This window comes from Podarcis pityusensis (assembly GCF_964106645.2).
Source record: "Podarcis pityusensis genome assembly, chromosome: 3".
NCBI classification, from domain to species: Eukaryota; Metazoa; Chordata; class Lepidosauria; order Squamata; family Lacertidae; genus Podarcis; species Podarcis pityusensis.
Window position 1 is genome coordinate 86,316,422 of NC_138026.1, and position 144,179 is coordinate 86,460,600.

Genomic DNA, 144,179 nt, shown 5'->3' on the forward strand with positions numbered 1-144,179 from the left:
GGTCTTTCCCGCTACGGCGAAGCGGGGACCCTTTCAAAAATCACAGGCGGATGAAGCCTGTGACCATGGGACTCGGCGGGCACCTTTAGCGCCCCCCAACCCACAAAGGAACCCACTAACGGGCTCCAGAGTGAAGAGGGGGAAGTGGCGTGGTGCTGAGAGTCAACTGCTTCTTCCGTGGAGCGAAGCCGCACAGCCGTTGCCGGAGAGCGCTGCCTTTTTCCTGGGACAATTTGGCTTTTAAAACAACTACCCGTGAGTACTTAAATTTCGGACAATTGGACTTCAAATAATGATTTGCGAGCAGAAAGGAAAATTGGATTAAGAAATTTACCTTAATTTGGCACTGAAACGGGAAGGTCTAAACAGGAAGTCAGCCTTCCGTTTCTTGTAGATAGATTAAAGCAAAGACATGGCAAACTAGAGTTCAGAAAATCGCCTGTAAAGGATTAACTTTCATCATTTAAAATTGTTGAACCCCCTTCGGAAGCAGGAGAAGAGGGGGGATTTTTTCCGGACTGTTTAAACCTGCAGAAGAGAGTGTAACGCAAAGTAACTTTCCACTGTCTCAATCCTGGAGCGGGGTGTCAGGACTGACGTTCTTTGGGAAGCTCATTGACCAGAGACAAGCGTCTTTGACAGATAGTTAAAAGAAGAGAAACATAGTGATTCCATTGTTCCCCTTCGCATTTTAAAGGAACAAATATTGACAAAATATCTGAAAAAGGAAACTTTGTTGTTAGATCTGCCTTTAAAAGAAAAGAACAAATAGAAGCTCTTCCCCTAGAGGGAGCTTGTGAAACTGTTACCAATTCTGAACCGGGGAGCTTGCAGCTGCAATAGATTACGATCGTGGGAATAGACTTCTGACCTTGCAGAACAATGCATTCAGAAGCTCTGCTGCGTGCTTTCTGTAAAACAAGTGCCCTACTGGAACAGCTACATGAGATGACGGACTTGATGACTGTCGCGATCAGAAATTTTGGACAGGTAGTGGGAAATTATATAGAGCCCACCCAGGAATCAAATCAGGAGTGTGCTCCGACAGAACAGATGAGGGAAGAGGATGCAGCTGAACCTTGGGCGCCAGAGATGGAGGGAGCTGTGGCCCAGCAGGAACATGAGTTCTTGGATTTGACAAATGAACTTGGAAAAAGCCAGATTTGGAAAGATAAAGTTTGGTTTGGTTTGGAAATGGGGGGTTGGATAGACCCCCCCCCCCCATGCAGGGATGTTTGGACTTTTCAAGTCTGGCAATGGGCCGTGAGATGTTTGGGGTTGTGGGGGCTCTTAATTCTGGAGGGACTTTGAAACATGTTCTTAAATACCACATGGAGTTTAGTGTGGACTATGGAAAAGGGGCTGATTTGTCGAGAAGGGTCAAAAACACTGTTAAGTTGGAGTTCCCACGAGTGAAAGGAGCAGGAGACAAAATAAAGTACAGGTACAAATATGAAGAAGAACTGCGGATAGGACATGGAAGGGACTTAAGGGCTTCGGACATAAGATTACCAGGTTAATGCGCTAGATTGATGGGATAGAAAGGACTGACAAAACCCGGGACCAGGAGGAAGAGACGCTGGATGAAGATTGGAAGAAAAAAAAATTTTTTTTTATTAGGATTGTTTTATAAAATTGATGAACGTTAGAAAAATGTTGGAATGAAATTATTTGGCTTTAGCAAAAATGTTTAAAGAATTATGTAAGAATATTATGGTTAGGAGAAATTGATATAAATAAGATCTAAGTTTTAAGTTTTAAGGTCTTTTATAGTAAGATAAGATTAAAATAGATTAAGGTAATGTAATGACAGAATATTATGAAATATGGAAAGGATTTGCTGTGACAATTAACAACTAGGATACAAAAAAAGGGAGGAGTGAGGAGGTCAAAGAAAGAAGGTAATGACAGTTAAGGATTTGAGAACATTGGATTTGTTTTTAAATGTTTGTGGCATATTTTTGTCTTTGGATTGGGTTGTGTTATTTTTATTTTATTTTGATTTTTATCAATTTGTATTGTTCGATTGTGGTTTGTTTTCCTTTGTTTTTTTTCTTTTTCTTCTTCTTTTTTGCTTTTCTTTCTGTAATTCTAAAATTCTTAATAAATATCATTAAAAAAAAGAAAAGAAAATCAACATGCATACATTGTTGTCAAGTATTTCTCCATTTTTGGCATATACCCTGTTAGCAAGACAGCATTTCATCATGGGCTTGCATGGTTGGTTGCATGCCAATTTATTTTCCCATACTATCTTGGCAACCAGTTTCTATTTACCAAGGGACATTTAGGCTACAATTCTATAGCCACTTACCAGGAAAGAAGTTAATGGGACTTATCTTTTTAACAGACATTTATAGGATTGAACTCTTAGACATTTTCAGAAAAGTAAGGGGGAATGAAATAAGTAAAGGTGTAAGACTGGGAAGAAAGAACAGTAAAATAAAACAATTAGCCATTTTCTGTGGTTTAATGACTATCTTGTACTGAGGTAGACTGATGAATGCTACTGTGTAATTTCTAAACAAAACTGATTAGCTTCAAAGAACAGATAAAACCTTCAGAGAATATTTGTTTGGCAACAAATGATTTACATTTTGAAAGCATTTTGGTTCTTTAGATATAAAATGCAGCAGTGCTTCTTGGCCTCCAAAGCCCATAATACTTTCCAGTCCCAGTAAGGCCAATACGCGGCTTCTTTTGATTACAGTTTCTGGTTTTTTCAAATCCTTAATATTTGCTGTAGCCACTAGATGTTGTTACTATTAATTCACTAATAAATAACAATAGTTGTAGCCTATAGTTCCACTGTTCTTGCTTTTCTCATTTCTTCTTATTTATTCCATATCTTTTGTTGGTAATTTGCTGCCATGAATGCTTTTACCATAAAGCACTGCAGCCGGAAGACAGATAACAGAAAATGTTGTATTTAACTTGCCTTGTTTTTTCATCCACTTTGCAGGTTTCCTAACAGCTATGAGGCAGGAAGTGACTCGAGCACATAAAGGATGGGCTTTGGATACAGTAACTATCCACAATGAAGTGCTGAAACAAGCTAGAGAAGAAATCACAACAGCCCCTCCTGTATGTGTGATATATTTATATTTTGGCATTAATTTCAGAACTTACTCATAGGAGTTGCATCCAATGAAATAATTCAGCTTGCTCAAGGACTTCCACTTGTGTACTGGAACTTCCCTCCCTCTCCTCCTCAACAGTCTGCTCTGAAGGGTTTGGGGAAACCCAGAAGCACTGTGCAAGCGGAAGTCCCTGCACAAACAGGATGACAAACAGGATTGCTAATTTCTCTCTCTCTCTCTCTCTCTTCTGGCTTGATAAGAGCCTAGAAGCAGCCTTTTCCATAGCAAGCATGGAAACCTAGACTTCTAGCCTCTTAAGAGGTTAGGTTTTTAAAATGCCATCTGCTAAATAGACAGACATAAGAACAGAGTAATTTATCCTCCCTCCACCAACCAGCCTGCTGCATTTCTGCAGTGGTTATGGAGAAATAGACTTTTCTTCTTCCTTGACTAGCATTGAAACCAAATGGGTTTGGTGAAGTGGGGGGTTAGAGTATTCTGTACCCACTTGCATGGAATTTCATGAACTCACAGTGGAATTCCTGGTCACCTATTCTTATGAAATTCACGACTGTGTTATATGGTAACGAAGTGGTAAAACTATTCATTGTGATCCTTACCGTACATTTTACTACACTATTGCTTGTGCCTGTAAAAAAAGCAAGGGTAGCCATCATGTTTTGTACTACAACTCCCAGGCCATTGGTTACATTGGCTGGAATGGATGGAAGTTTTACTCCAAAGCATCTGGAGGGCACCATGTTATAACTCTTTGATGTTGATCATATTATAGAATCCTGATACACCTGATAGGCTAAAAGGTGAAGAAACATTGCCCTGAATGCATTTTCTTTTCTGGGTGTATTCTCCCATAATTGTTATATTAATTATCACACTTGTGTTTTATTTATTTATTTTCTTTAAAAATTATATATTGTCTTCCCCTCACCATGGAATCCAAGGCAGCATACAGGTGTTTCGGGCACTAGCCAGACCCAGAGCTGTTTGGCATCAACAAGGTGGTGGCCTCATGTTGCCTTCAGACCATGAAGGCACAGTAGCTATATTTAATCTGTTATTTGGAGTTGGAAAAAATTCCCTCCCCCACCCCAGATAAGACTTGCAGAAGACCATAGAGGGTTTAAAAAGAAAAAGAAAAAAGCGAGGAGCTGTTAGTCCTTCCACATAGCAGTCCAGGACTCCTGCTGTAAGACCTACCTGCTGTTGTGCCTTAAAACAGTTAGTTATTTTCTCTTTTTGGTGAGCTCAATATCTTAACATTTTTCATTCCCATTTAGTGCAATTTCAGGAACTTTGTGGATCAATTTTTTATTATGATTTCAAACTTTGCTAATTATGCCACATCTTATATTGAATAGGTTAAGTCAAACAGTCATGTTGTAATTTTAAAAGCAGACACTTTTCTATGCATAATAAACATCAAATTCTTTTCACACAGGAAGGGGTATATATTTATGGATTGTACTTGGATGGAGCTGGATGGGATAGACGTAATAATAAACTCACTGAATCAACTGCGAAGATTCTTTTCACTGTGCTTCCTGTTGTGCATATATTTGCGATTAATACAACTGGCCCAAGAGACCCTAAACTCTATGTTTGCCCCATCTACAAGAAGCCAAGGAGAACCGATTTGACCTACATTACTGCAATCTACCTAAGGACAACTGTCTCTCCCGATCACTGGATACTGAGAGGAGTAGCCCTCCTGTGTGACGTCAAATAAAGCCTGATCCTTTGATTTTGACAAATACACCAAAATAAGATATATCAATCATTTAAACTTTATTATTAAAGGGGCACCCATTTTTTTTTTCATTATTAACTATTCTCTTCCCCTAGAAAGTCTCATTTGCTTTATAATTCCCAACAATTCTACTTTGTACAGTTATGCTTTGGTATTCTGACTTTTGTCAACTACATTAAATTTTTCTCTTGCCAAACAGAAAAATCTAGTTTTGCGTTTTAATTTCCCAAGCTTTCCACTTACTTTTTTATTGTTAGTGGAACATATTAGCCTAGTTAATGAAATAATTATGCTGTATTTAGATTTAGTAGCCCACACATTGGGAAGATCAGTGGAACTAAACCGGCACAAATCCAGGTACCCTATTTTGACTTTTTTGTGAATCAGACTGCCTATCAGAAACTGTTGAATGGATATAAATCTTTACCATAATACAAATTGTTAATCGTTTTTTCTCTCTGAAAAAGACAAACCACTTACACCAACATACTTCTTTCTAAGCAAATTTTTGCTGCATTAAAGACAATGGAATTAAATAAAATGAAGTTACAGAAACGGTGGCTTAAGTGAGCTATTCATCACAGTCAACATAAACAGGATAATGGTTGATATTGCAATATATTTGATTGGGGAGATTTCCTTCTCAGGAACTGCCCCCACCCTCTCTGCCACTACTTTCAGATGTGCTTACTGGAGATCAAACGCTAACAGTACTTGGCCCAGCAAAAGTATTCTGCATACCTTTGATAGTCAACAAGAAACATTTCCTTCTAACCCTGGAAGAACTTGTCAGATACCAGAATGCTTACCAGTTATAAATACTTGTAGGTAAATGCTATTCATTTGTCATTTGGATCCTTTGAGTTTGCTTTGAAGTTGGTTTGGTGATACAAACTGTGTGTGTGTATTTTAAGTTCCAGTAAATATAGAACCAAACACAGCCTAATCTAAAGCCAAGAGTCACATATTTATTGGGGTGTGTGTGGAGAGAGTTCTTATTCATTCTGAGATCAATAATGATTTCTCTCTTCTGGTTAGTAAAAAAGAAAAAACGGATTTTGTTCACAGCACTGCGAGGACACAGAGTTTAAATACTGTAATAATCATTAAGTGACCAGGTAAGATGAGACATTTATTATTAATCCTAATGCAGAATTTGTTCAGAATTCACCTCTCAGAGTCCTAGGGCAGAAGAAATCATTGACAAAGCCGCCAGGGTTTGTGAGTCAAGTGGCTGATTGTCATTGCACTCAAGCACCTGTTCACTTCAGTCAAAGAAACAAGCAGTAAGTAGGATGCTTACTCCACGGGAAGCCGATTGCAGCTGGTAAGTGTTTCAATATACTTGCGGTTCACCTTTAATATATAAAAGCAGTCTGACAGGCAGAAGTAATATCCAAACCCCCTCTGGAATCTAACCAAACTATATCAGATGTGGTTATGCAGTGTTGTGAAACAGCCAACCAGGGAACCTGTCACTATGCTCTGAGGTTTAGGCTCCTCATGCAAAGGAACTGCTCTTTAATGTTTAACACTGGAAAAGATACAGGGAATCTTCACAGGATGGGTGCCTGGTAGGGGAGATAGAACAGCCCCCTTGTCTGACATCCCGGAGGACTGCTGCAAGTTGATGTAGACACTACTGAATTAGATGGATGTTAGGAACATATTAGAAGAGGACATAAACCCACGGGTTTCTAAGTCTTCCCCTTTTCAGATATCCTGCTGCCCCAAAATGCCCCTAAACTATACCAGTTCTGGAGCTGGCCTGGTAATTTCCCACCCATTGGAATCAATGGGAGGGACAACCAGAAGGGAAAAATCCAAAAGCACAGACTCTTCTTACCTTCCAGCCAGGCTGCCATGAACATTTGGGGCTTTGGGTCTGGCACTGGATAGGTAACAGCATTATACAGAGTCAGATCATTGGTCCACCCAGCTCAGTATTGTCCACACTGACTGGCAGTGGCTCTCCAGGGTTTCAGGCAGAGTTCTTCCCCAGCCCTACCTTGAGACACAAGGGATTTAACCAGGGACCTTCTACATGCAAGGCAGATGGGATGCTCTACCAGTGGAGTCCAGTCCTTCCCCAAGGAATCCCCTCCCTCCTGTTAGAATTGCTCAGTACGTTGCAGGAGAAGCTTGTGAGAGTGAATATCAACTGACTTGCTACGGGCTTTAGGAAATGGGAACAGTATATATTTCTTACTGAGATAAGTTCTAAGATATTATCATGCAAACAGGATTCTCCTGAGTGCGAAGCATTATATTTCTAAAACAGCACCATCTACACACAAGGAGAAATATGCAAGCTTAGGGGACTCCCCAATGCTCGCTGAAGTACACACTTTAAAAAATAAGGGGGGGGGGAGGAAGAAAGAACCACCAAAACAACCCACTGAGGAATGAGCAAGATTGCTGCCTGGGAGATGTGTGCTTGGAATGCAGTATCCTGGAACAGGGCATGGCTGGCTGGAACCCTGAACATTTTGTTGCAGGCTCTACTTGTTTTTGTAGAGCACTGAATTATAACTGCTGCCAGGCAAACATCACCTGGCCATAAAGGAAAAATGTTCTGACTTCATTTCTGATATACAGATTTCAGATCTCTAAATGGTCCCCCCCCCCCCCCCAGCTTGAAGTAATGTGCTCCGTGGCTCATAAGTCTTGGCTTCTAAACCAGGTGCAATAGCATTTAGTGAGCTCAGGGGGCTCCTCTGTTTCTGTTTCCAATTGTCTCTGTAAGAAATGAACTTAAACACATCTATCTGCTACTGCTACAAATGTCAGATTTTAAGTATCCTAAGAGGTTTTCCCCCACTTATCAACAGCAAATCAAGTACCCCTTGGAGCCCCAAAGAATTGTAATTTATCAAGACCCTTGGCTGTCCTTTCTGATGTTGTTCTGGACAACACCTCCCCAAAACTCAATTTAAAGCTGCTCTTAAAAGTGGAGTACAGATTTCCCTATAGTAAAAAGTCATCTGGCATAATCTCCTTGGAGGTTTTCACAAGGTTCTGCAAGTCACAAATGCAGGAGATATTTATGGCATTTTCTACTTGAGTAAAGCAAGGTAAATGTGCAACTTCTTTGTATTTGATAGGTCACATAGAAAGTGTCACGTCACTTTCTGGAAAGCTTTTGCCACAATACCTGGGTCCAACCCTTTTAAAATCTGCTTTAACCAGAAACATGGATGACTGCAAAACTACGGGCTGACACAAATGTTGCATTTAAAAAAATGAGGGAAAGGATGTATGTTTACCATATTGCACCTAGAATTTCTCTAAGTACACAAATAATAATGTGGTGCACAATGCTTAATTTAAAACTATGCACAATAATTCCAAAATCAATAAAAACAGCAGACAAAAGCAATGGCAATGCCAAAGCTCCAAAATTATCATGTAAAATAAAATGGAAAAGGAACCGGAAAATAAATAGGGCTTTACTTCAACTGTGTAAATAAGCCTACAAATGTGTTTTTTTATGAGCCTGTGATTCCATGCTGGCTGCAGAGAGGAGAATTTTTATTTTTTTTGCAGCAGGATGGAAATGCAGGATCCTGGCCTCTATGAAGGCTAGTGGAAAACATTGTCTTCTAGCAAAAATGCTGGTAGGGAAGGGACAGAAGTGAGGGATGGGATTCCCTTCCTCCACAGCCAGCACAGAAACCAAGCATGCTGGTGAAGTAGGGCTAGAGATCCAGCCCTCCTCCATGTAGCAAGCCTTAGTTTCAATTCCTGGGATTTCCAGTCTCTGTGTGTGCATCAATAATACTGGGCTAGATGGTCAAATAGTCTGAACTGCTATAAGACAGTTCCTTATTTTAAATGAACAATTTGGGGCCTTATTTTATGGAGGCCCATAGCTCAGTGGTAGAGCACCTGCTGGGCATACAGAAGGTCCCATATTCAATCCCTTGCATCTCTAGGCAAGGCCTGCCCGAAAAGCTAGATGGCCACTGCCAGTTAATGTAGACTACACTGAACTAGCCCCTTCATGGATCACTGCCTTGCCATGGCGAAGGGGCTTGAATAACTCAGAGAAACTATGAGCTATGCCGTGCAGGGCCACCCAAGATGGACAGGTCATAGTGGAGAGTTTTGACCAAACGTGATCCACCTGGAGCAGGAACCGGCAAGCCACTCCAGTATCACTGCCAAGAAAACGCCATGGACAAAGACAACACGCATATAAAAGTTATGACGACCTCATGAGAAGAGAAGACTCCCTGGAAAAGACCCTGATGTTGGGAAAGATTGAGGGCACAAGGAGAAGGGGATGACAGAGGACGAGATGGTTGGACAGTGTTCTCGAAGCTACAAACATGAGTCTGACCAAACTGCGGGAGGCAGTGGAAGGCAGGAGTGCCTGGCGTGCTCTGGTCCATGGGGTCACGAAGAGTCGGACACGACTAAATGACTAAACAACAACAACAACAACAACAACACACTGAACTAGATAGTTGCCTATTGCTACTAAGAGGTGTTAAATACAGTGGTACCTCGGGTTAAGAACTTAATTCGTTCCAGAGGTCCATTCTTAACCTGAAACTGTTCTTAACCTGAGGTACCACTTTAGCTAATGGGGCCTCCCGCTGCCGCCGCCACGTGATTTCTGTTCTCATCCTGAAGCAAAGTTCTTAACCCAAGGTACTATTTCTGGGTTAGTGGAGTCTGTAACCTGAAGTGTCTGCAATCCGAGGTACCACTGTATAAGGCTGCTTTACTCCCTTATGCATAAACCAACACCATGGTTGCACACTCGTCCCTCAAATACCTCTTTCCCTCCTTTCAGCATGTACTAGCTTTGGTGTACAGATCCTGGCTTACATAAAACCAGAGCTCCCCATAACATCCATAATGTTGTTTAGCAAACTAGATTAGTCAGGACTGGGTCTCTCTCTGATCTGATCCTGGCTTCTCATCCTGTCTTACTAACTGACATTGATACAGAGTTTCCCAGGTTGGACAGCATGGGGAACTGTGGTTTCATGCAAGCTAGGGTTGCCACACTGAAGCCAGTACAATGATTGGGGGATGAAAGAGAAAATCAGAGGAGAGTTCATCTGTGGTTCCATAAACCATGGTTTACGAAGCTCTGGATAAAGATCTGAACATAGTAAATGGTTGTTAGATTCACTATGATGGCAAAGTACAGTGGTACCTTGGGTTACATACGCTTCAGGTTACAGACTCCGCTAACCCGGAAATATTACCTCAGGTTAAGAACTTTGCTTCAGGATGAGAACAGAAATCGTGCTCCGGTGGTGCGGCGGCAGCAGGAGGCCACATTAGCTAAAGTGGTGCTTCAGGTTAAGAACAGTTTCAGGTTAAGAACGGACCTTCAGAACGAATTAAGTACTTAACCTGAAGTACCACTGTATCAGAATTAAATATGGCATTGCTTATCAAGCAAAGTTATCTTAGACTTTAGAATATTTAACATGTATGCTAGTTGCTTTGTTTCAGAAACATCTTTTCTAGAAACTGCTTTGCCAGTTGTTTCTTCAGTGAAAGGAAGTAACTTCTCCCTTGTCAGTTCATAGTCAGAGCAATGGCTTCTTCTTGCCATAAATCATGGGAATCCTGAATTAACCCAATAATCTGCTCAAGGAGGAAAATATTGCTGCTATCTCAACATATTGGATAATACTTCTTAAAATAAATTAGGACTAGAACACCTCTCTTTTTTTGAATTTCAGCGAGCAGCATCCAGTCAAAGTCCCATTGACTTAAATAGTAGACAATTAAGCACATGATTTTAAGATTCAATGGGAATTAAAAATCAATGGAAGGTTAAAATGTTTAACTTCTGCTGGATTGTGCTCAGTTAGCACTTGGGCACTCTTTTGTTAACTTTCTACATCAAAGGCAATATATTTAAGAATAAGCACACTGACCGAATCTCTGCAGTTAAGTTGTTCTTATCCTTACACTGCCTCTGATGTGGGAAGCGGAATTAAGCTTTTCAGCAATGACACATTGGTCAATTGATGAAGTTAAGAGAAACCGAAAACATACTCCCACCACAGCTGAAATGCCTTTCATCAATGCCTCCCACAATTCGCTAAATTGCTCGATGTTCTCCTTGCATCCACAGAGAAGTGCCCTGTGTTATTCTGGTCATTAAGAATAACTGACTTGAGCCTGTTTTCTGCTATTAGATAATGGCTATTTGATAGCTATAATTAAAGTGTAGCATTTCTATTTGATCTTTCTAAATGTGCTTTTGATTAACTTAAACCACATTGCCCCAGAGAATAGCCAGAAGATTGCATGATTCTACTACTCTGTTAAAGCTAAGCACCACTCTCTAACCTGTCTGGAAGTCCCACTTGCTCCACACTTCCTGAAGGACAAGTGGAATATGGATAATAAATAATAATAATATACTTCTGTACCATAAACACGTTTCAGATACCGAGGCTCATGGGAGGAAAAACCAGCAGTTCACATTACATTAGATTCATTTCAGATAAAGAGAGCAGCAGCCACAGTGTGGACTAAACCAGACATTTTACAGTTGGATCCATGATCGGATCTCCCAGCAATTTTATTTGTAGCTACATGTAGCTGGGGAGGGCTTTGGATTTGATTGGGAGTCCTAGTGCCATGAAATGGGGGTTAATTTCTCCTTTTCCTTGCTATTTCCCCAATCTAAAGCACCTCCTGAAGTGCTAAAAATGCATTCAGCCAGGATGGTCAACATTTTAACCATTTGCCACTAAAAATGTTGCACATTGTTCTACAACGCAGCTTATGTGGTGCCTTTTCCTGATATGTGCCCTGCTTCTGAAGTTTTCACCATTGTCGGTACTTCCTTAAATAAGTCCTGACTATACCAACATGTTTAGGAGACAAGCATCTTGCAATACTCTTCACTCTTGCCATGCACTTTATTCTATATCACAGCCTGAATCACTTTACAAAATGTGCCGAAGCTGACATTGTATTATTTAATAATGCCTGTTGGTGTACAGCGTCTGCCTACCTCTCTCTAGAAAGGGGAATGTGTCATTTCTGACCTTTGACAACCTCTGTACCTTGCCAACTCATGGAGATGTTTTAAGGTCCCAATGAGTAATAGCCAGACAGGCAGACTGTTAGGCTGCAGAGCAGTTCCAGCAGTAAGCCTCATTGAACTCAATGGGGCTTACCTCTGAGTTGAAATCATCTGGTAGCGTTTATCTACTATATTATTTCCCACCTCTTCTCCAAAGCAGCATAGCTGGTTCCTCCTTACAACCTGTGAGAGATGGTAGGCTGCAAGAATGTGATCAGCCCAAGACCACTCAGTGAAGTTTGCAGGCAAGTTGGGATTTGGAACCAGGCTCATTGGCCCCGTTGGCTGGGGCTGGTGGGAGCTGGGAGTCCAATATCAGGAGGGCCACAAGTTAGAAAACCCTGATCTAAGATGTACTTCTAGATGACATGCCCCTCCATCCCCAACTGAGAAGGAAGCACACATTTAAAATAGCCCAGGGAGTGCAGGAGGGAAAATTTGGAACAGAGAACATGTTCCCTACTTCTCTGCTCTCAACTGTCCACACTCAGTGCCATAACAGCTACCAGAACACCAACTCCTTTGCTTCCTATTCAACCTCCAGTAATGGTACTGAGGGACCTAGGGAAACTGCAGATGGGACACACCATTGGAGCTCTCAGTCCCCAAGGTTCCAGTGAACACTGAACATGGTTATTCTAAAGTTGATATATTCATTGTTAAACAAATACGTCAATTTTATCACCACTTGTTTCAACTGAAATGACACATACAAGGTTGCAGTAAAGAACCCGAATATTATGTTTCCATGCTGTGTTTTAGATTTGAATACTCCCATCAGAACTGATGTAAGGGTCAAACTAATTTCATTGAGTTGATTCAATGCAATATTCTGGATAGGCTGCATTATCATCATTGTATGTCAACTTGTTCCATCCCTTTCAGATACACATCTCAACAAACAAAACAATATAATTGTCTGTTTTCTCTCAGTGCAAAAAAAAAAAGTCAGGTTTTGTTGATATTTAATGGTGAATGCATTCTGCAAACAATTACTTGATATTTTACTTTTGCAGTCTTAGGAGACTATTCTTAAAAGTGTCAGGAAGTCTCTGCTGAGAGCTGTTTCACACATTATGTATGGTGGTGACATTTGTTGCTGTGGTTGGGGCAAGAAGCTAATCCTGCTTCCCTAGGGGCAGTTATCTGTAGAAAACACTCATTTGCCACAGAGATATATGGCACATATATAGTTATATAAAAGCATTTCTAAACTACTTTTCATTTCATTTCACTTTTAATTTGTATATCGCCTTTCTATATTATTATACACAAGGCAGTTTACAACAAAATATACATGAAAGATCACACACCTTATAATAATCTGATTCAATACAAAAGTCATAACAAAAACATAACTTTAAAATAGACAACTTATGTCAAATAAAATTCAATAACCCATTAGAATATAATAACACACAATAAAATTAACTCTCAATATCATCAAATAACAATTAAGCAGGACTTCACTCTTAACGATTACAATAATTACTAACTAAAATCAATAAAAATAGCAGCAAGTCACAGTGCATAAATAACATAAAACTTAAAAAATGTAAAAGATTAACCACTTAATACATAAAAATCACTAAGCAGTATACTTACATTTCTGTATGATAAAAAAGAGAGGTACAAACATAAAAATATAAAATAATATGCACGTGTATGATAAAAAATGCACATGTAAGCATTTTATATTTAAAAATATTTAATATGTTGTGTTTGCTGTTTTTCACTGAAAGATAGTTTGATGACTGAAGTCCATTTAATAGCAGACACTGCAGTGATTTATATGGTGAAAAGCTCCATGAGTTCAAACTAAGCATCCTGATGAGACAAGTCTAGTGGATCCATTTTTTAAAGAAGTAAAAATGGACATTCCATAGCTATAATTCACGTGTGGCAGTTCAACCATTGAGATTTGCTGAGGTTTTTTGTGGTTCTACCTTTGCATGAGAGTTGCTTAGGGCCTTGTCTGTTGCAAGACCTCATTTATGGAACTCCCTGCCTAGGACAACTGTGCAACAATGCAGTCATCAACTCAACATGCACCTGTTTACCTCGATCTTTGGGACCTGTGAACAGAATGAGGAGGCTTCACAGGCCTCCCTGGAGCATAGAATCAGTCTTTCACTGCTAATCTACATTGAGGAGCTGTGAGGCAGACATCCAGGGCTCTACTCAGCAGATAGGCCCCCTGCTGTAGCACATTTTAAAGTGAAGTAATACGCATTACCACCTAAAGGAATTGGTGTGCATAAGACCATTAAGTCCAGCATCTAAAATTATCTAACTGAGTTTCAGTCCCCACCATTTCTACATCCAGGAGAGCAGACATGGGGTGGGTAGACTTCAGACTTTGGGGCTCTACTTTGTTTTCTGTTTTTGCTTTAAACCAGAAACCCCTTTACAGTATGTATTTTTTTCAAAACCATTCCTGATGCACCTAACTCCACCCCTGAGTTTTTAACAATACAAACATATAAGAGCCATTAGATTGGGCCAAAGGCCAATCTAATGATCCTGATCCAGGATCGTGGATCTAATGATCAGATGACTATGGAAAGCCTACCAAAAAAAGCCTTGCGTGCAACAGTGCTCTCTTCACTTGTGTTTCCCAGCAGCTGGTATTCTGCTTCTCAGCGAAGAGAGAACACAATGTTATACTAGCTATAGTGACTATCTTCCATGAATTTGTCTAAGCCCCTCTGAAAACCACCCAAGTTGGTGGCCAACATCTTATGGGAGCAAATGCCACTGTCTTAACAATGCTGTGTGAAAGAAGTACTTTCGTCTATCTGTCCTGAAACTTCACCAGCTCCCCGAAAGGCCCCAAGCTCTAACATTATGAGGGAAAAATGTTTCTCTACTTTCTCCACATCATATTTACACACCTTTACCATGTTCCCCTTACTCCCTTGTTTTTCTTCTTCTCAATTAAGAAGACCAGAAGAAGCAAAAGAAACTTGTTCTGATGAATTGGAAGAGCCGCAAAAAGATTCCATTGAACACATGGATTGACAATATGGACAGACTAGCCACATACGAACGAATTGCATGTCGACGCAAATTAAGAATGGATAAATATGAAGAAATCTGGAAGGAATATTTAAGCGATAAGGCGGACGGTGGGGGGAAGTAGGGGGATGAGAGGTGGGAAAATATTGTTAAAAAGGTGTAGTCATAGGTATATCAGTACTCGAATCTGAAATGTTAAATTGTGTTATTAGTGTTATTGTGGTTTTTGTTGTATGCGTTTTCTGTGGTTGTTGTTTGTATTGAAAAAAAATGATTAAATAAATTAAGAAGACCCAAATATTGCAACTTTTCCTCATATGGAAGGCAACTTTTGTTTGTGTGAAGGGACTGGCGACTGAAGGCTAAAGGTGTCTTGTGAGACGTTTGCTCCAGATCCCTTACAGTGGCAATCCTCTGTAGGTCTACTCAGAAGAAGCATCTGAAGAAGTGTGCTTGCACACGAAAGCTTATACCAAGAACTAACTTAGTTGGTCTTTAAGGTGCTACAGGAAAGAATTTTTTACTCAGAAGAAGCAGGCAGCGGTTGACCGTGTGACCCAAGCAGCACTGTCAGCTTAGCAGGAGAAACGGACCCTGCTTCCCAGCAAGGCTGCACTCTCCTACCCTTTCCAATCGCACTTGAAAGTACAACCCAAAAAGGGGCTCGTGGGTCCCAAGGTCGCCCTTCCTCCCGGCCCTCCGCGCTCTCGAGAACCAACGAGCAGATGGAAAGCTTTCCCCAAGGCGAAAAGCCAGCGGCGGGAAAACACCTACCGAGCGCTTGTGTTCGGTGCCCAAGGGGTAGCAGCCATGGCACGATGATCCACCCCGCGGGGGGAAGGACCGGTAGCGCGAAGTAACAAGCCCGGGGCAGCGCCTGCGATCACGTGGCGGCGAGGGGCGCGCGCTTGTGAGGCGTTTGCCCGTCCGAACTCCGGCTGGGGGCGCGTCCTGCGTCTGGAAGCGATTGGCTGGCGAGGCGCGCGCAGGGGCTGAGCTCCGCGCCGAGGCGGCCCCCTCGCCCAGCTTACAAATGCCGCCCAGCCCGCGCGCCAAACTTCACTCCAACTCCGCCGCTGGGCGCTCTCGCGCTCTCCTCGTTGCGCGCCTGAGGTGGCCTCGCGCCCCTGCCTGCCTCTCCTCCCTCTGCGGTTGCTGTGGCCGAGGCGGCTGCCGGGGCTTGCGCTTCTTGGGGCAACTCCGGCGGCAGAGACATGCCTCCGTCGTCGGCGCCGGCTGCTCCCTGGAAAAGCTTCACTCTGGCTTTGCTCTTAGCCACCGGCGGAGCGACTCCCTCGAGGCGGGTGAGTCGTGACGGGGAGGAGGGCGCGGGGCTGAGCGCTATAACCGAGGGCGCTTGGCCAGCTTGCAGCTTGGCTACTACTACTCGACGGGGTTTGCTTGTCTTTGCTCGGCTTCCCTCCACGGTCTTGCCCCGAGCGAGTGCGAGAGGAAGAAGGGGGGGGGGGGAGAAGACCATTTGCCCCAAGACACAGCGCCAGGGCTGCCGGCGTCGATCCCTCTCGCTCCCACCCCCAGCCAGCAAAATCAGGGAGCGTCGTCTTTTGAGCCACTTTCTCCCGCCCCTCGGACAACTCCCTTGTCTTCAGGCACTTTGGTCTGCGAGGGCAGAGGAGCTCGACGTAGCTGGATTTCTTGGCAGTTACCATTCTCCCTTCCGCCGCTTTCCTCCTTCCGTAGGCCAAGGGCAGCCGGGCTATGCTACATATATCTGAGCAATAGTGCGGGAGGTGGGTGGGTGGGTGGGGGAGTTCAGTTATAAAGCTGGCGGGGTTGCAACCACCGTCAAAAGTTTATACGATCTACACAGGGTTTCCCCCCCCTAAATCATTGCTTATCAAATGGCTGTTTGCAACCGGTATCGCAAAGCAGCGTTCAGAAACTGAGTGTTCCACTGGTCTAAGACGCGCTCATCCCAAAATCTTGACAATATAATAGAGACATGCCTGACACAGGGATGAAAAAGGGGACCGTCTTCTCCTAGAGTACCGGGGGACTGATTTCTCTGGGTGTCAGGCGCTCCTAAACAAAAGCCACTTGATCCCAGCTGAAGCATTTCTGCTATAGTTTACTCTGGAGCTGTTTCCTACAGCCATACAAGCACTACTCTGCCTCTTGGTGTCTGCTGTTGTGTGTGGCATTACCTTTAGAAGACTATTGGGGGTGGGATGCTCAGATTAGCTGGCTGTGTCAGGGACTTGGATGGCATTAAGTGAACTTGCAAAGACAGCTTCAGTTTGTATATAGGCTACTCAAGTAGCATCTGCATTGGGGTATACAATACCCATATATGAATGAATTGAATGAATTTTTATTACTTCGGTCACAGACTAGTTCCAGCCCACATACAATATCAAGGAAGTCATAAAACACGATAGGGATACATTTGAATTTGCAGTTAGGTATAACGGGGCAATACAGGTAAAGCAACAGTTAAAAAATACATACATTAAAACTTAGTCACTAACATATAGCCTAAAATTATCATTTAAGGCCTTAATCATTGATAGCATAGCTTGTTCCCTAAGTTTTATGGCAATCGCACAGAATTTGGCTACCCTTAACGTGATCTCAGGATCCTTGTCCTCTACCAGGGATTTTAGACAAGTACCCATGTATATTGTTTGGGACTGTGTTGTTGGCTAGTGGAGAATAAAATATAGGGCTTTCAAAAAGGTGTTGAATGGCCTCATCTGCGTATCGTTACCTTATCCGTACCAGTCTCAGTGCTGGGTTTCAGCATTCTCAGAACTGGGAAGGTGTGATGCTGAATATATTTTAAGTACATGCAAAGTCTGTATAAAATGCTTATGAATTTGTGGGTGCTTTTTCTTTTCTTTAAAACGGTAAAATTTCTTACCTTTGTGACTTTAAATATAATGAAAATAAATACCTAAAAATGCTAAGCTTTGTGTAGCAAATGAATGTTTTTGCTCATGAAAAGATGCAGTGGGCTTCTCCTCCAAGGAAGTGTGCATACAGGCCAAGAATCTTTTGTGGTCTCAGCAACTTCACATAAATTTAAACTTCTTAAAAGAATCATGGTTTACCTTCATTTACCTTGAAGTAGTTTTGATTCAACTACAGACATTCTGGACATTTTGACACCTGCGTATGAGCATCATGTGCCTCTTTGCCAGTAGAAATTGGCGCATATTGTAAGTGTTGGTCAAAAGGAAATGGTAAATTATGCGGTCAGACTTTTCTTTTCTTTTCTTTTTTTAAAAAAGCATGCATCCCATAGAAAATGCTAGAAAAGAGAACAAGATGATTTTGCAATAATGGAATAAACCTCCTTATTTGTCTTAGTTATAGCTGTTAGCAAATTATTGCCAATCCTCTTGGTTGACACAGCATCCAGAAAGAGCTTTCAAACTAGGTGTGCTGGAAAAGATCCTGAGGGATTTTTTTTTTTAAGTATGGGCAGTAAAGTATCGTGAAGTTCAGTTAGTTGGTCTGAAGATAATGTCCCCCGAAAATAGAATGTTAAGTTTATGCTGCAGTGTGAGTTTATTCAAAGCATTAACAGTCAGTGCATGAAGCCAAGACTGAATTGCTAGTTGAAATACATGAGTTTAAAGAATGGAAGAGAGTATCAGCAAAATGTATAATTTTGCTTTATTAGTTTTGCCATTAATGTAGAAAGAGTACTTGGGGTAGGATAAATATTCTTTTGTGATTCAGTACCTTCAGTATTTAGCCTTAAAAAAAACCTTTTTGGGGGGTCTTTCAAGGTCTTGTAGCGGTACCATTTATATATTTACTACGTTTATATTCTGTCTTTCTGCCAAGGAACTCACAACAGCATAGTTGGCTCCTCTCCCCTTTATTTTCTCTTCAACATAACCATGGAGGTAGATAATGTTGACTGACACTGACTAACCCATGATCATCTAGTGTGTTTCGTGGCTGAATGGGATTTTAACTTTGGTCTCCTTTGTCCTAGTCTAACCACTGCACCATGTGGACATGTTGAAGAGATTTCTGGTCCCTCTCCTGCAAACACCAACAAAGGTTTATTAAAAATAAATAAAATGTATAATTTCATAAATGGTCAGTTATTGTCCTGCTTTCAGGAATATCTTCTGACCTAGCAAGTTCCAGTGTCACCCTTGCTTGTCAGGAGGTGTTTGGCGCTGGAGGTCAAGCACAATAATTGGCTGTGAAATGGGTTTGCTTTATGAAGAGGAAGTGAGACTCTGAGCTCGATGATGAGGATTAGAGGGGATATGGCAGGAATGGTGTCATTGGGGTAGTGGAAGAAGAATGACACACTGTTGCATACTTGAATGAATGGATCCTTCATTAGTATTCCATGGGTCCAAGACTGAACAAAACAGAATTACAAAATGAGCAGATAAAGGATGGAGAGGGAGGCTGCCACCACCACAGTAGTGCAGGTGACAGAATGAGGCCATTTCAACAGTAAGGATTGAGCAGAATGAGAAGATGCAGAATGAAAAGCAAAAACTCATATCTTTGTCCCATTTGCTTAAGAGAGCAATCTTAAGATGCAAGCTTCTGTGACAAGGCCTCATTGAGGATGAGGGAAGATAGGCTTAGGCAGATACTGTTTTTGCTGTAGGCAACCCAAGGAGCTGCTCAACAGACAGACTTGAAAGAGGCACTTTCTTCTTTAGAATTACATGAGCTCTTGATGCAGTTTTATAACCAAGCCTCTCTGCATTTCTTCTCTTGACCAGGTGGCTTTGCCCTGAGTTAGACTTGTGCAGTGTCTTCTGGTTTCTATTAATGTGCCCTCATTCTATCACCTGCAGTATATTACTATACTGCAAAAATGAGGGATCAGTCCCAATGGGGCTGCAAACATTTTTTTTTAAACAAAAGTTTTACCAAATAATAGTAGCCTCTTAATGTTGTAATAAAAAGTTTTCAATATGTTAGAGCTAATAACGCAATTCTTCAAAAGGGAGCTGCACATTAAAGAAGGGAAGGTTATTACAAAAAGATCCTTTAAATATTTGCCACAACTCGCTATTTCCATTTTTAAAAGATGCCCAACATAGGGTTTAAAAAGCAAAGAATATGATAACTTGTACTCCACTAACACAATTCTGGCAAAATCGAGCAATTTAAAGTTGAATTTAGTAAGGCTTATAAAATGAGAACTTTGGGCTGGATGGTACCCTGTGAGAATGAAGAGAGAGCTTGTTTGAAAACTCCTTAATACACGCAAGAATGAATAAAAGTCATGCTCATTCCTGTAGCAACTAACCACAGAAAATACATATCTCAAAAGATGCTGTTGATCAGCTAGCTGCCCACATCATAGTTTTCTTGTTCTCTAAGCCATATGTTTAAGTTCAATTCTATCCATTCTATTCAGTGGGACTTCTCTCAGGTAGGTGTGTATTGGTTTATAGCTTTATTGGCAAAATTATTGACAAATTTCAAGAAACCCATCCATCTATGCTGCTTGCTTTTCCATTTCTGTTTAAAGTTCCTTAAATGTTTCTAACAAAGTAACATACGTCAAACATCTGTTGGTTTAATGCTGTACTTTATTCGCATTCATGTACTGCTCAACTTGAAATGTGCTCACTTAACTGCATTTCTTGTGCTCTGTTGTGTCTGGGGAGCTCGTCATAGATATTTCTGCTGTTCCAATAACTAACCCATTCAATCAGTGGTATGCAAGTATCTTGAATAAACTGGGAGGAAATGAAGAGAAGCTCTTTTACTTGCTCTAGACTTCCTGACGTGGACAGCTTGCATATTAACTGTATTTTTTGCGTTGAGGTGACTTGACCATGCTGTTAACTCTTTTTCATTCCTGATTGGATTGTGCCATTGAAGAATTAAAATAAATGTAAATTGTATCACTTTAAAGATCCATTCTGTTCAAGATCCATTCAGTTGTGAAGTCCTCACAATAGCTACACAAAAATTGATACTGAACATTGTATTCCTGGAACATAATGTATCTCTGTCTGTAGTTCCTTCTCTACCTGTAGTAGCATTTTTAGTAATCAAACTGTTAGCGTCATGCATTTTTGGACAGTTTATTCATGCTGTCTTCTGAATGAACGTTAAAGTAGAGCGGTAGTTTCAAAGTGGAGAAATCAGTATAGAAGGGTGGAGAATTCATATATTTGCTGCACTCCATAGATTAGGGCAACTCTTTAAATTGCTGAGAGGAGAAAACCTGTATCTTTCATCAGTAGGGAAGGATCGTAGCTTTGAGTCAGTGGGCGAGCTCTCTCTCGTGCATGCTTTCTCGTGTGTTTTAACATAATAACTTGCTTCTTCCCATTGTCTGATAGAAGTCATTCAAAAAACTTTAGCTTGCCTTTTTCATAAATTACATTTGTACTAAATAGTAAAACTCTGCGGGAAGTTTCACATATTGTTAGTACCACTTTAAACTGTTAAGTTTTCTTATATTAAGTAAAGTTGCAATCATGCCCACTGCTATTTGATTTAAGTGGCATGTAAGCATTCCTAGAATCGCAGAATTGTAGAGCTGGAAGGGAACCTGAGGGTCATCTAGTCCAACCCTATGCAATGCAGGGATCTCAACTAAAGCATCCATGACAGATGACCATCCAACCTCCACTTAAAAATCTCCAATGAAGGAGAGCCTACCACCTGCCCAGGGAGTCCGTTCCACTGTTGAACAGCTCTTACTATCAGAAAGACCTTTCTGATGTTTAGTCTGAATCTCCTTTCTTGTAACTGGCAGCCATTGGTTTGTCTCCTACCCTCCAGATTGCCATCAAAGTATTTAAATGCAAATCTCCTTTTGAACACCAGTAGTGGAAATTTATTTGCAAATGGAAATACGCACACCATTGAGTAGTGGTCTCATGAGAATGTTGTGCAAATTTCAGCTTGGGCAAATGTTTTCTTAAATTTTAAGTACAGAATAAGACTGCCAATATCTCCTAAGGGAAAATTAAGTATTCACTGCTTTACTCGCTTGGTTGCTCTTGAACATGAAGGTGCTATGTCTTTTGCTTGTCAAATCCTAAATGTCAAAAATGGCACAACACCTTTATTACATTGTGCCTAGTCTTCTCCCAGAGAAATTGAGATTTATGGCATACTACTAATTTATCCCCCTGTTATATATCAAGAATTTCAGGTATTTGACAGCATGTCTCTTCAGTTATGGTGGTTGAATACTTCCATAATTTTCCTTATTTAACAGTTTCATGTTTTCCTTGTCTGCTCTCCCTTTTATCATCTTTGGACTATAACTTGTGTCCCTGTTTCTCACTTTAACTGGTTTGGTCAGTCATTTGCTGACCATTTGTTGACTGTATTCCCCTTTTAGGCAAAATCAATACCATCTTCATTGTAGGTCAAACTGCTGTTATCTCTGCGATCCTTATTTTTCCCGGAGTCCCATTTCAGATGAAAGAATGACATCTTTGCTAAAAAAAAGTACTGGTAAATTAAAGTTTATACTTTATCACAGGGCTCTTTTCAGACCACTTTCAGACAATAAAATGCAATCACATATCAAGGAGAGGTAGCAAGTAAGAGCTGTGACTGTCTCCACCCTGTGTTTTTTATTCATCGGATAAGGCAGGCTGGTGTAATTTAAGTGTTTAAAAGTGACGCTGTAAACTTTTGAGTGGGGAAATTGCATAAATGCACAGTCCATTTCGGCTCAGAAGGTTACAGTTCTTTTCCTTTATTTTGGTTGCTGAGACTCCTTAATGTACACACATTTGCTTAAAGTAAGCACATTTGGTAGTTGTCATTTTACCTCTTTGCTTGTTGCCAGATTTGGAGCGCTCACAACCACTGTGCAATTGACTAAAAGACATAGAGTGTTGGTGTACCTGCAGTTTCCTTGTTCTTTCTAAGCAGGAAAGTTTGTAAACAGATTATAATATAGTAATAATAATACTCAACTTCAAGGAAACCAAACATGCAGAAATTCTGCTTGTAATTTCCCAGTGCTTAGGGAAAGGAAACCAAGACATAAATGCTCCTTCTGCCAAAGCAATGAATGTTTGCTAACAAATAATGGAGAGGTATATTTGTTTCAGAGGCATTTATAAATGGCCCTGTACAATTGCTGCCTCCCATCGGAGACATACGTTTCTTCAGTTCTTGCCAGTGAATAGCAAATAGTTAATTCCTGTTGACAAGAGTGAGAGTTATGCATGGTTGCTTTCCTTGTATTCTGAAATGCGTGCTAATATATACATCATCCTGATTCAAGTTGGTGAAAGCTGTAATAAATGGATCAGTTTTGAAGCATGACCATTTCCTGTTCCTCCTGTCACAAGGCTGCATCTTTTGCACTGTGAAGAGAAGCAGCTTGTGGAAGGGGACAACTCTTGAGTAGAAAAAAGGGGCCACAGGAGGAAGGATAAACTGAGGGAAAGCCCTCAGTTGAGCTCAGAGTCCCAATCCAAGACTGCTCTGGGTTCAAAAAAGAAAAGTACTGTAGGATATAAAGTTTTGCTCTCTCTCTAAAGATATTTGTTTTAATTTGCTTTTTGTTGAAGCAAGTTAGATTTTTAAACAGTTGTTGCTCTGTTTTAAATTTCAATATGATTTCATTGGTCTGCTCAGGAATGGTTTATGCTGGTTTAAGTGGTACATTTTTAGATATTGGTTTCATATCTTACAGCTAAGATAGTAACTGTTAAGTTGCCTTGAGAAACTACTTGTTTTGAAAGGTTAAATAAAAAATAAATTAATGGAAGCTCATCAAGCAATCACAAATCTGCAGCCAGAATCCGTTGCATGGGATCTTCCTGTTGTAACTGAAACTAAGTTAATGGCACTTTGCTAAAGTCTTGCTGGATTTATGTCTTTCCTTGCTTGTTTCTTCCCACCTGGAACTGTCAGATGACATGACATCTCAAGAGTTTTATTTGTATAAAACTAGAAATAATTGTTGGAGGTGAGCAGGATACTTCAACACACAGTTTTCTGGATATTGGCAAAAACATATATATATTTGAATGTCAGCCTTTTCCCTTTGTTTAGTGATCTTATAGTTCTCCTTCTCCTCTGAAGTATGTAAAAAAAAAAGTAAAAAAAAAAGTTGGGGCAGCAGATTGTTTCATCTGTTCTTACAGATAATAGTTTTGCCAGTCAAAATCCCTGTGTGTTAGAAAGCTATTTTAGCCAGTTAGCCTAACAGCCAGTTTAACAGGGCAATCTGATCTATTTAGTGATGAGTGCAACACCATGTAGATATATATATACTGCTGCTAATTTAGCTGACTCTCTGAAGCATTCTGCATAATATCTGGACAGATGTTCAAAGGAAGTTAGTACCGCTTTAGTAAGGTATTGACCTCTCTCAAACATAAACTTGTGAGTGGAGCCCTTATCAGCCCATGTGAGCAGTTGCACCCAGGAACAGGTGCAAACAGTACCAGATGCTTTCTGTATGTCTTGAGACATGTTTCTAGAAAAACATACGGTGCTCCTGTGCCTGTATTGTTGAAACACTGGGAAGCAATCATTAAAAACCAATTAAACTATGTCTGTGTGTATGCGCGTTACGTATATAAGATCTTTTAAAACCTTATGATCATTACGATAAAAACATCACAGCACCAACTATTTCATTAGAAACAATCAGTTCCCCAAAGCCTGTTGGAATAAGAACAGGCTTTTTGTTGTCCTGCCAGTGGAAGGACAAGAAGAAGAGAGCCTTTCTAATTTTTCTTGGAAGGGAGTTCCAAAGTCTGGGAGCAGCCACTGAGAAGACCCTCTCCCCTGAAGATTTCAGAGCCTGGGCAGGTTTGTGTGAGGGAATGTGGTCTTTTCAGATAGCCTGGACCTAAGCTGTATAGGGAAGTACTCCTTAGAACTAGTTATCCTAGCAATGAGTGGAAAAGTATAGATGGAAGAGATGGTAATTCTTTTTAGGTCTTCAGTGGGAACGAAGACTTATACAATATATAATGAAATGAGTGCTGTTTGCAGCCAGAATGATTGCACCAAAATGAGGACATCACAATTGCATTGGTTTTTTTGAGGACCGAATTCTTATTCACATGTTTAACACAAGAGCTGCAGTAATGGGCAATGAGGGAACAACCAGCAATATCACTTGGTATTTATCTGTGGCAGCTCAAATGCAAGATGTAATAGTTGTTAAGAGCATTTGCTTATTATGCAGTAGTAAGGTGTACAATGCCATTTGGTTTCATACTTTAGGTGTTGCTACTGTTGCTGTGGGCTGTGGATTACGGTAATAAACAGCCCATTAGTTGCATCAGATTCCAGGCCGTGAATGCATTTCCTGTAAGCACAAGAAAGTGTATAAATTATGTTAGGTGATTTAACCTAGACGTATTGATAGTGGCACAATTTAAAGCACAACACAAGTTAAGGTTGTGCAATGTCATGGACCAAAATGCTAAACCAGCATTGCCAAATACGTTAGCACTAGAAGCTTAAATTCCTCAAACAATTGAGATCTAGCTTAATGCCTTTCAGAAAGTAAGGTTTTTGCTTCTGCAAAGGAAACATCTTATTTCACTCTTACACAGTGAAAGCCAACAACGAAGAGATTTGGGAGTTTGCAGAGAGCAAAAGTATAGAATGCTAGAATGATTGACTGCAAGACGGATCAGACACAGGGATGGTCATGTCTGCACAAACAGTAGCACAGTGCCCCCTCTAAATGGCTCCCTGTGGTGGCTGCCTTCTTCACGGGCAACTATCTGCTCTGTATGGAGAATCTTTCTGTATCTCTGCTACTGTGTACCCACTGAAATATGATTTACGGATGTTGTTCGTTTTACAAGCCCTCCCCTTTCACAAAAGTAAAACTTATTTTCTTGCGTCTAAGCTTCGTTTTTTCTTAAGTTGCTCTTATGACTTGCTTTTAAAATCTGCCTGGTGAAGCATATAGGAAGGCCTTCTGCATTGCTAACTTCAATCTCTCCTGACTGTGTGAAAATTCAGAGGTTGATGCTACAGCGTTTAGTTTCCTTTTAGATGCAGAAGAAATTTAGCTCAAATTGCATTTGAACATGAACCTGCCTGATTTACACTTTTCAAAATGGTATGCAAGCCAAAGTGCAGCTGTTCTTCAATATCTGCATTCTTCAAACTGTGCAATTTGGTTCTCAAGCCCCCCAAAATGTGTTTTAGGTGAAAATGTGTTGTAAAGATGCATTTATTCAGGAGAATAACAAAAAGATACATAGCATTAAGCAAAATAGTTTGCACAAATGTCTACATCAGATAAGATTGTATACAAGAATGTGTATGAAGAGAAATGCAAACTAAGGGCTTACATTAGGACTTACAAACTAAAGATTTACACGAGGACTTAAAATAAGAAGATTATGACTGATACAGAAAAGTGAACAGAACACAAAACTGGAAAAGTGAGAAACTAAGAGAAGTATATTGGACAGATTTGCATCCAAAGATGAGAGAGAGCACTGGAGACTTGGTAGTGATTGTTTATTTCTGTTTATAAATACACACACAGAGTGCAGATAACACAACTGCTTATTCTGCCTCAGATTCCCAGAGAGGACAACTGTCCACCAAGATGATTTCACCAGTGTCCTACTTGGTTAGTCTTATTCACCCTTCAAAAACTCACAGCTGTGTGTCCGTCCATCCTGCAAAACTCTAATGGCTATATCTTCGCATCTTCAGCTCATATGGGGAACTTGTAGCCCTTCAGAGGTTGTAGTCACATTGGCCCCAGCCAGCATGGCAAAAGGTCAGGGATGCTGGGGGCTGGGATCTGTTCTTGCTTTAGCCAGTCTTAAGTGGCTGTTGTTGCACCAAGGTGATTCTTTCATGGAGTCTTGGCAAGGCATGCTCCTATCTGGTGTCCTCCCTTCTGGTCCTGAATCTCTGTATCTGAAGTGTTCAGTCTCTAACTGAGTGAGTGAGCCCTGACTCTTACTCATGCCCCCTGTGATGGATGCTCACTCTTACCACTGGTAGCTGGAAGAAGGCTGTTGCCAGTTTCTACAAAATCGCTTGCTAGCCCGCCAATGGCATGGATTCTTTGTACCCTGGCAAGTAAGAAAATAAGAATGCTTACTGGTGGCAGGAGAGTGAGGCAAATATAACTCATTGTGAAACTTCCTGCCTATTCCTATCTATGTTGGCATGTGAAATGGGGTTAGGCGCACCATAGCACCTATCTAGCAGAAGCAGCAGAAGGAGTCAGGTGGGAGATTGCATCACAGCAGCTAAATTAGGTTGGAATAAATTTCTTCCGTGGTTGGAAAGGCTACTAACTTTTTTGTAGCCTTCTGCTAAAAACCAATTTCTCACAGACTGCGCTCTGGCACAAACAAAGCTATATGTTCTGAAGAGTTGGATATACAGAATGAAGAGCCTACCTATTGCAGCAGTGTTGGAAATCTACAGGTAGTGGCATTTTAATTGTGAAGAGTTGTGGGATGGGAACTGGGAAAAATTAGGAGTGAGTTTTAGGAACCAGGGTCTGTGATCTCTAGCTAATGTATGGAATGCTATCTAGAGAGGTGCGAGCAGTGTTCAATTTCTAAAGATATGTACTTGGAGTCAGACTTGCAGAGGAGCAATGCCTGCTTGTCTCATAAGTGCTTCTCCTTCACTCTGTATGAGCAAAACAAAAAAATTCCTTCCAGTAGCACCTTAAAGACCAACTAAGTTAGTTCTTGGTATGAGCTTTCGTGTGCAAGCACACTTCTTCAGATACACAGATGTGTATCTGAAGAAGTGTGCTTGCACACGAAAGCTCATACCAAGAACTAACTTAGTTGGTCTTTAAGGTGCTACTGGAAGGAATTTTTTTGTTTTGACTATGGCAGACCAACACGGCTACCTATCTGTAATCTGTATGAGCAGGCAGAGCAGGCTTTCCTTGCTTAGTGGAAAGTGAAAGGCATTCCACATGTGCTTTGGGGCACAATATATTGACTGGTGGCTTTTGTAGTCTCTGCAGCTGTTAGAGGTCACTGGGTCCTTGCATTTTCGTTGCTTGGCCTGGTGAGCCTGTGCAACATGTAAGATGCCAAATGTAGATGAGAATGGCATCTGATGCCTACATGCTCTTGCTACATATTGTTGATGGCGTCCTTGCTTTTATTGCTCTTAGTGCAACAGCCCATTAATCAACCGTTGTTCAGATTTCCACTTTAATGCTGCTGATTGAATTTCATTGCTGTTTGTTCATCTTCTATGCCTATGTTTTCCCCTCTTGTTACTGCTTCTAGGTCTTGATTTCTCTGAGGTTTTGTAGTATATCCCCATGAACACTTCCACTTTGTTGTCGCTCCCTTTCCACTCTTATTTCTCGCAAACTTTGTTGTAGTGTATGTCAGAAACTCTCCCACTCTTGCTCTTTTCCTCCCCTTTTCTATAACGGATAACAAACTGAACAGTTAGCAGCACAGAACTTAAATTAAATTGGGCAATGTAATGGTTTTCTAAACAGAGATGTGCAGGGACTTTAGGGTTTTAATTCCCTACAGCCTAATTAGGAGTGCTAGGGCTGCCCCAGACTAGTGCATCCCTTATAAAGTCCCAATGTTTTCATTGTTCTCACTCCCTTATGTGTTATTTTATTGTCCTTTTATGAAAAACAGTGTTCAACCTTGAACTGAAGGGGGTGTGAATGGCTACAGAGTGTTTTTGCTACTTGGAAGAGAATCTAACAAGGCCACATCTGTTCTCAGAACTGAACTTCTCTGTGTCTGACGATGGATTTTATTTTCACTTCTAAATGCACTTGGGGATCTGTGAAAGGGAGCTTAGGCTGCCTTACTGTCTTATTGAAGGGGAAGGTATTTATGCTGATCTGCACCAGATACCAACAAGCCTGGATTTGTGTTTGTGTGTGTGTATTATTTAAGGTTTGTCCAGTGGTGGCTGGTGCCAGTTGGGGATTGGTAGGGCATTAGGAGGGGAGGTCAACTGTAGGTGGAGTTGGAGCCAATGACAGCCAGCCAGCCAACTAATTCTAGTTTTGTCCCCAGCCTCCTTCCTGTTTTGCTCAAGGGGGTAAATAATCAGTACATGATTCAATTTAAATGAAGTAGATGCTCTCTCTCACACCCACCCCTGCCTGAATTAAAATTCCCTTGAGTTGATAGTGTTGCCTAAATACAGGCCTCTTTCATTATGAGGCTTGAATAAAACTGGACTGCAGGTGCTGTGGACGATAGCAAGGTTAGCATCATTCAGCCAAAGTACAGCAACACACTTTTGATTTGTGGCTTGTTATATATGTCGTTTTCCTAACAGAGAAGCATGCCAATTGTTGAAATACTGTTTTGAAATACATTCATCTCATAAAAGAAATGTGTGTAATGCACCATGTGGTGTGACATGCAGCATATTCCTGTAAGGAAGAGACATCTGTCAACAATATTAGCCATGGTATTGTTATAAATAGAGCAATGAAGACATGGCCTTGCTTTGGCTCCAAAATTAAAAGCTTCCTACTTTGTTAAGCAGTTTTTCATTGTTGAAAGTTTTTTAATATATGGAGATTTGACTTTTACATTCCTCAGAACGCTTGTCTAAAGTGGACTCTTGTTCCGCAATTTCACTTTCCCTTCAAAATTTTCATTTCATTCTGTAGTGGTGCAATTCATTTAGTTGTGCAGTTTTGTTTAGGCTGCTATCCTTTGCCCACTTCCCTGGGAGTACATCCCATTAAACTTGGGGCTTACTACAGAGTAGATCTTACTACAGAGTAGATACAGTAAGTACAGGACTTCCATGCAGTCTCTGCCCAAGAGGGTGAAGTACTTCAGCTATAGCTATTTCTTACCTAGCCTTCCACATCGATAAACTTAGTTTTAGATCTCAGATTGATTCTTGCCTTTGTTTTAAAAGTACTGAAAAATGTGCATGCTGAACTGATATAAGTAGTCTTCACCATTTTCCCACCTGGGGTGCACCTTTTAAACCACTTGGGAACCATTTTCTTTTTCTTTTACCTTACATTTTTATGGGGGTCATGCTGCTTCTGCAACCCACCGTAGATCAGGCTGTGACCTGGTAGCAGGTCCCAGTGCCCCAGCTGAAGACCATCAAACTCTTTTCTGGCAAACCTTCCCCTTTTGATGGATTGTTGTGATCATATTGTTGCTTGGGAGCTTTTCAGAAACATTTTAAACTGAATCCATGGGACTGAATTTGGTATTGGTTTTATGTTTGTTTTTACATACTGAAGAATGGATCAGGTAATTAAGAAGTAAGAAATGGAGGGGGAAATCATCCAGCATGTAATCCCAGAAAGGTCTGGTGTAGGTCTGAATACATGTTATTGACTTCTGTATGTAGGAGGGGTGCCAACTTGAATAAAATATTGTAGGGGCCAGGTAAGTCCTGCCCCACATAATTGATCACATGACACAGTGCGTGCGCGCACACCCACACCCACCATTTGCATGGGAATGCCCATTGACTTTGTGGGGGCCTGGCCCCCTCAAATACTTTATTGTGGGGGCCAAAGCCCCCACGGCCCCTAAGAGCTGGTTCCTATGGTATGTAGGGTCTGCATACTTTTGTTTGTATTAAATGCTCTCTGCTTCCCAAACCAGAAGAAATTCCAGGTTCTGGGTTTAGTTTCCTTTGGAGGAGAGAGAAGATAGGCGAATAAGTCAGATCATAGTGGAAGGGAACAGGCACCACTAAGCAAATGCAACATCCCCAGAGAGCAACTTGCATATTCTAACCCCAAAAGCTTTATCACCAGTTCCAGCCTGGAGCTCTCCTATCTTCCGTCATTCTCTCTCCCTACCCTGGCCATTCCAATAGCAAAACTGAAGTGTTTTGGGCTCAGTTAGACAGGTGTCACTTCCTCTATGATTGGTATCTCTCCACAAATGCTCAGTGATTTTTAGCTATCAGTAGACCCTTGCTTGCCATTTGCTCCCACTGATGGAACATCACCCACCATCCTGGTCGATTAACCAGCAAATGAATGGCGGGCTAGCAGCCATAGCGATCTTTCAGATGCTATGAAAGTGTATGTACGTACTCTCTGGCTCCTGTTGAGCTCTGAAAAGCAGATTAGAAAGCTGCCAGGATGTGAAAAACAAAGGAATCAGATGAGTCACTCTCTGTTCAGTGACCCCTGCATTACCTGAACAAAGCTGGAAATGATATTTCAGCGACTGCTGTTTTTTCTTCTTCACATGTTAGAGGACTTCAGTCAGATTCTTAATGATATTACTTCTACTTACTGCCACCCTCCCCAAGTGAAATTGGTGAAAGTGTTGATTATCATGTGTGTGTGAAAAATTGGTGGTTAATTTAAATGCCCCCTTAATAGGAATTTATGAATAGGTGGTAGGAGAGATTCAAAGCAATGAACACAGGAAGCGGGGAATAGGATAAGAATGTGTTGCCATGTGTTTTATGTAACTGCGTGGTGCTTGGATACAAAGGTGATAAGTGTTTTTAAAAATATCCGCAATTTCTAGAGCTAGAAATGTGGCAGACTATGCTGAAGCTGAGTCAGAGCAATAATATTAATAATACTAATATATTTATTTATTTATTTATTTATACCCCCCCTCTTTTCTGATGGGACTCAAGACAGTTTACAATTAATTATTATTAATTTAAATTTGTATACTGCTACATACCAGTAAATCTCAGGGCGGTTCACAACATAAAATTAGAATATAAAAAACCCACAAAATACATAATAAAAATAAGAACAAAAACAAACCAATCATTTCCCTCCCATAACACATTAAAATAGATATAGGATATTTATCAGCCCAAGACTTACTTGAAGAGGAACATTTTCGCCTGGCACCAAAATGGATATAATGAAGGCATTAGCCAAACCTCAAAGGGGAGAGCATTCCACAAGCAGGGAACCACTGCGGAAAACTTCTTGTATTGCCACCCTCCAGACCTCTTGTGGAGGCACACGAAGAAGGGCCCTGGTGGATGCTCAGAATCTGGGTAGGTTCATATGGAGAGAGGTGGCCCTTGAGGTATTGCGGTCCTGAGCCTTTTAAGGCTTTGTAGATTAAAAACTAGCACCTTGTATTGGGCTCTGAAACTAATTGGCAGCCAGCACAGTCTATCCAGGATCGGTGTAATATCAAACTGTCTTGTCCCGGGGAGCAACCTCGCTGCCAAATTCTGCAATAGCTCAGGAAATGCTAAAACCAAAGAAAAACCAGTCATTAAAACACAGTTAAACATTGACAGAATTAAAACTATATGCATATATAAAATCTGCTTTAAAACTTACAAGTCATTACAATAAAACAGCAGCCGATTCCCAAATGTCTGTTGGAACTAGAAAGCCTTTACTTGCTGGCAGAAGGACAGCAAGGAGGAAGTCAATCTAATTTTTCTAGGAAGGGAGTTCCAAAGTCTGGGAGCAGCTACTGAGAAGGCCCTCTCCTGTGTCCCTACCAAGCATCCCTGTGATGGTGGTGGGACTGAGAGAAGAGCCTCCCCTGAAGATTGTAGAGCCTGGGCAGATTTGTATGAGGGAATGTGGTCTTTCAGATAACCTGGACCTGTATAGGGAAGTACTCCTTAGAACTAGTTATCCTAGCAATGAGTGGAAAAGTATAGATGGAAGAGATGGTAATTCTGGCATGAAATGTTCTTTTTAGGTCTTCAGTGGGAACAAAGACTTAGACAATATATGATGAAATGAGTGCTGTTTTGCAGCCAGAATGGCTGCACCAAAATGTGGACATCGCAATTTCATTGCTTTTTACAGTCATCAAAAAATCATTCTGAGATCACAGTTAACGGGGATTATTATTTTTTAATGAACACTGCAGAGTTTTATTAGTGGCAAAACTGAAGGTGAATGAATGGTTATGCAATATTAGGATACGGGCAAAACTCCATATCCTGCAAATTTTGGCTCTTTAAAAAGCTTTCAGGTTCTCGTGGATGTAAAGATGAGTTGAGAGGACAGTGTTGAAAGAACACTGTGGGCGATGGGGTTAAATAATATCTCATTCCAATTGTTACAATTTCCATGGCCTCTCTATCCCCTTTATATGACATCTACCCCAAATATATTGGCAAATGAATAGACATTTTACATCATTAATGTGGCCATCGTGGAACTGAATCTCCTTGGCACTAGATTGGGTTGCCTTGGAGCATAATTCTTCTTTAGCACACAATCTGCACAGCTTTAATGTGTAATCATGAATCGTTGTCATTAACACCGAGCTAGGGGATATGGTGGGAGAAAAATTTGACTAGCTAATAAGTTGTACTAATTTTCTTAAAAGGCGTCCTGTTGATCAAGTGATTGAGAGTAGAACTTGTCCCTTCCAAGGTACAATACATGCACAAGGACAGACACTTCTGAGAACATCTAGTGTCATTGCCTTCTTGCTACTGAATGTTTTAATAAACAGTTTCAGGTGTATTCCATCCAGGGTTTCCTTCTGTGCATCAGAAGCTTGTCTCTGTTTTGTACATCTGGAAGAATTTGTTCCCTGTTCTCTTTGCCTTCCCTTTCCTGTTCATTTGCTTGTGTGAACTGCTTGCCTCTTAAATGCTCCCCATCCCCCCATCCCTCTCGCTGCTCGGCATTCTGAGAAGAAATAGGCCCGTTTTCTTTTTAATGTGTCCCACCGACTTACCTAGTGGTTGACTGCTGTTTATGCTATAATGATTATTTACTATATAATTGTCCCATAAAATAACAGGATGGTGATCGCTCAAATATAATTAAATGCATAGCAGCAATAAAAAGTGTTTAATTTTAGAAACCTGCCGTAAAACTCTAGATACATAAATATTTCTTGTCAAAATAGCTTTCGCATAGGCCACTAAATTTAAAGAGGTGTTATCTGCATTGTACTGACTTTCATATGAACCTAGGAAGATGGTCAGATACGCATATGGATAAATGTGTGCGGCTTATGTTGCTGCTAATTCACTTGAATATTTTGACAATGGGATAGTCTACTGAAACTTAGAGTGTCATTTTCAGAAGATTTGTTGTTCTTTCAAATTTAGAACAGTAAGAAGGTTAATCTTGCCTGCTACAATGTGCAGCTTTTAAAACTATGGGAGAGACAGGCTCCCTTGCTCTTACAGGTTTGTGGTCCCCGCATCCCTGGACCTGCTCTGCATCCCACTCAAGTTCTTTATCCTGCTTGGAATGTGTCCTTGAAGTGTGATGAAGGTGATGCCTCTTGCTTGCCTGGATGGAGAGTGAGTTTGTGGGTGGGTGGAAACCTCTGACCTTGGCATGGTTGGAATGTAGCTTACTGTACAAAGATAAATGTCTCAACCATTGTCCTACCCACTTTTGTCTCTGATCCCACCTGCCACTGGCATGGGTAGTGCTTACAGAAGGCTACCTGCAAGCGAACAACACCTTTGGGCTGAAAAAAGGCACCTCTCTCCTGGAAACTCTGCATTATGTAATATCTCCGTAAAAAGAGCAAAGGATCAAGTGTTGATGACATTTGTGTTAGGTTTCCATTCTGTCTTCCCTTATAAAGTTGATTTTTATCTGGATTTTTAAACACTGAGTTGTACTATTAAATGATTTGTCACTTTGAATTGGATGCTGCTTTGTTGTCTTGTTGTCAATCACAAGGATTTCTGCTATGAACAAATGCAGTGGAATAAATGGTTATTTCTGTAATCTATAGCAGCGTTTATAATATCTCCAGATACTTAATGTTTTAATAGTTGGATTAATAACCGTCTGCGACAAGCAAAAGATGAGCCATGGGTTAAAAAATTTACTTGGGGTGTTACATTGTTAGGAAGGCTCTGATCTAATTTCTCGGGGAAAGTTTTCTTCCAGGAAAGTTGGGCACTTTCTTTGTGATTCTGTGTTTATGGTTCTTTCTAGATATTCCGCAGAGGTGAATGGATTCCTATTTGCTTAAGACTAGAACTGGGTAGGAAGTGGGAGGTGCAAAGCTGCTAGGGTAAGGTTAATGAAGTCCCGTCCCCCTCACAAGGCTGTGTTAGCTGTTGAATGGGTCCTTCAATTTTCAGAATATTATTGTTACTGCATTTTCCTTCCACCCAATTGTACTCTGAAAATAGCTGGGAAATGAAATTCTCTGTAAGTTAAAACTCCAAATGGCTCAGCTGATTTATAAATCTAAGATTTTAAATCTTCCCTCCATCCCCTTCCACCATTCCATTCACACTGCCTTTATTCCAGATTAGGGTAAAGATTAGTTTGAAGACTGGTAGTGTAAGGACACGGGTGGCCCTGCAGGTTAAACCACAGAGCCTAGGACTTGCCGATCAGAAGGTTGGCGGTTCGAATCCCCACAATGGGGTGAGCTCCTGTTGCTCAGTCCCTGCTCCTGCCAACCTAGCAGTTCAAAAGCACATCAAAGTGCAAGTAGATAAATAGGTACCGCTCCGGCGGTAAGGTAAACGGCATTTCCGTGTGCTGCTCTGGTTCGCCAGAAGCGGCTTAGTCATGCTGGCCACATGACCCGAAAGCTGTACGCCGGCTCCCTCGGCCAATAAAGCAAGATGAGCACCGCAACCCCAGAGTCAGCCACGACTGCACCTAATGGTCAGAGGTCCCTTTACCTTTACCTTAGTGTAAGGATGAAAAGAACTGCAATGGTGAGATGACAGTGACAGAGAAATGCATGGAATATAGAAGCCCAGTCTGGCCACAGGAAGAGCAATGAACAATGCTGGACTTGTGTGCACTGTGTTAATAAACACAATGCACTGCCTTGAACATTTCACAGCTTTTTTTTTTTACTTCAAAACTTCAAAACAATCCTTATTCCAGGATGCTCCTTAGATTCCTATATAGTATATGAAGACTTTCTTTCTTGGCCATTATACTTCACTCCATGTAACTACTGCTATGTAGACACTCAAATGTTTGTGTGTCCCAGTAGCAATCCACAACACTGCAGACTAAAAATGTGTTAAAATTCTAGTGAGTACACTATCACTTTTCAAAATGCAGCTGAGGGAAAAGCTATTAGTGATGGTTGTGGATTGGTACTCCTCTACCCGGCCTTCATCCACCTCCCCCGGAAACTGCTTAACTGGATTTTTAACCTTGCATAGTTACTTGATAATTACATGCTTCCCATGCTGACAAGTTGCCCTGTATTCGAGTTCCGTAGTTTTGACTTTTCAAAGATGATAAGTTGACTCTTCAGTGCACGTGTATCATTGACAACTGGCGTGCCATTTTAGGTAATGCAGCTGGTTGCTGTGAAATGATTCAGGGTTCAGTTTTAATTGAAACTCTTGAATTAAAATCTATGCAAGGCTTGTGAAGTTTGCCCACAAGCATCAATCTTCATATTTAGTTGGAAAGCTGGGTTGAAATAGAAGCAATGTTTTGGTAAAGGTAAAGGGACCCCTGACCGTTAGGTCCAGTCGTGGCCGACTCTGGGGTTGCGGCGCTCATCTCGCTTTACTAGACGAGGGAGCCAGCGTACAGCTTCCGGGTCATGTGGCCAGCATGACTAAGCCGCTTCTGGCGAACCAGAGCAGCGCACGGAAACGCCGTTTACCTTCCCGCCAGAGCGGTACCTATTTATCTACTTGCACTTTGACGTGCTTTTGAACTGCTAGGTTGGCAGGAGCAGGGACCGAGCAACGGGAGCTCACCCCGTTGCCGGGATTCAAACTGCCAACCTTCTGATCGGCAAGTCCTAGGCTCTGTGGTTTAACCCACAGCGCCACCCATGTCCCTAATGTTTTGGTAAGGCTCCAGTATTACACTTCTGTTTTTCCCCAGGTTACTCCAGCATTTGTAACTGCCTTCCTTTCTCTTTGGACACATTTTCATATTAAGGGAAATATAAAAGTATCTAGCTGTATAGAATCTAAACACAAATATACACCACCTATTGAGATTAATCATGCAGAGTTCCACAATTCCAGAGTAGCATGAAATCCAATAAGAATAACCAGTCAGTGCAAAAGGAAAAATGGATGGGAATGGAGGGAAAAAAGAAGCAAACCCAGGTATCAAATACTTAATACTATATTTTCTTTTTTTTATCAGTGGCTTGGATGGAAACAAACTGCTTTCAGTTCAAAACTTATGCCTTGGTGCCTCCTGAGACATCCTGTTGACTGAGCCTTTGTGGAAGTGTCAGTAATGTAGCCAGAAGGGTGGGATCTGGTGGCTTCTTGTCACTCGCACTGCAACAAGTAGGCAGGCAGCTCACAGGATCCTGTTGATAACTACCATCCCCAGGAAAGATTGTCTTATTCCAGTTCCACACAGGCAGCGGCGTAGCGTGGGTTATCAGCACCCGGGGCAAGGCAAGTAATTTGCGCCCCCTAACCCGGGGCAAGGCAAATAATTTGCGCCCCCTAACCCGGGGCAAGGCAAGTACAGTAATTTACTCTCCCAAGCAGCAGCAGCAGCGAGGCTTCTCTTTCCCCCGCGCTCTCCTGGAGCTGCCTCTTTTCTTTCCTTTTTTCCCTTTCTCCAAGGCTTTTCGCTTTCTCTCCTTAATTGATTCCTCCTCCACACCGCAGCGTTTCCTAGCTGCTTCCCCCCCCTTCCCCTCTCTCTCCTCCTCGCTCTGCTTGCCTTGCCCTGCACCGGCAGCAGCAGGCGCAGCCAGACCCCCGCCAGCCAGCCCGCCCGCCCGCCCACCCGGCTTCCTCTCCTTTTTTTGCCTGCGGCAGAAGGCTTCGCTCTCCCCCTTCCGCGACCTCCTCGCCAAGCCGAGCGAGCGCGGGCTCCCTAACCCGTGGATTTTAGTAGGGGCAGAGAGCTGCTAGTGCGAGCGCGCCCCCCGCCCATGTTGCGCCCGGTGCGGCCGGCCCCCCTGGCACCCCCCACGCTACGCCACTGCACACAGGGCTGTTGGAGTTCAGGATCTCTGCAAGGGGAGAGGAGGAGCCCAGCCCAGTTGATGAGAGCAGCAGTGTTTGGAGCCAACAGCAGTTCCTTGCCATCTGTTGCTTTTAAAAGTTGGCAACAATATAGCAATAACAAACTGCTTGACCAAAACTCTCCAAGTAGGGATGTGGCTCTTTCCAGGTGTGACACAGGGGGCAATTACCCCCCAGTGCACCACCTATATAGGGCCTGCTTATGTGGGATTATTCATTTGTCAATAGAAAGCCTATGGAATTGCTGGCTTCTTGCCCAGATGGCCCAGATGACCATGAGATAAACCAGGGGTACCTGGGGGAATAGTGAAGCAAAATATTTTATTTACTACAAAGTTTGTTTATTGAAAAATACTAGGCAGTTAATGTGGTACCATGCATTTGACGAGATCAGCATGCAAGTGTCTGACTAACCAAAACATCTTAAATGGACAAGTACATCCAAATATTAATATTTTTTTATCAGTGAGGTGCTTCTGTAGAGAGAAACGACAGCCTCTAAGATTGATGGTAAGATTAGCTGTCTTCCCCTGGCAGGCAAGTTAACGAAATGCAGCACTAGTTCCTAGCATAAGGATGGATCTGTGTATATAGTGGTCGTTTGCCCCCCGTGTAAGGCAAGTGAAATATCAGCTGTGCTCTTCTACAATCAGAGGGGAAGTCAAAGTATATACATCTGTTATATTGGGGATGAGCTCTTATGTTATCTTGTTATACAAATGCATCAAAGCACCCTTACTAGTATGAGCAGTTTTATCCCTTGAAGCACCCTTCTTGAAATCTATTGCCAGGCTATTTCTGAGTGTTTTCAACACCACTACACTTAAAAACAATTATGGGAGGGATGGCTAACAGGAGCTGATCAATACAGTGGATAAATGAGCAGTGAACCTTGAGCACTGTGACAATGAGCTTCTAAGGGAGTTACCCTGGGCCATAGTTAATTAAAAGCAAAATAAGCAGCTTCCTTCGGCTGGAACTGCAGCTTTTGAGACATAATCGTATTCCTCACTCACAATCACTTACCATTAGGAGATGCAAGAGCCATGAAATTATATACTAGAGATTATGTTTAATAGCTTTGTGATTATTCTTTTACTGCCTTGTGTCCTCTGTTTAACTTAGACTTTTAACAATTTAATATTGGTGTGGCTGAAATGAGTAAATAGTGAAAGCAGGATAATCTAATGTCATTTGACAAGGGGCTACAGAGTTGAGAATTGTTTTCCCTGCTCTGAGAATCTTTCCATTTAAGTAAAAATCAGCAAGTCTCTTCCCTCCCTCTTTGGAGTGTGTCTCTGTTTGTCACCAGGTTCACTTCTGTTACTAGGTTCATAGCAATAGAAATAAGTTGTTTACTTGATTTAAGGCAGCTTTCTTACACTCTTCTTCATGGGAGATCCTACGTAGAACATCTCTTTGTAGCAAATGGGGACATGTGAAAATTCGTGATGATGCGTGGGAATAATGAATGATGGAGGGAACAGGGATATTACATCCATTGGCTTGCCTCCCCCTCCACACACCTGTTGTAGGCGTTTTGAGGACTTGAAACCTGAAGGGTTGGTAAGTTGATGGTGAGGACAAAAAGGGCATTCCTCTTCTCTCTTTGATACTCTACCTATAATGAGCCCAAATGATCACATTCACACAGATCATTATACAAAGGGTATTATAGAATTTTAAGAGTTAGAGGAGACTTTTGAAGTAATTTGGTCCAACCCTTTTCTCAGTGCAGGGTGCAAGGACAGCAGACCCAACAACAGCCCATCCAGCATCTGCTTAAAAATGCATACCTCCTATGGCAGACTGCTTTTACTTCTGCACAGCTTTTCTTAGGGAGTTTTTCCTAATGCTTAGCAAGAGTCTTCTTCCCTTCCATTTCCACCCATTGACTTGGTTTTTGTTCTGGAGTAGTAGAGAACAAGTCTGGTCCTTCTGTGTGACATCTCTCCAGATATTTGAAGACTGCAATTAAATGCCTCCTTTAATTCTCTCTAGGCAAAACATGCCAAGCAATTTCTATGGTTCTCCATAGATCTTGGTCGTTCAGTGGGCAAGGAGGAAAAAATAATAATCTAAAAAGGCTTATAAGAATTACTTACTGTGTGGTGAGATTTTCCTTTGGGGCTTTATTTTATTGGAATGTGAACTTTTAAATAAAACAGCAATAATGAATTCTCTCCATCCTTTTTATTGAAAATTTTGGCTCAGTCCCCTAGTGCCCATTCCCCATGGGCTGTAGTGGTTGACAGGGTGGTGGTGTTCACCAGGCTTCCCAGTACTGTTAATGTCAGTGACCAAAAGGGAGAGCCACAGGGAGCTCAGCACTGATTGGCCACTCTGCCTGTGCCACTGTGCTGCCCGCTATTGCCATACCCTCCAACATTTCTCCATATGACTGGGTTGCCCCAGCCACTCTGGGCAGCTTCCAACATATGTAAAAACATAATGAAACATTAAACGTTAAAAAAACTTCCCTATACAGGGCTGCCTTCAGATGTCTTCTAAAGTACTGTAACTTGTATAGTTAGTTATCTCCTTGGCTCGGGGGCCACATAACTCCGTACCCTCCAACTTTTCTCTGGTGAAAATAGGAATGTTCTAAGGAAAAGCAGTAAATTCCAGGATCAAATCAGAAACTGGGATGGCTTCTGTAAATCCAGGACTGTCCCTGGAAAATAGGGACACTTGGAGGGCAACTACCGGTAACTCTGTAACCAAGCCTTAAGTGTGTGCATATCTAAAAGAGTCATGTATAACTGATAACTCATTTTCCCATTTCTCCCTTCCTCCACATTCCTCCTCTTCCTTTGTTTTCTCTGTGCCATTTTTTTTACATTGTAAGCTCCACAAGGCAGGGGCCTCTCCTCTGTCCTCCTCTTCAATGCACATTCATGGTGCTATAAAAATAAAAGAAGTATTGAACTTCCAAATTGGCGCCTGTCCAGTTTTTAAACATGTTTCTCACTTGCCAAAGCGTAAGAGGGGATAGCCTGTTGGGGGGTGCCCAGAGCAAAATATGCAATATATTCCCCCCTTCTCAAAGATCCTTTCCACATGAGGAATGTAAAGGTACACTTTCTCCTTCAACAGGCATGCAAATCTTCTGGGCTCTCTGGCATTGTACTGAAACAATGACATTCTCTGAACTGCACTAAGCTATTGTTGCTGCTGGCTAAAAAGGATCAAAGAAGGTGTGTGGGCAGGAAATCTGAAGTGGGTGGCATTGCGACCTCTTATCAGTTTGCTTTTATGGATTCCTTTAAACTCCTGAGTGAAGTTTAGCTCTCTGGATACCTGCTGCATGGTTAGCATAACCAGAAATACGTCTACAAATACATTTTTAAAAGATGCTGCTAAAACATCTGTACTGAACAAGAGCAACTGAAACGTCACCTTCTCAAAATAAAATATTTGTTTGGAATAATCTGCCAGGAATTTTAGATTTTTTTTTTTTTTATAAATAATTTTTATTTAAGTTTTGAACAACAAAGAAAGAAAGGAAAAACATACACAATACATATCTCAAAAAAAGAAAAAAAAAATAACAAGAACACACACAAAAAAACAATTCAACAATAAAAAACAAAAAACATAACAATTAAAAGCAATATCTCTTTTCCATTTCCATTTTTTTAGTTTACTTATTTTCTGGACTTCCTCATACCTCCCTCTTTTGTATTCCGATCCAAATTGTTTGTCCAGCAATTTCTTTTCAACTTTTTTAATCCCAATCTTTAACTTTAATATAATATAATATTGTAATATATATCTTCAATTTCTTTAAACCTGATTTTTAATCTTATTATAATATAACATTAAAATTTTCCCTCTTAATTGTCAAATTTCCATTTCTTTAAACATCTTTAATCCTAATCTTAATCTTAGTTTATCTTTAACTTTAACCTGTACAGCTGGAAACCGCTTATTTTCAGTCCAACATCACTCTAACATTCTTTAATTTTACAATGTTTCTGAAGATAGTCTTTGAATTTCTTCCAATCTTCCTCCACCGACTCTTCTCCCTGGTCACGGATTCTACCAGTCATTTCCGCCAGTTCCATATAGTCCATAAGTTTCATCTGCCATTCCTCCAGCGTGGGAAGTTCTTGTGTCTTCCAATATTTTGCGATGAGTATTCTTGCTGCTGTTGTTGCATACATAAAGAAAGTTCTATCCTTTTTTAACACCATTTGGCCGACTATGCCCAGGAGAAAGGCCTCTGGTTTCTTAGGGAAGGTATACTTAAATACCTTTTTTAATTCATTATATATCATTTCCCAGAAAGCCTTAATCTTTGGGCACGTCCACCAAAGGTGAAAAAATGTACCTTCAGTTTCTTTACATTTCCAACATTTGTTATCGGGCAAGTGATAGATTTTTGCAAGCTTGACTGGGGTTATGTACCACCTGTATATCATTTTCATAATATTCTCTCTTAAGGCATTACATGCCGTAAATTTCATACCTGTGGTCCATAACTGTTCCCAGGAATTTTAGATTTTGCAGAGGTTATCCATTTATAGTGCCAGCCTTATGAATCCCCAGGTTGCAAGTTTACCAGCTACACTTGACTGACACGCTTTAACAAAGTATAACCTATATTTGTTGTTGGTTCAGTTCAGGCTTTGTACAACAATAATTGTAGAAAGGGATAAACTTTTATTTCATTCTCTGTTATTCTCAGTAACCCTATACTTCTGCTAATGCATACATATAGCCCAAGGAAATGTAAACATCTCTTGTTACAAAATCTAGATCTTGAGATTTCAGTAGTTCACAATACGACATTTTTCCATCTCCTCTTGGATATCAAGGGGGGAAATCAGTGTTTCTAATTAGTTGCAGGTCCCTTCTGGAGTCTGTCCAGAAGAGCCAATCCCTTAGTTGACACTTAACCTCTAATATTAGTTTTAAGATTCAACATTTTTTCCTCCTAATCCTTGTGAATGAAGGCTGGTATAAGTTACCTAAAAAACACCATTCTTCTGGAATAGCTAAGAATGGTTACTGAAAATAGTATTGATTTATTGCTAGTTAACAAATTATGTTTATTTTTAGCACAAGCAACCTGTAGCCCATTTGCTCATTATTGTTCCAGTTCTTTTTGCTGTTGCACGTAAGAGATATATCTGTGTTTTGTTGTGCATGCTGGGTCTTCCTTTTATGTACCCTGCTCTGGGATTGTTAGAACGAAGAGTGGGCAATAAATAGTTGAAATAAATGTCAACTTTTCAGTGTTCATCTTGGGAATCAGAAATTCCGAACAGAACTGTGCTTCTTGGTTTAATTAGAATTATCCATATGTAGCAGTTAGCAATGCATATTTAAATGTGAACTTGGCTTACCAGCTGGCTAGCTCCTTTGCATATGCATGCCAGATTATTTAAATTTCTCACTATTTGAATGAGATCATTAAAGTTACACTTCTGCTAGACATTGTTCTTCTGCTCAAAATCTAGCTTATTTGTCAAAAAGCAGTCATTTGAACTATATACAGAGAGGTATAGAAAGCTTAGAAATTCTGTAGTCCCTGTCCAAAGTGACTGTGTATGATATGTGTGGCTGTCTTCTCCAGTTTCTCAGGAGAGAAGTGGATAATTCTTTAGTGACGAAACTGGAATATGGATCCTTCTTCCTTCTAGTCCCTGGGAGGTTTGAGCTACTCCTGCCACAGAGTTGTTGTTTAGTTGTTTAGTTGTGTCCGACTCTTGTGACCCCATGGATAGCAAGTTGGGGATGGCATTCTTCAGGTGTCTTGCATCTCCTCTGATCCTATGCACTAAAAATATTTTCTTAATAACGGGAAATTATCTAGCAACTATTCACAGCACAGAACTTGATTTTCCCTCATTGCAGAAGGTCCCATGTTCAATCCCCAACAGCTTCAATCCTCAACAGTTAAGGCTGGGAATGTCCTCTGTCTGAAATCCTGTAGAGCTGCTGCTGGCCTGTGCAGACTGTACTAAGCTAGATGGGCTGATGGTACTGACTGGGTATAAATACAGATACACTACTGGCAAAACCTATTGGTGTTTTGCAACTTTCTGACTAGTTGCAGGACCTTAGCCAGACCTAGCAGAGTAAACGCAGAATCCACGGAAGCAATTGGCAACTTGGCTGCAGACAGGATAGACGAAGCAGGAACCAGGAACTTATAGTTAGGTGTTTATTATATACAGTGGACTATTTACAGGAACAGAATCTTACAGGAACACGGATCTTTAGCTAGCTCTCTCATACACGACTCACAACTCCTACACTGACACAGAACAACTGAACTCCTGAACTACCAGTTAGTAGACCATTAATTATCACTCCCTTGGGAGAGCTTGACCAGTCAGGGAGCTGTCTCCATGCCTCTGTTATCTCCAGGCAGACTTACTCCTTCAGATTGCCTTCTGGCTGTCTGCCAAACCTTAATTGACTCTGTGTGAGTAGCTGTACGTACACAGTTTCCCAACATACACCTGTGGCTTGCTAGCAATATCATTGCATATCTTGGAAAAGGTAGCCAAATTCCAGGAACACGTTAGTTTTTTCTCTGCTTGTACAATCCTTATCTGTTTAGGAATATGGGCTTGCACCGAATGCATATGCAGTCAGTCTGAGAGAAGGGGCACCTAAGCCGGCATATTCAGAACTCTGTTTTGGAGAGAAATACATACGATCTGATTTAGTACTGCTGTTGGCTTGGGCACAGTGACACTTGCTATAGCTGCCTCAGTGACTGAGACGACCAAGATAGGACAATGTCGGAGTTATGTTGTGTCAGTGTCTCAGGATTTATCCTCTGATCACAACCTATAGATGTTAGCTATCAATAGGCTCATACTTTGTGGGTTAAAATTCTCTTCTAGCTCCAGAGTGCCTGACATAGTGAGTAATACAGCCTGGGTAGATGTCAAGCTCAGGTTCTCGTAACCCCTGCCACCACAGGGTCCACCATCATTCACTGAGAGGTCCCCATTGCAGAAGCTTCTGCTGTTGTGTCTTGGTGCCCTTGGTGAGCACTTGGCCCAAGCGGGTCATCATTCTCTTTCCGTACCCCACTCCCTGGCTTGAAGTTGAAACAAACGCCTTTGATGACAGCAGCATAAGTTCTGTTTGAGTTGGCTGTTGAGTTAATCTATGATAAACCTCTTTTGGAGGAAGCAGGACATTTGGCTGGAGCAGGTCAGTAAACTGCCATTCTCTCTCACCATCACAGGCCCGATTCCCCTTGGTGTCTGATCACACCACCGCCACCTCTCCCCTATACATTTATATGCACACGCAAACTGAGATCTGCCAAATGCTCAATATTAGAAGGGAGTATGGGAATATTAATTTGGTGCCTGGGTTCATCCAGTTAAAGGAAATATCCTAAAAGAAACACGACTCCAAAACAGAACCAAGGCATGAAATACAGCTGTGCATCAACAGATTAACTAATCACACTAATTCTGGAAGAATCTGGAGGTGGGGAGGGGAAACGAGATGCAAGCAAAATAATGCTCCCAAGTGTCTCATAGCTCTAGGCTGAGGCATGGGAACAAAAATAATTGTAAGGTAAATCCACCCAACTTTAGCTGTTATGTTTGGTGTTCTGTATATGATGCAATTTGCTAAATCTACGGGGAAAAGATTTGCATAGCTAATATCCCTAGTGTATAGCCTCCTAATTTCCTGTTTTCCTAGTTTAATCTTTTATTTCTAATTGTCCCCCCTTCCCCACAATCTGGTCCCATCTCTGACTGGTGGAACTGCGGCTATGCTTTTTTTGTAAGTATATTTTGCAAGCCACGAGTCTAGCCACCACAATATCTCCCAACTACTCTGAAATAAAGGTTGAGAAAACACTTTTCTTTGAAATCTAATAGAGTGCCAGCAACTACAAGTGAAGCAAATGTGTCTTGTTTTCCATTATCTGGGTAGAAAGGTGATGATCTTCTTCCCTTGAATTTTGGACTTGTGTGGCTCCCAATTGAACTGCAGCAGCTAGAGAAATTTGAGATCTTCCAATCCTTGTTTAATGGCAACTAAGGACTCATTCCATGATGCTAAATGTGTTTCTGTTAATGTTTGTGAACTAATAGTTTTATAGGTCTGTTCTGGTTACTGTCAAGGTTTGTGGCATGACTTGATGCTCTTCTGATTCCTTGGTCACCTCATGAGAGCAAGAGCCCTTCCCGAATTTGTTTCAGTTACTACCAGCTTGATTTAAATTACACCCCAATGGAGAGAAACCTTAATGCTCAGATTTCAATATTGGTTCCATAACTGCTTTCAGTTGAATAATGGGTTGGTTAGAGGAACAAGAGCCATAACACGCCCTGCAACTGTCTCATTCTCAAAAGGTCTGCTGTGGCCAGTCAATATTTTATGTGGCCTGAATCTTGACAGCAGAATGAGCAAGAAAGGCAAGAAAGATGCAGGGTGAGTCCAGTTCAGCAATAGAGCCCCCATCTTCTTCCCACCTTAAAGACTGCAACTTGATCATCGTAAGGTGGTAGCAAAGCTATGAAAAAAGAAGCGGAAACCCAACTTAACATCTGCGTATATCCCGCCCCCCGGAGCTGAATGATGATGTCATAATCCAGTCATCCAATAAGTAGATACTTTCCACCAGAATTGCAGTTTTTATTTCTGCAAGTGCTTCAAAGTTAGATGAAAACTACACAAGTTAATGATTAGAATAACAGTTGACAGTACAGTATTTTGAATTCTGAAATTTAGGAGAAATCCTCACTGGCAACTTGAAGAAGTTCTTTATTCTGTCATTGCCGGCTGAGCTCTGTTTGCCTTAAAGTAGTTGCCCTGCTGTTCCTTTCTTTTTTTATGTGTTTTGCAGGGTGTGAGCAAGGGATCTCTGCATTCTTACCACAAGATGGAGCTCCAGGAACTAGGTTTTTCAAACAGATAAGGACACTTAATGGATTTTCCATTGACTGTTTTTATATATTCAGTGGTCCAAACTGTGGAAGTATTCTAATGAAGGATTCTTTCAGAATGCCTAAGACCACCGAAGTTGTTGTTTGGTGGTTGCAAAAGGTCACTAAGCTTTTTAAGGAACATGGTTGTCTGACTTGCTCAGTAGCACATAGTGTTTCCACTGAGATGACTTTATTTCAGAAACCAACCAAAACATTTGTGGACCTTGCTTTGATTATGGCTTGGTGTGCGTGCACAGTATTAAAACATAGTTTAAAAGAACCTACGTTCTTTTTCTCCAAACAAACCATGAATGGTAACCCAAGAACAAACTGTAGTTTCTACTCATGATTTGTTTGGAGAGAAACAAACCATTAGCCAAGGTTTGCAATTAAGAATGAACCAGGTTCTGGCTTCCTCCTGGCTTGTTTTGATTCTAAGTGTGTTAGGAGCAGGGAAGAAGCAACTCTCTGGAAAAGAAACAAACCCTTCTGCATCTTTCTTGGGGAATGGGTAGGGGATTCATAGAATCATGCAACTTACTTTGACCTCCCTGCATACAATGTATCAATAAATTTTAAAATCCATTCTTCGATACTGAACAGTGTTGGGTTTTTAAAAAGTTTTTAAATGAGCCAAGTGTGCTTCGTGTGGCTGTCACTCAGGCTGCCATCTAAAGTCAAATGATTATTACAGTCAAGAAATGTACATTTGATGCTTGCATCAGATCTTTGTTGAGTGGGGTAATTTATCCAGAGATTAATTGCACTTAATTATATTGTCAAAATGAGTTAGTTGTGTATGCCGTGCTCAATTTGAACGAATTTGTACTTGTCTCATCTATTTGATGGCATTGCATGGTGATGGCATCCCACTGCTACTCACACAGCGTCTTTTATTCTTGCTTGCATAGTTTCATTTTGCTGTATTTGCTCATCTTCGCGAAATACACATTCAAAACATCTTCTGTTATTCAGTATCGCAAGGGAGCATTGTGATGCCTGAAACCAGTGTGACTGGGTCTCGTTTCTGCTTACATGAGCAGATGCTATATATTTCAGGCTGGTTAGAATTCCCCACTCACCCCTTATTTACGTTTCCTTCAGTCAGGACACATTCTGAGCCCTCATCAAACCTTTTGGAAATCCACAAATTGAGTCAGGAAGTTTAAAAGCATCATAAACTGGTTTGAGTAAAAGGATTGAATAAACAGAAGACAGAACTTCTAACCTGACATTTGTTTAGGCTCTCAACAGCTGTTGAACCTTTAACATTTCAAGACTTCCAGAAAACCTTGCTGAATAAGGTCCACCAAGAAACCCTCCTATGTGGGAATGTTACAAACTGAGATGCCCTCTGAGAATGACAGGAAACTGAGTGTTTGCAAACTACACAATGCTCTGTGGAAGAGACTGGGAACCTCTGGCCCTCCAGATGTTGTTGCACTCCAACTAGCCACAACCATCATGGCTAACAAACAGAGATGATGAGAGCTGTTGTTGGCATCCGTTGTCTTGGGAGACAATGGAGAAGTGCACTTGGGGTAGGGGATGAAGTCCAGCTGTTGGAAGGTTGCAGTGTCTGCTGTGGCTGCAGAGACCAATACGGAAGAGACATGTTTTGTTGCAGCTGGGGCAGATGAAGGTATCCAGTAGTGCTGCTGCAGATGCAGCATAGTGTTTCTTCTCTCTTCATTCCTCCCAGTGGTCATTCCTCCTCTAGTCACTGCTATGAATTCACAACCTGACTGTCGGTCTCCAGGCACTGCAAGGGATTCCCACACGGTGTGGTTGATGTTGCCAGCTTGCAGACATCTTTGTAACACACAGTTGTTCTGCCCACAAGCCTGATGTTGGAAGCCTGCTTCCCCTAGAGCACGTCCTTGGGGATCCTGCCATCTTCCATTCTGTGGAAATGACCAAGCCAGTGCAGACAGTGCTAAGACAGGAGTGTGAACATGCTGCGAATGTGAGCTTGGGAGAGCACATCTCTGTTTGAAACTCTGTCCTGCCATGTGATATACAAAATCTTCGAGTCACAGTGCATGTGGAAGGCTGAGGTTGCATATATCCCATCACTGCATTTGAAGAGGACTGGAAACTACAAGGTATTAGCTGTGTATAAATTTTATAACCAGTGAAGCAGCCTTTCATTGATGGTTGAGTTAACAGATTATCTCTGCCAGTGCCAAATGTATTTAAAATATGATGTTTGTATGTACTTAGCGCAGCATGAATTTTTTTTTTTTAAATCTTCCATGCAATGATTTGATTAATTTGTATTTTTTTGTAATCTGCTTATTTCTCCAGAGATACAGTGTGGCTACCAGGCAGTAGTAAAAACCAGAATAAAACACATATATCCAACTTAAGTTATACTTGGAACAGACATAAGTTAACAATATCTAACCTGCTTAACGAATGCCAGCAAATTAGGTAAATAGTTTGCACTTTATTAGAAATCTTTCAGGGCCTTCCATAGTTTCACTGACAGTGAGCTTCTGTCAGTAAGGACCCGCTTAAGCAATGCTCATCAGATTTGTTGATAATGTGGGATTTATTTATAAATCATTGGAATATAATGAAAATGTATCTCCCTCACTGTCTCTCTCTTCCATTAATATATTTTTATATATACTTCCTGTATGAAGTAGTGTCTATTATATGTTTTGTATTTTATATATTTCAATATAAAAGTTTAAAACATTGGATTTTAACATCTGTATAGTGTCTGAAAGCATTATATGAAGTGCACATGTGGTTAAGCCAATAAATTATGGACCCTTTGGGTTTCATTTGTCTGGCTTACTGGAATAGGATGTTTTTATTTAAATCAAATCCCACAAATTAGACATTCTTACAAGAGAACATGTCTGATTATTTTCTTATTACAGTTTGCTAATAACTTTTCCAAAACCTGCCTTGTCGTAATATATAAAAACTGCTACAAATATGGTATCTAATTCTGGTTAGTAGGTGGACAGACTTGCCGTATGAAGTATTCTTTAAAGAAAAAAATGTACAAAAAAATTAAAATTGTCTTTTATAAATTAAGGAGATAATAAGCATTCATTTTATTTCTTAAAGGTAGCACTGTATTTTGAAAGAGAAAAACTAGCAAAGCTTATCACTTTGTGCAATGGGTCTCAATTAATGAGATGTCAATAATGCCAACGAGAGAGCAAAAAAGGGAGGAGAACGGGCTACTTACTATGAGTTACTCATTTAGCATGAGGAGTGCTATGCAGATAGTTGCTCAAAATTGCATTCTGTAATGTACATTTGAAATGAATACTTCCGCTTTAGCTCGTATAATAGTTAATGGAAATCTGGTAGACTTTTAAACATTAGAAGGGGATTGCATGCCATTGTTTCCACAAGTGGTGTTCATAGTGGTACTGTATGTTTGAGTAACATCAAAGTGATCCAAGTGTGGTTCCCTGCATATAAAAAATACCTACTTAAAAGTGTCTGGGAGAATGATTTGGATTTATAAATAAAAATTCGAGTATCACAATTCAAGTAGTCCATAGTAGGTATTAAAAACACCTACCCTGGGTAGAAGACTACTTTCACCAATTCGTTTAAATTAAAATAAATAAATATATCCCTACACTAAAATGATTTCATGCAGTTGCATCCATGTCAGGGCGCTTTAATGAGTAGCAGGGCTGTGTTTTATTCCTAGACAAGCTAAGCCTGCACACAAATTTTGTATATAAATCTACACTTATTGAATTTTAATTCCTGAGTTGGATCTGTGGGTGAAATACAGGTGCCAGCAGGAGCTATTCTGCCAAGGATTAGATTTAGACCAGGGAGCTTTGCATTGACAAGATAAAGGCTGTAATTACCATTAAAAACTGCACAAATAAAGGCAGTTAATAAACATGTGTGTTGTGTGCAGGCAAGTTGGTTGCATTCCCTTTTATGATTCCCAGAGAGCATATTTGTGATTGAACATAATGGTTTATAATGCCATTGGCTTGTTTGTCACAGAAGGGCAGCCCCCCCCCCCATCTTTTCTCCATTAGGTGTCTCAAATAACTGCTGCTTTTTCTCCTGACTTCCCCCTCTGCTTCTGACTTGTGTTGGAAAATATAACACCACGCAGCAAAAAAAGAAGTATGTTCAAATTATTTGGCTTTAATGGTTCTTAATTCCTTAAGTCCTAGCTTGAGTGCATCATTGCATTATTCCATTTTATTAGCATACTCCACTATGTAGAATATGGTGGGTCTTGCTTTTGAGTAAATGTGCATAGGATTGGGCTTCATGCCTAAAATTCCAACTATGCGTGTCCCTATTTATTACATTCACATCCTCCTTTTCAATATGCTCTCAAAAGAAATCATAATAACTTACTGGTAGTGAATGCAGAACAGGGAATCCAAAAAAGATCAAAGAATTAAGCTTGGAGTGGAGGAGGCAGTTCTCAAGTTAGCCACATAGCAAGGTGTTCAGTGCTTGAAAGATCAGAACCAGTATGGTTTGGAAATGGATCAGTATGCCTTGGAAATGCTTTTGACAGTGTTGGTAGAACCTAGCCATCATTACTAGTAGCCATTTACAGTATAGCCTTTTGCTCTATGAACTTGTCTAATCCTTGTTTAAAGTCATACAAGTTGGTGGCCATCACAATCTCTTGTAACTAGCTTCTCTTAGTAGCTTGAAAAATAATTTACTAGAATGCTAAGAGGCTGGCAGCAAGGAAAGGTACTACCTTGTAGAAGGGTACTAATAAATTACGTTCTACCATGCAAACAAGGGATGGAGCAATCTGTGCCTCCATTGCCATCCTGATCACCCCCTGCTCATGTATTGCTACCAGACAAAGAGTTAAGTACAAGGTTGATATAAGTTTTGATAGTAAGAACAGCAGTAATGGAAGAGAATGAGGGCAGCAAGAGATGAATGCGTATGTTACGCACTTTGGCATGAAATTTAGAGAATTATGCTTGAGCCTTCATGGAGGTCTTTGAGATTTTGGGACCTGGTGTATGTTTATATATGAATACACATATCTGGAACCAAACGTAAATGTGTGTAATTATATACAAAGAATGTGGGATTTTTATTCCACCAAATACCCTCCCCACTCTTTCCTGCCAAAAGGAAAATATGGATATGCAGACAGAGTATTCCCCAAACTTTCAATTCAAACTGCTAAAATAAAACTACAAGGGTTGTTAATCCTTCTGCTTGCGGGTATAGACTTGTATCAACAACTGTGGTCAAGAGACATTTCAGCAGCTTTGTTGTAGATTTTGCAAAATTAGGTTCCTGCTGATGGTTTTATGACTTCTTCTTAAGTATCCAGCCTAGACTACTGAAGATGGTTTGGATGGGCCATTAGTTATTTAAAGGATGGTAAATTTTTAAGTTCATAATTTAGTTTTATGGACGTTTGTTTTAGATGGTACATGAGAAGGCAGCAAAATGTATCAAAATGTGTTCATACCTACCAAACTTATTTAAACATTTATATTTTCTTTACCTTGCTCCTCAGATATAAAAGCTTACATATCAATAATTTAAAATTTAAAAAGACAACCCCTGCCTTCAAGCTCACAGTTTAAAAGCCATTACACAAAAGGAAAAAGGAGGGTGGGGAGGTAGAAGCAAGAAAAAAAAACCTCTAGTCCATGGAATGTGTCTTAATGTTAGGAATGTCTAACTGGAAAGGTTTGTTCTGTCACCCTGTGTTTCCTCTACTACCAGGGTTACTAGAGACTGTTAAATAGAGATTAGGCACAAATCTGGCTAGTCACACCTTCAATAGTATAGGTCCCGCTTCAGCCTTCTTCTCCCTCTTCTGATCTTTCCTCATTGCCGATGCAAATGAAAATTTTATTGGTTTCTTCAAGGCTCCTCCTCCTCTTACCAACATGACAAAACTCCAGCTGTTTTCTACTCATTCTTCATCAATACTTCATCAAGCCCTGACGAAGCCTTCACCTATGTCTTGAAGGTGCAAGATTCCCCAATTAGCAGAACCATATGCTGCAAAGTTTTGCTAAGATGTACCCACTCAGATTACAAGTAAGGAATAGCATGTTTGAATACTCTCTCATGTAAAAAGCCTTCTCCATACAGAACACTTGCAAGTTAGGGACACAATTGCTTTTTAAATTCAGCTGTTCTGGAGCAAATGGAGACAAGTTTTTCCTACTGTCTGGTGATGGACGATGGTCTTTTTTATAGTATACTTAAAACCATTATCTTTTTAGGGGCTACCCCACATTTTCTTCAAAAAATTGCTTTGCATAGGTAAATACCATAGAGAGAGCAAGATTTTCTAAAGTAGGGGGTCCATGGCTTGGCTTTTGAAAAATAGGAGGGTCCTTAGTAATTAGCTAATTGGGAACCACTGCTGTACATGGATGAACACAGTGGCTTGCTTCTGTTTGTACTCAGGCTTCTCCTTTCATGGAGTTATAACCCAATAAGTTCCCAAGCATTGAGGCATAAGCTGCTTCTCCTGCACAGTGTCTCAGCCAGAGAGGCCTCTCCACCTTCACTAATTTTGCATGGAGGGGTGTTGGGGTATCTGACTGTCTGTGTAGGCAGGAGCCTGGCAATGGGGAAGGGGTTGTCTTCACCGTCTGGGGCTAGTGATAACCAGTGAACTTGGATGAGGGCCCTGGTGCCATTGTCAGAGGGGCAGGTTAGTATTGGCATTGTTGTGGGTTCACAAAAAGCATATCTTGCTAGAGTGTGATTTTGAAAGGACAGCTCATTTATTACAGAAGATTGAAAGCCTTATGTGATGAAAACAATGTATAATTCTCATAAATCCTGCCAGATGTCAACAAGAAATAATGTGTCAAGCAACAAAGCATTGAGGGTTGTTATGAGGGAGGCCAGTATGGGCATTGGCTTAAAGTGGTTGCCAGTGTCATCTTGATTCTAAAAGCAGGAAAAGGGGGCTTGTAGTTTACTGTATAGCAAAAATGCAAAATATTTCAGTGAATACCTATCACCTGGTTGGTCTCCTTACATGCTAGTTCCTAACGCTTGGGAGCTGTTGCTCGTTTGGGGAGTTTGATCCCATGATGTAAAGTTGTTTACTATGTATTAATACACAGGAAAAGGTAAAGGGACCCCTGACCATTAGGTCCAGTCGTGGCCAACTCTGGGGTTGCGGCGCTCTTCTTGCTTTATTGGCCGAGGGAGCCGGCGTACAGCTTCCGGGTCATGTGGCCAGCATGACTAAGCCGCTTCTGGCGAACCAGAGCAGCGCACGGAAACACGGTTTATCTTCCTGCTGGAGCGGTACCTATTTATCTACTTGCACTTTGACGTGCTTTCAAACTGCTAGGTTGGCAGGAGCTGGGACCGAGCAACGGGAGCTCACCCCATCGTGGGGATTCTAACCGCCGACCTTCTGATTGGCAAGTCCTAGGCTCTGTGGTTTAACCCACAGCGCCACCCGCATCCCAGGAAACCCATCACTAAATAATTGGATTTGGTTAACAACATATCTGAGATGCTATTTTCTTTCCTTCCAGAGACCCCAGCTCTCCTTTCCTTCACTGAAGCAGAAATGGGAAGAATATCGGCTCCAGTGTTTGGAGTATCTCCATGAAACACCCCCTCTTATGGCAGGTAAGGCTGCTCAGCACAAATGGCACTCCCAAAGAGCATCCTAACTGCATACTGCTACAGTTCTTATAGGCCATAATGTGTTTTCCATCATCTCCCCTTTCCTATTAGTTTCTGCAACCTGGTCTGCAGTGTCCTGAAGGGCCAAGTTCCTAACGATGGAAGGAAATGAATTTTGCTAAGTTATAGAGTGTGAGCCTCACCCAGCTAGAAGAGAAGGATTGTAGCTTAGTGGTAGAGCTTGCTTTGCATACAAAAGGTTCCATCCCTGTTATCTTCAGCTGGTGGTGGAACAGATGTCTTTCTGAAACCTTGGAGACTCACTGTAGGTCTAAATGAACAGTACTGAGCTACATGGGTCAATAGTCTGATTAAAATTAGGGGATATTGTGTGGGATGTGGGAGGGAGTCAGAAACAAAAACAATAATGGGCATCAAGTGCATCCCCCCCCCATATTTGATAGACTAATTGTGGAGTGGCTCCACCTAGGCATGTACTTGTAACTTTTGCTGCTGGGTGCTCCAGTGCAGTGTGTGCCATAATTATTATGGGGGTGCCGGTCCATGTACAAGGGAGGAATTCTCCTACCTCACATTACAATGTTCAGTAAGCTGTCCCCCCTTTTTTGCTATCTGCATTCAGAAGGGAAATGATTGTGTTTTAAGACAACATTATATATATATATTTAAAAAACACACATATTGGTATTGTATTAATTAAAGGCATTTATGATAGCTTACATTAAAAGTTTAAATGTTCAAATATTAAACATATATATTACTGTAAGTATACAGTATCAGTGCATCATAGTGGTAGGAGTAATTTAGTCAGCTAAAATTACTTGGTAAAACAAATATGTATTAACAGGCTTTCTAAAACTGGACTTGGCAGGTGTCTATCAGAAAAGGGTTCCAGATTGGGACACTCTTGCTGAATATGTACCTGTTCCACTATAATAACCTTGATGAAATAAGGCAGATGGAAGAAGGCTGTATTGGATTGTTTTAAATGTGTGTATGCCCATATCAGGAGGAGGCAGCCTAAGATCCAAATTATGCAAGATTGATTGTATGTTTTTTAAATTTTATTTTACAAATTATTTTCATCATGCCCTTGCTTTATCACTTACATATCACAAAATGTTGGGTTGTTTTGACTGTATGACAGTATTAAACCTGTACCAGCCAACTGAATGAAAACACAACCTACTGTAACAAGTTCAGGTTTCTGGTCGTTTGGTTCCTAGTAATTTGAAAAAGAAAGCCTGCAGCATTAAAATGTTCTGGTCCCAACCCACTGGAATGGATAAGACTTGATCTGTACCCCCCCCATATATAACAAAGCATTAGATTTTTCCATTGCTTCTTCTTAGAATTGCCCTGTAACATTAGAGAATGACACTCGCTGGTAGCAATAATAGTAAGAAGGTATTAATCTCTCTTTGCTCTGCTAGGCAGCCAACACTACACTCCTAGGCTGATGGTTTAATAAATCTGAAACTGAGCCTTTAGCGTGTTGAATAAGCTATAATGCTGATTGGTGGGCTTTTGTGTGAGTATTTCAGCAATGTGTCAGTGTGTATTGTGTGGAATTAAGAGCATGACAGCAGATCATTTGTATTGAGAAAAATACATAAGGTATGTTGAGTTATTGAACTAGCAAATGCAATGCCAGAGACATGTGTTGCAAACCAGACAAAGCAGGATATCTGGTACCAGGATAATACCTTCAATGGCAGCTGCTCCTCTTCCATAGGCTACAGTGATAATCTTAACAATTCAAGACCAAGTTGCTGGTCAGCTGAGACAGGTGAAGAACCACTGAAGTCATACTTAGCCGTTTAGCAAGTAGAATTGGAGCTGATGGTGAAGCACAATCACCTTATGCCAGGGATTCAATGAGGAAAGCGACAAGGACCCAAGAAACAAGGCTGAGGACACATGACACAGCTGCTTTGCTGAAGCTAAGTAGATTTGGGTCTGGTCAGTATCTGGATGGGAGACCACCTAGGAACCCCATGAGTTTCAAGATAGAAAATAAAGGGGATAGAAGTATATTGAATTAATAAACAGAATGGCAAGAACTTCGCTAACAAATGCTGTGAATTGTTTGTGCAGTCTGTATTGAGTCATGCTATTAACTTACAGTTGTAGCTGTCTAGCAGCTTGAAGTAAATTGTAAAGATAGAATGGTTATTTTCCATACCTCCTTCCCCCCCAATGTTTGTGTCTATGTGTTGTGGGGTGTTATTAGGGAACGGGCTGTCATTATTACAACACTTGGTTCTGGATTGTGTTTCTGTTCAGTCTTAGTTGCTGAACAGGGCTGTAGAAGCATTGCAGCTGATGACTGGTGTAAGACACAAATAATGGATTTAGATCTTTTTTGGGGGTGGGGTGGGGGTACCTATCTAATATTAAATCCTCCCAACCTGGACTCTTGCAATGCAACCTCATAAAGCTGCTTCTTCATTTTCTTCCAATTTCTCTCCAAATATTCTCTATCTGTAGAAGGCAAGTTCTGCAACAGGACATTTGATGAATATGCATGCTGGCCTGATGGTCTGCCTGGCACCTACGTGAACATGAGCTGCCCTTGGTATCTTCCATCACCTAGCCCAGGTAAGTATGTTTTCCTATCTTTGAAGAACATCCAGTATACACAATTTCTCTCCCACCAGCCTGCTAATTTTATTTATATGTTTGTTGCGTGTATATTCTGCCACTCCTTTAGGGAACTCAAGGTGGAAGACATGATTCTCACTTCCCATCTTATCCTCAAAAACAGGTAGGTTGGGCCAAGAGAGAGCCCAAGGTCACCCACTGAGCCTCATGGTCAAGGGGAGACTTGAATATTGCACTTCTTGGTTGTGGTTCGACACTCTTAGCTACTAACGTGCAAAATTTGCTAAAGGCAAGCTCAAGTTCATCTGGAACTCTGCATGTGCCCAGAAGCTATGTCTGACTTCTCTCTGAACAATGAGTGCAAGCATCACTGTGGTATAACAGTAAAAGCATGTGCAGTGTAAAGCCAACTTGATCCTGGAAATATAAGTGGCAAGCAATAGGGCCTTGCAAGCCAGAAACATGAGCAGGTCTGCATGAACCTAATTAATCACACCCACACTCACACACAACAACTCCTTTTTGTAGTTACCACTTAGGTGCTGGGTCATGTAGGGTGGGAAATACGTTGGGACTTGGTGTTACTTGAGCAAAGAGGTAATTGACGTATGGGCTGGTTCAGAACTGTCGGTTTTAATTCCAAAGATCCCCTCAGTATAAATGTGGGGTGGGGTGGGGTGGGCGCTATGCTGAGTATGGGTGGGAAAGAAATTTCTTTCTTGAAGTCCTTTTTTCTGACATACCTCTCTCTCTCTTGCATGAGTATTCATATTGTATTATGTTTGGTTGCTAGCGACTGTTATCTTAGGGTCATCTGAAAATTGAATTTACAAGCTCTTTATCGGTTTCTCAATCATTAATAAACATATACATTATTTACAGCTACTTAAAAATTTGCTTGTATTAATGTGCAAAATTGTTGACTTCCCAATTAATTGATATAAGAGCCCATCAAACATTCTATAACTCCTTTCAATAATTCTTCCCCCCCTTTATCTAATAACCTACATGCAGGATTAAATGCCTTCCCTTCAGCAAACCTATTTATTTTCCAACTTAGGACTCGGTGGCAGTCATTTGGCTGCTAACAGCACTAAAAATCATCACTGCAGGAGAAAGCCAAGATTTACCATAATCCTGTACCTCAATAAATTACCAGAATGTGCTGCATCTTTCATGTACTTTTGCAAATAAGCAAAAGCTGAATTATCCTGGGGTAGAATACAATTTTCACTTAAAACACATTAACATTTGGATCTCTTCAGAAATTTTCATTAAAGGATTGCAAACCACTTTGGAAACAAATTAAGCTTTATAATCCTCTCATTCCTGTTGCTATAGTATATCCTCATTTTTCTTTGTTGTCCCAATAGACTTGATGATGGGCTTTGGCAATCCTTGGTCTCCTCCATTATAAATGGATGTGTAGTATTGTGTGTGTGTGTGTGCTGTTAATCTCGTCATACTTTTACTTTAAAGTGGATTACTATAATGCAGTCTATGTGGGGCTGCCCTTGGGTTTATAAACACCAGCAGGTGCAGAATGCTGATCAGGGGCATCTTGCTGACAACACGTGAGACTATTGTTGAAACATCTGCACCAGCTGCCCATCCACTACCAAGTCAGGTTCAAGTGTTTTAATTTACAAAGCCCTGAACAACATAGGTAGAGGGTACCTCAGGGACTGCTTGAACCCTTATATTCCAGCCCAGCCACTGAGATAATCTGCAGCGGCATTGATGATCATTCCCCAAGTTGGCGAGACTCATTTGATAACTACAAGAACCCAAGTCTTTTGTGTCACTGGCTCTGTATTAGGAGAGGGGTAGTACATCTGGTGGGAGAAACGTCACATTCCTTCTGGGGTAGCTTGTCCACCTTTGATCTCCACCCTGTACTCAGCTCCCACGTGTGGCTCCTAGAAGCTATCAGCATGCAACAGTGGCCACCCCCTAGGAAACAGCTTTAACTGGCCAGCTAAACCAGGTGAGTCTAGCTGATAGGTCTCAAATCCTCAGTGAGTTAGGGACTTTCCCTGCATGTGAACACATGCTCTTGTGGATTGAGCGGACGAGACCAATTGTGTGTCAAGGCCCCCAAGCCAGCCCCCGTTAGAATAAAAATTCACACTGACACAGATTTTTGGTTTAAGGTTAATGGGCAAAAATTTAGGCCACAACTTTATTGTTTACAGCAAATGTGAGCGGTATTGGCTTAGGTATTGGCAAAGGACTATATTGGACTCCTGCCCCCTTTGCAGGAAGTCAGTAATGGTAAACCACTAAAAGAGGAAGCTACATCGGGGGAACCTGCCTGTAGCTCTCCTTGGTGTTCCCAGAGGCCTGGCATGGCCCTAGCCCCTCAAGTGGACTTCGGACAGAATCTAGGCCTTCAACAGAATACCCTTGGTCAATGGTGGGGCAGGCGATGGCCGACCTCCCCTCCCCCACAAGTCAATGAGCCAATGCCTAACCGCCAAACCTTACAAAGTTGTGACAATTACTAAGAGGTAGGCGAAAACCAAGTGGCCAGGGCCAATCTGTCAAATGGAAAAATTCCTACCTGGCCCCCGTCCCAAGAGAGAAGTGAGGGGCAGATGGGGCTCACCAACCTAGAAAGGTAGCCCATCTAGGAGAAGGAAAACTCTGATCCTAAACCTATGCTGCCTTGCATAATAGCTTTGGGAAAAGAAAAGGTTAAGGAGTAAACCCTGCACAAATCCAGAGTGTATTCCCTAAGACAGTTGGATGGCACTTTGCATGCCTGCTTCCGGCAACTCCTGCAGCCAAGCTGGTGCCCAACGCATTGCTTTCCTTTCCTTTGGACCGCGCCAGTGAGGCCAAGAGTAGGGTCTTGTCATCTGAGCAGCCCAGGATCTCCATACACACTGCCCAGGCTTGTACCCTAGAGAGGTCACTTTGATGCTGCTAATTGCGGCAGTTTGACTTCACCCCTGAAGGCACACTCTATTGTCCCCTGAGACAGACGAATGTCAACAAGGGATTCAGCAGGCACCTTCTATCCCAACTTTTCAAGGCCTGCTGAAAACTTTTGTATCCCGTCAGACTTATACAAACAATTAAGAATATATCTTTCCATAATAGTTAATTTATTTCTGATTTTAACTTTTTATATAGTTTTATTGTATAGCTTTATGTGTAATTATTGTAAATGCTCTGATTTTCAAAATAAATAAATAAATAACAGTGTATGAATATTGTTAGAAATAAAATAATGAATAAACTTAACTTCCCAAAACCTTACCACAGCAGCAATGTGATGGGGTCAGTGGTCTTCCTCCTTGGGCCTTCATTATGTACTAAAACCTAATCAGCATATGGGAAAAAATCTTTTTGAGTTTCCTTTGCTAATCTGGACATTAAATCCTTTTCCAGAAATTATGTAACCAGATAAACTAGGTTAGGTTTTTCATTAAGTGAGGGTGCATAATGGATTCCCTTTTAGACAGAACTCTTACTAAAACTGTTGTAAATAAGAATTTGTTTAAGTTAGCAAAAGTCAGGCCATTTCACATAGCCCAAGATGGCAGCAGCTGTGTAATTCTAAAGCCACCTACTTCTCTTATTTCTGCCTTTATGTAGAATAATAGTGCAAAGAGAGAGCTAATGGTTCTGCCACTCCTTAAAATTTAATTAATTAATACCCTGCCTTTTTTCCTGACAAGGATTCAAGGCAGCTTATAGATAAAAACTGTAGAGTCTTCTCTTCAAGTATTTTGGCCAATTAGAGCTGGCCAAAAATGAATACATGTACTAAAGCTTCATAGCTGAACTTCTGTCAAGTATCAAGATTATTAGCATCTAAACCGGTAATTTTATGAGGGCAAGCAGACCTAGGAAGACTTGAACTCGGAAAATGTGTAACAAACCATTAATTGCCTATGTGTAACAAAGGCTTCAAAAATAAATTTACCATGATGCATACTTTGTTAGTACTGGCTACTTTTGTCGACTTTGGCTCCCAGCACCTGAGTTTTCCTTTGTCAAGTGGAGCCCAACTAAGACTGTCAATTTGGCCAAAGAAGCTGTGGTCAAAATTAGTCAGGTGTCTCACAGTTCTTTAAGGGGTGAAAGTCATGAACTATTTCATGTTGTATTCATCAGCTTTCATTGTCCATGCAGATGAAGAGGTTTCTAGCTCTCTCAGATTAGAGTTTAGTTACAGCTATCACTATTGGTAATCATGCAACACGATCACTTGCTTTTAAAAAGAACAGAAATCTGTGTAGTTATTACTGGCGGTTAATTTAGTGGGCCTAGACATCTGGCAGCAGGAGCGAAGCCTGTCTTACATGGCCCACTAGTGAGCGCTTGGCTTTAGAGAATTTTACGATGTGGGCATTTACCTTATTTGCACTGCCCATATTCATATTTGCTGTGAACGAGAAGATTTGCACTGTTTCTCCTGAATCACAGATTTTGTTCACCCTCAATGTACTTCACACTTCAAGATAGAAACTACAGGACACCCCTGCCTCCCCTCCCACCCCCCAAAATGAGCTTTGCTGGCAGATGACACATCAAGCTTGGCAGAAACTCTAGGAAGAGGACAGTGAGATGAAAATTTATTTTTCCGTATTGTAGCCAAGTGAGATTATCATTTCCTTTTTCATCTCTTCAGGGGCTTAGTTTTCACTGGCTTTTGTTCTCCCTACAACCCCCTTTTGTCCTTAAATAATAGCTGCCTTGCTCTCCCGCTCCTTTTTTTAAAAATGAAGATCTCTATGAAGCCTATAAACAGCTTTTAATTTCTTAGAGATAACATCCAACCTTATCAATATCCAGGATACTTTCATTTCTGCTCTTCCTCGAGTGAGTAGGAAGAATACTCAGGGGCTCACTTTTTCAGGTCTTTTTAGGTGGGGGATTTTTCCTGAGCTAAATGTAAAAAACTTGCCCAGTGGTAAATCAAGCACTGGTAAATTTACCTTCCCTTTTTCAACCATGCTGAGGCAATTTCTGGCGTTCGGTGGAATCACTGCAACTGCAAAGGAGCATAAGAATATCGTGTCCTCAGGAAAATAGAGCTTTCTCTTTCAGAGAGGGTATCTATCTCTTGTTACTGTCACTGGGAATGTAATCTCATTTTTGTTACCATTTTATAATTTAAGCCCTGCTGCCAATAACACTGTGTAGACCAAGAAAGCTTGGAGTTGCTACGGTAATCCATTTTACATTTTATGACTCCTTCAGGGTCCTAATATTTATTGTCTAATGGCCCTAAATCCTCTTAAATAGAAAGTCTTCCAGAGACGCAAGTTCCAAACAAGAGTTATAGGTGCAGTAACCACATTTGTTTTTCTTATGCCCTCTGGAGTACACAGGGTTTTGCTGCAGACTGGTGCAGCATAGTTACCGTATTTTTCGCCCTATAGGACGCACTTTTTCCCCTCCAAAAATGAAGGGGAAATGTGTGTGCATCCTATGGGGCGAATGCAGGCTTTCGCTGAAGCCTGGAGCGCGAGAGGGGTCGGCGATGGGCTCCCTCTGCTTGCGGAGAGTTGCCTGCATGCTGAAGCCTGCGCGTGCTGAGCTCAGCGCGTCCAGGCTTCGCGGACCTCTCCGCAAGCAGCGGGAGCCAGCGCTGGGCTCCCACAGCTTGCAGAGAGCTGCCTGTTTGGGGTTGGGGTTGGGGGAAGCTCGGGCTTCCCCCGCCCCAGCCCCGCTCCTGGGGGGGAAATAATTTTCCCCCTTTATTCCCCCCCCCAAAAAAAACTAGGTGCGCCTTATGGGACGGTGCGTCCTATAGGACGAAAAATACAGGTATGCCTCGGGAGCACTGGTACGATGTATCCATATGGCTTGGTCATAAGAGCCAGGGGCAAGAATGTGTTGCTTCAAACTATAGCCTTACTTCTGAACAAAATGCATGGCAGGTCAAGCCTTTACTAGATGTACAGGATGCAAGAAGCGCAGTTGTTTCAACTGGGTGTTTAGTAAAGCATTCCTGCAGTACAAAGATAATTTTGATTCTAACCCATTTAATTATTATTTTTTTCTGAACTGTGTCCACAGGACTTATTATTCTGGATTGAGGAAAGGAGACATGGTTAAATACTGGTTGCACACTTATCTAGTTCCAAAGAAAGTGTTGGTGGATGGGGTTGCTTTTGAACATTTGAAGCTGCTAAGTGATCATACAGGGATTTGGAGTGTGGTGTCATCAATGAGTTCTACCTGAGAAAGCAGGTAGTTAGCTTGATCGAGACCCAGGTGGCTTGTTTGACTTGGAGTGACTCTTCCCATCTTCAGCTGCTTCACCAGCTATGATGGCTCCTGGTTGAGGATAGCCTGGCCACAGTGGTCCATGATCTGGGACCCCCCAACTGGGTTACAATAATGCATTGTGCATGGACCTGTTCTTGAAGACAACTCAGAAGCTTCAGTTAGTGCAGAACACAGCAGCCACATCTGGTGGGGCTGGATAGGATGTTTTTTACACTGATCCCTAGGAGGCTGCGCTGCCTGCCTGTTTGCTTCCAGGCCCAATTGAAGATGTTGGTTTCAACCTTTTAGTGTCCTGAACAACTTCAAGGCCCAAATACCTTGTCTCCCGTATACCTACCTGCCCATGTCTTAAGATCTGCTGCTTGAAGTGTAATAGGTTTTTGCATGTTATGTGTCAACAAGGGAGAGAGCTTTCTCTGTTATGGTGCCCCAACAGGAAACCATCTCTGTTGGCTTTTTGGTGCCAAGTTAAAAAAAACAAAAAATTGTTTGCGCAGACTTCTGTCCCATTTTTAAAATCCATCCTGTTGTGCATCACTGCATTTTAAAATTGATTTGATAGTTTTACAGCCTGTCAGGGAACTGCCATCGGAAGGAAGGGAAGTGAAAGGGCTCACACAGGTTGGGAGAGACTCAGCAGCTGAAGAGGGAACCAGTAGGGGGAGAGGAGCTGAGCTGAGGGAAAGGGAGCTGGAGGGATGGCTCAGAGACACTTCCAGCGAAAACAGTGGGGAGGTTTCAGGACCTCCTGTAGGGACACCCACTCCTCGCCGGAAACTGTCACGCAGAGAGTCCAGAAGACGTGTTTCCGTTAAGGAGCTTTTATGTTGGAAGCGATTCCGAAAGCAACCACTGTCGGAATCTGCCAGCGACTGACGGAGCCATGTTTAAGGGGCTCCGTTACAGACAGAGGTTTGCAAACTTGACCAAACTCTGAGGGACTAGGATTTTACACACAAGCAGCTCATCGTCCCATCACAGCATTCCGACAGTCTTCGTGAGCAGCTTGTGCAGGAGAAGGCATCATGAGCAACCCAGCCGGAACCGGAGAAGCAGGAGCTGGAGCGGGTCCAAGCCTGGAAGAAAGGTACCGGGTGTTGGAGGTCCAGCTAGCGCTGCAGACGGCGAGGCTTGAGGAGAGGAGGGCTCAGGATGCAGACAAAAAGGGGAAAGACACCCAGCTCGTCAGAAAGGTACCAGGATTGGTGCAGAAGTTTGGGGGGGAGCCCAAAGACTATCATGGCTTTCGGACAGAGATGCAATATGCCCTCAATCTGCAGTTTGATGAATTCCCTGACGAGGAATCACGAGTGGCTTTCGTGATTGGGCATCTTGAAAAGGGGGCGAGAGACTGGGTTAGACCCCTGATGGCAGCGAATAGTGACGTCCTAAAGGACACGATGAAGTTCTTTAGCGCCATGGATCTGATGTTTTCCAGCGATATTGAACAGGGAGTGGTCCGCAGACAGTTAATGGCTTGCAAACAGGGGAGCCGATCTGTCCGTGAGTACTGGACTGAGTTCACCATGTTGATCCATAAATTGGGGTGGGATCTATCGGCGGAACCCATTCAAATGCTCTTTGAAGAAGGGCTTTCTTTGGCTGTGAAAGACGAACTTTCCCGGGCGCCCAGGGCGGAGTCTATGGACCAGCTGACCAAATCAGCGCTGACCATAGGAGCGCGCCAGGAGGCGAGAGCATTGGAGAGGCGGGAAGGGAAGGGGGAACGTTGGAAGGAGTTCCGCATTCCAGACATTCCAGAGCCAACTTTCCCGCCGGCAGAGCCGATGGAAATCGGAACAGCGCGCGCGCGCGCAGTTTCAAAGCCCAGTGAGGGGGGAAAGAAGGAGGGAAAAGGCGCCCGGAAATGCTATCTCTGCCAACAGCCAGGTCACTTTGCCAGAGTCTGCCCCCAGAGGAAGGAATGGCAAGGGATGGTAGGAGCTGTGGAGGGAAGAGAGGAAGAAATACCGAAGCAAGTAAAAGCCAACGCCTGGCTGCCACCGTCGGGGCACAGCAGCCAGGCCAAAGAGCAGTGAAAGTGCCCACGCCAGAACCTCCTAAACCCGCCCTAGTGATAGAAGTGGCGCTAGAGCTGCCAAACGGACACCCTCTAAAGATAAAGGCGCTGTTGGACTCAGGCAGCTCCTGCAATTTCATGAGCAAAGAGTTTGCAGCTGAACACCAGATACAGACGATCCCTTTAAGCAACCCCCTGCAGGTGACCACGATCGATGGCAGGGAGCTGTTGGGAGGAGAAGTCAGCTTGCAGACCGTCCCAATGATAATGAAGGTGGCAAGGCACACCGAACTGATAGCGTTTAATGTGGCCACCTTGGGAGGAGCTCCCATTATATTGGGGATGAGCTGGCTAGCGTTACATGATCCGCTGGTGGGCTGGCATCAGAGAGTGGTTTCTTTTGGTTCAGCACATTGCTTAGAACACTGCAAAGAGGGAAAGGGTTTGGCAGGGGCCCAAGTCACCCTAGCAGGGACTGAAGTAACGGAGAACGTGAAGGTACCACGACAATACGCAGATCTCCGCGACGTCTTCAGCGAAAGGGAAGCTGACCAACTACCCCCGCATAGACCCTTTGACTGTCAAATAAATTTACTCCCTGGGGCACAGCTCCCTGTAGGCAAGCTGTACGCCATGTCAGACAGAGAGATGCAGGAGCTAAGAGAGTTCATTGACAAGAACCTGAAGAGAGGGTTCATCAGAGAGTCCAGGGCGGTGGGGGGCAGCCCAGTGTTTTTTGTGGATAAAAAAAACACGAACAAGCCGAGGCTTGTGTGTGACTTCAGGGCCTTAAATGCAGTGTCAGAACCAGTGGCTTTCCCTATGCCCAGGATTGACGACATTTTGACAAGGGTCAGGAAGGGAAAGATTTTTACTAAACTGGACCTAAGGGGGGCGTACAACCTGATACGAATAAGGAAGGGGGATGAATGGAAAACCACCATGTTCACCCCTTTGGGGGCATTTGAATATTTAGTTATGCCCTTCGGCCTACAAGGAGGCTCCGCGTGCTTTCAATCGTTTATGAACCATGTCCTGGGGCCTTTGCTTTACAAGAATTGTGTGGCCTTCTTAGACGACGTGTTGGTGTATTCTGAGAATGAGGAGCAGCATGTGAGAGACGTCAGAGAAGTGTTGAGCAGGCTGCAAGCCAACCAGCTGTGGGTGAAACTGGAGAAGTGTCAGTTTCATACCAAGGAGGTGGAATTCCTGGGGTATCGCCTGTCAGACAAGGGATTGGCCATGGATCCCGGCAAGGTCCAGGCGGTGCTGGAATGGAAAACACCCAAAACAAGGAAGGATGTGCAGAGGTTCCTAGGATTTGGGAACTTCTATCGTAAGTTCATCCGAAACTTTGCCCACCTGACGGCGCCCATTACGGACTGTCTCAGCAGTAAGAAGAAGTTCGTTTGGACTGAGGAGGCGGAGCGAGCATTTGAGGAACTAAAAAGGGCCTTCGCCTCGGAACAACAACTCCTGCATGTGGATTTACAAAAACCGATGAGAGTGGAAACTGACGCATCAGACAGAGCTATTGGGGCGGTGCTTCTGCAGCCAGGGAAGGAGGAGTCAGAGTGGAGACCGTGTGCCTTTTTTTCGCGAAAGCTGAACAAATCCGAGAGGAACTACACGGTGTATGACCGAGAACTACTAGCCATTCATGAGGCGTTCCGGAGATGGAGGCACCTGCTAATTGGCGCACAACATAAGGTGCAAGTGTGCACTGACCACAAGAACCTAGAGTATTGGAGGACGGCACGAGTGCTCAACCAACGGCAAGTGAGATGGGCCCAGGAGTTCTCCAAATTTAACTTTGAGATTTGTTACGTGCCAGGCCCAGAGAACATTAGGGCGGACGCTCTCTCACGCAAACCTGAATATTTGGAGGGGGAGGGAGCACCCGAAGAGAGACATGTCATTCCAGAGGACCGCTGGGTGTGTGGGGCGGCATTGGTGGGACAAAGAGAACTGGTAGAGGAAACAGAGAATGATGAATACGCCCAGAATAAGCTCAGAGGTCTTAGGGGTGAGGGAGAGGAACCAGGGGGTTTCGAGGAAAGAAATGGAGCTTTGTATTACAAAGGGGCACTGTATATCCCTGAAGGAGACTTAAGGGGGAGGGTACTCAAGCAGTTGCACGACAGCCCCACGGCGGGGCATTTTGGACAACACAAAACCATGTGGTTGGTCACCAGGGAATTTTGGTGGCCTAAGGTGAGGGAAGATGTACGGGAGTATGTAAGAGGGTGTGAGCAATGCCAGCGAGCCAAAGGGGAGAGGCGGGCACCGGCGGGGCTATTAGAACCCTTACCAACCCCAGAACGACCTTGGGAGGCAGTGTCGATAGATTTTATGACTGATCTGCCGAAGTCCAAGGGGAAAACAGCCATCATGGTGGTGGTAGACCTACTAACAAAGATGTGCCACTTTGTAGCCTGCTCGCATGCAGTCACGGCGGAAGAGACAGCGAAGTTATTTGTAGAACACATTTTTAGGTTGCACGGGGTGCCATTGAGGGTGGTCTCAGACCGAGGAAAACAATTTACTTCCAGGTTCTGGAGGAAGCTCATGAGCTTACTGCAGGTGGAGGTCAACTTTTCGACTGCCCGGCACCCTGAAACCAACGGGCAGGCGGAAAGAGCAAACGGGGTCCTCCAGCAATACCTGAGGTGTTATGTCAATGACAGAGAGAATGACTGGGTAGAAAAGTTGGCGCTGGCGGAATTTGCCTACAACAATGCCGAGAATGTGTCCACAGGGATGAGCCCCTTCTTGGCTAATTATGGGTGTCATCCCAGGGCTTTCCCAGGGGGAGAAGGGGAGAGATGGGGTGTCCCGGCAGCCGAGCATTTTGTAGAAGAAATGGAAGCAATCCATCGTCAGCTCCAACTCAACTTAGAAAGGGCGAAGGAAGAATACAAGAGGCAGGCAGACAAGAACCGAAGGGAAGGTGAAACCATAAGGGTGGGAGATAGGGTGTGGCTGTCAACCCAAGGGTTGCCGTTCAAAGGAGGTTGTAAGAAATTAAGACCCAGGAGATTGGGTCCCTTTGAGGTCATTCAACAGGTCAACCCAGTGGCTTTCAGGCTCCGGTTACCCAACCACATGAAACTGCACCCAGTATTTCACAGGTCGTTACTGTCACCGTATGAGGGGGGACGAGAAGGGATGGCCACTCGGGGACCGGTCATAGAAGAAAGGGAATGCAGCAGCCATGTGGCAGAAATCCTCGACGCCAGATGGAAGGGGGATCAGGTGGAGTATTTGGTAGCGTGGGAAGGAGAACCGGAGTCAGAAAACACTTGGGTAATGGCAGAAGATATCAATGACGAGGTATTGATAGAAACGTTCCATCAAAGGTTCCCAAGGAAACCTCAGCCTGTGGAGAGGTTCCGGAGGGAATACTTTGGGACCACCGATGAGGAGGAGGAGTTGGAAGGATTCTCGGAATCGGAAGGGGAAGGGGAGATGGACTCTGAGGAGGAGGAGTACTTCGAGACCAGGAACCGCAGCAGGTGGAGAGAAGTGTTCGGGACATCGGAAGATGAAGGAAGTTCATTCCGGGGTTTTGCCTCCTCACCGCCCGTAGAGGAGGGGGCGAGAGGGGATGAAGGGGGCCCTGGAGGGGAGGTGGATGTCAGGGAACTGCCATCGGAAGGAAGGGAAGTGAAAGGGCTCACACAGGTTGGGAGAGACTCAGCAGCTGAAGAGGGAACCAGTAGGGGGAGAGGAGCTGAGCTGAGGGAAAGGGAGCTGGAGGGATGGCTCAGAGACACTTCCAGCGAAAACAGTGGGGAGGTTTCAGGACCTCCTGTAGGGACACCCACTCCTCGCCGGAAACTGTCACGCAGAGAGTCCAGAAGACGTGTTTCCGTTAAGGAGCTTTTATGTTGGAAGCGATTCCGAAAGCAACCACTGTCGGAATCTGCCAGCGACTGACGGAGCCATGTTTAAGGGGCTCCGTTACAGACAGAGGTTTGCAAACTTGACCAAACTCTGAGGGACTAGGATTTTACATACAAGCAGCTCATCGTCCCATCACACAGCCCTATGACAGTTTTGGTCTTGTTTTGTACATTGGCCTGATACCTATTTGATGAACAGTGGTTTTCATATATTTTAATAAATTAAATGAAACAGCCATTGGGTTCCCTGATCCCACTTACTGCCTAAGCCTTTACTATATGGCACAGGATAGATGAATACTGAACTACATCACCTTTTCTTTTTATGTAAGCCCCCATATTAAGTTTGTTTATTTATATATATACCATCCTTTTGCAAAACATCAGGGCAGTGTACAACTACAGAAAAACATTTAAAAGCAATACAAGCTAGACATTCCTGCATGTTATGTCCTGAGTGTGGAGATGGAGTTGATAGCCAAACTCCATGTAATTACATTTAAGGTGTTTGACATCACTACCACGATATGCTTGCAGACTCGGTTAGACAGAGACCGAGAAGGCTTATTTTGCTCCCAGTGGTCTGCCATGCATAGCTGGCATGCTGCGCTTAGTTTGGTGAACCAGATTATTCTGTGTTATATTAAATAAGGTAAAGATTTGGTTTGAAGCGTGGAGCTTGAGCGTCCGACACGCTTGAGTTGAATTATCAGCATAGATGAGTATCTCAGCATGTTTCTCATATTTTAAATGGTACTAATATAAGTATGCCTGAGAAGGTAAATGTTGCAAAGAAGATAAAGAACATAAAATATGTAAATACTTTATAAATTATTAATAATTTCATTTCTGCAAAATAGTCGTAAGTTGCAAAGTGCTAAGCTTGTGAAATGGAGTCATTTGCCTCTCATCAAGCACACAGGCTGTTTAATTTTGCACAATGACTCATATTTGCATTGTTACCCTTTCACATTCCTGCATTTTACTGACGATGATCCTCCAGGGAGCTTTTCTGTTATAGGCCAAATGGTCCCCAAGAGGCACAGGTCCCTACTACTTATTTTGAAAGTGCTGCAGATAAAAGTTTTATCCCCCAAACATGTTCCAAATGTTGACTTTTAGAATTTCTATTCATCACCTTAAATTTTATTTGAGCGAGAGCAAAATCCTTAATGGCGTCATGTTTATGAGGGAATCCACTTTTTATAGCTTTTCCTTGAAGATAATGACAGCAGATTCTGGCTTATTTCCAGAGTCATTTTACACTTCTGGGGCTAATTTACTTTGCTTCCTGACAACTGGAGTAACCTGAAGTGAGTTAGGGAAGAGCAGGAACAAGTGCTCAATCAGCATAATTGCTTTTGCAAGAAACAACCTGGCTTTGCATATGTGAAAGCAGCTTGATTATCACCATCCCTGAATTCAAATTAAGCAAGGGGAAAGTCCCTATTGAATGAATACAAATGCAGAGCCTTCTTTGAACTTGTGTTCTCCTACAATGTGCCGGGTGGGTGAGAGTCGCTAGGCTGTGAACTGCAAATCAGCCCTGAGTGCTCACTGGAAGGACAGATGCTGAAGCTGAGGCTCCAATACTTTGGCCACCTCATGAGAAGAGAAGACTCCCTGGAAATGACCCTGATGTTGGGAAATATTGAGGACACAAGGAGAAGGGGATGACAGAGGACGAGATGGTTGGACAGTGTTCTTGAGGCTACTAACATGAGTTTGACCAAACTGGGGGAGGCAATGGAAGACAGAAGTTCCTGGCGTACTCTGGTCCATGGGGTCACAAAGAGTCGGACACGGCTAAATGACTAAACAACAACAACAACAGACCTATTTGGATTTAGACACAGGAAGGAACCCACTTTCTGTGCATTTTGATTTTTTAAAATGGGAAATAAGTAGAAACAGTAACTAGATAGTAATCTCCAGAGATAAAAATATCACTTGAATGCTTTGGAACAGGTGGTTAAGAAGATGGAGTTGCTGGATATGTTGAAGCCTCCGAGGAATCCTGCTTTAGAAGAGATATCAAAGGGAAGATAGTGTTAAAGGATTTGGGTTGGGCTGGGTGTCATTGTGGGATCCTCTTCAACCCTGTGATTCTAGCGATGAAAGACTGGGTTATGGAGAAGGGGAGGACTGCTAATATGGGCAGACTAGTTCCTTGGTCAAGTCTTCTCTTTTGTAATATAAGCTAGGACAATATGTTTCCATTGGAACTAGAGAGCTGGAAACATAAGTAAGGCAAAAGTGGCCATACATTTCTTCCTTCCTCACCTGGTTGGATGTGATATCATTGAAGGATGCATGTCTGTGTGTGCAGGTCTGGCAGTATAAAAGAACAGTAGACAACTGGTGCTGGTGACTTGCAGTCTGTGAAGATCCAAATGCTAAAGTGCTGGGGTTCCCCTGGAAATCTGATGGGAATCAATATCTTTTGGAGCTAATGCTGTTAACCCCCATCTTATTCTCAGCCTGTATGTATAGCACTAAAATGTAATATATTTGCAGTGACGTTATTTAAAGGAATCCAATCCAAGGTACAGACTGAAACCTCTGAAATGTCTTCCTGATTGAATATGGGGCATGTATAATGGTACATTTACAGAAGTTCCAGAGAAGTATAGCCACACAAAATAATGGTTTATTTCCATAATGGAAAAAATACTGTATCCATGAAATATTGCACTAACAGAGATGCCATGGCATAGGTCTGGTGTGACAACAGGAGTCAGATTCACTTGAATAAAAGTTTGATACTGAGTTCCATGTTGAATATTATCATTGTGCATTATACCTACCTCAGAAATGACTGTACAGCTTCAATACTTTTCCCATGCCTATAGAAGAAATTTGAGATGAACACTACTGTGCCTTAGTATTTACCTATAGAAGCTGGCTTCTTTCACATTGGTACAGGTGTGTTCTAAAGTGCTTCATATTATTTTCAAGATCATTTTTAGAGGACTTTGTTATAAATTATTCTGCCATCGTTGTGCAAAGGGAACTAAGGGTGGAAATAAAAGGTATTTTTGTTGTTTTCCATGGGGAGACAGACTACAAGTTTTTATGAATAGAAACTTGCTTTGCCCATGAAACAAAGGTTGCTGAAAGCCGATGCGCTGCCTGTGTGATTGATAAATTTAGGTTGTGCTGGTTGAGTGGAACTGTTCAAAGAACAAAGTCTTGTGCTAGGATATATTATCTTTTGCCATCAAAGGGCAAACCACTCTGTCAAGGAGCAGCAAGTCAATCTACCACAGCAAATAATTTGGCTATTACTCATAAACAGCAGATTCACCACTGCCTTCTGGAAAAAAACTGTTACCTTTTCCAGAACATTTCCCCTGTCGAGAATTAAGAAGAGTTATTAAATTTGGGACAACTTACGATGCTCAACACGTGTGCAGAGTGCACTGAGGGGAAACTCTACTCTCTGCCTCTTCTCCCTCAGCTTGTCTTTCCCTGTCTGGGTAAAATGTGATAGGCTAGGACATGATGTAATTTGTTTCAAAGATAAATTATGTGGCAATTTATTCCAAAGGACAATTGGGTGACTAATCTTCCACCATTCCTGACACACAGCTGTAGTAAAATGCAGATCAGGTTGGTTGTTTTAAAGGGGGAAGCATTTAATTTGTTTTTTTATTTCCAGCATAAGTGAGCTAGCTAATGAAATATTTGTGAGCCTCCTGGCATGTGATAACATATTTCCTATATCTAAAAGTGTTTTGCCAGATGTAGTATTTGATTTGATTTACAAGCTCATCCAAGAACAAGATAAATGATGACATTAACTCCAGTTCTAACTATTGGCCTCCCCTCTCAGTCTTTTATCAGCAAACAGGGACTGTTTGGATTCTGGGCACCAATCCATATCTTTAAACATTTAATACTAATAAGGTGTAATTGACATGGAATTCAAGCAAACAGGCTCTATTAAGGCTATCGCTTCTAAGAAACTAACTTTTTGTGTGAAAGCATCTTACATAGAATGTGAAATAAATCAAAGCCCTGGCCTAATTGTGCAGCTTTACAGCATCATTTTTAGAATATTGGTCTCTTTTGTGTAAGCTTTAAATGCTTATTGATTTCTTCCAGTTCGAGGCAACTTCCATGGAAAAATAAGGTCCCACATGAAGAAGAAAGGTGATGGCAATTGGACATTAACATAAAGCTGTTTTGATCAAAGCAGAGTAATAGCTGGTGCAGCACATTGTCTCACCTATAAAAACACTTTCATAAAGACAAGTATACACTGTGTCATTTTGTACAACTCTATGGCCTGTGTGCGACATTGTTTTTTTGTCTTTGTTGCACCTTATGAAACACATCCTTGCCACTGCAACCTAGTACAGCATTCAGACATGCCTTTTGAATTCCTGTGTTCTAAATAACTCCCGTCTTGTTAAATCCTGGCCACTTTTGACATGCCAAAACCAACTCAGCATGTGTCCCCTCCCCACAAAACACAGAAGACTCTGGTGACTGGTGAAATTCAGGACATTTGTTTTAAAGCAAAAAACAATTGTTTTTAGGTGTTTTGCACAAGGTAAAATGTATTTAAATACAAGCTAAAGAAATGCGTATTTTAAAATAAAGACGTAGTCATAGCATAGAAAATAGTATCAAATTGGCTGGAACCAGAGTTGCACTTAGCAGAGTTCCTGAGGAGGTGATTTTTTTTCTCCAAGGTGTTGGGGGCCACAGGAATTGCACAGGGGAATTGGGGAAGATTACTTCTTCCTCCAGCAAGGAGTCATTGCTGGATCTTAGTGCCTTCCATGAATGGAAGGAGTCTTTTCATTTGTGGTTCAGTCAGTCTAGATAAACATTTTGATTTACTGATTCAGATTTCTGAAGCTCTTGTGGAATGTCTGGGCTTGTATGAATGCAAAACTTGCATTTTCCTGGCCAAAGGGAGATTTCAACTGGGAGAAGCATTAATAATTTTTATGAATAGCGGTATATAAATATTTTTATAAATAAAAATAAATGAACTTCAAATTCTGGTAATGCCACTTTTAAAAAGTAAACTCTTAAGTTTTCTTAAGTAAATTATCTGAGATTATTTCTGTGTTTACTATGGCAGCAACAAACTTTAGTATCTTTTGGTTACCTCTTGGCTTCTGAGAGTGCCTTGTTCATTGTCCATAGAGAACATTTAGATTGTAACTTATTTGCTGACATGGATGCCAACCAAATGCTAATTTCTATTGAGTGGGATGTAAATTATTCTAAGAGAAAAGCCATGTGGTTCAGGAAATAGGTTCACTCTCAAGTTACAGAGTTCAGATCCATGGAGTTGTCACTTGCCGATTTTCTGAAAAACGTACAATGAACTTGCTTCACTTTTCTAGTAGAAAAACAATCAGTGTCAAAATTCATTAAACTTGAAACCTCAGAGGCTGGGTTCAGATGTAAAGCAAATCCATGGTTTGTGCAAACCATTGTTAAGAACCATATCATTGTTTGATCATCTACATGTATAACAGACAACCAGTGCTTGTCTGCTTTTGTTTCCCATCTATTCAGGACCCAGCTTAATAAGTCCACTTGAATCTCCAAGAAGGGAGGAGAGATGAGGCACAACAGACACAAGGCTTGTTCATATCTCAGCTTGATAAGCCAAGATACATGTTTGTGAAAACTGAGCCATTAAAAGAATCCATAGTTTACCTAAACAAGCCATGGTTTCATGTTACATTTTTGTAACATGATATGTAACATGAGATATGTAACATGATACAGATATGTAACATGAGAATCTTAAAATGTCTTAGAAGCAGCTTGAACTGCTTCTATGTCAGTACTATGGTTAAATATACATTACTGAAAGCTGTCGGGGGAAGTACCAGGCTAGGGCTTTCTGCTGGTTGATACTAATAATGGGTTAGATTTTGCTTTTGTTTTATGTCATCTTCCATCATTATGTGCTTTCTGGTCTTGGATAGGGCAAGTTTACCGCTTCTGCACACTGGAGGGCACGTGGCTGCTGGAGGAAAATTCCACCATTCCGTGGAGGAACATATCTGAGTGTATGGCTACTGATGAAGTAAGTGCCTAAGATTTTGCTGGAATAATCACTAGCCTTTATGCTACATCCTCTGTCCCCAGAGACTGTTACAGCAGTAGTAATGGTAGTGATGTTTTTTAGATATATGTTTTCTGTTAGGTAATAAAGCATGCTACCCACTGCTGGTTGCTCAAATTCAGATTGTTTCAAAATTTCAGTGGAATTGAAACAAGTAGCATGGGCATGGCATTCTTTGGTCCCAATGTTTATCGGGACTGATACTAATTATTGCAACCAGTATAGAAGCTGCAAATGTTGAAGGAAATTGCTTGCATGTGTGACCATAGGGGGGAGAAAGCAAGAAAATACACTGACAATGTGGTATAATTTCTAGTGGTTTCTCCCTTTACAAGATACTTGTGAAAGGCAATGGGAAATGGATGGGGTTGCAAAACTCATCTTTTTAGCAGTTTTGTATTTTCATTTACATTGCCTTCAGCTGGGCTGTACTGACTTAGACTATTATAATAACCACGTGGACTTTTTTGGAGGAACTCTGTGAACACGCATCAGCTTAAACCATGGGTAGGCAAACTAAGGCCCGGGGCCTAGATCCGGCCCAATCACCTTCTAAATCCGGCCCGCGGACGGTCCAGAAATCAGTGTGTTTTTACATGAGTAGAATGTGTCCTTTTATTTAAAATGCATCTCTGGGTTATTTGTGGGGCATAGGAATTCATTCACCCCCCCCAACAAAAATATAGTCTGGCCCCCAACAAGGTGTCAGGGACAATGGACCAGCCCCCTGCTGAAAAAGTTTGCTGACTCCTGCCTTAAACCAAAGGATTTCAGTGCTCAGAGGTTTCTGAAGTAGTCTGTGTTGCCCCACAAAGTTTTGCAACAAGCCAAAGTACTTGCAAGCAATTTGTTGGAAACTTAAGAGTTTAGAAAGCTGAATGCAAAGCTGTGTAAATGTTCCTCATCACATGAAATTAATTGGGGGCAGTCCAGCGGAAGTCAGACTACCATAATTACTATTGAACCTAAATATAGCACTTTAGAGTTTGCAGCACAGTAATCTTCACAGCAACTCTCTGTGAGGTAAGGTTATATTGGGCTGAGGTTAAGAGATGGAGGGTTGCTTAGAACCACCTTGTGATCCTCCATGACAAAGGTGAGATTGAAAGTGGTGATTTTCAAGCTCATTTTAGACATCATGCTACATCAGCTTTTGGCTACAATTGTTTACTGTAGGGGTGAAGTGCATGCTCTCAGGGATAATCTTCTGGAGGTCAGAAACAAACATTATAAGGGTCACTTTTCTTTCTTTCTGACATTCCCTTCTCTCTTTCTCCCCATGCATTGGGCTGCTGGGGGAGAGATAAGTCATTTCTACTGCAGGTCTGAAGGGCTTTTGTCCCTCCTCCTCCCTCCAGTTCTCCAAATGTTTAAACTCCCATTCTCTCCCCCCCCCCACTACCTTCTTGTCCACCTCTCCCTCTGGGCTCTTCCAGCCAGCATGAAATTATTCTAAGGGTCACATGTTACCAACCGCGGTCTACATTGCCATGTTACGATTATTCAGCAGAAGTGGGAAGAATACAAATAGAGAACAGGGCAGGAGAGAAATTCTGCAAGTTTGAAGTGAGGTTAATTAAAATGCAGGAAATCCCTAAGCTTGCTTCCCCATCTATTTCCTCATTCTTTTGAATGCCTGTGACATAGCTGAAGATGATGTTCAGAGAAGCTGAATTGCTGTAATACAAACCGCATGCAGGGACATTTTTTGTCTCCATTGGCTGTTTAAAAGATTATTTCACAGTTGTGTAGAAAGCTGCCAACAAGACAGATGCTTAACGACAGTGCTTGGTCGTTTGGCACCTGTCTCATTTCCATAAAATAGAGTGCTTTGGGGGGTAATGATTTAGAAACCCTGAATACTGTGTTGTGTCCTGAAATGTAAATACTGATTTTTATTTTCAATTTTCGACAACCCCACCAACTTATTCTCACACTGTTTAGAGCCATAGATAAAAATAGAACTCAGAACAACCTTTAGATTTGGGTAGGGTGAAGGTCATCATGTGGCTTGGCTGTAGCTGTCCTTGAGCATGAAATCCAACTGGAAAGATTGAAGCTCAGAGGAATGGTCACAGACTAACAATTGGTCCAGGCAGAGCTCATTAAAATAAATGGAAGTTCTGCCAGTGACTTATGAATTTCACCTATAGTTCTGCTGCTCCTGTCTTAAGTTTGTGCCCTTTGCAATTTCAAACTAACTCCATGCATTGGTTATTAATTTAAAGTTGGCTGACACATGCAGTTACTGCTCTCCCTTCTGTTCTGAATTCTTTCCTTTTCCAAATCAGTCTTCCCTTTAAAAACAGCAACACCCTTCCACACAATCCAAATCACTCACAAGACATTTGGGTGGCATATCTCATATACCGCCAGCTCACGTGGTCCTGGAGAATTTCCCCTTTCCTGTGTGAGAGGAGGCAGCACTCTGTTTGTACAGGGGACAAAACACCACTCCAGTATCAAGATACAAAATATAAGGGGCAAATTAGGCTCAGTAACAGTCTTCCATATTTGGGTTTGAGTTTCATTTTATTATTTTCATGTAATGAGTTTTTAAGCTTTCAGGATAAGTTATGCTCCCAGGGCACATTGTCCCGAACAAAAAAAGAACACATGGTTTTGGGATTCCTGATATATTGGACTTGACGTTTGTGATCTGTACTACTTGTCTATGTTTTTGTATAAGATTGTTGGCTTTGCAGTTCTGTTTATCCACTCAGCTATGCCTTGCGTTGACCATCTGCTCATCTTAGAGGATTTTGAGGAAGCTGGGTTCGTCCAATAACTATATCCTTCCATTGCATTCTTATGTTATCTTCTTTTAGGACTCACCAGAAGGCCACATGCTATTCCTTTCTGCCATCTATACCACTGGATATGCTCTTTCCTTCTCGGCCCTTGTCATAGCCACTGGCATCCTCCTGGGGTTCAGGTAACCTTGATATGCCTACAGAGAGTCATGAACTCCAAATTGCAAATAGCATTTTACTAGTACTTGTGTGCACTAATGATGCCTGTTGCAAAATTTCAAAAACCTCAAACGTTTAAATGCAATAAAATGGGAAGTCAAAGGCAGCATAAAAGTGAGTTTCACATAAACGGTGGAAGAGTTTAAAGAGTTTGTTGTAAACTATTACATACATATAGTGGGGGAACTGCGGTGCGAGAATAGAGTGCCCAAGTTCACTGTGTTATAACCAATAGTGATAATATTTTGCCTTCATCAGTCAGAACCATACGGGGCTATCGCTTGTTCTTGGTGTGCTGCACATCGGAAGCAGCTGATATTTGTGCTTAATAGAGAAACATAAACTCTCCTGCCCCCCTCCCCCAAAGAGGTATTAGTTTGATGCTATAGTAACAGATGTAAACCCTGAAATCACTATTAACTCAGATATGGCTGAACTATTGTATAGGAACATTTTGCTTTGTATCATAGACAGAGCATTTTTATTTCGATGGAGGGACAAAACTGCCTTGCTCTACTGCACATTTCTTTTCAGATGGGGTTTGTTATTAGGTGGCAGAAAGGCAAGGGAGAAGAAATGTTTGAGATTCTTGAATAAAGGATTGCTGTTACATTGATACTGGGTTCTAGCTACTGAGTTGATTTTTTTTTCTTTTTGACAGGTTGTGATTTCTGTTCTCCTAGAGCATGACTGAAATTCATAATGAATGTTCATTGTTACTTATTGTGAGCCTAGAGGGGAAATCATGCTCCCACAACAGTCCATATAGTTCTTAAGTGGCATATTTTGCTTTTCAAACAATAGGTAGTAAATATCAGAAGCTGATAGAAGCTGATGCTTCTGCCACAGCCCCCTGCAGATTTTCCCAGTGCACAGAAAGCTAAGGCATGCCTCACAAAATTCATTTCTTTATCTAAAGAGATTTGAAGATCAGTTCTTCAAATCCCTCTCCTGTGGCCACTTTAGTAAAAATTCAAAATAGTTCTCCACTTCTACACATCTTTTTTAGTCTAAACATGGTTTGGAGCTTTTCGGGGTGAAGGCATTATAAGTTTTCCTTTGCCTTCAACATAAGAAGAAATCCCTGCAGCTCTTCCTGAATTATATGCCAAGTGACTCATTTGCCCACTTCAGTTTTGAGCGGAGTCCCCTTGTTGCCCTGTTCGACAATTGTTACAGCCTACACGTTTGAGTAACTTAAACTTGATTATTTTTCAGGCATCTGCACTGCACCAGGAACTACATTCACTTGAACCTTTTCACCTCATTTATCCTCCGTGCTATATCCATCTTCATTAAAGACTCCGTGATAACTTGGATGTATAGGACAGCTCCTCGTGAACAGCAGTGGGAGAGTTTATTCTCTTATCAGGTAGGGGGATGAGGCCAAAACACCTTTAGTACCAGTGATCCTGTGACTCAATATATTTGTATTTAACTTTCCATCTTCATTTGAAGGAAAAGGTGCCCTGGGATGCCTTGTTAGATTTGCACGCTTCTAGAGGTTTGCTCTCAGTGCTAGTCTTCCAACTGTCACAATTTCAGTTGTGAATTATTTTTCTGATACAGTTGAAGTCTCCCTTGGTGCTCTTGTTGTATAAAACTTTTCCTCTGTGCTCCATTTTATTTGTCATTTTCTTTCCCTGAGATGAGAAGGAAGCAACCAATTCTTTTTCTGACAAGTGTCTGCTGAACTATGTCTCTTTAGCTACTATTCCAATATCCCAACAAACATCTAGAAATATTACCTCAAAAAACCAAAGACTACGTCGGGAAAGATACCAGAGTTTTCCCAAAACAGAAGGTCTGGGATTCCTGAACAGTTCTGCCCTGTCCCATTATTATACTTGGTAAACAATTCCACTTTGGTTTGATATTTGAACTGTGTCACCCAAAAAAGTGGGAATTCAGTCGTCTCTGTTCCCTGATTTTGTGAGGACTGACCATCCCTGCTTTTACACTGATTGGTAGCTGTGAGAAATGGCTTGGATCCTGAGAGACTCAAACAGTAGGAAGTTTGCCAAAGAGGACTTGCCTGCCTCCCACACTCCCTGAAAGCCTCTCTGAAGAGTTGGAGAGACTCTCTTGGATAGCGTGGGATGGGGCATGCAATGAGAAAAGAGGAAATTGCCAAAATTGAGCAGAGGTCCCTTATACAGGTGGCCTCCACTTGAACAAGGTGCCTCTGTCTAATTTTAGATTACTTCCTCACCAGCCCATCCTGCCATGTTTAACAGGGCCCTCCGACCCTCTGAATAAGCTTTTCATAGACAGATACATAGGTATATGTACACACATACTTGGGGTGTGTGGTGGAAAAGCTATTCTCCTGTTGAATTTGTTCAAAATACAATTGACACTCTCAAAAGGTGTTTTTTTAAAATGCCATTTCTAGCCAAGTACTGGCTGGGGGAATCTGGTATCTGTCGTGTCACATGCACTCCTGCTTTTGCTTCCTTGTCTTTCACAATGCATCCTGTATTTGCTAATTTCTCTGTTCTTCTGTTTCAGGAGTCACTTAGCTGTCGCTTGGTCTTTGTGATGATGCAGTATTGTGTGATTGCCAACTACTATTGGCTGTTGGTGGAGGGAATGTACTTGTATACGCTGCTAGCACTATCTGTTTTTTCTGAGCAGAGAATCTTTCGGCTCTACCTTTTTGTTGGCTGGGGTAAGTGAGTCTCTCCTCCCTCCCCACCCGCCACCGTTTTTAATGAAAAAGTGCATTTCTCTGCTTGAGTGCTCCAGGATAAATGAAATTGAAGCAGGAGCAGGGGTAGCATTGTCTTTTGCAGTAAAAGAAGTACTAACCATTTGATCTACTTTCTTTTCTCTTTTTGCTGCTAAACTCAGATGCATCTTTAAGACAACAACATAGCCATCATTTTTATACTTGTGTTAGGATCTTCTTCTGCTAGGCTTGGGCTTGCTACTCTACCACCCATCAGGGGTGAGGATGGTCTTCTTTTAAGAAGCATGCAAATGGGGCAGGGATGAAGCTGCTCTCAAGTGGGCCACAATGATAGCCTTTCTTGTAGAGTACGTGGCATGCTCTAGCTATGCCTTTACTTTCAAAGAGAAAATAATAGGATTCTTTGTGGAAGAGAGTGCTCAGCTGAGCATTTCACAATACTCATTTCCAAGGGAGTGTATGAAGACCAGCAAACCAAATCTCTATTAACCGCACTATGATTTTGCCAACCAATTGTAGTTCAAGTGGCTTTTGCCATGAAAAGGCTATCTGCCTGGTAGTTATATACATTGCAAAATTGGGACTGACCAGGCAAGAAATGTATCACATATATCAGGCACATTCTTAATATCTGTTTGTCAAACTATTATGAAGTCTCTGTGATAAATTATCCATTAGCCTTTGGAATTCTTGAAATGTGATTATTATAATAGTGATGCTTAGCACAGAGCTCAGTCGCAAATGCAAAACTTTGGTAATGATCTTCCTGCTTTATTTTAATGTTCCTAGCATTTGTGGTTGTGCCAGCAATGTTTGCTAAGAGCTCTGGAAACGGAAGGCAGTGCTTAAAAAACAGGACTTCCTGTGCTTCTTTCATATCTCTCCCCCCCCCCCCCCATCCTGAACCTGATCAATAATTTCATAAAGCATCCGATTGCTTGCTACTAGATTGAATTAGGAAAAGTAAGGACAGTGTCTGCTATTTTTTCTTATTTGTATCATTCTAGCTTATACCATGTTGATTCTAGTTTATACTGTGACACCAATTTTCTGCATGGCTACTTAAATGTTTTAAATGTATTTTGACTGAATCATATGTATGAAATAATCAATACACATTGAAGATTATGTTGAACAATAAACCACATAGGGTTGCCATGTGTCCTCTTTTTCCAGGATACATCTTCTCTTTCAGGGGTAAAATTTGAGACAAATTGCATTTATTTGCATTGAATGACCGTCATAGCGTCCTCTTTTTTGCTCTTCAAAATATGGCAACCCTATTATAGTGGAGGAAATGTTTATATTTACTATTGTCCTTTTTAGAATGCTTTGAGAGGCTGGAGACTTAGAAGGTTAGATTGCATTTTAGACTTTGCAGTTATAAGTGCTTTTATTACGGAGCACCCTTTTCTTTGTGTTCTCATTTGGTTTGGTTTTGAAAGTATAAATAGCGGGATGTTGTTAAAGTTCTTTGGTTTATCCAACTGTGTGTTTCATGATGTTTAGATATTTTGCAACACACACAGTGTATACAAAACAAAAAACACAAATCAGTTTATCAGCATGCAAGACAACATACATAAGCAGAGCCTCCTGAAACTTGCTATTCCAGAATATAATGAGTAATGCCCACTTTTCAATAAATGTATTTCATAGAATTGTGAGTTGGAAGGGACCCTGAGGGTCATCTAGTCCAATCCTCTGCAAGGCAGGAATCTCAACTAGAACATACCTGTAAAGAGCCAGTGTGGTGTAGTGGTAAAGAGCGGTAGATTCGTAATCTGGGGAACCGGGTTCGCGTCTCTGCAGCTGCTGGGTGACCTTGGGCCAGTCACACTTCTTTGAAGTCTCTCAGCCCCACTCACCTCACAGAGTGTTTGTTGTGGGGGAGGAAGGGAAAGGAGAATGTTAGCTGCTTTGAGACTCCTTCGGGTAGTGATAAAGCGGGATATCAAATCCAAACTCTTCTAAATGACAGACAGCCATCCAACCTCTGCTGAAAAACCTCCAAGGAAGGAGAATCCACCACCTCTTGTGGGAGTCTGGTCCACTGTCAAACAGCTCTTACTGTCAGAAAGTTCTTTCTGATGTTTAGTTGGAATCTCTTTTATTGTAACTTGAATCCATTGGTTCAGGTCCTAGCCTCCAGAACAGGAGAAAACCAGCTTGCTCCATCTTCCATGTGACAGCCCTTTATATATATGAGGATGATTGCCACATCTCCCCTGTCTCCTCTCTACCAGGCTAACATAGTCAGTTCTCTCAACTGTTCCTCATAAAGCTTGGTTTCCAGACCCTTGATCATCTGGGTTGCCCTCCTCCTGCATTCCAGCTTGTAAATATCCTTCTTAAACTGTGGCACCCAGAACTGGACATGGTACTCAGGTTGTGGTCCGACCAAGGCAGAATAGAGTGGAACTATTACTTTCCTTGATCATGAAACTATACCTATGTTAGTTTGGTGTCATCTGTAAATTTCTTAAACCTTCAGTACTTCACCCCACTTGTCACTTTTTTCCAGGATGACGAGGAACCATTAGTGAGCACTCTTTGGGTTTGACGAGTTAACCAGCCACAAATCCACCTAACAGTTACCTTGTCCAGTCTACATCCAGCATGCATCCTTTTATACTCAGGTCGTTTAATCATAATTGCAACAGTTCATCTATGAATAACCAATCTGAGATTAAAAGGAGCTGTATTGGTTCTTGCCCTACCGCCCAATTACATTCTCTGCATAACCTGGCAGCAGTGAGTAGATTGGCCACTATCTCTGAATCTGTCTTATCAACCAGACTTTTTAAAATAATAAAACAATGCTACCTTTAGGTCATGTGGTATCATGTCATTTCAGTAATCGAGAATAGTTAGCATAGTTGTCCAAACATTTGTATTGTTGAGATGTCTAGAATATATGGGGGATGGGGAACTAGCATGCATTGAGTTGCAACAATAACAGCAGATTAATACAGCTTAACCTACATGGTGTCCAATACCACTGAAATTGTATTTCACAGATATTTGCATTTTTAATGTCTAAATTGCTTTGGCAAGTTTTTGCCCTTCTGCTGGTTCACCTTGTGGTCTGAACATTCTGGCAAATGAACTTATTGGCAAAATTCAAAATTCATACAAATGATCAGTTGTAAATTATTCACCTAGCTCTACCAAATGCACAGTGATATATTGATGATGAAAATATTGTGCTCTGTTGAAGCCAATAAATAAATATAAATAATAAAGAGCTCAGATAGATAGAAATGTCTAAAGCAATTCTGCCGGGGGTGTTCTAATGGTACTTTACAACCTACAAATTGTACAATTATTTAAAATCCTACAAAGCAGAGAGCTGACAAAATGTTTTACCCTTTATAAAAAAAATTGTCTGACTTTAGACATTTATCTAAATAAATGGAAATGGGGGGAATTAATAGTCTGTCCAAACCTAGACAGACCTAAAAATCCATTATGAGGAATACAGCAGAGCTCTGTCTGTCTTGCTGCCTGAAATATTTCTGATTGCAGGCTCAACTTAGCAATACTTGAAGACAATGGTTGCAATGCGGGAATGGATCCAATATGCACTCTGAGCAAATGCATTCTAGTTCTCCTCTGAGAGCTGAGAACAGCACATTAAAATGGAGGTCTGTGTATGGGTTTAAAAGAGAGAATGTGAAATTATCCTTGTCTTCATGGGACGTTGAATCATGCCCAGTTACATATTTTTCTGTTCAGCAGTAGAGTTCTTGTGAATTTTTCTTACTATGATAGTGCTATAAAAATGTTTTCTTTCTCCAAACCTTTATTAGATATATTACAGATATAGACCATCTTAAAACATCCATATACAAAAATTTCTCTCTCTTTCCCTGAATCTAATAGCTGAACTTGATTGGCTATTTTTAAAAAATTGCATCTTATCTCTACTTATTTTGTAGATGTGGAGGTTTGCTGCAGTGGGATTAAGGAATTGTGACTTGGTTCAAGGAAACAGTAGATTTTGTTCCTCTTCTTTAGTTCTAGCACTGACTCCCAGATCAAACTTACACTCACCTCAACACCATACATTTAAATCACTCTTATATCGCTTTTAAACTCATGGCATCCCCAAAAGAATTCTCAGCACCCTTATGGACTACAGTCCTAGGATTGTTTGGGGAAAGCTATGGTTGTTAAAGTGGTATAAGACAGCTTTGAAGGCATGCCCTGAATGTGTCATGAGGCTTATTCACACATTGCAGATTTAGTAATACTGGCTTGTGTTCCAGAACATGGATACATGCATTTAATCCACATGAGAGCACAGAAAAAAACACACTCTGGCTCTCTTGTCTTGCAGCACATTTATGCACTGTGTGTATAGATACTAAGATGTGTTTAGTTGCATCACACATTGCATTGTACAAGCGGGTATAGACAAAAGCTATAATGAGTACTTAATGTACTATAGTGTGAAAAGTGACTCTTGGCTAGTTTTTAATATAGAAAATCAGATTTTTTTTTACACCTTCATGTCTTCCCTCAGTTTTTAGTGAGTGACTAGATAAAGAACATGCTTGGGCAGTTATAACCAGGTGAAGAGCAAGATGTTTACTTTGTTGTTTTTTAGATATTCTTGTGAATGAGTTTTGTATGTGGGAAAATGAAAAGTGACAGTGTTTTTTGCTGCTATGGCAACTACCCCAGTGGGGAAGACCTTGCACAATAGCCAGCAGGTTGATCTTAGAAGTGCAGCTCCTCTACAGTGTTGATGGATTTCTTCTGGTTTGGCTTACACGACTACTGGTGCTAATCAGAACTACCTGAGTAATTTATTATGTCCTAGGTCTCCCTTTCTGTTATCTCCCCTAGCTTGTTAACTAATGCAAATTACTTTCTGAATGAATTGCTTAAACAAGCAGCAATCCATACGTCACTTCGAAAGGTTTTATTGCTCATTGCCTAATCATTATGGCTTGTGATCATAACTTTGTGCTTAAGTTGTGCACTTTCGTTCACTCTCCAGATAATGCAGAGCACTGATGTGCCATCCTATTAAATTTTAGGGATAAGAGTGGCAGGAAATTGTGTTGTCTTAAGCTTCCATTATTTCTCAGATTCTTAAATAGAGGCGACTTCCAGGTTATGCAAAGGATAGTAGGATGGAATTGAATGAAATATTTTTCTTATGCCTCTTAGAGACACTTTCTCAGTGTTCATTATTATCCAAGTGCTCCATGCTTTTCCTCTTATTCCCTCTTATTGCCCTATTCTGTAGTTTAAATAGAATGCTTCTGCATGGGCAGTCATTGACATATTCCTGACTGGGTCATGCAGGTAACTTCCAGAATTATTGCATGAACAAATGACAAATCACTTGAGAAAATTGCTGGATAAAGTTACATGGGCAATCTATTATGGTGTAACTGTTATTGTTCTTTATTAAATTTGTATACTGCTCTGTACCCATAGAGCTTAGGGCGGTATACAACACAAACTCTTACACATCTATACTCAGGGATTCCATTCAGTAAGGCTTGACCAGGAAATATCTTGAACATAAATCATGGTTTCAAAATAATTAGCATTTCAGCTAATGTTAGGTAAAGTTCTGGAGTTCTATATGTAATCAGATTTAATTTTTATTAGTTCAAATAGCATTCTGTAATTTTGCTTATGGTGAATTTGGATTTTTTGGCATCTTGAGGTTAGGGTTCTACCTTTGGACCTATTGAGGAAAATTGGTGAAATAGCATATTTCTGAATAATAACTTTGTTTAGGGCTACTTAACTGAGACATCTTCATTAATATTTTCCTAGAGTACACACACGCTCTGTCCTTCTGTAGCTATGGAGGTAAATGTAACAGAGCACTATTCCCAGTGTTCTCCTGTAAAGTACTAGTGGTGAGTATTCCACAACTATGAAATCTAAAGAAATGAGATGAAAAGAGGAGTCTTAAGCCCAGAACAGAGACTACAATTTAATTTTGATTCAAAACACATTTGAAATAGTTTCCCACAAGGAAAGAAAAGGTATACTCAGTGACTGTCCTTTTTCTGGTGCCTGTGAAAACCTGGACTGCTAAACAGCAAACTGTTTTTAAAGATACTTCAGCTAAATGTTAATAAACAGTTGGTGGATGGGCATTAGCTTTTATGTACATATTTACTGGGCTATGTTGCATAAATGCCAGTTTGGATTTGAGGGGTTTTTGTTTTTTGTTTTTTTGCTTTCAGCATAAAGTAAAAGTCTGTGGGTTTTAAGAAAAACATACTTCAAAATTCTTTACATCTGTCAGGGAACTGCCATCGGAAGGAAGGGAGGTGAAAGGGCTCACACAGGTTGGGAGAGACTCAGCAGCTGAAGAGGGAACCAGTAGGGGGAGAGGAGCTGAGCTGAGGGAAAGGGAGCTGGAGGGATGGCTCAGAGACACTTCCAGCGAAAACAGTGGGGAGGTTTCAGGACCTCCTGTAGGGACACCCACTCCTCGCCGGAAACTGTCACGCAGAGAGTCCAGAAGACGTGTTTCCGTTAAGGAGCTTTTATGTTGGAAGCGATTCCGAAAGCAACCACTGTCGGAATCTGCTAGTGACTAGAGGAGCCATGTCTGAGGGGCTCCGTCACAGACAGAGGTTTGTGGACTTGAACAAACTCTGAGGGGATACGATTTTACGCACAAGCAGCTCATCATCCCATCACAGCATTCCGACAGACTTTGAAAGCAGCTTGTGCAGGAGAAGGCATCATGAGCAACCCAGCCGGAACCGGAGAAGCAGGAGCTGGAGCGGGTCCAAGCCTGGAAGAAAGGTACCGGGCGTTGGAGGTCCAGCTAGCGCTGCAGACGGCTAGGCTTGAGGAGAGGAGGGCTCAGGATGCAGACAAAAAGGGGAAAGCCACCCAGCTCGCCAGAAAGGTACCAGGATTGGTGCAGAAGTTTGGGGGGGAGCCCAAAGACTATCATGCCTTTCGGACAGAGATGCAATATGCCCTCAATCTGCAGTTTGAGGAATTCCCTGACGAGGAATCACGAGTGGCTTTCGTGATTGGGCATCTTGAAAAGGGGGCGAGAGACTGGGTTAGACCCCTGATGGCAGCGAATAGTGACGTCCTAAGGGACACGATGAAGTTCTTTCGCGCCATGGATCTGATGTTTTCCAGCGATATTGAGCAGGGAGTGGTGCGCAGACAGTTAATGGCTTGCAAACAGGGGAGCCGATCTGTCCGTGAGTACTGGACTGAGTTCACCATGCTGGTTCACAGATTGGGGTGGGACTTATCGGCGGAACCCATTCAAATGCTATTTGAAGAAGGGCTTTCTTCGGCTGTGAAAGACGAACTTTCCCGGGGCCCCAGGGCGGATTCTATGGACCAGCTGACCAAATCTGCGCTGACCATAGGAGCGCGCCAGGAGGCGAGAGCATTGGAGAGGCGGGAAGGGAAGGGGGAACGTTGGAAGGAGTTCCGCATTCCAGACATTCCAGAGCCAACTTTCCCGCCGGCAGAGCCGATGGAAATCGGAACAGCGCGCGCGCGCGCGCAGTTTCAAAGCCCAGTGAGGGGGGAAAGAAGGAGGGAAAAGGCGCCCGGAAATGCTATCTCTGCCAACAGCCAGGTCACTTTGCCAGAGTCTGCCCCCAGAGGAAGGAATGGCAAGGGATGGTGGGAGCTGTGGAGGGAAGAGAGGAAGAAATACCGGAGCAAGTAAAAGCCAACGCCTGGCTGCCACCGTCGGGGCACAGCAGCCAGGCCAAAGAGCAGTGAAAGTGCCCACGCCAGAACCTCCTAAACCCGCCCTAGTGATAGAAGTGGCGCTAGAGCTGCCAAACGGACACCCTCTAAAGATAAAGGCGCTGTTGGACTCAGGCAGCTCCTGCAATTTCATGAGCAAAGAGTTTGCAGCTGAACACCAGATACAGACGATCCCTTTAAGCAACCCCCTGCAGGTGACCACGATCGATGGCAGGGAGCTGTTGGGAGGAGAAGTCAGCTTGCAGACCGTCCCAATGATAATGAAGGTGGCAAGGCACACCGAACTGATAGCGTTTAATGTGGCCACCTTGGGAGGAGCTCCCATTATATTGGGGATGAGCTGGCTAGCGTTACATGATCCGCTGGTGGGCTGGCATCAGAGAGTGGTTTCTTTTGGTTCAGCACATTGCTTAGAACACTGCAAAGAGGGAAAGGGTTTGGCAGGGGCCCAAGCCACCCTAGCAGGGACTGAAGTAACGGAGAACGTGAAGGTACCACGACAATACGCAGATCTCCGCGACGTCTTCAGCGAAAGGGAAGCTGACCAACTACCCCCGCATAGACCCTTTGACTGTCAAATCAATTTACTCCCTGGGGCACAGCTCCCTGTAGGCAAGCTGTACGCCATGTCAGACAGAGAGATGCAGGAGCTAAGGGCGTTCATTGACAAGAACCTGAAGAGAGGGTTCATCAGAGAGTCCAGGGCGGTGGGGGGCAGCCCAGTGTTTTTTGTGGATAAAAAAAACACGGACAAGCCGAGGCTGGTGTGTGATTTCAGGGCCTTGAACGCAGTGTCAGAACCAGTGGCCTTCCCTATGCCCAGGATTGACGACATTTTGACAAGGGTGCGGAAGGGAAAGATTTTCACAAAGCTGGACCTAAGGGGGGCGTACAACCTGATACGAATAAGGAAGGGGGATGAATGGAAAACCACCATGTTCACCCCTTTAGGGGCATTTGAATATCTCGTTATGCCCTTCGGCCTACAAGCAGGCTCCGCGTGCTTTCAATCGTTTATGAACCACGTCCTGGGGCCTTTGCTTTACAAGAATTGTGTGGCCTTCTTAGACGACGTGTTGGTGTATTCTGAGAATGAGGAGCAGCATGTGAGAGACGTCAGAGAAGTGTTGAGCAGGCTGCAAGCCAACCAGCTGTGGGTGAAACTGGAGAAGTGTCAGTTTCATACCAAGGAGGTGGAATTCCTGGGGTATCGCCTGTCAGACAAGGGATTGGCCATGGATCCCGGCAAGGTCCAGGCGGTGCTGGAATGGAAAACACCCAAAACAAGGAAGGATGTGCAGAGGTTCCTAGGATTTGGGAACTTCTATCGTAAGTTCATCCGAAACTTTGCCCACCGGACGGCGCCCATTACGGACTGTCTCAGCAGTAAGAAGAAGTTCGTTTGGACTGAGGAGGCGGAGCGAGCATTTGAGGAACTAAAAAGGGCCTTCGCCTCGGAAGAACAACTCCTGCATGTGGATTTACAAAAACCGATGAGAGTGGAAACTGACGCATCAGACAGAGCGATTGGGGCGGTGCTTCTGCAGCCAGGGAAGGAGGAGTCAGAGTGGAGACCGTGTGCCTTTTTTTCGCGAAAGCTGAACAAATCCGAGAGGAACTACACGGTGTATGACCGAGAACTACTCGCCATTCATGAGGCGTTCCGGAGATGGAGGCACCTGCTAATTGGCGCACAACATAAGGTGCAAGTGTGCACTGACCACAAGAACCTAGAGTATTGGAGGACGGCACGAGTGCTCAACCAACGGCAAGTGAGATGGGCCCAGGAGTTCTCCAAATTTAACTTTGAGATTTGTTACGTGCCAGGCCCAGAGAACATTAGGGCGGACGCTCTCTCACGCAAACCTGAATATTTGGAGGGGGAGGGAGCACCCGAAGAGAGACATGTCATTCCAGAGGACCGCTGGGTGTGTGGGGCGGCATTGGTGGGACAAAGAGAACTGGTAGAGGAAACAGAGAATGATGAATACGCCCAGAATAAGCTCAGAGGTCTTAGGGGTGAGGGAGAGGAACCAGGGGGTTTCGAGGAAAGAAATGGAGCTTTGTATTACAAAGGGGCACTGTATATCCCTGAAGGAGACTTAAGGGGGAGGGTACTCAAGCAGTTGCACGACAGCCCCACGGCGGGGCATTTTGGACAACACAAAACCATGTGGTTGGTCACCAGGGAATTTTGGTGGCCTAAGGTGAGGGAAGATGTACGGGAGTATGTAAGAGGGTGCGAGCAATGCCAGCGAGCCAAAGGGGAGAGGCGGGCACCGGCGGGGCTATTAGAACCCTTACCAACCCCAGAACGACCTTGGGAGGCAGTGTCGATAGATTTTATGACTGATCTGCCGAAGTCCAAGGGGAAAACAGCCATCATGGTGGTGGTAGACCTACTAACAAAGATGTGCCACTTTGTAGCCTGTTCGCATGCAGTCACGGCGGAAGAGACAGCGAAGTTATTTGTAGAACACATTTTTAGGTTGCACGGGGTGCCATTGAGGGTGGTCTCAGACCGAGGAAAACAATTTACTTCCCGGTTCTGGAGGAAGCTCATGAGCTTACTGCAGGTGGAGGTCAACTTTTCGACTGCCCGGCACCCTGAAACCAACGGGCAGGCGGAAAGAGCAAACGGTGTCCTCCAGCAATACCTGAGCTGTTATGTCAATGACAGAGAGAATGACTGGGTAGAAAAGTTGGCGCTGGCGGAATTTGCCTACAACAATGCCGAGAATGTGTCCACAGGGATGAGCCCCTTCTTGGCTAATTATGGGTGTCATCCCAGGGCTTTCCCAGGGGGAGAAGGGGAGAGATGGAGCGTCCCGGCAGCCGAGCATTTTGTAGAAGAAATGGAAGCAATCCATCGTCAGCTCCAACTCAACTTAGAAAGGGCGAAGGAAGAATACAAGAGGCAGGCAGACAAGAACCGAAGGGAAGGTGAAACCATAAGGGTGGGAGATAGGGTGTGGCTGTCAACCCAAGGGTTGCCGTTCAAAGGAGGTTGTAAGAAATTAAGACCCAGGAGATTGGGTCCCTTTGAGGTCATTCAACAGGTCAACCCAGTGGCTTTCAGGCTCCGGTTACCCAACCACATGAAACTGCACCCAGTATTTCACAGGTCGTTACTGTCACCGTATGAGGGGGGACGAGAAGGGATGGCCACTCGGGGACCGGTCATAGAAGAAAGGGAATGCAGCAGCCATGTGGCAGAAATCCTCGACGCCAGGTGGAAGGGGGATCAGGTGGAGTATTTGGTAGCGTGGGAAGGAGAACCGGAGTCAGAAAACACTTGGGTAATGGCAGAAGATATCAATGACGAGGTATTGATAGAAACGTTCCATCAAAGGTTCCCAAGGAAACCTCAGCCTGTGGAGAGGTTCCGGAGGGAATACTTTGGGACCACCGATGAGGAGGAGGAGTTGGAAGGATTCCCGGACTCGGAAGGGGAAGGGGAGAAGGACTCTGAGGAGGAGGAGTACTTCGAGACCAGGAACCGCAACAGGTGGAGAGAAGTGTTCGAGACATCGGAAGATGAAGGAAGTTCATTCCGGGGTTTTGCCTCCTCACTGCCCGTAGAGGAGGGGGCGGGAGGGGGTGAAGGGGGCCCTGGAGGGGAGGTGGATGTCAGGGAACTGCCATCGGAAGGAAGGGAGGTGAAAGGGCTCACACAGGTTGGGAGAGACTCAGCAGCTGAAGAGGGAACCAGTAGGGGGAGAGGAGGTGAGCTGAGGGAAAGTGAGCTGGAGGGATGGCTCAGAGACACTTCCAGCGAAAACAGTGGGGAGGTTTCAGGACCTCCTGTAGGGACACCCACTCCTCGCCGGAAACTGTCACGCAGAGAGTCCAGAAGACGTGTTTCCGTTAAGGAGCTTTTATGTTGGAAGCGATTCCGAAAGCAACCACTGTCGGAATCTGCTAGTGACTAGAGGAGCCATGTCTGAGGGGCTCCGTCACAGACAGAGGTTTGTGGACTTGAACAAACTCTGAGGGGATACGATTTTACGCACAAGCAGCTCATCATCCCATCACAACATCACTTCTGGATTGTAAGAGTACGTGTTTCCATTCACAAAGCTAGAGGGTTAGTGAGTTTTCTAGCATCACTTTAAGGCCCATCTGTAGGCAAAGAAAGACAGACTATGGCTTATCTGCATACAGAATGAAACCTGACTTGGAGAACCAGATGATGCTTTACTGTAGCACAACATAGAACAGTTCATCTGCAAAGAGTTCTCAAGGAATCTCTCTCACCAGGCAACAGAGCAGTAGATGAAACTTGGTGTTAGTAAGTGCAAATTAATACACATTAAAGCAAATGCGTTCAATGCCACACATACACTGATGTGTTCTGAATGCCTGAAACTACTTAGAAAAAGGCACCATGGCTATTGTAGAAACCTCATTGAAACCATTAGCACAGTGTGTGTCTGCACTGCAATGAAATAGGCAAACATAATGTTAGGAATTAGTAGCAAGGTTGAAAATACTACTATGATTATGGAAATCTATCGTATGTGTGCTTCTAAGATAGGGGTATACAAGCAGAGATTTTTATCCATTAAAGGGGCTGCAGTTTTCTCCCTTCAATTTTAACACTGTTCTAAACCCTCCCTTTGGTCTCTCTGTGATTCATTTTGTGTTTTCAAGTGTACTTTTAACAATGCAGACAGTTTTTTCCAGCCTGTGACAGCCACCAGCTGCCTGGTTATTCTCTGAGTATAGTTATCCATTGTTAAATTGTCTAAATTTATCACCTTTCAACAAATCAATATGGATTATTGGAACTACTCTTTTTTGATCTGTCAACATTTCCAATTAAATTGTCCGTTTAAGATCTTTCATAAACATAACTCCTGACAACGCAGCTGTGTTTGGACCTAATTGTTTTAATTTCCACTTTTTTCAGACCCTTGGAAAGCTTTCAGTCACAATATTATTTTCAACCTTAATGCTGAATTTATTGCATTGGTCCATATTCTCTCAGAGTATATGTTTTGAAATAAACTTCTCAATTTCTCCACTATATATGATCTCTTCCAGAATCTCATTGTTCAGAAAAATGTATTTGGCAGGCAAAATAATATAAGGGAATATTACAGTGCCAGGGAAACATAAACCCCCTGCTTTAGAGAATCTAATAAGAATAGTTTTTGTTTTCCTTGGTTGCTTTTCGTGCCATACGAAATCCAAAACCTTTTCACTGTTCCCTAGCTTTAACTTGTAGGTAAATTCTAGAATAGAAGCATCAACTGTAGCACAATTCTGCCCATCCACTTCATTGTATTCATTTCATTAATTACAATTTTTATAATGTATCAGAGATCTCCTTGTAACTGTGAATCTGATCCGAGTTGTTTTAACTAACAGAATTATAAAAATCAAAATTAACACCACATCAGGCAGTTAGTAAGATATATGTAATTTAAGTGAGCTAGTTTAGATGCAATGCTAAACTATTGTTTGGTGTTACAAGAGCAAATGTTGGTGAGCTTTGGACTATGTGGGGGAAAGGTTTTAAAAAAATTGAGTACCTTCTGTAGCATTTTTTACAGCCAGCTAAAGAGGCAGAAAGGAACATGCCATTCAAAAAGGGGAAATGAAACGAAAAGGGTGAGAAAATTAAGGTTCCTTCCCCTCTTTGAGGTAAATTTATTCTCTCTGCTGTCCCTTACTAGTGACAAGGAGCTATTATAGCATGTTGGCAACCACAATAGAATCTGACTAGGAAGGAGCCATGAGGGCCTTGTGTCATAGGAGAGGAATTATGGGAGATGGGCTCTTTCTTTTAGTCTATTATCACTCTATTCTTCTTATAAGAAACTTGTCAAATAGAATATTAACATCTTTATTAGGACATACTACACTGTTCTTCACTAGTTACCAGTTCTTTAGTAGGGAACCAAGTTTTCTTATATGTGTTGCTGCTTTTTGAATTATCCCTTTTTACAAGGGCTACTAGAGAATAGTCCCGGCTATTTTTCCATCTGATGTCAGATATTATCAAGTAAACTGTGTTTTGGAAAGGATTTGAGTCTACTATGTTTCCTACTAAAGAATCATTCTTTCTTCAGTTGTGGCTCCAGTTTTCATTGCCTTTGGCTTTCTCCTATATGAATAGGGGCAGAAGTTAGCAATATGTATTCCACAGATTGATTAAAACACTGCTAGGCTGCATTCACAGGGTGGTTTATTTCATTTCCCCAACATTTCTCTCAGTGTTGATTTCCATGTCATATCTGAGCTTCCACAAGATGTAAAAGCAACTTCTAGAAAAATAGTGGAATATAGCACAAGTTTAGGGTTCATTTCTGTGTTACTTGCAAACTTTTCCTGGAAACAAATAACATGGAAATGAGCACTAAAATTGTGCTGTTTTCCACTATATTTCTGGAAGTGACTTGTATGTTGTGTGAAAGCTCAGATATCATGCAGAAATTAACAGTTAGGGGAATGTTGGGGAACTGGAATAAACTGCTGTCTGAATGCAGCCTCAGTGTGAGCTGAAGAGAAACTAGGAAATATAGATCTGTACTTAACTTAATATGATGTTTTCCCTGTTACTTGACATATCTCTAAGCCTGAAGCATCACCATTCTGAAGCTGTATATCCTTCAAATGCTGCTCTCCGCTCCCTACAAAATACTTGACAGAGTTCAGTTCCATAAATGTAGCAAACAATCAACCAGTTTTGACAGAGTATTGTTAACCTTTTTACGACTATAGGTTTGCTTATGAAAGCACGGAAAGTAGTTGTTGCCTAGCAACCGTCTGAAACTCAGTGCAGAAACAGAGCATTCAAATTTCAGGAAAATATTAAGGACCAAAAGGGCTTGAAATTAAGTTTTCATTAATTAGTCTGTTGCAAAGCTTGGAATATAGCAGATGTTTGTGTAGACCAAAGTTGCATACTTAGCTCCACTTACCTGGGAGTAACACTCACTTGAATTCAGTAGGACTTTAATCAGATTATTCTGCAGAACAAGGAATTCTGCAGCTGCAGGCTATGGTACCTTGTCAGAGATCTGTGATAAAGTTTATCTAATTAAAACAGAAAAATTAACATCAGTGCACACAAAGCAAGCAGGTGTTCATTTCCTAAAGTAGTGGTACTATCTCTGGCATTCTTCTGAGAATGGCTTCTGAAAGGCTTTCTTTTGGAAATCTGATAACAGAAAACGGACTGTTTCAGTTCTTTTTATTTCTCTCTTCACTAAGTTGACTCCTTGCCCTTCTATAATATAATTAGTTCAAACAGAACTAATTTAAAGCTGTAACTGCAGCTGTGCAAATTAGCAGCTGCTTTAACAGCAGAATTCATTGCAAACTATCCTTTGGAGTGCTGTATTTCAGGCTGGCAGGAGAATGGTAGCGGCTACTCTCAGACTCTAAATAGACCTAGTGAAGGTATTGCTGTAGAGCTGTCTCGTTCACGCCATCCCATGTAAGATGTAAAAACTACCTTCTCTTGTTGAATCTAGGTGGCAGTAGCAGGAGATGCTGGAATCTGCTTAATGGCTGATTAAGTAGTGGTAGTTTCAATATGCATTAACTTCCAAAGGTCATTCAGAGGGCTCAATCTAGGCTGAAGCAGGCAGTAACCGAAGACTAAGACAAGACAATCTGACTGCAAAATCTATTTTCAGGGAAGCCTTGGGGAGTTTTAAAATCAAATTACATGAGCGGTAACAACTTTTTTGACTTTGCTATAAATCACAAGTGCCAATACAAATTGCACTGAGAACATATTGCGTATAATTAGTTTTAGAAGGATTAAACTGCCTGAGGCAGTCGATTTTGGATTGTGAAGCAGGAGTTTGGGAAAACAAAACATACCTGTTCTCCTGTTGGGGAGCCTGCACCACATTTTAATACTATGAAAAACTTAGTCCTGAAGAAGATTCTAGTTGCATTGGGAATATGCAGCTGCCATCTCTTTGCGGGGATAGTATTTCACTTACCCCATTTCTAAGCTGTGAAAAGTTCCAGGAGTAATTTTACAGGTTTAAGTTTTCTTTGCATAAGAGAGCGGTGGAAGCATATGATATCTTTTGCATAATTGTAAGTGAAACAAACCCTTCTGAGGAGCACACGTTTGGGTCTTTAGCTAACCGGGAGAAGGAAGCTGCTTGTTCTGTTGTTCTTCTTCTTCTTGTTGCTCCTGATGCAGGTGGGGAGGGGGGGTTAGATAAAAAAGATGGAAGAGGGCACATCTGTATAATTATTATTTTCCCCCTTCATATTTTTCCGTGTGGTACTACTGCCAGCCAGAGTAGATAATACTGGACTTATGTTATATGTTGTTTATTTATAATATCTCTTACCTGCACTTCATTTTCAAGGCACTGCCAGAGCAGGTTACATTAAAATCAATACTAAATACATATTAAAACAGGATGCCCAAACAACGTACATAAATCAATGAGATAAGCAATTCAGCAGACTTCTGTAAAGGCCTAGATGAAAAAGAGTGTCTTCAGCTGGCACTGAAAACTCAATGGATTTGGTGCTAGCTGTACCTGAGAGGAGAAGGGATTCCATTATTGGGACACTGATCCCCCAAAGGCCTCATCTCACACGAAGGATAGCTGGATGAATAGTCTATAGCTTACCATGAGGCAACTGCATGTAGTGCTTGAGGTCTCAGGCTTAGAGCTGCCATCCTTGAACCTGAGCATTATATGGACAGAGGAGTGTAGAATTCAAAGCACTCATTTTTCTCTGCTATTCTTTCATTGGGAATGGAAAACTATGATTCAGGTAGGTACAATTGTACTTCTTGCTTTTAACTTGCAGGTGGATATACTTGGATGCACCTAGGGAGTCTCCTGAGTATATAGAAATCACTGTTTTGTTTTTCAGTGCTTCACTTCAAAACTGCTAGGCACCTGAGTTCTGGCTATGGCAAACATGGCAGTTTGGTAGCAAATAGCCACCCAGTCAGCAAGCACATCCCTGTATCTGACCTGCAGTGCGCAACCTGACCACCTTGCCTCATCCTTTCCACCTTTATATACCCAAGGGATTTATTGCCCAGTACTGGCAGTAAAACATGCATGCATACACCTGACCAGATTTATAACTTCTAATTAGATGTTGGTAACTTTGTGTACAGTATATCAGTGCAAAGCACAGGCTGTCAGCTCATAGGTATGCAAATTGCTTTCAGATCTCAGGGTTGTGTTTTAAACTACTGACAAGAACAGAATCGTTCAAATTTAGCAGCAGCAACTGTTTTTGTCTGGTTTGTAAGTATTAAAATACATCGCTCGTTTCAAAAACCAGGTAACCCAATAAAATATGACGGTCTTTCTGAGGCATCCAGGCCCTCTGCAAATCACAGGGGCTATTGCTCCGCTCAGCTGTTTGTTTGCTCTAAAGAAATAAAGCCTGTTTTCTTCGAGCATTCATATCTCATCTAACCAGTGTTATGGTTTGAGGCTTTTATTAATACAATTTACCCTCTTCGCTTTGCAAGAAATTAAACATTCGAAGTAATTAAATAGGTTTCATTAGATTAAAGGAAACACCTGGGTTTGGAAATGATCTGTGGTGGGACACCTAATGAATATCTTCAATATTGCAGCTGGACTGTTCTTGCTCATCTGTCTTGGTAAACAGATGTTGGGTGTCTGTTGAACAACTTCAAGGATGGCACTTCACTGGTCTCACTGGCCTTCATCATCTTGTCCAATCTACTACTGTTCTTGTTTTTATTTATTTTCTAGAAAAAAATGACTCCAGAAGTGAAGATAGCTTCTAGCAATTTGTGCCATTCAGGGCTTCAGACTATCTAATGAAACTGCCACGATGTATTAATATTGGCATTCCATAGTTCTATTGAATAAATTTCAGATTAAATTCAGTACTTCCACCTTATGGATTTTGTAATGTGAAAACTTCTTCAGGAAAAGGTGTTTGTGTTTAATTCATTTAAGCATAATGGGCTCAACTTACTGTCTGCAACCTTTTCTTGACTAAAGTTGTTCTGCGTTATATAAAAAACTTTGTGTTGCCTTCCTGTTTCCTTTTTCTTGTTTCTCATTTTCTGTGCATATCTTGTTCCCTCTTTTTTCCAGGTGTGCCAATGCTGTTTGTTATCCCCTGGGGAATTGTCAAGTACCTTTATGAAGATGTGGGGTTGGTTCAGTTCTGATTCATAGCTGATCGCTTTTGAGGGTTGTGTTTGCTGCGGGGAGGGGAGAGGTGCCCATTTTCCTTTCGCTTGATTGCTTTGGCAGTGGCTGTTCCATTGACTGACATCTTATCCATTTGCTCGTGTTGCAGCCTGGTTAGAGCAGATCATGTTTTATGCTAGAAAAGCATCTCATTAAGAAAAAAGAAGAGTTCTGATGACATTTTGGCAAAAATAAATAAGCACAAGCTTTTGCTGGCCAACCATTTTCTGCATCATTAAATATGTGTGTCTTTGGAAAGGTATTCTATTCTCTATCCTGGCCCCTTCCTCTCGCTGCCCCTACTAACTCACCACACTGGTCAGAATGTCTCGAAACCTCTATTTCCAGTAGTGGCCGTTATGGACAAGCATAATTTGTTAACCAATCTTGATTCTGAAGTTAATCTCCATGATGGGGAAAGTGTGTGTCCTATAATGGTGTGGCTGTTGAGGGAAAAGGTTGTGTTTTTACTCAAGGTTACATGAGCTGGGGATCTTATATTTCCAATGGATCATTTTCAGGCACCAGAAGGAAAACACTTTTGTCACAAGTTGTGGTGATGCCTACTTGCTTAGATTACTCTAATACAGAATAAGACAAATTAACTGACTTTACCAGTGGCTGCTGGTTATGATGCCCATATACAAAAGTGTTTTCCTTCTGGTGCTTGAAAATGATCCATTTTTTCTGGCTGGGGAGGGCGAGGTATAAATAAAAATGTATTATTATTATTATATTATTCTTATTATTATACTGCCTGCAAGATTAGAGGCATCGTGCCTCTGAGTACCAGCTGTCCTGCCTATACAGTTTTCCCATAAGCAGCTTTCTGGCCACTGTGGGAAATAGGAAACTGGGCTAGATAGTTCTATTCGTCTGATCCAGTAGGGCTCTACTTACTATCTTATGTTCAGTGATACTGCCAGTAATATATTCTGTCCAGAGGCTGGCAAAAATTTCCAACTGTGTGTGTTATGTCTCTAAACAACATTCCTCTGATGAAAATATGTTATTCTCAGTATGTGTCTGATTTCTTATTTGCCTTTACTTGAGTTATTCAGACTTGTTTATAAATACACACCCCTATTTTCTGTGTGGGTGGCCTCTTGTTACATCAAACTATATCACACAAAAGAAATAAAAAGACATTACCATGTACTTCTTGTTCTTTTACCTTTTACTGTTCAAATTTGAGCGAAAATAACATAGCTTCAAAAAACATAATTTAGCATTCAGTTCCTCATCAGGTTATGCATGCCTTAATAAACCTCTTCATCAAACACATGCAGCTGGGCAACAGGGATTGCAGTAGGGCAGCCTGGTCTGATTGTTGCTGCCACAGTGGCAAACACACTGTTTGTGATAGTGAGGTGGTATTTTCATTCAGCACCAGCAGCCCACTAATCATGCTGGAACAACAAATGCAGCAGGTATTACTACTTGTAATCCCCTTTCAAATGTCACAGCCGCACTCAGTGAATGTTAAGAGTGGAAGGCTGTGCCAACCAACATAAAAGTGGTTGTGGTCGTTTGCACACCCACAACATGCCTACCTAGAAGTAACGGGGGCGGAGGAAGAGCTTGCCACCATGATGCCCACTTCCTGACACGTTCTTCTAGAGTGCCAAGAAAAAGCCTGAACATGTGAAAATAACATTTTTTAAAAATGTACCACTTCCTCTCTTCTGTAATTGGTGGTGGTGGTCCAATGTTTTGGGCTCCCAGTTCTGTTTTAGGAGAATTTACTCAGTGGGTGTGTGAATTAGCTACTGAGTGCTCCCATTTTGAGCTATTTGTCCTTCCATCATTATTTCCTCTTCCTCCTCAGTTCCCTTTCTTTCCCTCTTGTGCTCAGGGATCATAAGTGTGGGGGGAAGTAATGGTTCTTTATGCTATGCATCTTAATACGTATACTGCATTCCCCAGTTGTCACATAGATATAGACCTCATATACACCTGACAGGCTGCTGAGCTGCTTACAACCCTTTCATCTAATCTGCCTAGTCATAGGGCAGGGACATTGCCCTCCCTATGTTTGTTAAATGGAGCCATGTATTAATGCTCATGACTTGGGTACAAAATGTTGTACTGGCACAAGGAGCAGCCCCAGTCTTGGAATGGTTGGTAGCGTGCTGATCTAGGCTACTTCCTCCCATAATCCCCTGCCACAATCACCATTTCATGGCTGCCTGCCGCTTATTCACAGTCCATTTACATACCACATTTTCTGCAGAGCTGTGCTTAAAAAAACAACAGTCTAAACATAATAACAATAAAACATAGCTTAAATACAATAAGAACAGCAATTCTTTAAAGACATATCAAAGAAAATTAAGTGGGCATAAACCAAAGGGAGGCGGGTGGTGCTGTGGTCTAAACCACTGAGCCTAGGGCTTGCTGATCAGAAGGTCAGTGGTTTGAATCCCCACGATGGGGTGTGCTCGGTTCCTGCTCCTACCAACCTAGCAGTTTGAAAGCACGCCAAAAAGTGCAAGTAGATAACCCAGCGGGAAGGTAAATGGCATTTCTGTGTGCTGCTCTGGTTTTGCCAGAAGTGGCTTAGTCATGCTGGCCACATGACCCGGAAAAACTGTCTGCGGACAAACGTCGGCTCCCTCAGCCAGTACAGCAAGATGAGCGCCTCAACCCCAGAGTCGTTCATGACTGGACTTAACTGTCAGGGGTCCTTTACCTTTTATAAACCTTACCAACAGGACAATTAATGTAGTGTAGCCCGTAAACTAATGGCAGTAATAACTAGCAACTCCTCCAGCTCTTATTCCTAGACTCAAAGGTCAAAAGTCCCCATAGAGTTTTGAGCACAGGGTGGGTGAGGCATGACAACTGGAAGCAGCCATGTATGTCTTATGCTGGTTATTATTTTTTCTTTAGCTACAAGAGCACAAGTTCATGCCCTGGGTACTAGTTATGTATAGCCAGTTCAGTTTGGCACAGGCACTTCGCACATTAACCTGAGTTGGCGTAAAGTGTATGAGCATAGTGGGCAACGCACATGCTAAGGACCAGTCCTGGCTTTCCAGCATGCAGTCCTAAGTATTTGAAGAATTATATCTCTATGGTGTTTGGTACTGCAAGCTCCTGTGCATGCAAAAGTGTGAAATGACTCTTAAGAACCAGCTCCAGTGTTGCACTGAGTGTGTCCCCCCTTAAAATAATGTGCTGTCATTGTGGAGTGTACGTATAATGAATTATTAGGCATTGAAAATTGTACTGACTATTAAAATTCTTTTGATTACATAATTCATTTTTGTAATGAACCTGTTAACATTGTATCTGTTTTGAACCCACTCTGAACGCATTAATTTCAGAAAAATGAATGTATAAATAGACTGGATGTTTGTGTGACAGTCATGCTACCAGCCACGCTGGGTGTCATGCCATCTGAGGAAGGGTGTGTTCAACTAACACAGAATGTACCCTTCTTCTCAGCCTACTCCCCCACTTTTAAAGCACACCAGACAAGATGTTAATTACTCTGAGAGAGTTCTTATGGATGTGAATTGTACACCTGGCTCATACTTTTGTGTGTGTCAAATTGCCCGTCAAAAATATTCCTAGCATTTTCTGAAGTTCTAGTCTAAAGCCAGATCAAACTAAGTAAGACCTTGACAAGGACCATTTTTGTTCTGATGATCAGTATAGGTAAGGTAATGGTAAAGGTACCCCTGCCCATACGGGCCAGTCATGTCCGACTCTAGGGTTGTGCGCCCATCTCACTTAAGAGGCCGGGGGCCAGTGCTGTCTGGAGACACTTCCGGGTCACGTGGCCAGCGTGACAAGCTGCATCTGGCGAGCCAGCGCAGCACTCGGAAACGCCGTTTACCTTCCTGCTAGTAAGCGGTCCCTATTTATCTACTTGCACCCGGGGGTGCTTTCGAACTGCTAGGTTGGCAGGCGCTGGGACCAAGCAACGGGAGCGCACCCCGCGGCGGGGATTCGAACCGCCAACCTGACGATCGGCAAGTCCTAGGCGCTGAGGTTTTACCCACAGCGCCACCCGCGTCCCTGATGATCAGTATACAGTACCTTTAAAAACCAGACATCTTCCAATCCCTGCTACTAAGAATGCTGCAAACTCAGTAGTTTTTTTGGCAATGTAAAAATGTGTCAGGAATGTTCATGTTGAATTGCTTGCCTTTTGTATTACTCAAAGCTGGCTTATGATTTCTATTAAACAAAACCCACTGTCTGATGCATTCAGCAGGCCCTAATGGGCAATTTGGGTAAACTAAAACTTGTATAAATATTTCTAAAATGGTATAATAACTAACCTTGTGCCTTTTCTTCTCTATAAAGTGCAAGGTTTCTGTGCCTTAGGCTCAACAGTTACCCTTTGTCTCTGTGATGCTACAGTAGATGTGCAGCAGATTGTAAATTGCATTTGTGACTGGAATAACTCCTTGCTTAGGAGGGATATTAAGAAATGAATAATGTCCAGACCACAGTGGTTCAAAGCAACTGACAGTTCTAAATGTGTATGGTACTGAAAATCAATAATTTTAAACAGTAAAGACAGAGAACCCCATCATAAGTGGGCAGCTCTTTTACATAAATGGTACAAGTTAGCTTTTATAAAACAGGTTGTTAGAAAGGGTGGAATTTTTATTTAGTTGCAATTCAGTGGATGAGTCTTGTTTACCAAGCAAGGCCAAATGTAAATAAAATTGGAAAGGAATCCTCTCCTTTCCCAGTTCTGCTCACTTATTACTTTGGCAGGTGACCAGGGTTTTTCGTTTGTATATTTGTTTTTTGCCCCCTTGTGGTAATATGTTGGCTTAGTTGTTAGTCAGTCTTGCAAAACTTATTCCTGTTGTATGGTGCCCTTTGGCTGCTGCTTAGGTACTGTGGTAAAGACTGATCACATCGAACCATTATGATGATCTATTTTGGGACAGAATAGCCCGAATTTAAAAAAACAAAAAAGGGAGACTACATTTCTATGTAGTGGTTGGGGCCACATGTAAGATACCCAATTCAGAATGTACGTACTGTCTTAGCTTTCTGCAGTACTGGTGTAACAACATAAACCACCAAATTCTGGTGTAGCAATTTCATTCTTAAGCCCTTGTTTACTCATGCATGCAGTTATAAAATATATTTGAAATTCTTCTTGCTAAGGACCATCTGGCCCAGGAATGTTTGCGCTGCTGAACAGTGAGCAGTCCTCAGAATGATGGCAGAGTCCAGTGTGGAATTTAGGAAGTGCAGACTTAGCTGCTCTTGTTCAGCCTCTTATTTTCACTCTGATCTGCTGTGGATTTGCAGCCCTTGAGGGTTAGAAAAGATGAATGAGTGTATTTGATCCCAAATATTTCCCAGCACACGCACACACACACACACACACGCACACACACACTTAAGGTATACCCCATGGCATGTACAGAAATGTACAGTGGTGCCTCGCAAGACGAAATTAATTCGTTCCGCGAGTTTTTTCGTCTAACGAATTTTTCGTCTTGCGAAGCACGAAATCCCATAGGAATGCATTGAAATTCAATTAATGCGTTCCTATGGTCAAAAAAAGTCCAAACAAAGCCAAATTTGGTACAACAAGAGTTTATTAAGTGCTCTTTAAAGTCACACATACTGTAAAGAGCATTTCAAAAATTGAAGGAACAATAAATTAAGTTTCTAAACATGACAGAAAAACATTTTAAAATCAACAAAGTGTACAGTACATTTTCTAAGACTCTGGGGGACAACTCGAAGAAGGTTCCTCTTCCACTCTTTGCTTCTTGCTGAAGAACCCCCTCCTCAATTTTCCCCCAGCCACCCACCACACAGAAATTCAAATCCAGAAATTTTTTAAAAAACAGCAGAGTGGCCCAATGGTCACAGAAAATCAGAAAAATTCAGAAAAAAACCACACAAGCTTCCAGATTCTTGCAAACCCCTCCTCAACTGTTCCCCCAGCCACCCACCACACAGAAATTCAAATCCAGAATTTTTTTAAAAAAACAGCAGAGTGGCCCAATGGTCACAGAAAATCATAAAAATGCAGGGGGAAAAACACACAAGCTTCCAGATTCTTGCAAACCCCTCCCCAACACCAAGTCCTTGAATTCCAAACACCCCAACCCAAAACCCAAAAACCCCCAAAAAAGTTTTAAAAGTTTAACTTACCAAATGGCTGCAAAAGAAGTTTTGGAAAAGCTTCAAAAATCACCAAAGTCTTCGAAAACCTCAAAAAAGGCTACCACACCACGTTCTATGAGTTGCTCCTCGAAGTCAAGTCGCAACTGTATTAACGGTGTTAAGAAAAAGGAAACAAACTTGCAAGACGTTTTCGTTTTTCGTCTTGCGAAGCAAGCCCATAGGGAAATTCGTCTTGCGAAGCAGCTCAAAAAACGCAAAACCCTTTCGTCTAGCGAGTTTTTCGTCTTGCGAGGCATTCGTATTGCGGGGCACCACTGTAATTTGATCTTCAATAAAGACTCCACTTATATGGTAAACCTGTGTCTGCAGGGTCTCCTTTCAGGCTGCAAGTGGAAGTTTTGCATAACTGAATGTTCCTCTATATAGAAAATTCTCTGTACATAGAAAACATAACTAGGCTAAGAATCCCTTTCCCTGATGTTTTCCATGAAGAGGCAATTTTCTGAATGGAGTAAGATTTAGTTGTTACCCGCAGGGAAGTGGTACAGCCCAGACAAAAGCTTACCACCTCAATGAGAATCTGGCCTCTCTGACAAAGATACAAATAAAGAAGACATCTGAAGGCAGCCCTGTACAGGGAGGTTTTTAACGTTTGAGGTTTTCTGTGTTTCAATAATTTGTTGGAAGCTGCCCAGAGTGGCTGGAACAACCCAGTCAGATGGGCAGCTGCTAACAACAACAAGAAGAAGAAGAAGAAGAAGAAGAAGAAGAAGAAGAAGAAGAAGAAGAAGAGTTGGCATCCTTGAACATATGAATCTTTCCCAGTGTGAATGTGATCTAGTGAAATTCTAAATACTACTCTGAGAAGTGGTAACTGTGCTCTGCTGTCTTTGACTCCTCAACTTAGATTTAGATCTTACTGAAGCATTTATAATGGATGCTGATGATTGCATTAAGCTTTGGGATTTAATAACATAGGCTTGGGAAAGTACAAAGGAACTAGGCAGTGTGTGCAGATAAGTTACTTACATTTTCCTACCACTTTTTGTTTTTCTGGCATTTTAATTTTACTGTAATGATGTTTTGATTGCACATTGGTATACATTTAAAAGCAGTTAAAGCTGTGGTGTGCTGTAAGAAGCCAATTAATGCACAAGGAAGTCTAACAGAATTTAATGCCCAGCACCATTACTCAACCTATATCATTATACCAGAAAACATTTAAATTTGTTCTAACGCTATTCAGAGGAAAGCAAACCTTTTTCCCAGCACACTTATTATCCAGAAATAATTCTCAAGTTGGACCGAATAATATGCCATAAAGCTGTTCCTTGGTCACATGTATCCCTGAAGTGACTTTCCTGCGACCAAGTCCTTCCTCAGAGAACTACTGGCAATAATATCATAAACACACTTTTCCTATGCTTTAATAGCCATGTTCACACATTACAGAAACCCAGAAACCATGGCTTGCTGTGAACTAGTACCATGCTAATGCATGTGAATAAATTGCTCCTGTTTTGATGCTGCCTTTCTTGAGTGGTGGGCAACAACCTTGGTTTACCATGTTGTCTAAAGTAGCAGTTGTGGTTCATTTCTCCCAAACAAACCCTGAATGGTAAGCCAAGAAAACAGCTTGGATTAACATCATAGTTTGTTGCTCTCAGCTCAGCATAGAAAAGAGCAAAAGGAGAGCAGTTCTGCAGTGTACACTAGCCCTCAACTTGTTCATGGTAGTCCATGGTCTATACATGTGAATGTGGCCAGTGGCTAAAACATCATTGAACGTTATCTAGGAAAAAACTGATATTTAAAAATAAATTTGTGATGCAAAGTCCACTGGAAAGCGGTAAAACCACCTGAAACTGAGGGGACCATTCTGGAACTAAAACTACCACTCCGCCTTTTTCCATGCTTTGAGAGTGTTTACTTGTTAGTTCATGTGTTGGGATGCATGCTAGCAGGCTTTCTATATGCTGCAGAGTGGGTAACATAAATGATGCACCAATGGAGCTATAATAGCCCATCCCTACGTCATAGTCTGTGCATTTGTTGTAGCGTGGTGCATATATGTTTGTTTGTAATGCCCATGGTGAGGTTGATAATTCACAATGCATAATCCATACTTCTCACAACTGGTTTAACCTTTTAATAAGACAGTTTTCATGAGCCCTGGTACCTCTCCATCTAGCCAACGTTCTGTCACACTCTTGTGGAAACAAGAAACCATACAGGATGGGGCTAGGCAGGCTTTGTTGGCATTGGCTGAGGAGCAGTTAATGTCTTTACTCCATTCCATATAAACTGGATCACAACTTATGAGGAAAAGGAAATTATTGCATTCAGGGATACCATTGCAGTAAAGGGCAAATCATGTCTCTCCACCCTAACACTGGGTGGCCTGACCTCACTGCCAGGAATTTTGCAGGGGGTGGGGAGGGATGCACACTGTACAATACCATGGGTCCCTGCTACATACAAGACACCTCTGTGGGCACACACACAGATACACACATCATAAGAATGCATATATTGCTAGTCTTCAGTACTGCTGAATAACTTAGTTACAAAAAGATTTATCAAGTGTTCTTCTCAAACAAGAGGAGGCACTCTGCATGTTACTGGGAGAACACGCTTGGCTTTTCTTAACTGCAGAGAATTTCTAAACAAAAATAGACTATTTTTGAGGAGGAAGCCTACACCAATAAACTACTGTGGATGCCATAGGCTTGTTTTCTTTCTGTCATCTTCATAAAATAATTCAGATGGGATGGAGAAGGTAATCAATGAAAGTCCAAACAAGCTAGGTGTTTGAACTGATAACAGAGAGCAGGAAAATTGTGGCAAACCTAGAATTCTGACCAAAATGACACACTGTGAAGAAAGAAGAGTTGGTACAAGGATTTTATAATGGGGGTTAAAACATTGCTAGTATCAAGGTGGATCACAACTCAGACTTTCTAGTATGTGGGAGGAGATTGACTAACAAAATTCACAGGGGCTTGTATTCTGACTTCTAATAAAATAATTCTCCATAATCATTTATTGATAATTCATGACAAATTGTGGTGGAGAAATTTGTCATACGAAAGCAGAAAGAGAGGCTTAAGAGCACCCAGTTTAGCAGTGATCGTTGCAGATTAGCCTAAACCTTTCTGTTCGGCAAGCAAGCAGTTACATCCATCTGTGCAATGTACCGTGCTGGTTTGCTAGCACTTGCTGTTGTTTTCCATCTACGCTGCCGAGACGTGTGATGATGAGGAAATTATTGCATGTATGTACTAAAGTTTTCCCCTGCCTGTCCTGTTTTACTTCTCTAGCTGCTGGAACAAGAATCTTAACATGAACTACTGGCTGATCATCAGGGTGCCTATCCTTGTTGCTATAGGGGTGAGTGATCAGGAATCTTTGCAGAAAATTTAGTGTGTTCCAGAGACAAAAGAAAGAGATGGAAATATTATTGTACTGGTGTGCACCTCCACTAACAAATGTATTTTGTACTGAAGTAGAGAATGTCGTTTTTAACTATCATGTTTGTAGAGGATGAGTTTGTGGGGACACTTTACTTATTCTTGACCTTGGTGTCCATCACATAAACAAGTCACTTGTAGCTTAAAATGGCACCTTCTTCACAGTTTCCATACTGGTCTGCAAGCAGACCAGACATACAGTAATTTGCACTCCCCAGAAGAAGTATGCTTCGCACTCTGAAGTAGCATTGACAACAAATACATAATTAGTGCTTCTTACCTATACAGTCTAAAACAGTGGTTCCCAACCTTTTTTTGGCCATACGCCACCTAAGCATCTCTAAAATCCTGATCCCCCTCCCCATGACATATAATTCTTATTATTCAAAAAGTGATCACCTATTCACGTGGAGGAAGCCTAAAAGACCATTAACTGTTAATAACTCATTCTTGAATTTCCCCCTTAAAAATCAAATTGCCCCTGTGTTGGGAACCACTGGTCTAAAAGAAACCTTTCAATGTACATTGCCAAGTGTAAATTAACCTATTTATTACATCTGTATACCACCCTATTGCAGAACTCTCAGGGCGGTTTACAAGCACATTAATTAAAACAGTGAAAGGCAATCATAAACAGAGGATCATTAAAAGCAACAATAAATTAACCAACACCACGTCTACATCTTGACTCTAGAATAATTACTGTCAAGGTACATGGATTATCCTGATGATTTCCTTTAAAAAAATTGGTTCCATCAACAACATACCTGAAAAACAGTGCACTCCCCACAAGACACCAACAAAACTGTAATTTGTAGCAGTGAGCTACAAATACATTTACAAATTCATCTGATATAAATTTTATACATCTGGGGAGAGAGACTGGACAGATGAAACCATTATTTGTAAGGTCTACTTTGTTTACAAGATGAACTCCAGTTGTGGATCACTAGCTACTCCAGGACGCAAATCATGTGGGCACAGCCTTCTTTCTTGAACTTAGTGAACAAATATTCATTTTATGTACAGTGGTGCCTCGCAAGACGAAATTAATTCGTTCCGCGAGTTTTGTCGTCTTGCGATTTTTTCGTCTTGTGAAGCATGGTGTCGGGAAAGTTTTGGAAAAGCTTCAAAAATCACCAAAGTCTTTAAAAACCTCAAAAAAGGCTACCACACCGCGTTCTATGAGTTGCTCCTCGAAGTCAAGTCGCAACTGTATTAACGATGTTAAGAAAAAGGAAACAAACTTGCAAGATGTTTCCGTCTTGCGAAGCAAGCCCATAGGGAAATTCGTCTTGCGAAGCAGCTCAAAAAACGCAAAACCCTTTCGTCTAGCGAGTTTTTTGTCTTGCGAGGCATTCGTCTTGCGAGGTACCACTGTATTACTCTTCAAGTTTGAGTAGCATACGCCAGATACTTGGCTCCTGCAGATTACAGGTTAGGTGACTTCTTGCAGAGGACCATGTTTTCAAGTATAGAGAGATGGATGGAACCTGGCAAAGGGCAGTCTGCATATCTCGACAATAATCTTTCTAGTTTCCCAAAAACTTTGCCCCATGAATTTACACTTGGTATTTGCATTTAAAAATCATTGTGAGTGGTTTATGCTTTTTCAGAGTGTGAGGCACTCTGAAAGGGGCTAAACTACCTGGCAGATGATACTTCTGTAGAGTCTTAGAATTAATAGAAGTTTACTTTAAAAGATGCACCGTTTAATCCTTGACTTTTTGTTTTATCCAGGTAAATTTCCTGATCTTTATCAGGGTTATTTGCATCATCATTTCTAAGCTGCAAGCCAACCTGTTGCGCAAAACTGACATAAAATGCAGGTGAGTCATCTTGGCAGCAAACCTATTCAGTGCTTATCTTAGGAGAAAGTGCTTGCAGGAACGGATTAAATGCCATCATTTCAGATTGCAGCTAGTAGGTGGCACTGAGCAGAAGCTATCACAGTTTGATTGCATATGGGGAGCTTCTATTTGTTTTTAAATAAGAGGAAGTGTTCAGCTTTTTTCAAGTCAATACCAAAAACAAAGAATTATACAAGTGTTTGGGGAGTAATGATGCAGAGAAAAACTGGCAATATGAGCCGATACCCATAACAAAGGACAGAGGTGGGAAACCTCTGGCCCACTTGCCTCTCCACAATCCCCAGCTGATCAAGAAATTGTGGCAGGGAAGGACTGCGGCTAAGTGCTGCTGCTGAGTTGCTGATGGATGAAAACATGACTACATTTCTATGCTGTGTGGTGGTAAAAGGGAGCCCCTTCCTCAGTGCAGAGCACAGAAGCTGCAAAAGCTGAAAGTATGTGTCAGAATGAATGTGGTGTGTTTAAGAACCTGAGCAAGGCATTATGTGTGTGCGCGCATGCTTTGGCCCTGACCACTTTCCTCTCAAGGGAATACAGACATTGGGGCAGAGGGGCAGTTTTCCAACCCTACTTAACAGTAAACATTGAGTCAGATGCTTGAAGAGGTAGCTAGTTCTATATTTTTTTTGCACATCCCTTCGCAGCACACAGGGTCATGGTAACGCAGTTACAAATCCTTTCCTAGCAGTGACATCTCTGTCCTGCTGTATCAGCTTGTCCTTGACTTCCCACGTTATATATGTTCGAACATTGTGTTTATGCAGAGCCTGCTTTCCGACATCAGAATCAAGAATTCTAGTTTCTCCTGCTTCCTTTTCATTCAGTTCTTTTTAATCATTGGTCTCTCGGAAGTGTAAAGTAAAATATATTGACACTAATAAATTATTATTATTATTATTATTATTATTATTATTACTACTACTACTACTACTACTAACGTTTCACTAGCCATTTCCGTGGGTTTTGGAGCATATGTCCAGTAAATATATATTCTTACTGCATCACAGTAGTTCTCTTAATTTTCTCAAAGTTAGTTATCAACTTCAAATGGTGATTTGAAGATGTCACACATTATAGAATACTAATACAAATCCTTCAGCAGGACTTTTGCCTAATGATTGCCAAGAACTTGATGGCCTCTGTGAGAATATTTTGTAGTAGCTAGAGTGCATTTGATCTCCAAAAGCCACGCAGCACATGGTGATCCCACAGAGGGGAGGCAATTCTGGAGCCTAGTACAGATGGTATAGTCTGGGGTGAAATGTATTGCTCTCTATGCTTCGTCATTTATTGTTTTTATGCTACTACCTCTACATTTTTAATATTCTGTTATTGTACCAATAATTAATTAATAGGAATAGTTCAATCCAGGTGAGCAAGTACTCACCATTTACAAATGGGGGAAAACTGACACTCAAGAATGCCCAAGTTTGTGAACAAGAAATATAATGGTGCTTGAGAGAGGAACATAGGGGATTTGAAAGAAGGTGATAAATGGTACACATGAAACTGAAAAGGACATCGGGAAAGTAAAAGTCTACAAACATATGAATTACTCAATATAAGCTGCATCTATTTATTATTTGAGCATTAGAATATTAAAAGTGTAATTTGCTTAAGATAACCCAAACAAGTACATGTTTGAGCTGGGACCAGTTCATAAGGGTCTTCCAAAGACTTTGTTTTCTGTTCTGATACTGCCCTTTTGCTAAAGTTTCCTTTGCTTTCTATTCTCTAGATTGGCCAAATCTACGCTGACTCTGATTCCACTGTTGGGGACCCACGAGATTGTATTTGCTTACATTACTGATGAGCATGCCCAAGGAACATTGCGCTTTGTGAAGCTCCTTTTTGAACTCTCCTCCTCTTCCTTTCAGGTAGTACCCAGCAATTGTGTGTTCAGAGCAACATTTATCACCAGTGCTTCAAGCAAAACAGACCAGTTTCGAAAATAAAATGATGCACAATTATAAAAATCAATTGAGCACCCTGCATTTAGAACCCTTCTCAATGCAGATGCATCAATTAATACTTAGCAGAATAACTGGGAAAGAGATCTAGGGCATCAGATCCGAACCGCCATCTGGAATTGGATATGGCCAAATATTTTCCAATGAATAATCAACACAAATTTAAATGAAAGCTTTTATAAGTTCATTTTTCATTGGCACTCAGTGCCTGTAAGGCTTAATTGTATTTACGCCGCAGCATGCTGAAGATGCAAAGAAACAAATACAAACATAGGCTATATTTTTTTCGTCTTCCTTAAAATTAGAACTTTTTGGACAAGTATTTAAAAAGAAATTGAAATAATAATGGGGCTATTTTTATGAAATTCATTGGTTGTAAAAAAAAAAAGGTAAAGGACCCCTGACAGTTAAGTCCAGTTGCGGATGACTCTAGGGTTGCGGCGCTCATCTCACTTTACAGGCTGAGGGAGCCAATGTTTGTCCACAGACAGTTTTTCTGGGTCATGTGGCCAGCATGACTAAGCCGCTTCTGGTACAACAGAACACTGAAACCAGAGCAGCGCACGGAATTGCCATTTACCTTCCCGCCAGAGCAGTACCTATTTATCTACTTGCACTTTTTTAGCATGCTTTATTATTTGTCTAATGTGAAGACTTAGTTAGATGGCTGCCCTGGGTTGCTTCTCAGCCAGCACAGTGCTGTTGGGACAACAGGCAATTGAAGAGGGTGGTAACCCAACCTAGTGTTTTGAACTACAACTCTTTGCTCGCTGGGGCTACTGGGAGCCTGATACAGTAGGCTGTTCTTTTGTTTTTATCACATTTCCATCAGAGCATTAGAAAGGTTTTTGCTTCCTCCCACAACAGTCGCCAAACAAGGAAGTCGGGGGACATGAGCCTCACAGAAGTACCAAGCACTGGCGCTGATTTTTGCAGTATGGTAAATGAACTATCATCCCTGAGCCTGCTAATCTATTTGAACTAGCAGTGATCAGCATGAAGATGTCCATCTGCATAAGAGGTGTCACTGGTGCTATCACTCACAAATCTGGATTTTAATTGTGAAAGTCCTGATTGCCCATCTATTTGCTGTATCTGCTGCTTTTTTATGCTGAAACAGTCACTGTTCTGTTGCATCTGTTTATGTATTTATTATTACATGTATATCCTTCTCTTCCTCTGTGGAGCACAAGGTTCTCCCCTTCCCAAGTTATCACCACAACAACCTAAGGTCACCTAGTGAGGATCATGGCTGAGCAGGGATTTGAACCCAGGTCTCCCAGGTCAGAGTCCAACACTAACCAATACAACACACTGACTCCTCCATCACTTTTATGGAGAAAAAGGCACATTGTTAAATTGCAAATAAATTGAATTTAAGTGCCACATTATAGGAGCTGCTTCTTCAAGTCCTGAGTCAGCAGGGTATTACTCAGATTATAGGGATGAAGTCTTTTGCATTCTTTTCTCAAGATGTACTTGTAGCAGGATTAGATATAGTTTCCTCTCCTAGCTAGTTTGGCTAATGAAGTTTAATGCAAGAATGAGTATGAATTATCTAACTTATATTTGTTGTTGTACTGATTTTTCCCCCAGGGTCTTCTGGTTGCAATTCTCTACTGTTTTAACAACAGTGAGGTAAGAGGCATGTATTTTGCAGTATTACCTTCCATACAAAAAGAGAGAGAGAGAGAGAAAAGAATGTTTTCAAGTAATTTAGTTGACAGAAAACTAAAGCATTCAGATAGCGGTTCTCTACGAATATATCAAAGTAGCAGTATGGAGAATTAGAAAGTCATTGTATTAATTTCTGAGTAAATAAAGAGGTAGGTTATAATAAAGCCCTGATATGTTGAGAGTTGTAGTTGAAGACCTCTATAGTCCTTGATCTTGGTACAAGAATAGTTGTATGATGACATCCCTTTGCTTGTTAACTTGAATTGTGTATCAGGATTGGAGGAATTTTTGTTGTACAGCCTTATTATCTTGTTGCCAAATTGGATTTTGTTGACCCTGCCAGAATACAATTTAGAAGGATTACATTACTTGAATGAAAACAAGGACTCTGAAAAGCTTAAACACTTGAATAGTTTGGTCACCATTTTATAAGCCTCTTCCCCCTTCTCTTCTGTGTGTGCAGATCTGTCTCCCCCCTCATTACGTTCCCAATTTTCTCCTCCTCACTCTTGAATTCTCCCCTCACCCCTTTGCTTTCTCACACACATTTCTTTCCACAACCCTATACTTCCTTATGTGTTGCTGCTGCTTTCTTTTTCTTTGTTCCCTCCTGCCCTCACCAGTGGGGGGAAAAAGATAGGGTTTTCCCCCCTAGTGTTTTTGTGTTTGGTTTCCTTTAAATAGCTTCCCTCCCTATTTTAGAGATAACACAGTAATTTAAAATTAGCTAAACTAAAAAATAACAGTTGTAACAATATGTTAAAGATAAGTAAAAATTTGTCAGTTTTAGACCCCTAAGTAGTAGCAGTTGCCAGGACATTACCCCATTTGCTTCTACGTAGTTCCATCCTTATTTCAGACATCATGATACATTGGCATATCACAATGTTTAGCTGGTATCACGATGTTGAAAACGACATCACCCAGCCCTAGTAGGCAATAATCTGGGTTGGTTTCTCTGTTTTGTGTGAAATTTTGATCAGAACAGAGCGATATCTTCAAGGCAGTGTTGTAGAACTTGCATGTCTTCGCAGTGGACGCCAGATCCCTGTGCCTGAGGGGTCTCTCAGAAACTTCATTTTAGGGACTGGCCACCTGTCAGATTTAGCCCACCAGGGTTGTGGAGATTAAGATCTGGACCACCTGCTTTAATATGTGCCACAGGATACTTTGCTGTTGCTTTCTGCAACAGGCTAATTTGACTAGCCTTTGGAAAAGATCATAAACAGTAAGAGACCTCATAATGGATTTTTTTTCTCTTAACAGTAATATCTACAGTACAAGAGCTACCTCTTGTACTGTGATGAATTAGCTGGCTTATGCTTGCACAATTATCCATTTACAAGAGGGACATAGTATTTCCTTATTAAGTATCCTCTATTTTTGTGCAAAAAGCTAATTCTAGCTGATGTGATAAGTGGCTTTTGCTGCTGCTTCTAATTTTGCTGCTACCGTGATGGATCAAATCTTAGTGTACACATTGTGCAGCTCTGAATAAAAAATTAACTATTTAAATCCGCAGTTCCCACCTGTGCACCCTTTTTACTCTTGTAACTGGACCCCGAACATTTTGCTTAACAGATGATTAGTGCAGATCCATGTTCAAAGATGGAACCTGAAGTTACTCAGTTGGTAGAGCATGAGACTCTTCACCTCAGGGTCATTGGTTTGGGCACCACGTTGGGCAAAAGATTCCTGCTTTGCAGGCAGTTGAATTAGATGACCCTCATAGTCCCTTCCAACTCTACGATTCTATTGCATTCCATTTGGATCTATAGTTCTAGTTTAAGATAAGTACTGTAAGGCCTAGTGATGAGCTGTCCTTAATCAGTACAGTTTTGGAGCTTTCAGTTCATAGGTACTTGAGAAAGTGGCTTATGGGGCAGCCAAGGAAGCTCCTGGGGGCTGGGGGAGAAACCAGAGAGTAGTACATCATCGACACCCTTGTCCAAGCTTACAGGCTTATTTGTGGCCATGACAACCAAACTATGCACATTATGGGGTGGGGGGGAATGCTACAGAACTGGATCTCTAATAGCTTTTAAAAAAAATAAAATTGCTTTATACAAGTGCTATTTCCCCCTTACCAATAGCCTAAGAACAGATATCTCTAATAGATTTGAACATGTTGTACCAACTTTGCTGCCTGCTTATGTGCTAAGTTTCTTTCACATGTCACTAGACTTGGTCTTGCAGTGACAATTGGATTTAAACGCTACTTTCCCCCATTAATTTTTTTTAGGAAATGAGAAAACGAGATGGGGTGAGCCTACTTTTGCGGCTTTTCCAATTTGTATCCACACCCAATCATAGTGACTCTCCTTTCACTTACAGTGTGTGTGTGTGTGTGTGTGTGTGCGCGCGTTCTTAGCACTCCAATCCTCCCCTTTTTTTGTTGCTGTGGATCTCAAAGTCCGCATAACGGCATTTGCCAGGTGATTGCCCCCTCAGTCCAGTCCTATGCATCTTTACCCAGCAGTAAGTCCCTCTCACTTCAAGGACACTCCCAAGTAACAGCACAATCCTAGCCATGTCTATTCAGAAGTATGTCAGTGTGGTTCAACAGGGGTAGGATTAAAGCTTGTGCATGCCTAGAATTTCAGTCTTATGCAAGTTTTTAAAACTGTTGAATTAACATTCTATAAATTGTGGTCTTTAGCTCTATCTATATGCAGAAATACACTTGTTGACAGTCACAGTGAGTATCTTGGATTCTCAAAATGGCGTTGAAGCAGGAAATTCAGACTAGTTTGAACCATGTGCCCTCTTAACTTTAGATCAACGGGTTGCTGCAAGGAGTTCAGTTAAGGCATACATCTATTTATAGACGAAGGAGAGAGTGCTATTATTTTTGGTTATGAAACTACCTATGAAGGACTGATTAAGTAATTACAGAAATTATCTGAAACAATAACAAGGGAGCTTTAGAACCTTGCCAGTGTTTAATTATATGGGATATTTCATCTTTTCTTAGTGCTACAATAGAAGTGGCTCAAAACTGGATTATTCCCCTTTCACTCTCTCTTGCCTTTTTGTTTCCTTACGCAAGGTTCGGACAGAATTTCAGAAAAGCTGGGAGCGCTGGCGACTAGAGCACTTTTATGTCCGCAGAGACAGCAACATGAAGCCTCTCAAGTACCCAGCCAACAGTATAAGCAGCGGAGGTACCCTGGGGAGCACAGTCTATGCTGCCACTTTCCAGGCTACATTCAGCTAAGATTTCTGTGGAGGCTAGTGCAGAGGAGTCTAACCAACTAACATGAACTGTAGGAGGTACAATCAAATCCCCTTGAATATCCAGCCAGCCAGATTGCATGAGGCCTTTGGAAGACTTGAACCTCCCTCGTTCATGGCTGCAGGCAGCTGGACAAGCTTTCAAAATAAAGCGGCCACCTAATAAAATCAATACATTTGAGGGGAGGACATGCTCTTTAAAGTAAGCTTAAAGCATTTCTTCTCAATATCAGAGGCCTCCAGGTGCCCAAAGCCTATAAACACTGTGTTGATGCTGTCACAAAGCGTAAAGGTAATCATTTATTAGCATGGGTAGACAGGTTGACAGCTTTACTGATTAAATTACAAGGATGCAGCTGATCATTACAAACAAGAAAAAACTCCCATTGGGAAAAAGGGGAGATTAAACTTTTGCATGGTTACAAAGAAACAGTCACCATAATCTGTAGAAGCATTTCAAGCCTTTCCAAGTGGTAGCTTTCTTAAACACCCAATATGCAGTCATTTGACTTGGGTGTTCCAGGCATTTCCACAGATTTGACTTTTGTGTCCCCCTCTAATCACACTGCAAGAATAGTATATTCACTGCAGTTTTGAATGTCACATGTGGTGTTGTGGACACCTAATGGCCAGTGCCAGTGACGTTATTTGCAATGAACGGTTATTCATCTCTTCACCCCTATGGCACAGTAAGACGTAGTTTACTTTTTGTTGCGTGAGGTGTTCTCTGTTTTATGGTAATGTGTACAATTAAAAATGGGAAAGATTATTTAACAAATAACCATTTTACACCCTTATGCTTTCACATACCACTTTTTTAAAAAATAGTGCATGCTGTACATTTCTTCTCTGCAGCATTGGATTCTATCCCTCATTTTTGTAAAAAAACAGCAGCATAGTAAACCTGATAAACAGGCAATTTCTATGTGGCAGAGCAATCCTCTACTGACCCCAGCAGGACTATTCTACTCATCCACTGCTTGGGGACAGCATGTAGTACTGGTGACTGGATCCACCTACTATTTCATCATTTGAAAAGGCTTGAATTGTTCTTGTGCCATTCAGATAAATTTTTGCTGGTACGTCCATGATTGAAGTATATGAATACTGGATATTTGATGTTGCCTTCGGTTGCGTGCTCTCAAACATGTTAAAGAGTAATTTCTCTCTCGGAGAAACTTAAATCTATGTGCAGATGATGGTTCTTTTCCAGGTGATGAATGCACACCCTTTCTGCTGTCATTGGTGGGGGTTTTTAAAATGCCCAGTCTTACCACTCTCATAGCCCTTTACTGCTTCAGAAGGCTGCACAAATATTACTATGAACCAAAGTAATTAGTGGCTTTCTGGAATTGAGTATTTGACAGGGAACAACTTATTATTCTCTGCCCCCTGTAGGTATAGAAGCGGATAAACAGGAACATGGAGAAAATAATACCCTTTATAACATCTATGGAGACACAAATGTAGAATTTAGTATTTTAGAACTTTAATCATTTGTTCACAGGAGTCCTGAACTTTAGCATAGGTTTTTCTATGCCTTGCTCTTTTTCTTTTCTTTTCAAGTGTCTTATAGCTACAGGGCTCTTTTATGCTAGATGTTGAAAACAAAAACAAGCTGATTCAGGAGCTGTATTTTCAGCACTTTGGCCAGCTCACTCTTCTTTGCTGCAGCCAGCCAGATTTCTTGCTTGTCAATAAGCCTTTAGAATCTTAAAAATTATGTAGACTGCTCAGCAGGAATGAATTAAAAATATATAAATCCAATTTGCCTTTTCAGTAAATCCAATTCAAGTTGCCAGTCATTCCTAGAACGTTTGATTGCATACAGAGAAACTCTGGTTCCAGAGATCATCATATATTAATTACCTTATTGGTAGTAATGGTGTGCACTGCAGCACCGAGTTGAAGTACATTTGAAACTTGTCATCTCCTCTAAAAACATATTGCATGATACTATTGTGGCCATTCTGGACTGGACCTTGGATTTACCAGAATCTGAAAGGTTCTGCTGTGGGCCCAGGAGACTGTCCCTGTGTTGTGAAGAGCATGCATAGAAATCCCTATGGCTGTGTACTGTGATGGCATAATTGGGGCTTGCAAGCTGCATCCGTATATACTGTGTGCACCTAACAGTAGAGAAACCTTCACCAACGTGGTAATCCAGGGCAATCAGGGTGGTAGCTTCCAGATGTTGTGGACTCCACCTTCCGGCAGCCTCAGCCAGCATACAAATGGTTGGGGGGGAAATGCAATTGTAGCCCAACAACTTCTAAGAGCAGCACATTGGCTGCCCCTGCTCTAAGCCATGCTGGAGTGATGCTTTTATACTGTTACACTAGCATATTAGGATTCTGTAGCCAGAAGTGAGCTACAACGTATTAGTTTCTTGAGAACCTGAGGCTACCAAAATCCACTGGACTCAAGTAGGTTTGCTAGCATAATTCAGTGATGTGGGATGCTCAATGATCTGGAATACTAAACCCTTTTAAGGAGTTGAAGCGGCTGGTTTTGAAAGACACAGCACATCAGACACAGCAACTGTAGCTGCCACAAATTTAAAATTGTCTATAGAGCCGGTCATATAGACTGTCTCCACTGGCCTCCTTCAAGCCACTTCCCTGGTTTTAAAAGCTGACAACTGCAAGCTTTTCCCCATTATACTTTTCACAATTCACTCCAACACAATCCCTATAGGTGGGAAATAGTTGTGCTACAGATGCCTATTTACAGGCAAGCATGGTTGAGATCTGTGAATGCTTCTTGTGCAGTTATTACTAGAGATTGTTTTGAAAATGGGACTTCAGAAGATTAGCAGTGTCTAAGCCACGCCTGTAGAGTTCCCAGGGCCAACTAGAGTCCAGGAAGGTTGCATCTCACCCCACTGGCTGAGGTCCCCACCCCTGATTTACACAAAGGAAGGGGGAGCATGTGGAAGGGAGACAAGCTCAGTGTTATATGAGAGGAGAGCAGACACATGAGTGACATGCTCCACCATGTTTAATTTGCCCTTTAGTCAACATTGGAATTCCTGTAGCATAATAGATCTTGTCATATGGGAAACAACATCACATGCTTCACCGAACAGCAAGAAAAAAGGCAGTAGGCAAGGTTACTGAATGATGTGTCCCAGGAGACATTTTCTAAATTTTAGTAAATTTTGTCTTGGTGTGTAAATTGAACCTTCTCTTATTTATCTTTCATTTTCACCAAAATTCTAGGCTAGGCAGCAGTTTAAATTCATGGCTTTTAAAAACTTTGACTAACTGTTCCCTTGTTCTTAAAATCACTTTGTGTTTCCCTTAATTTTTAACCTCTCCTCTTTTGAAGGCCTTTTTTGAAAAATAAATAATAAAATTCAATTAAACATGGGCCCCCACCTTATTTTGGTCTTGCCCCAGACCTATCTTGGCAGGTTATGGAAACCATACTGACCATGGAAGGAGATGGGTAGAGCCCACCCAAATCTCAAAGAGCCCTTTTGCAACTGGCAAGATGTTTTCCAGTTTACTCTAACCAAGGAAACAATTGCTGCCAAAAAAACCACCCATACACAATCCTCTCTTACTACTGATTATGTAGTGTTGGTGTTGTTAAATTTGTTTGTTCTATTGTATTGCTATTCCTCTTTCAGCCAGTTATTTTTCATTTCTGGAACGTGTTCCTAGTAAAGTGATGATGGATGCAGTATATGCAACTCCTTTAAAAGCTTGTTTAGTCTTGGGAGAAGACAGCAGATGCAGAAAAGAGCATTCAAGACCTCTCTTCAGCAATGTCTGTGGACTGGTGGAAGGAGCCTTGGGAAACAAGAAACGCCCTCTCATTACCAGCAGACTGTTTATAACGTTCCCAATAAAACTAGTACCGATGAATAGAGGAAATGTGCATGAGCCTCAATGTTCAAGCTGCCCTTGCTTTGGAATTCATAGTATGCTTTAAGACTGCTCTTCATACGGCGCTCAAAAACAGTTTGAGCAACCCAAGACGCACCAGCAACCTGCTCACTCACTGTGATTCTACTTAAGTTTCATTCCACAGTTATGCACACAAGTCTTGTTAAATTAATACAACTTGTGAGGCACCTAAGTGGAGGCACGTATTGCAAATGTACCAAAATGGTGAATATATATATATATATGTTAAGCATTAAAAATGAGTGAATGTCATATTTCTATCCTTCCTGTTTTGATTTTTTTTAAAAAAAAACAATTGCATGTATTTAATTTTTAATGTTATAAAAATGGGTAACAAATTATGAATTATGTTCCTTTGTGCACGTGCGAATTCATCCTTGTCTTGCAAAAGCAATGTAATTTACCATATAAAGGTTTGCTGCAATTGATGTTAACTGTGTAATTCTCTCCTCATGGTTTCCAAGATGTGTCAGACTTAAATTTATTTGTATCTCAGTTTACTTTAGATCTACTTGAGCAGAATCAATTAAGGTTTTTTCCCCCTTCATGAATTTTTAAAATATCAGGCCTTGAATCCACACATACCAATGAATGAACTGAATAAATCTTCAAAAAGTAAGCAACCGAAAAAAATAAAATTTGCACACCTAGCATCTCTTGTATCCCTAATACAAGATAATGCTGATCTTTATGGAATCAAATCAGGTGCCTGACATTGTAAACACACACACACTCGAACAGTGAAATGTAATAAATTCAATAAGAGAGTTGAAAATAGGCTTTAATAGTCTCTGCTGACTCAGATGGCGCCACTATCCTATGGCCCCCACGTAGGGGAGTGGGGAATCTGTCTGCAGAACTGCACACAGGTAATCTGGCCTGGGAAATTTCTCTCCATCCACATCCAACGTCCCAGGGAATTAGAGTAGTGGAGCTACTCTTCTGAGGGACAGGAGTTAACACTCCAACCATGCCGATGGATTCCATTTTAACAGTATGCTATGTGTTTAGACATTGTCTGCTAAAAGGTACTAAATTCATTTAAAACATATTGTACCTCAGCTGGTAGACTGGTCAACCTGCTTGTTTTCAAAAAGTAAAATATGTGGCTTTCTGCAAGCAACACCTGATACAACACACCAGTAAAATTTGTTTGCCTTTTCCAAGCCTTTGTAACACATTCTCATATTTTGTTAGTTTATTAATCACACCTTACTATTAACCTATTAGGTTAATAGGTTAGGAGGTGATTTGAAGCACAATCCTATGGATGTTCAATATCACTTGCTTCCAGGCAAGTGCCTTAAATTCCCGCACTGGGAATGCGGAAGTTTGAGCTGAGATGTCATCTGCATGCTGATGGTACATAGCTCTACCACTTCTGCAAATGATATCTGCTGTTTTCCCCCTGCCAATTTAGTGCAGCTGTTTTGTTCATATGTGGTGGTGTTAGTACAGTTTAACTTTTTGTGCAAGCTGACTTTTGTTAAAAGTGGGGTGTAGATCCAAATTTTCAGTTCAATGAGCATAAATCAAACACATATACAGTAGAAATTCAAACCTAATGTATATATATTGTCACATTATCCTTTCCACAAATGTGGCTCTTCTGCTTTTGACACTGGAGTGGATCAAATTTTTAAAAGAAGTTATAAGCAGACTTGAAGGTTATTGCTCAATGAAAGGTAAGGTCCCCCTGCCCCTCCAGCTGGTTCTGTTGAGGTCTCCAAATTCAACTTAGGTGAAGAGAGAAACCCCAAGGGAAAGAATAGGTGCATATATTAATGTTTGGCATTGGTCTAAATATATATGCATATTTGTACATGCATTCCTGGATCTTTTAATATAAAGCTGGCCAAGATATTTTGCTTTCATTTGAAAGGGATGTCTATGAAAATAACAGCTTCAATGGTGAGAACCATATAGCCTAGAATAGGAGCCTTTTTTTGGGGGGGGGGAGGCTGAATATGTATGTTTAATATACTGTCTTTAGTTGTTTATTGTATAAGAAACAGTAACTGCAGCTCAACTCTTTAATTACAATATCGTAAACATTTCTAAAGATGAAAAATCTCACAGGAAACAGTTCCCATTTTGCTCAAGTGGAGGGATAGACCTAGTGATACTGGTATAGGCACTAGTTACCTCTGGACTAAGGGCCGATACTGTAGTTCTCTCTCAAACTGTTCTGCTGTAAGTGTTCCATCAATGGCTTCACACCCTGGGTTAAAGACAGAATAGGCACTTCTTTCTCCAGTCTGTCTTTCTCCAGGGCCGCGGGTTCCTACATAGATCCAGTAAAACATAGACAGGACAAAATAAGGCAAACCAAACTCTAGTTCCACAAACAGTCCCAGTAAGACAAGCCAGATGAGAAACTTGAGAAAGGTGACATTCAGAAGAAAGCAACTGGTCCACCATGGTGCAGGGCATGTAACAGCTTCAGTTTGGGGCCTTTCTGGCCTTTGACTGGATTCCTGCAAAATAAAATAAAAAGCCACCTAGGTTATTTATGCAATGGACAAATAATTAAGACTAGAACAACAATTGTTTCTAAGATCAATTTCGTGATGGAATATTGATTTCCAAAAAAGACCACTTTTTTCACACGCTGCAGAAGATTGAGCAATAGGTAGGAAGTAGGTAAGAAGCAAGAGGAGTCAGGCTGTGCTGGGCAAAGGCCATGTCACCATGTTGCAGGAAATGTATGCTTGGTAGAATCGCAGAATGCAATTACCTGAAGATGTTCTGTGCTCTGCAGCATTCGAAAATACCTTTCCAACAACAAGTCTAACATTTGCTGCTTCTTTTGTATTCCACTCAAATACAGAAGCAGTGCTATCATCATTTACATTTCTGCCTTTGAATCTTGGATCTGACAGATTTGCAGCAGCATGAACTGGGTGGCAACAAAATTATGGTGTTCTGCACTTTCTCCACTCCCAGTCCTTTGAGGCCTAGTCAAGAGAACAAACAGATCCACCAACTATGCCAACAAGCAGGAGGACACAATGGCAGGAACTGAATCCTCTTGTTTCAATGGCAGTGCCTTCCTAGAAGCAGAAATGCATCTTGCTCTTGCATTTTACTCTCATTGCAGAGCTCAGGAATTGTTTGTCACAGTGTGCAGAAATTGTAATGATCTGTACACAGTCTTAGATAAAAGTCTTCCTGATACAGTTTTAGTAATCATTTTGGGGGGCTAAATCATAGAATTATAGAATTGGAAGGGACCATGAGGGACATCTAGTCCAGTGTAGGAATCTTTTGTACACTATGTCCCATGACCCTGAGATTAAGAATCTCATGCTCTACTGACTGAAGTATCCTAGCTCCATCTTCTTTTAAACATTCTGTTCATATTTCTAAAAGAAAATATTTCATAATCCTTTGGGGTTATTAATTTGGAGGTGGGGGGGTGGCTTTGGAGAAAAATGTTTTCCCTCAGTTTTTTCCCAACCCTTCACACCTATAATGATGACCAGTGTTTTTAGTTCCCACCCTCCAAAATCATCATCATCCAGAGACATGGCTCACTAGCTACCAGTACTGAGGTGGGCAAAGAAAACTGAAATTTCAGCAGAATATCTCCAAACAGGAAGACCATGGGCAACACCATAACCAATGGGATTCAGCTTTTATAAAGTATAAAACAGCAAATAATGAATAATGGTATGTCTAGAGACTCATGCTCAATTATTCTGAAAAAAGAACTTGGGACCAGAGCAGAAAGCTCATTAAACTATATTCTCAGTAAGTTGTAGCTAAAATATCCATTCAGCCCATCCCCTCCAGCCCTACTATTAGAACAGTGGTTCTCAAACTTTTCTCTGGGCCACACTTTCAGAATAAAACTTTGTGCCACACCCATTTTTTATTGATAAAAATAAACTGGAAAACAAAAAGAAACAACTAGCAGCGCTTGATTTATAACATGGAATACAACTACTTTATAATATGATCATGGGACATCTAGAAAGTATAAAACAATGCAGCTACGTAAGAACATGACTCACTCCCAAAATATAATTATAAATGTGCCTCTTACAACATATGTACCTTAAGTATGTATACAAATTCAATGAGAGGCTTTTGCTGGGTAATCTCGTTTATATTAAGTCTAATTTGAGACAAACTCTCATCTCCTTATCCAACACAAAGAAACCCTTCTCTTTTCTGATCTTTCGTATTTGTCAAGTTGAAAATCCCTGTCTGCCACAATAATATGTCAGGGAGAACTGTAGTGGAAAAGCCTGTGTTCCTGTTCTCATTTTGAAAAGATACCTATCCATATTCTACAAATAAAAAATTTTTTTAATACCAATCTATACTACACTGAAACATTTAAATTTTTCTTTAATTGTCCTTGAATCTTCCTGCCACACATGCCACCCTCTCCTGCCACACCAGCGTGGCACGCCACAGCCTTTTGAGAACCACTGTTCTCACTAATCTCAGCAGATGAGAGGGTTTGGGTGTTTTGTTTGTTTGCATGCTGTCTCAAACCCTTATTTCTAACGCTTACTCTTCAGCCTTACTCCTGTTTCCTTTTCTTAACAAAATTTACCATTTTAACTCTCTATAACATGTAGTTTTCCCCAACTACTCTACTGTCAATCCCTTGGAACACCTCACCAGATGGTAAAATGATGAACTTCAAGGCAACTGTTGCCATGAGAAGAAAAATTGTCTTCCATCCGTAATAAAAGATGGACCGACCATGTACGGCTAAATTCCTGAAGGACGCTGGACCACATCTCCACGATATGGTGCAAATGGTGTTACAATGCCGCCCCAACAAGGGTTCACGAGCACACATGCCCACTCCCAATCATAATGAACATTTTGATCAGTATGCACTGTAAAACAGAAAGCATCACCACCAGGCACACTTGGGTTCAAATCCTTGCTTGGCTGTGCATCTTGCCCTGACTCATTCATTGCTCCAGGGACGACAAAGCTACAGAAGAAACATGAAGATCATCGGCCTATCCTATTCCTACCTCACAGGGATGGTGTGGAGATGAGAAAGCCCTGAGGATCTCGGTTAGAAAACTGTAGTGATTAAAATGTATGAGATAATAGTAGAGCCCAGGGAGAGAGAGAAGGTTCTCTGAGGATAAATAAATCAGTATAGGAAGAGCAGAGCCAAGTGCTAAAGTTCTTCCTGGAGTGCTCAAGGCAGGGGCTTCATTTGTGAATGCTCCAACACGGCGGGGTGGAGGAAGGAGATAACCTTAGAACAGCAGAGCTGGAGGGACCCCTAGGGTCATCTAGTCCAACCCCCTGCGATGCAGGAATGAAGGAACCTGTACACGCAGGAAATCAGTACGTCAGAAAGGCGGCCAGGCTAACAACTTTCGCCTGACGTTTTCGGTGCTGGAGCACTGAACACACAACACTCGTGCAGCGGTACCGCGCAATATAAGCCTCGCCTTGAGTTGCAATATTGCACGCGGCAGCTCTGACGGGAGAGCGGCTGCAGCGGCAGAAGAACCTGCAAGGAGAGTGGCGGCGCGATCCTATGCGCGTCTACCCGAGGCCGAGCGGCTGAAAACGCGGCCTTGCCCTCCCCGCAACGCGCCTCGGGAGGCGGAGCCGCCTCGGGCCGAAGCTAACCAACCTCACTCGGCGGCGGGGGCCGGGCTTGGGCCTGCTCCTTCTCCACCTCCGCCGCCTTTCCTGGGGGCTTCGCCGAGGGAGCGGTGTGGCGGGTGCCGCGGCGGGCAGCCCGGAACTCGGCCAGCCTCTGCTCCATGCACGCAGCAGCAGCAGCAGCGCCCGCCTGCGCCCGGTGCCACGTCCCGCGCAAGAGCCGGCGCCCAGCGGCGCTTGCTGGCGTTGCGCGCTTGGCACGGCTGGCCGAGATCTGCCCCGGCGGGGAGAGCCGCCCCCGGGGCGGGACCGGAGGAGGGGCAGGAAGGCCCGCACCAAGTCAGAAGGGCGACGTGGAAGGAGGAGTAGCTGTTTCTATCCCGCCAAGTTTTATTTAGGTGTTTTGTTTTTGTTTTGTATCATTCATGGCCTCAATTTTCAGCTACGGGTAGAAATGCTAGCCAGACGGAAACGCTTTCCCCTCCAAGCCACTGCCTGTTCCTCCTCGTTCCAGCGGGTCTGGGAGCTTGCACGGGAACGAGCCCCTTAAAGCTGCTAGATGGTGACCGCTTCCTTTCCCACTTGCAGGAGTCAAATAAAGAAAGTGGTGGTGGGAAAGGACATTTGTAGCATATCATTTCTACACCTTGACATAAATAACTAGGATCGTTGTCATTTCTGCATTCCCCACCCCAACGTGGCTTTGCCCATCTTCCCTTGTAGAGTTTCAGGTGCGAGATTGTATTTGCTGGATTGGGGGGGGGGGGGGACTGGAACACGGTTGGTAGTATCCCCCTCCTGAAGTAGGAACATGAGAGTCTGTTCTGTCCCATCTAGTATATCCCCACTTGTGATGTCTAGCAGCTGAAATTCACAGGCATACTAGCTCCAACAACTGAGGCAGAGGTCTGGCCAGTAGCTTATCCTCTGAAAGCCATCTTACAGCCAGCCAGGTTTATGACAATCATTATGACAATCAATACTTCAGCTTTTCTTAAAACAAACACAAGAAAGGGCAGTAGGACCTTTGTGTACAGGTGAGTTTGTGTGTAATATTAACACCACAGACTGGGTATATTTCTGGATTTCGTACTCAATGCAAAAAGTATTAGAAAGTGGGTCATGTAAGGACAAAGGGAAGGTGAGAAAGTGTTCTCTCTTCTTTTTAACATGATTCACCTTTCTGAATGGCCCTAATTATCTGGTTTGTAAAATTACATTTCCAAGTAATTTTACAAGCAGCAAGATCATTACCTTTGCTATCACCATTATCATTTTTATCTGGCCAATTGGAATCCCCATCTGCTTTTATGTTAAGAAATTATGTGACTAGGTGTTGCCCTATTGCAGAATTTAATGTGCTGAGCTAACCAATTTTAATATAATGCTAAGTTTGCCGGAGGTTATTTCACTGGAACTTCCTTCATTTACCATATAGGCTGTCTGAAGATGTTTGCTCACTTGAATGTATTTGCAATAGCTTTTCAGGGTTTTAATTCCTTTCATCTACATTGAATGCCAATATATCAAGAGACTGTACTGTGTTTGAGAGCAGAGGAATAGCTATCCTGTTGTTTTCTCATCCTTCCCCCTGTATTTGTGGTTCAGAATCCTGGGAACTTCACCCTTTGTTAAGGGTGCTGGGAACTGTAGCTCTGTGAGGGTAATCTAGAGCTCCCAAGATACTTTGGTGTTTGAATTCTTTAAATGTATGGTTTGTTCACAGCCAAAGTGGTACCTCACAAGACGAATGCCTCGCAAGACAAAAAACTCGCTAGACGAAAGGGTTTTTTGTTTTTTGAGCTGCTTCGCAAGACGATTTTCCCTATGGGCTTGCTTCGCAAGACGGAAATGTCTTGCAAGTTTGTTTCCTTTTTCTTAACACCGTTAATACAGTTGCGACTTGACTTCGAGGAGCAACTCATAGAACGCGGTGTGGTAGCCTTTTTTGAGGTTTTTAAAGACTTTGGTGATTTTTGAAGCTTTTCCAAAACTTTCCCGACACCGTGCTTCGCAAGACGGAAAAAATCGCAAGACGACAAAACTCGCGGAACGAATTAATTTCGTCTTGCGAGGCACCACTGTACGTAAATGGAGGGGAAGTTGATCTTTATGAAATGGAGTTGGGAATTCATCTAGCTGTTCTGTTGAAGCTGTTCACAAATGATGGGATTTTACACATCCCCTTTGGGTATGTGTATGTGTATGTTATGCATGTTCCTAGAAGGAACATGCATAACATAGAGAAGTTCCAGTGATGGACAGCATCCTGAGTCAGGTGCGTCTTTCTGTCAGGGCCTGGGCCATCAAGAAAATAATTTTTGATGGGCCGGCATATTGATTTTATAAGTAAGAGACTGGAGGTCAGGTATCAGGAAAGCAAGACCTAATGCTAGATGCAGAAGATGTTGCCATGGGCAGGCTGGAGGTCAACTACCAGAAATGCCCGTCATAGTTCCTAGATGTGATAAAGTGCTCAGGCTGCCAGACTAGCTCTAAAGGAAGGACTTCTTGGAGCTTGAGGCCCTTCCATTGGTTTTGGAGGTCATTTGATCATCCTCAAACTGTTGGATCAAGAGATAGATCTCAGACCAGCACTGGAGTTTGAAGGACCCTTTCCCAGTAGAACCTAACTGGGTCTGCCTTTTGAAGGCACAGACAGCGCAGGAGATAAGGCACCAAAGGCTAGCTACTGGAGGTTTTGGTTTGAGATCCCACTCTGGGCTAGACCCTTGAACAGCACAAGCAGAAGCCAAGACACAGATGGGTTGAATGAAGAGATTTAATGAGCCAACTTGGATTTATGAAAATATCTCCTCTGTGACCTGCTTCATCTCTGCATACCCTGCTGTGAAATGGAGTGAATCTAGAAGGGGACTCTGAGCACAAAATATTTGAGAAACACTATCTTGGTGAGAACGTGACAATTTCTTTCTTGCGAATGCAGAGTTGCTTAGTGATGAACCTGTTCACATCTTGAATAGCAACCGAGTACATAGAAGCCTATCAGCCTTTATGGCATATTCAGAGCTTAGCTCCTCCGAAATGTATTTGTCAAGAGCTTAGGCTCTCTTGCCATCAGGCAATGTTAAGGTTTTTCTCCTGCTCTGTATATCACTGTACAGTCATACCTCGGGTTAAAGTAGCTTCAGGTTGAGCGTTTTCAGGTTGCGTTCTGCGGCGACCTGGAAGTAACGGAACGGGTTACTTCTGGGTTTCGCCACTCACACAGGCACTCAAAATGATGTCACGTGCATGCGCAGAAGCAGCGAATTGTGAGACGCGCAGACTCGGGTTGCGTTCTGCTCAGGATGCGAACGGGGCTCCGGAACGGAACCCGTTGGAATCCAGAGGTACCACTGTATAGACCAGGGATGCGGAAACTGTGTTACTCCAGATGTTGCCAGATTGTAACTTTGACCATCCCTAACCATTGGTCATGCTGGCTGGATTGAAGGAAGTTGGAGTCCAACTCTGGCCTCTTATCACTGTTTCTGTAATCAACAGCTTGGTTACCATAAACATCATTCTTCATATGCCAGGTGGAATGGAAGCACCAGATATTTCATACATCCACAACCCTTTGCAAAATTCCCTGCTTCTTTTAAGCTGACCAAGCAATAAGAGATTCAGTCAAATCCCTAGGTTTACATTTGAACCAAATCAACTGCTGCTGGTCGATCACTATGACTGTACTGGTGTATTTATTCACTTCTGTGTACAGCTTCATCCAGAGGTTTAGTCCAATCAAAGCCCAATCATTTAGGACACTGCTGCTCTACAGCTCTGCTGGCCACACATTTTATCTGCTCCGGCCAATTTTGTGCATGTCAAACTGTTCCGAAATAATATTAATGATGAACAAATCTCATTTGTTTTCTTGAGCACAGACGGATTCATCTAATTTATTGAGAAACTGCCTCCTATGTGAAATGTATATGTATGCACTCTGACTTACTAAATGCTCTAATAAAAAGAGAGGGCCAGCTGATTATTAAATTAATGATCGAGTTTCATTACTGCAGTGGAGCCAAGGGAGCAAAGTCTGTATTAGCAGATGTTGGCAAAGGCTGTTTTGACAAAGGATTGCGCCTGTGTCTGTACAGCTCTTTACTGAGGTTTTGCAGATTTGGAACTCTGTGAATCAGTGAAGATATGCATGAAACTATTACTTCATTTTAATGAGTGTGCATTTTATGTATACTTACTTGGGAATACGGCCCTTTGAACACAGTGATACTTATAGGTAAAGGTAAAGGGAACCCTGACCATTAGGTCCAGTCATGACCGACTCTGGGGCTGTGGATCTCATCTCGCTTTATTGGCCGAGGGAGCCAGCGTACAGCTTCCGGGTCATGTAGCCAGCATGACTAAGCCGCTTCTGGCGAACCAGAGCAGCGCATGGAAACGCTGTTTACCTTCCCGCTGGAGCGGTCCCTATTTATCTACTTGCACATGACGTGCTTTCGAACTGCTAGGTTGGCAGGAGCTGAGACCAAGCAATGGGAGCTCACCCCGTCACGGGGATTCGAACTGCCGACCTTCTGATCGGCAAGCCCTAGGCTCTGTGGTTTAACCCACAGCGCCACCCACGTCCCATAGTGATACTTATAGGAAAGCACAATTGCTAGCTGCACAAGTCCCACAAAATACCCCAAACTATGAACTGAATTTATTTCATGAAAATAACTTTTACAATGACCTTGTAGGTGGCATTGTCTTCACAAGTTTCATGCATAGGTCCAATAGTACTTTTGTGACGCTCCGGTTCATTTCAATGGGGCTTATAATGTGTCCTTTCGTCTTGCTTTTCAAAATATATCTTTATGTTGTCGCAGCCTCTGCTCACATCTAACATTTTGTTTGGATCGGAGCCACTGATTGGGGGTAATACATGGGGTAGGATGCTTCACCAACTACTGTGCACTGAAATGTTACACTTTCCACCAAAGGACAAGTCAGAAATATCAGTGGTTTAATGAAGCTGATTTAGCATGAAAAGATTCGGTTGGAGTTTATTTTTACAAGGAAAGTGTTGAGAAATATGTTCTTTTTAGTGCAGCTGTCAGCTGTAAATGTCGTATAATCTGCTGAATCTGGTGAAGCAAAAGAACATGATTAAACCATAGGGTTATTTCTTAAGTGATGACATTCTACAAACACATTGGAATTTTTGTTCCACTTTGATGCAGTTAAAATAGCAGAACGCTGCAATGCGTTATAAATATTGGTGCTCAGAATATTGTTTTCATTCCTTTTGGATGGAACTGTAATAGTGTGAAATAATGCCCATATATCAATTTTTGACTTGAAGTCATTAGTTCCTTATTCTCATATGAATCTTTGGGCAAGAAAACCTGCAGAATGGTATTTGCTTCTTGCCTGCTATTTATCTATCATCTGCCTCTAGCAGGGTGGTGATGGTTCAAATGCCTCTACTAACAGTTTGTACTGATGCAGAGATCCGTGGGGCTATTAAGACAACCATTATAGCAATTCAATTCCCCCAAAAGGCAGACACATACTTTGTTTTCAGAGCTGCTTACACAGGGGGATTTTGCTGAGTTGAGTGAGGTGTCTGTACCTGTTTTAATCTCCTGGTACACACTTGCCACCAGAGGCAGATGTAGGAGACCACAACCAGTTTGGTCACAGTGGGCATGAAGTGCAGCGGACGCCACAACTATTATTTAGTTAGAGAGGCGGGGGGGCACATCAAATTTTGGCGTCGCACGGGAAATTTGAGACCCCAAGGTCTCCGCTGGTTGCGGAACCAGTAGCAGAACTGTCTGAAGAATGCAGGGGTCAGAAGATTCAGCTTACTTACCCTCTCTCCTGTCACATAATAATAATAATAATAATAATAATAATAATAATAAATTATTATTATTATTATTATTATTATTATTATTATTTATACCCCGCCCATCTGGCTGGGTTTCCCCAGCCGCTCTGGGTGGTTCCCAACAGAATAATAATAATAGTAATAATAATAATAAAGCGATAAAGCATCAAACATTTAAAACTTCCCTAAACAGGGCTGTCTTCAGTTGTCTTCTAGGAGACAGAAACACATCTACTGGACAGATGCTCTAACACTGAATGGTCACTCTGCAGAACTACAGGAATGCACAGGCCGGCTTTTGCATCTTTTTGCAGAATGAACCACTATAGTGAGGCAGTGACTCACAGGTAAAGCCTGGTATAAAAGGCTCTTTTAACAGTGACACACCACTGGCCCAGTGCTGGTGTTTCACATCCCGTCGCTGCACGTCACAGCATTATGGCATAATGGACTTGCAAGGCTCTGCAAGGGAATGAGGTGCTTTCTGACCTCGCAATAGGAACACAGGAAGCTGCTTTCTACAAGTAAGCCCACCAGTCCATCTCACACAGTGTTGTTGATACTGACTAACAGAATCTCTATGCAGTTTCAAACTGGAAGTCTTTCCCAGCCCTTCCTAGAGACGGCAGGGATTGAACCAGGGAGCTTCTGTATGTGGAGCGTATGACTTGTCACTGAGCTATGGTCCTGCCCCCACCGCCTGTTGCTTCAAGAATATCTTTCCTGTGCATTTCTGCTTTGTGGGAGTAACAGCAGTTGTGAGAGAGGGAAAGTTTCTGGCGCACAAGGCAAATTCAAGATCCAGGATTTGCCTTTGTTTTCGGAGGACATAGATGATGCCTTCCTGGAACAGATGGCCAAGCATGCAAAAGGAAGGGAGATAGTAGTAATGGGGGACTTCAATTACCCGGATATTTGTTGGATGTCAAACTCAGCCAAGAGCATAAGGTCAAACAGATTCCTCACTGGCCTTGCAGACAACTTCATTGTCCAGAAAATGGGAGAAGCAACAAGAGGAACAGCCATTTTAGATCTGGTCCTAACCAATGTTGATGACCTGGTTAGTGGGGTAGAAGTGGAAGGATCATTAGGCGCAAGTGATCATGCTCTTCTGAAGTTTACTATACAGCGGAAAGGAGTAGCCAAGCATACTAGGACTCAATTTCTTGACTTTAAGAAAGCTGACTTCATAAAACTTAGGGAAGTGCTGGGTGAGATCCCATGGACAGTAATACTAAAAGGAAAGGGAGTTCATGATGGCTGGGAGTTTGTTAAGTGGGAGATACTAAAAGCACAACGTCAGGCAATACCAATGAGACAGAAACATGGAAGGTGCCTAAAGAAGCCAGGGTGGCTATCTAAAGAGCTTTTAACTGAGTTAAGATTAAAAAAGGATGTGTACAAAAAATGGAAAAGGGGGGAAACCACCAAAGAGGAATTCAAACAAATAGCCAGCACGTGTAGACACAAAGTCAGAAAAGCTAAAGCACAGAATGAACTCAGGCTTGCTAGAGAGGTTAAAAGCAACAAAAAAGGCTTTTATGGGTATGTCCGTAGCAAAAGGAAGAACAAAGAAACAGTGGGGTCACTCAGAGGAGAAGATGGTGAAATGCAAACAGGGGACACAGAAAGAGCTGAACTCCTCAATGCCTTCTTTGCCTCAGTCTTCTCCGATAAAGAAAACAATGCCCGACCTGAAGAATTTGGAGCAAATGATTCAGCAAAGGAAACACAGCCCAGAATAACTAAGGAGATAGTACAAGAATACTTGGCTAGTTTAGATGTATTCAAGTCTCCAGGGCCAGATGAACTGCATCCAAGAGTATTAAAAGAACTGGCAGATGTGATCTCAGAACCACTGGCAGTCATCTTTGAGAATTCCTGGAGAACAGGCGAAGTCCCGGCAGACTGGAGGAGGGCAAATGTTGTCCCTATTTTCAAAAAGGGGAAAAGAGAGGACCCAAATAATTACCGCCCAGTCAGTCTGACATCAATACCAGGAAAGATTCTGGAGCAGATCATTAAGCAAACAGTCTGTGAGCACCTAGAAAGGAATGCTGTGATCACCAATAGTCAGCATGGATTTCTGAAAAATAAGTCATGTCAGACTAACCTGATCTCGTTTTTTTACAGAATTACAAGCCTGGTAGATGAAGGGAACGCAGTGGATGTAGCCTACCTTGATTTCAGCAAGGCATTTGACAAGGTGCCTCATGATATTCTTGTAAAGAAGCTGGTAAAATGTGGTCTTGACTATGCCACCACTCAGTGGATTTGTAACTGGCTGACTGACCGAACCCAAAGGGTGCTCATCAATGGTTCCTCTTCATCCTGGAGAAGAGTGACTAGTGGGGTGCCACAGGGTTCTGTCTTGGGCCCGGTCTTATTCAACATCTTTATCAACGACTTGGATGATGGACTCAAGGGCATCCTGATCAAATTTGCAGATGACACCAAATTGGGAGGGGTGGCTAACACCCCAGAGGACAGGATCACACTTCAAAACAACCTTGACAGATTAGAGAACTGGGCCAAAACAAACAAGATGAATTTTAACAGGGAGAAATGTAAAGTATTGCACTTGGGCAAAAAAAATGAGAGGCACAAATACAAGATGGGTGACACCTGGCTTGAGAGCAGTACATGTGAAAAGGATCTAGGAGTCTTGGTTGACCACAAACTTGACATGAGCCAACAGTGTGACGCGGCAGCTAAAAAAGCCAATGCAATTCTGGGCTGCATCAATAGGAGTATAGCATCTAGATCAAGGGAAGTAATAGTGCCACTGTATTCTGCTCTGGTCAGACCTCACCTGGAGTACTGTGTCCAGTTCTGGGCACCACAGTTCAAGAAGGACACTGACAAACTGGAACGTGTCCAGAGGAGGGCAACCAAAATGGTCAAAGGCCTGGAAACGATGCCTTATGAGGAACGGCTAAGAGAGCTGGGCATGTTTAGCCTGGAGAGGAGGTTAAGGGGTGATATGATAGCCATGTTCAAATATATAAAAGGATGTCACATAGAGGAGGGAGAAAGGTTGTTTTCTGCTGCTCCAGAGAAGCGGACACGGAGCAATGGATCCAAACTACAAGAAAGAAGATTCCACCTAAACATTAGGAAGAACTTCCTGACAGTAAGAGCTGTTCGACAGTGGAATTTGCTGCCAAGGAGTGTGGTGGAGTCTCCTTCTTTGGAGGTCTTTAAGCAGAGGCTTGACAACCATATGTCAGGAGTGCTCTGATGGTGTTTCCTGCTTGGCAGGGGGTTGGACTCGATGGCCCTTGTGGTCTCTTCCAACTCTATGATTCTATGATTCTATGATTCAGTTGTGGTCACTAGGAGATAGGCACATCTGTCAATCTTTGTTTCTCTCACTTTCTCCAATCTTTTCCAGTCCTACCATCAGTTTTCCACATCAATTTGCAATTATATATAACTATTTGCAAGTATAAATAACATGAAACTATTGAGATTATTAATATTGTGCATTTGGAAGCAAATCGGATGTATAAAAAACTCTTCAAATAAAAATTGTCCACTCCAAAAATATGGTTCAGAAGCTTTACTTCAGAACTTAACTCCAAAACAAACTTAAAACAATCAAGTTGCATTCAGATAGATGCATAATATCATGTCCTGGTCCCAGCATTGATAAAATATCTTGGGATTATGAATACCATCCAGAGCTGAAATCAAAGCTCTGCCTCTCTTGCAAATGGCCTCCATTAGCCTGAGGCTGGAGAGAGAATCACATCCTTTCTCTTCAGTGGCTTCAGAACAAAGAACTCGCACACCCAAGATGGATGCCTATAGATTAGCATAGGCATAGACCTGCAATACAATTCTTTTCATGTGATTTAAGTTAAACACCTAGTGACAGAGCTAGCAGAGATACAGTCTCACTTAATCGTTAAGTGGTAGGCTCTCTACAGCTTTTGCTTAGTTCAATGGAAGTTTCCATGCCATGCTACACAGACATATTACAGTTATTTTCCATTTCAATGTACAATTAAACAATTATACTTAACAGAAACGCCATTAGCATTTTAGTGTGAATTATTCCCAATTTACTTTCTAGGGCAATGTTGCCTAATATACACATTTTGTGAAAGCACATTTTATGTAATATTCATATTTTCAATAATATATGCATTTAATGTGCACAATGCATGGCTGGAAAAGTGTGAAATGTGAAAGATGGCTGTGTTTTGGTTCACTTATTGTTTCAGAAAGTGTGAATTGCCTTTACATGAGGACTGAATCAAATCTCTCCCCTGTACCTAATGGTAGCTGAAGCATTTTTGTCTTTCTTTCTTTCTTTCTTTCTTTCTAACTACAAGAAAGCTGTTCTAAGGGAGCACATTTGTGTTTCTTTGAAAGTTACAGAAATAGAAAGATAGCCTCTTTGCAGAGCAGATCATGCTAAATTCAGCATTGCAAGCAAGACACACAAACACAAAAAGCATTATTACCAAGGGGCAAGAGGTTATTTTTTTGCAGACATATATAAAGCTGAGAGGTGCTCAAGAGTATGCATAGAATTTTGGTAGGTTTTTATAGCTAAAACTTCACCCCCTGGATTTAAGTTGGAAATATCAAATGCAATCCTATAAACCATAGAACTGATATGAACTCAACAGTTGGTTTTAGCAGAGACAAAATGATACCAGTACATAACTGACAACTTCTAAAAGGAATTGTTTAAGCATTTGTTAATATTAACTGCATACAGATATTTTTGGCAAATAAATATTCAAGACTTGCAGATGAGAAACAATTATGGTAAAATGTCAGATGATTTCCAAAAATTAAGAAATCTCTGTCAGCCAAAGGAGGATTCTGATCAGGGAATTCTGCCCATCTTTTTATCTTCTTCTTCCGCCATGAAAAGGCATTATAGAAATTATTTCCTGCTTGCTTTTCACAAAAGCTTTCCTAGGTATTCAGTTAAAAGGAATCACATTCGTTTGAAAAACGTGATTATTTTTATTTGATAATGTATCTGTATTTTCCCATAAATACATTGTATATATAAATACAAGTGAATAACTTTAAACGTTTTACTTTGTTCCATCCAGAAGGTGCGTGATAGATCACAAAAGTTAAAAAGATTGGGCAGGGGGCAGTTCCATTTTTACATTAAAGAACTAATGTTTCATGGCTTGAACTGTCCATCCAGTGACTTTACAGCTGAGCTGAAAATACAATAGGCTCACCTGTAAAAGCAACCAAAGGGATCCCTGGGCAGCAATCTTTTTAGGGGTATGAATGAAGCTGCCTGAATATATTTATTCCAGCTTTTTCTGCAACATCCCAAGGGATCCTGGAAAGTAACTGCTACAATAGATAGTGCAGTCTGCTTGGCGACAAAATGCCTTTGGTACCAAAAGTATTTTATCTTATCATACCATTCAATTAATGCAAAATATTAATATGTACAACAGCAATCAACAATGTGGTTTGGCAACTGCAAATACTGATCTCCCCTGTTGTGCATAAGACTATCAACAAAACGGAGGGCATCCATTTTTGCCACAGCACCCTGAAACTCTGTTCCAATCCTCCAGACCCGATTTAGGAAGAAGTGGGAGACTGCGTAGGGGAGGGGAAATCACCAAATTGCCTCCCTTCCCATTCCACTGATGGGTGCCTTCCGTTGATAGATGACTTCCGTCAATATCACTATTGGTTACCACTCAATATCCGCATAAGTCCTTCACTGAGCTGAACCTGTACCTAAGAGCGGTGAATGCAGATATCAGGCACGTCCAACTCCCAAGAGACTGTGATCTACTCCCAGTATACAATATCTGGCTTTTTTGGGGGGGGGTTGGCCAAAGTTGATGAGCTTTTTTAAAGGGGTTAAACCACAGAGCCTAGGACTTGCCGATCAGAAGGTTGGCGGTTTGAATCCCTGCGACGGGGTGAGCTCCTGTTGTTCAGTCCCTGCTCCTGCCAACCTAGCAGTTCAAAAGCACGTCAAGTGCAAGTAGATAAATAGGTACCGCTCCGGCGGGAAGGTAAACGCCGTTTCCGTGTGCTGCTCTGGTTCGCCAGAAGCGACTTACTCATGCTGGCCACATGACCCAGAAGCTGTACGCCGGCTCCCTCAGCCAGTAAAGTGAGATGAACACCGCAACCCCAGAGTCGGCCACGACTGGACCTAATGGTCAGGGGTCCCTTTACCTTTACCTAACCAGAAAATATGTTCAGCGCTGCCTATCAGACGGACATTGTGGGCAGGAGGCGGGGATATTGCTTCCCCACGGTCATCCAGGAGCCCCCACGATCAACCACGGACACACTGGTGATCTGCCTGTCGGTCACGGTCAACTGGTTGGACATCACTGAATATACCATCCCATACGAAGGCTAGGACTTGAGACAAACACATTGTGGGAGATGATATTTGCAAAATGCGCCTGTTTTATCTTTGAAAGTTTTCTCAAAACCCCCAAAATGTTGACCTTGCTTGCACCTGTGTCCTTGAAATTACAGTCCTGTCAAGGCATTCTTCTCTGTTTAGCCCTCTCTGCACAGATTGTTGGGGTGGGCAGTTTTTATTGGAGCAAGCACATTTCTGCTTATACATAAAAGGTAATGTTCTGACGGGGGAAATACTTCAATTGCATTATTATGGCAGCCTGAGCAGATTTCTGCCAAATCCAACAAATGTTTGTGGCAGCTTTGCACAGCTGCTATAAGGAGCAGATAACAGTTGTCTGAGTTAATACATGCTGTTATGAATGATCTTTTTTTTTTTTTTTACGGGTCCAAAAAGGAAATAGGAAAGGATCGATGAGCAAGTGGGAAGATGCTTTGCTTCAGCCACCCTGGCTACCATTATGCTTCTGATGCAACCCAATTTATCATGGTGTTAAATATGTTCCTGCCTAACTATAAACATAGAATGGGCCCTGTTGACTTCATAAAAATTGGACAGGGGTCTTTGATGTATAGTGGGTACTTTGCAATACAGAATTCCAAACAATGGTTGAATCGTTCACATTTTAAAATTCCTCGCCAAACATCCCTTTGTTTAGAGGATTATCAGTTGTTGTAACATTTTTACTTCTTTATTTGCCTTTTGGTGGGTTTTTATGGGGTAGTTTTTTCCCCACAGTCAGGAAAATGTTTGACATGTCTGTTCCTTCTTTGAACATCCAAATGAGTGGCTCTGCAAGCGTAATGAAAGCAAGTGATAAGGACATTAATTGATAAAGGAGAAACATTTTGTGCATATTAAAAGGAACGAACAAAAAAATCCCTTAAATGCCATCTGCTACCCAAAAATCTTTTTTATAAAGTGGCTCATCCTATTTTGTAATGTCTACCTTTGCATTGTAGTTAAAGGTGATATGAATATTGCACTTAAACAGGGGTTATTTATATTGCATATTTATATATTTAGCTATATCTTCTCATTCTTTGCTCCTCAGAGGATCTCGTCATGGCTGAAAGAATGTGCATTACAATATACGTAACCTATAGTTCAAGCTTTCTGGGTTTGTCACTGCCACATTCTGGAATGACCAAGAAATTAAACATAACAGATGAGGGTACTTGTCGATACGGTGGTACCTTGGGTTACAGAAGCTTCAGGTTACAGACGCTTCAGGTTACAGACTCTGCTAACCCAGAAATAGTACCTCGGGTGAAGAACTTTGCTTCAGGATGAGAACAGAAATCGCGCGGCGGCAGCAGGAGGCCCCATTAGCTAAAATGGTACATCAGGTTAAGAAGAGTTTCATGTTAAGAATAGACCTCCAGAACGAATTAAGTTCTTAACCCGAGATACCACTGTATTCCAATCCTGATCCATGTTCTAGGGAACAATGTAAATGGAGTGAGATCCAGATTAAGAACGGAGCAAAGCCCAAACAACCTGGGTCAAGGGTCAACTTAAGAGTTTTTGAGTACACTCGTTTTCTATATACTGTAAGTGAATGGCTACCATTCTCTCCCAGAGGAACCCCCCCCCCCCACTACACATTTGATTTTAAGATGCCTCTCCTGTCTTCTACCCTGCATTAGCATACACATGTACACGAACAACATAAGAAAGGCTTCCAAGACAGGACTGTGGTCTTATGGAAGGACAATCTGGTGGGGTCCTTCTTTGAATCTTTCTTCCTTTCTTTCTCTCGTTTTAAAAAGATTAAGAAGAGCCTCGATGTCCTTTCTTTTTGCAGATATGCGTGGGATGTATGGATACCATTGCCTCTATTTCCAGTGTTCAGAAGTGAGTGTTTGCAGTGCTTATATAGCCAAAACATCACTTTCCATGCCAAAGAGGAAGGTATCAGCAGGCTGGAATGTTTGCAGAAGTACCAAAAAAGGTTCCCAGAACATCCATGCTGATTGACTGTTGCTATGGGATGGGGGAAATGGTGTGGGAACTACAGTGTCCAGAAACCTATATAGAAGCATGCCATGCTGCAACATTTTGTTGCTGTTCCCACTTATATGAATCTTTCGGGAATCAGGCAGGCAATATTCTACCCAGTTGTTCAGTAATAAGCAAGTCTACTTCTGCCTGGAGGGTTCTGTCCAAGGAAAGGAAAATGAGCCCAAAGGAGTGAAGTGACTCAGAAGCACTTGGTGCAAGGTTATACTCTAAATTTTTTGCTGATAGAGAGTTAAATTAACACACAGAGAGAGACCACGTACCTTTAGCCCTTTGCAGCATGAAATATCTGACTCTAATGTTTGGAGACTGGGTTTATTGAAGGCAAGTCTGACCTACTTTATCGCTTTATGATAGTTCTAGCTATGGACAAAGAAGGAACAGACATTACTTGAACAGTAAATCTTCTTCAAGGGTAATATTACATTTGACATGTTTAGTCAAGCAGTATGGGTCTTTAAGTCTTTCCTCCTCTCACTTTGTAATAAATTTAATGTAGTTCTCTGTGTCCTTAAAAAGAAAAACTTTTTATATAAGAAGTTTAAATGCTAGTTCTAAGATTAGTTTCTTAGAAAGTTGAAGTGATGCTGCTTCTGTTTCAAAGTGATTTTGAAATACACTTCATCAGTATTCCAGCAAAACAAATTGTTGTCCTCAAAAACAGAACTGACTCTGAGGTTAATATTAAAGTAATACAAGAGAGAATGGAGGGGAAAATTAGAACAGTTCCCACCAGTATTTCTACTGCTAGCAAACTCCTAGTTTTCATTTATTGACAGTGAAGTATTAGCAGAATTCTATGCGCTAGTTTATTAAATTGTGAGGGCCAAAGAAGTAGATGGTACAATAGATTCTGGAAAAATGTGCTAGATAAAATCATTTGAGAATTTGGCCCTGATGTTCCAGTTTAACTTTGGAGCAGACTGAAAGTAACACCCTGAACCGAAAGTACTTTCCCCTGCGCTCACCCACTTGATGTTTTAAAAGAATTCTGAGGACCCAACAGCACAGCTTCTGTTTTTGCTATGTTGCTCAAATTCACCTAGGACCCAAAAATAAGGGCAAAAACTCATTTGAGCTTGATTTTTTTTACTATGAATACAGGCAGTGAAAGTGGGGCCTTGTGATCTTTCTAACTTTTTAGGTTTTAACTAGGAGTAGTAAAAAGAAAAAAAGAAAAGAAATCACCATAGAAATCATTGGCTTGTGGTGGCCAAGCACTCAGAGTGATGACACTTTTTAAAGCCTTCGATTATCTATTTGTTTATTATTACATTTATATACCAACTTTCCTCCACGTTGGGGCACATGGTTCTATTCTCACAATGACCCTATGAGGTAGGCCAGGCTGAGAAACAGTGACTGGCCCAAAGGGCATCTTGTGAGCTTCGTGGCTGAGTAAGGATTTGACCCTTGGTCTCCCAGTACTCTTAACCACTTCGCACCAAACTGGCTTTCTAATGCCAGCTCTTCCTATAAAATTTTAGCAGAGTTCATCCGCAACCTTGCAATCATAGAATCATTCAGTTGGAAGGTACCTAAGCGGTTATTCAGTCCAGCCCTCAATAGATAAAGTTTTCATATATAAATGAAGAATAGGGTATAGATTGCTCCTTTACAAGGGAATATGTACCTCTGCTTAAAGTGGCATAAATCTGTCGGGTAGTAGAGGTTCTGTATGTTTAATTCTGGAGCAGGAGAGGGAATTTTTATAGATGTGGTTTGTCATGCAGGAATGAAAAGGAAATAAAACCCTTTCCCCCATTGAAAGTGGTGAATCAGTGGCTTGTGTTGCTGTCACAGCTTTTGAAGACCAGAAAATCGTATGATAATTTTCTGCAGTGTCAAAACTGGAGCAACCAAGCAAAATACAAGGAAAGATGCAGTAGGATGCAGTTCAGGACAGATAGAAAAGAGCAGAAGGAAAAGGCACACGAAAAAGTAGAGCAAACAGCTCACGTACTGAAAAATGCAGAGATCAGTCAAAGCCAGTAAAACTGCAGGCAATGGATGTTAATCAGACCCGCTTTGTGCTTCCTTCTGTTAGAGAAGAGACTGAAAGCTCAAAACTGGGAGGTTGCGGTCAATGAGGAGGACACAGGGCACCAAATCAGTTGCAGGTGAGGGAACAAGATCTGGCTGCCCACTTCTCAGTCACCTGACACCACCATGATTTCCGGTGACCCAACTTCAAAGGAAAGAACTACACAAAGGAAATATCCTTTCCTTACTTCCTTTGCAGACCAGCTTGAGTTCCAGCCATTGGTGAAAAGGAAGATCCCTACAGCCAATCTAAAAATGACCAGTAGCACAACTGCCTGTTGTCTTTGTCCATGGAGTTTTCTTGGCAGGGATACTGGAGTGGCTTGCCGGTTCCTAAAGAACCTTTTAATGAGGATGAAAGAGGAGAGCGCAAAATATGGTCTGAAGCTCAGCATCAAAATAATGAAGATCATGGCCACTGGTCCCATCACCTCCTGGCAAATAGAAGGGGAAGAAATGGAGGCAGTGAGAGATTTTACCTTCTTGGGCTCCATGATCACTGCAGATGGTGACAGCAGCCACAAAATTAAAAGACGCCTGCTTCTTGGGAGAAAAGCAATGACAAACCTAGACAGCATCTTAAAAAGCAGAGACATCACCTTGCCAACAAAGGTCCATATAGTTAAAGCTATGGTTTTCCCAGTAGTGATGCATGGAAGTGAGAGCTGGACCATAAAGAAGGCTGATCGCTGAAGAATTGATGCTTTTGAATTATGGTGCTGGAGGAGACTCTTGAGAGTCCCATGGACTGCAAGAAGATCAAACGTATCCATTCTGAAGGAAATCAGCCCTGAGTGCTCACTGGAAGGACAGATCCTGAAGCTGAGGCTCCGATACTTTGGCCACCTCATGAGAAGAGAAGACTCCCTGGAAAAGACCCTGATGTTGGGAAAGATTGGGAGCACAAGGAGAAGGGGACAACAGAGGACGAGATGTTTGAACAGTGTTTTCAAAGCTAGCAGCATGAGTTTGACCAAACTGCGGGAGGCAGTGGAAGACAGGAGTGCCTGGCGTGCTCTGGTCCATGGGGTCACAAAGTGTCGGACATGACTAAACGACTAAACAACAACAACAAAGCACAACTGCATTCTGGCTATAAGGAACTGGACAGGAGGGCAGGACAGCTGAATTGACACACTCTTTTGTAGACCACGAAGCAGCAGCTTTGCAAAGCTAGCAAGCTTTTCACTATATTTAAAACAAAAAGGGATGTGGGTGATGCTGTGGTCTAAACCACTGAACCTCTTCTGCTCACCAATCAGAAGGTTGGCAGTTCGAATCCCCGCAACAGAGTGAG

The 144,179-nt window shown here is 41.9% G+C and overlaps 3 protein-coding genes across 5 annotated transcripts in view; 2 read left to right on the top strand and 1 right to left on the bottom strand.

Annotated features, from left to right (window-relative positions):
- The window catches only part of DNAH8 (dynein axonemal heavy chain 8), a 138,772-nt gene extending 133,720 nt beyond the window's left edge, over window positions 1–5,052 (top strand). Inside the window, 2 exon segments of the mRNA XM_081000066.1 lie at window positions 2,963–3,084; window positions 4,540–5,052. Coding sequence (XP_080856192.1) covers window positions 2,963–3,084; window positions 4,540–4,827 — 410 coding nt within the window. The 3' untranslated portion in view covers window positions 4,828–5,052.
- Window positions 5,053–15,864: 10,812 nt separating this feature from the next.
- Window positions 15,865–120,416, top strand: GLP1R (glucagon like peptide 1 receptor). Of its 3 annotated transcripts, XM_081000235.1 has the most exons (14): window positions 15,865–16,239; window positions 54,168–54,264; window positions 56,773–56,883; window positions 73,168–73,215; window positions 75,021–75,121; window positions 77,989–78,095; window positions 79,351–79,504; window positions 80,644–80,803; window positions 98,641–98,701; window positions 108,177–108,246; window positions 110,067–110,155; window positions 111,936–112,074; window positions 113,764–113,805; window positions 116,894–120,416. In XM_081000235.1, the coding sequence occupies exons 1-14, from the start codon at window positions 16,150–16,152 to the stop codon at window positions 117,059–117,061; spliced, it is 1,437 nt and encodes a 478-aa protein (XP_080856361.1). In that variant the 5' UTR covers window positions 15,865–16,149; the 3' UTR covers window positions 117,062–120,416. The 3 variants fall into 3 exon arrangements, with proteins under 3 accessions (XP_080856361.1, XP_080856362.1, XP_080856363.1); XM_081000236.1 differs by lacking the exon at window positions 73,168–73,215; XM_081000237.1 differs by lacking the exons at window positions 15,865–16,239; window positions 54,168–54,264; window positions 56,773–56,883; window positions 73,168–73,215 and adding an exon at window positions 62,936–63,038.
- A 1,209-nt stretch (window positions 120,417–121,625) lies between these two features.
- Window positions 121,626–126,861, bottom strand: SAYSD1 (SAYSVFN motif domain containing 1). Its single transcript, XM_081000335.1, has 2 exons — window positions 126,616–126,861; window positions 121,626–123,469 (listed from the first exon to the last, which is right to left on the bottom strand). The coding sequence occupies exons 1-2, from the start codon at window positions 126,748–126,750 to the stop codon at window positions 123,134–123,136; spliced, it is 471 nt and encodes a 156-aa protein (XP_080856461.1). The 5' UTR covers window positions 126,751–126,861; the 3' UTR covers window positions 121,626–123,133.
- Window positions 126,862–144,179: the final 17,318 nt, after the last annotated feature.

Coding starts and splice junctions, on each gene's coding strand:
- GLP1R (XM_081000235.1), top strand. CDS start 16,150: ATGCCTCCGTCGTCGGCGCCGGCTGCTCCCTGGAAAAGCTTCACTCTG. Junction 80,804..98,640: donor CTACCTTTTTGTTGGCTGGG/GTAAGTGAGTCT, acceptor TCTTTTTTCCAG/GTGTGCCAATGCTGTTTGTT. Junction 113,806..116,893: donor ACTGTTTTAACAACAGTGAG/GTAAGAGGCATG, acceptor TCCTTACGCAAG/GTTCGGACAGAATTTCAGAA.
- SAYSD1 (XM_081000335.1), bottom strand. CDS start 126,750: ATGGAGCAGAGGCTGGCCGAGTTCCGGGCTGCCCGCCGCGGCACCCGC. Junction 123,470..126,615: donor GGCCCCCGCCGCCGAGTGAG/GTTGGTTAGCTT, acceptor TTTATTTTGCAG/GAATCCAGTCAAAGGCCAGA.